We start from the raw sequence: 131,392 nt of genomic DNA, 5'->3' as shown, positions 1-131,392 counted from the left end.
CCTGGTTTAGGGCAAATTTGGGAGAAAGCCGCCCAAGGGGGCCCCTCCAGAAAGCAAACTCACACAACCCCTCCCCCCAACATGTCTGGGAAGGATTCCTTGGAGACAAATGGAAAGAACCTGTTTATTTAACAGGCACAGCATCCCCCAGCACATAAAATGAGCAATACCGGATGACACTACTCTTTCATCGCTCTGAAAAAGATGACAAATTCAGAAAGTCTCTCTTGGGAGTGGTCGCTCTGTTCTCAGTCCCTCCGGTGCTGGGGTAGCTGCTGCAGGCCACAAGGTGCAAACTCTCGGTGTTTCTCAGGTCCCAGTCTGGAGCAGGTTCAAGTGGTTCCAAGAAAAGGAAAGAAAAACAGTCCAGGGAAAATTTGGACTGCCTAGTTAAACTAACTAACAAGCAGAAGCAAAAGCAAAAGCAAAGCAGGAGCAAGAGCAAAGCAAAAGCAAGAGTAAAAAGGAAAAGCTGCTCTCTGTACTGCCCCTTATCTGTTCTGTGGGAACACAGCTGGGAACTCCTGGTCCCAGCAGCTGGAACTGGAGAGCACTGGGAAAATGGGGGGAAGAGGGGGCTTTGGTTAATTTTTAAATTGTGAAAAATGCTAATCACTTGTTTTTAACATTTTAGAATTTTAATAGTAATAAAATGGCTATTAAAATAGCAATATAGTTAGAGTAATAATAATTTGGACAATTTGGATTAGGACAATATGAGACAATAAAAACAAAGAGTTATGGATGTCCAGGTACCTTTTCCAGGCAAAATAAACCTGAAAAAGGACACAGGTTAACAGAGGATTAACCCTTAAAAACTATGCCTGTTGCATATTCATACACCTCATACATGATGCATAAATTCCATTCAAATACAGGATTCTGTCTGGTCATCGTCAGCTTCTTCCTCTTAATCCTCACAGCATCTTCTGGGTTAAGCAAGGCAGGAAGAAGTTAGCTTCTTCTGATAATGGAGTAATAAATTCTTTTTCTCTGAAAGATTTAGGCATCCTGTGGCTGATATCTTGCGAGTCCTTTCTTTAAAAAAAAAATCTTACATAGCATAGTTTTATATTTTAACATTATATTATAATCCAAAACTATATTTAACACACTACTTAAGAAAATTAATACAGCATAACTTTCTAAAATAACACATATAATATTCATTTTAATATTTGCAAAAAGGCAATCATAAAATACACATTTTTCACATAAATCACTTTTATATTTGTTTTATATAGAATTATAGTAGGAATTGTACTTAAATTACATTGAAGCTATGACTGCAGTATCTAATTCATAACCGATTTTTATATATAATCAGGATAGAAATTATATTTACAGTTTATTCTATTAATAAACAACATACAAATAAAACTATGTGCTATATAAATGGTAAACTCTTATGTATATGTTCTATTAATAAATTAATATTATTAATATACCAATGTGTTAATAACATGAAACAATGCTGTACTATTAACTAATATTATTATATAAAATAAAATGCTATAGTATAACATTATTAATACATATTTGCATTATGAAAACCTGTGGCAGCACACTGTGGCCACAGGGGTGAAAGTTGCTGGCTAGCACACTTCTCGTGGCCAGGAGCACGCCCTAGAGTGGCCACTCCCAAATCTCGCCTGAAACCTCTGCGGGTGGCGGTGGTTACAGGAGTTTGCGCCTCCCTGCAGCAGGCTGTGGCGTGGGTGGCACAGCAAAGAAACCGGGCACAAGGAACCGAGACAAAGGAAATTGGGAGAGATCACTCATGTGAAATCCAAGGAAGGCGAAGGAGTGGCAGAGAAAATGGGTCCGACTAGCATTTATAAAGAGGGGATGGTACAAGGGGTGGGTACAAGTCTCATCCAACAAGGGTATCTTAGGGGACTCAACATAACCAATAGGGCTCATTCAGGAGAGGGAGGAAGCTTTATAATCCAATCAGCCACTGAAGCAGGGCTAACTGACACAAAACATTCAAGAACGCAAGTGACTATAGAGACTGACAAGAGTAAGGGGCAGTACAACTGGGATTGACAAGGGCTTATAATGGAATAAAGGGAGGAACAGGGAGATGGACACACTGATGGGCAGACAAGTGGTGGGAAAACTTTGTGGTAAACAACTTAAGAATGAACCATTTGAGGGAACAAAAGGGGTACATGGGAGAAACCATGATAACCGACTAACATGAAAGGTCTAACTTCTATATAAAAGCACCTGTAAAACACCAACTACCACAAAAACTTATGCTATTTATATATTAATAACATTATGTAATATACATTGATATATTGCTAATTATTAGTCTAATTATATATTAACAATACAGAACTCACATATTACTAAAACGTTATTACTTTTTGAACATGTTATGTTATGTTACATTAATTATCAAGTATATAACTTATTTATATAGTTTCCTATGTTATTATTATATAGAACTAATAATTATAACCCTGTAATATACAATGCCTTTATGAAAATTATAATATTTTTCTATTATTTTATAGATAAACATAAAAGAAATATCAGCAAAATCTCAATCCCAAACCAGAAATATTAAAAATAATAAAAGTAAAATAATAATAACTACTACAGTTACTTATTTTAGTATTAATCATAGTAGAAATTAAACTTACATTTTATTTTTATTATTATATACAATAGTTGATACTTTATATTTTCTCTAGAATATTATAGAGAAAGTGATTTAAAAGAATTTTATTTCTTTTCTTCATAGAAATGGCTTGAAAACAATGGCCAAAATCAAGCAAAAATAAGCAATAAGAAGCAGAACTAGAGCGATAGAGTATATATAGAGTCCATTAGAGAAGAGAATAGAACGAATATACCATTATATTAAACTATTACATTATAATCTATGATTATATATTACAGTGACCTGAGGAGGTCTCCATGGTGAGAGAAGGATGAGAATCTTGTTTGATGATCAGAGGCTGGATTTATTGATATGAGATATATAATACATTATAACTATACTAAAAAGAATAAGGAGAGGAGTTGCAGAGAGCTGCTAAGCTAAGAATAGAATAGAAAATAATCTAAAAACAAGAGAGTTCTCTGTCACTGTGTTCCAGAGAGCTTGCCCTGTGATTGGCCCTTAATTGTACACATGGAACATGAACCAATCACAGGTGCATCCTATTGCATTCCACAGCAGCTGATAATCATTGTTTACATTCTCTTTCTTGGGGCCTCAGATTCCCAGAAGATGAACAAGTCCCAAAGAAAGGATTTCTATGAAAAAATGTCTGCGACAATTATATATTAGTAATATAACAATTATAATAGTGGGTATCACATTGCAACACAAATTTTAGACATATATAGTTTTGTCACTGTCCTAGGGTGATGTCATCATGCTTGTATCCCCAGTCATTGTTCTGTTCGTGCTGGATATTATGTTCTGTACCTTCAAGACTGGCTCGGAAGAGGGAAGCTTTGTTTTGTTATCAGTTATCTGTCTGCTCACTCCCCCAGCAGTTGGCGGGACACAGAGACAGGGCAATACAGAGAGCAGCTTTTCCTTTTTACTCTTGCTTTTGCTTTGCTCTTGTTCTTGCTTTGCTTTTGCTTGTTAGTTAGTTTAACTAGGCAGTCCAAATTTTCCCTGGACTGTTTTTCTTTCCTTTTCTTGGAACCACTTGAACCTGCTCCAGACTGGGACCTGAGAAACACCGAGAGTTTGCACCTTGTGGCCTGCAGCAGCTACCCCAGCACCGGAGGGACTGAGAACAGAGCGACCACTCCCAAGAGAGACTTTCTGAATTTGTCATCTTTTTCAGAGCGATGAAAGAGTAGTGTCATCGGTATTGCTCATTTTGTGTGCTGGGGGATGCTGTGCCTGTTAAATAAACAGGTTCTTTCCATTTGTCTCCAAGGAATCCTTTCCAGACCTGTTGGGGGAAGGGGTTGTGTGCGTTTGCTTTCTGGAGGGGGCCCCCTTTGGAGGCTTTCTCCCAAATTTGCCCTAAACCAGGACAAAATTTGAGTGCCTTTTAAATTTAAGGAATAGGGAACTTGGGGGTTAGGTAAAAAAGAGTAATTCTGGCTTTTTTTCTAAAAAAAAATGGAATTTGGGTGTTTGGAGGAAAAAGAGGAATAATGAGGTTTGGGAATAAAACATGGGCATAAAGGGGTGTTTCTTAAATAAAATATAAGTCGGGTTTTTTTGTTTTGTTTTGTTTTTCTATTGTGGTTTTGAAGAAAAATCAACAGGAGAATAAGGAATTGGGATTTTAAAAATTAAAATACACTGAATAAAAGGTGTTTTTCCTTAGAAATGCCAATCTAAAAGAAAGTATATGAAGTCTTTTAAAAAGGAAGAAAAATAAGAAATAAATTAGGAGGAAAAGAGGAAAAAAGGGTTTTTCCTTAAAAAACTAATTAAGAAATAGGGATGATACGAGTTTTGCATTAAAAAATTGAAGAAAAAGTTAAGAAAATAAGGAATAGGAGGGGTTTGTTTTCCTTAAAAATTAATTGTTTTTATTAAAATAAAGCAAATAAGATTCCTTTTTTCATAAAAAACATTCTAAAAATAGACTTTTTCCCCCCCCAAAAATATAGTCAGAGTATCAATGGTGAGTTTTGTTCCTGAAAAAACATCAAAACAGCTAATTAGAATTTTACCTCAAAAGAAACTCCCCAAAACTAAAAAGTAAACCCAAATAATGAGGATGAAGTGCATTTTCATTTTTTCTTTAGAAAGTGAGGAAAAAGGGGATTTTTTCATGAAAAAGAAGATTCTAAATGCTATTGTAATAAAACAAATTATTTTTAAAGACACTTTTTCATTAAAAACAATAAATATGAAGCTGAGAGGTTGTTGAGGAAGACACAAAATTAGAGGAAAAGGGAATTTTCAGGAAAAAAAGACACCCCAGGCTTTCAGGATTTCCTTTTCTGTACAAAAAAAAGCATGCAAATAAGTCCAAAATCAAGAAATTTGGCTATTTTGTCTGCAAAATGGGATTGTTGCTTACCACAGAAGGGAAGGAGGAGCCACCAGGACCAACCTGTGCCACTGCAGTAATAAACAGCTAAAATTACTAAAAATTGCTATTTTATGGGAAAAATCCCTGCGAGCCCAGAGATGTCTCCAGAACCCTCAAATATCCCCCAAAATGCCTTTTTTCATCCCATGGATTGCCTTGGGGCTTATTTTGGCCCCTGTTGCCACCAAATCCATCCCAAAACCTACCAAACACTATGAATTTTGCCTCAAATCCCACAAATTTGGGCCAAAATACTTGTTTTTCCCTCTAAATTCCCTACAGTTTGGATCAAAATGGAGTTCAACAAAAGAGCCATTACATTATATTATATTAATTATATCTTATAACTCACTCCCCCTGATATCCCCCCTCCAAGACCACTTCAAATTCCCCAATCTGTTGGGGAAGATGAAACAGGAAAGCCTTATAAATATGATTGCCTGGCAAAAGACTTTGAGAATATAGAAACTATAAGTGAGATTGAAATGAAAGCAAGCTTTGAGATCCTTTAGTTACTCAACAACTGGAAAACAACGGTGTGGCCAGCTGAAGGTAATCCCCTTTTGATGGAACAACGCCCTCTGCTTGCAGACAGCTCCAAGGGTCAGAGCAGACCCTACAGCTTGGCAGAAGGGGTCCAAAGAGGAGTTTTTAGGGCTTAAAATGTAACACACTGTGGTAATGATTCTTATAGGCTGTATGCAAATGCTATAGGATGTGTATCTTGCACTAGATTGGTTAGTGCGAATTAGAATATTCAACACAGAACATGATTTATTGTATTGTAATGGGAACCTAGCTCTCTTATCCTCTGTTTTACTCTCTCCCTTATCCTCTCATCCTCTGTCTCTGTCATCCTCTTTACCACTGTCTTTACTTCACTCAGGCCTGCTCCAGCTGTGGCTGGCAACTCCCAGCAGGGCCCTGCACCCAGGCCCTTTGCAATAAACCACAAATTCCTCGACCTGGCTTCAGAGATCTCTCGTCTTCATCCATCCCAACATTCCTACCCCCCGATGCTCCTACACCAATCCATTCTGATTTGCTCAAAACATTATCCAAAAAGGACAAAGTTTAACCAAAATCATCTATATTTATCTCAAAATTGGGTTAAAATGCTAGTGCAGCCCTCCCCAACCAACCCCTTACCTTGATGCTGTGGTGGTTTGACCAGGAAGAAGTGGGAATTCTGGGGTGCTGCGGTCAACCCAATGGGTGCTCGGATTTTGATATTGGCACCTGGTGTGGCCAGTGGGGTTTGGACACACCTCCGAGAACACACAGGGGTTAAAAACCAGAGCTTCGGCCCTGGGAGGCTCTCTTGGGACTTGGAGGGAAGGAGGTGGGATCGCCCTCCCTCGTCCAGCTGCTGCTGCTGGGCGGGGGAGGGGCAGCCATGTGGTAGGCCGGGGCCTGGACAGAGATGGGGGGTGAGGAGGCCCTTGAGGATGGAAGGGTGGAGGAGCCCCAGGAGGCATCAGGCAGCCACCCCCCCCCCCCCCAGCCCTCCCAGGAGAGAGCCGCCACCGACGGAATGTGACAGCAGCCGGCCCAGGAGGAGAACGGGGGGAGCGCAGCGAGAAGGTGCCCGGCCGGAGCAGCAGCGAGTGTGGGAGTGCCGGAGCTCTGGGACCGACAGAGACTGAAATTTTTAACCCCTTTCTTTCATGATTGAGACCTTGCAAAATGCCGATCCTCCTCAGAGCTGAATAAGAAGAGAGATAGGAAATGAGATAACCAAGAACTAGGCCCGAGGGAAGTGGAGAAGACTGGCTGAGTGGGGAGAGATGATTGGAGTGGCCTTTTGGCTGGACTTTTCTTGTGTGGCCATAGACTGAACCAGTTTTATTCCTGTGACACAGAGACTGCATTTAGGGGGAGGCAGTGCCTCAGAACCAGGAGGGTTCATTGTGGGTACCCCTCGGCCCCAGGGGGTGGGGAAAAATGGGGGGGACAGATGTCCCGAAGGAGAGACTGTGCCTTTTTTGGAGTGAGACAAGGCATCCTTAAAAGACAACCCTAAAAGTAGCTCTGGTCCATGCACAGTGGTGAGAGCACTGCACATGGAAGGAAGATGTCACAACGGGAGAAGGACTTTCCGGGCGGTGCTGAGTGACATGGAAGTACACAAGGTCTCAACGTGTTTCCAGGGGAAGCCTATGGTGCAAGAAGCACTCCTCTTCATGAACTGAAGTTTGAGTATTATAAAGGGTGGTGCCAGACTGGGCAGTTGGTGATGTGGGGGAATCAGATTGGGAAATTTTGGTGGTGGGGAGGAGGAAAGTGCTTTTTTATAAGGTTTTCACTTTTTCCCTTAAAGTTTTTTTTCCTTCTTTTCTTGTAGTTTAGGTAATAAAGTTTTCTTTATTTCTAAGCTGGAGCCTGCTTTGCTTATTCCTGGTCACATCTCACAGCAGACACCAGGGAGAGGGTATTCTCTTGGGGTCACTGGCTCTGTGCCAGGCCTAAACCAAGCCAGATGCCACCTCAATACCCCATTTCCACCAAAATCACACTAAAACTTTATGAAAAGGATGAAATTTGGGACCCCAAATTCCCCCTAATTTGGGTCAAAATGTTGTTCAAAATCCAGAACAAACCTCCCTCTACCTTATCCCACTCAAGTTCCCCCAAATCCTCAATTCAGCCTCAAAAAAGAGGGGGGAAATTTCCAAATTTTGGGCATGAAGAGGGCAAAAAATCTGAAATCTGTGGGGAAAGTGCACAAAAAGGGCAAACCCCTGAGATTTGGGGGGAAATGAGCAAAAATTTAAAAAACTGGGCACAAAAACTGTTTCAATCCAACATTTGTAAAGAAAAAGGACTAAAATTATGAAACTTGTGGGGATGAGGGGGAAAAAGACATAAAATTGGGGAGGGTAAAGGGTCAAAAAATCTGAAATTTAGGGGAAAAAAAACCTCCTCAATTTCTGTCCATCCCCAAAGAATAAGGAAATCCAGTTAAAAACAGGGAATTAAGTCTCCCCTCTCACCAGCCTGTCAGCTCCAGAATTCCAGGGACTCTGCAGACACAGACAGAGCACTTGTCCCCAAATTGCCCTTTTTATCCCCAAATGGGACTCAACCGCAGCCAAACCATGCAGATTCGGGCAGATTCAGCAAAATTTCAGGATGGGATGTGAGGAGGAGGGGCCAGGGAGGCATGACCCACAGTTCCAGAGAATTTGGGGACTGGCAGCTGGATCTTGTCACTGATAGGATGTGACAGAGTGGGACTCAAAAGAATTGACATCCCCATGGTGCTGACTCCCTTAAAAAGAATGAGGGATTTGTCTTTACAAACAGACAGTGGTCTGCTGATGAACAAAAATGGATAAAAGAAACAATGGGAAGAACCATAAATTCCATAGGAATTCCGTTGATTGACACAAGGAAAAGAAATAGGGGGAGTATACATTGGAAGGGGTTCTGTATTAGGTGATTCAGGAAGACTGTGCCTCTCAAGCACTCCAGCCAATGGGGAAAGAGAGAGGGAAATGCAGCAATTAGGATAAAAAGGAGGCTGCATCCTCCAAAAATTTGGCAGACCCCAGGGGAAATGCCCATGACCTCTCCCTATATCTGAATAAAGTTACAGGACTCCTCCATCTCCTTTTTGGAAAAAAAAACCTCTGGTGTTTGTGGGTTAATTCTCCTGACACTATGACCCTGGGGAGAGGACAAATCAAATGCAGACTTTTTTTCCCAAAATTAATGACCGAAGTCCCAGTAGGGAATTCCAAGGAATGGGAAATTCTGGCTCAAATGACTGAAAAAGCTGAAGAAAACCGGCTGGAGCCAGGAGAGACAATGGTAAACGGAATTAAAGGGCCTTTGTCTTAAAATGAAGACATAAAAATGGGAAAACCCTGAACCCCACAGAGATCCTCAGAACTGTCCAGAGACAGAGACCCCACCCCCAAAGCCATCCAGGGACTCCCAAAACCACTTGGAGATCCCGCAAAACTATCCGGTGATCCCCTCAGCCCTCTGAACCTCCCAAACCACAAGGTCCCTCTGGGGAGATAGGGGTCCCTGGAAGGGTTTTGGGGCTCCTGATAAATGACATGAAGAAGAGAAATTTTCAGTTGCCCTGATGGAGCTGGATGGAGCTTAAAGACAACTGGGAAAAAAGCTGAAAGGATGTAAAGGTATGCTGAGAGGATTACAAGCACAGCTGGAGCCAGCAGAAAATAGGTAATGAGGAATGTAGTGGTGTTTTTATCAAGTGACATTATTGCAACCTTTTCTGGGGTTCAGCCTGACCCCAGGAGGCTGCAACAGGTATCTAGATAACTCTGACCTGTTCAACACAGGTGTCCGAGCTCCCAAGCAGTTCTTAGCCTCAGGCAACCTTAGCAATCTTAATAGATTTATAGCTCTTTAGTGATTATCAGCTCATTGTGATTTCAGCTCCCAGCTTGCTAGGTGCCTAGGCAGGCAGACGCAGGGAGAGAGAGGAGAAGAGCTGTGTGGGGTTCCACAGGAGTGTCTTTTATTGATTCTTCGGTGAAGGTTCCCAGTGACATCTCTTCTGCCTGAGCTGGGCAAAAGCAGCTCTTTATAAAGGGTACAGGAGTTTCAGAAATTGTCCAATAGCAAGGATTAAAGGAAAGTGACCTATAGTCTTAGAGATAAGCAAGGGGTCCGAAGGTGGAAGAGGGGGGCTTCTAGTCCAGTCACCATGACTTGGCATTTCCTATCTTAGGCTTCTGACTGCAAGGAAAATCTTGCAGGCTCTGGGCTGCTACATTGCAGAGGATCATTAACGGGACATCACGCCATGACCAATACGATCAAGTGAAGCCAATTTATTACAAAAAGCAAGCCATATTTATACTATTCTCTATTGTTCACACCTCAAGCTAATACATGATTGGTTAAATCCTTTTTACCCATGCATTTTAATATTTCAGGTTATTTTAGTTAGTCTTCCTTCTTCGTGTGTCTTGCTGCGATTTTCTTGTCTGCCTTTGCATCCTGAACTGTCTGCTATTGAGCGTATTCTTCTCCTTCTGTGTCCTTCAAGGGCATGGTGACCTTACTCAGTTTCTATGACGGCTGGATTGTGCATATGTTGCATATGTCCATTGTGCTGCAAAAAACTCTCAACACTACATTATGCAACAAGAAGTAACAGTGCATGTACAACGAAAACGATCAAGGAAAGGTCACATGTAATATGGAAGCATTCCGTGAACATGACCACCAGAGACCTGTTCGAGGCCCCTACAGGACCATACCCTGTGGCAAAGTTTCACCGCACACATCAGATTAAAGGAGAAATCCTTCAGTGTGTCCTGTGCAGATAAAGAATGCCTGCTTTCTAATGCGTCAAATTATGTTAGAAAGTTTATTTGCCAGCCAATTTTTCTATCATTCCCTTGGACGGGCTAACAGATCTAAGGGGAGCTGAGAGAGTCCTGTCAGGATCTGGGGGTCCCTGGGAAGGTCTGGAGTTTCTAGGGAAGATTTGGGGGGTCCGTGGGGGATATTGGGGGTCTCTGCCAGTGGGATCCCAGCTCTCTGCTACTTTAACCAACCCAAGGGCCTCCCAAACCATATGGGGATCCCCTTGACCCTCCTGGACTGCCAAGTCCCTTCTAGGATGCCCAGAACCACACCAACCTCCCTCCACCCCAAACCTTTCCCTGGGGATCCCAAACAACCTCTCTGAGACCCTCAACCACCCCAGTGACCCCCAGAACTCCCTGGGCATCTCTCAGCGCCCCCAGACCCCTAAACCCCTCCAGGGACCACCATTTATACTCCAGGGTCTCCCTCGGTGCCTCCAGACCCCCAAACCCCTCCAGGGATCCCCAAAGCCCTCCCAATGACCCCTCCCCTCCCCCGCTTCCCATTGGCTGCAGTGCCCACCCGTCTCCGCCCTGAACCAATCATTGCCCAAGCCTGGAACACTGGGGTGAAACCAAACGAGAGTGCGGGCGATGGAGCAGATCAGGCCTGAGGGCTCCGGAGGTGACTGAGAGGGGACTTTGCGGGGCTTGGGAGGGTCCCGAGTCATTCTCGCATACTTCCCACAGAGGCTCAGCCTGGAGCAGCGAACGGAGCGTCCGGTGCAAAGGAGGTGGGAGAGCAGCCCGGCCTCAAGTTGCCCCTCAGGATCCCCAAGTGCCCCCTGGAGGCTCCAGTCTGCTCCCCCATTCCCTCAAGTGTTCCTTCAAGGACTCCAAGTGCTCCCCAGACCCCCAAATTCTGCCCCAGACCCCTAAGTGCCTGCCAATTCCCTCCCTTCTGCCCGTGTTCCCTAAGAGCACCTTGAGGACCCCCAACTACCCCACTCGATCGTAGGTGATGCCCCGGACCCGCCATTCTGCCCATAAGTGCATCCTGAAGCTCCTCCAACTCCCTCCCAAGACCACTAGCCCTGCGGGGTCAGTGCAGGGTCAGCATTTTGGGGGTCCTCACCCCTCCCCAACCCCTCCTCCTGCCCAGCCAGGCCCTGCACAGACCCTGCCCCCACAGGCTGGAAGGGGTGGAGCCAAGCAGAGGCTTTTCCCCCTGCAGCTCCACCCTTGATGTTCCCCTTGTCCAATGGTGCTTGAGGTGACGCCAAGGGGAGGAGCCAGCACTGGACATGCCCCTCATGGGCAGGGCCCTGCTGAGCTCTGCTGCTTCCCAGGGGTTGCCTGCAGGGAGTGTCATGGGGGAGGTCACCTGATACCCCCAGGGTCCTGCAGGGGGCAGTGCCTGGGCAGTCACGTGACCCACGTGAGACACTTCTGCAAGCACCAGCAGGCGTCTTCCCCCCAGGCTGTCTCCCAGGAACTCTTGTGGCAGGATCCATGTTGGAGGCCACATGACTCCCACAAGACCCTCTGGCCAATAGGAAGCAGCTCTCTGGATACCCTGCAGAGGGCACTATGCTCACAGTCATGCGACTACCACCATGCCCTGCGGCAAGTTAGCAGCAGCTGCTGTGCCCCTCTGCACCAGGGGCTGTCACCCAATGGGAAGCAAGACTCCCATGAGCCTTTGCTGCAGGAGCCATTTTGGTGGTCACATAACGGCCTCGGGGCTCTGTGGTGTGCATCATGTTGAAAGTCACGCGGCTCCCAGGATGCCCTGCGGCCTGCAAGGGAGGCGCTTCCTGAGCCCCCACGCCAGGGAGGGCCCAGCTTCAGGTCACGTGACCCCCATAAGGCCCCGCAGCTAATCAGGAGCCATGCACATGATGCCCTACAGGGGGCGCCATGGCAGCAGCCACTGGGTGAGGAACCAGAGGAACCCTTGAGGGTCATGGGGGTCGCTTGAGGGCCATGAGGTCACTTGTGGGCAGGGAGCCCGGTTGAGGGCATGGGGTCACTTGTGGATCATCGGGTCATTTGAGGGTCATGGGGGGTGCTTGTCAGCCAGGGAGACAAACGAAAGTTGGGCGCTGCTGAGGGTCATGAGGCACCTTTGTGGGGCTTGGGGGCATTTGTGGGTCAGAGGGGTCACTGATGGGCCTGGATGCACCCTTCTGGGCTCACATGGTAATTTGTGGGCCAGGGCGGTCACTGGTGGGGTGGGGGGGGGGAAGTTGTGGGTCAGCGGTCACTCAAGGGGCTGAAGGGGCAATTGTGGGTTGGGGAGACACTTCTGGCAAAGGAAATCTCTTGTGGGGATGGGAGAACACTTGTGGGATTGCCACTCCCTGTGACATGCAGCCCCCCCAGGCCCTCTTGGGGACCTCCTCCTCCTCTGGATGCTGCGATGCCACTGCCGGGCCGTAAGGGGACACCTTTGGTAAGACAACCCCACCCCCAAATTGAAGGGCTCTGCCCCTGCGCCTCCCCAGGTCCCTCTAACTCCCCATTTGCTCTCTCGTCCCTCTCCCAGGGCCATCGAGACACTCCTGGAATGCCCACCTGGGCACCCCCAGCCCATGGTGGGGCCAATAAAGCAATGACTCCCCAAAATTGCACCTGGGAGGTGGGGAGACCCCCAAAACTCCCTCCCTTATCTCCCGGACCTTTGGGATTGCCCCCAATCCCCTCCCTCTACAAATGTCCCCAAGAGCATTTGGGGGCTTCTGGGGGGCTCAAAAGCGCCTGTTTGTGGGGCGCTGGGTGTCTCTAGGGGGTCCCTGAGGGTCTTTGGCATGTTTGGAGGGGCTCTGAGGCTGAGGAAGGTCTTATGAGTTGAAAAGTTGTCCATTTTTTTTTTTTTTAAGTTTGCAGAGTTAACAAGTTAAACCAATTGCTGCTAAGTTGGAGTTTTAACTATTTTTTGTTAATAATTTCATGTTGTAATTACCTGTTGTTAATAGTTTTCCTTTAATTACCTGTTGTTGATGATTAGAAATCCCTCTTTGTCGAGTATCACCCTGCTGCTTCCTGGAAAATGGCACCCAGGACTGTGAGGAGGAAGTGACATCGCGGCTGGTATGCAAATCTGGAAACACCTCACCAAATCTAGCAGGAAAAACCCTTTTTCCCTTGGTTAGCCAATGTCCCAAGTACCTGACCTCAGCTTCTGTGAATTGGAACTTCAACTTCGACACCTTCAACCCCTTTTCCCCTAAAATGTTTAAAAGTTCAATGGTGCTCACCCTCATAACCTCCTCCCTTGGACCTGCAACCAGAAAATCGTCTACATTTTGTAGCAATTTTGTCCCCTCCATTGGTACAAAGTGACTCAGCACCTGCTCAAGTGCTTACCCAAATAAGTTTGGGGAATCAACGAAGCCCTGAAGCAACTATGTCCATCTGAACTGCTGCTTTCTGTTCGTCTCCGGGTCTTCCCACTGAAACACAAAATAATCTCTGCTGCCCTCTGCTAAAGGACAAGTCCAGAAAGCATCTTTCAAATCAATCACGCTGTACCACATGTCCTCGGGAGAAATGTTATTCAGCAAGGTGTAAGGTTTCGAGGCCATGGGGAACAAAGTTTTAGTTCTCTGATTCACAGTCCTTAAATCTTGCACCAGCCTATAGCTACCATCCGTCTTTTTCACAGCCAGAATTAGGATGTTGTGCTGGGACATGCACGGCTCCAACGTTCCTTTCTTTATTACTTCATCAATCATCAGTTTCAATCCCTTCCTCCCCTCCATGGAGATGGGGTACTGTTTGACCCTAATGGGGTCTTCTGGTTTCTCAGTTTTGACACGAATCGGCTCTATGTCCAACCTCCCAGCTTCCCCTTGGACATACCAAACCTTTGGATCTATTTTCTTCTTGTCCTGGATAGTGAGTTTATACATCCTCACCCTGAGCTGGGAATTTTCCACTGCCAAACTGATTTCTATGGCTACCATCAAGTGTCTCCCTAGTAAATTAAAATCCGTGTCCCTTATCAATAGTATATTTCCTGTACATCTTTTGTTTTCTGTCTCTATTTCTGCATCTTTTATGACCAGAACCTTGAAGGGTTCCCCTTTTGCCCCGATTACCATCACTGAGTCATGGCTCAGAGAGCACCCTTGCGGCAGCTGCTGCACTGCGGTTCGTTCCACCCCAGAGTCTACTAAAACCACATCTCTTGCCTGTGGGGTCCTATCCTTAATTTTATCAAGGGCTCCCTTGGTGTTCCGGACCCCAAAAAAGCCCCTGACACCCCTAAGCTTCTTGAAACATCGCCTGGTCCTTGCTTTGCTGGGACAATTCCTTCAGATGTGTCCCTTTTGCTTACAGTAATAGCGCTCAAAATCCTTCTTTTGGTTGTTCGGTCCTTTTCCTCTGGAAGGGTTTTGCTTCTTCATCGGCGCCACTTTCACCACGTCTCTGACCTGTTCCTGTTTCTGTGCTTCCCTTACTGCAGCTACCAATACCTTAGCTTGAATCTTGTTTTTCTTTGTCTCTTCTCATGTAGAGCTTCTGGGCTTCCCGGAGCAATTCCTACAACCCCTTGTCCTGCCATCTGTCTCTATTTTCTAACTTTTTCTGTATGTCTTCCCAAGATTTTGCCACAAACTGAGTTTTCAACTAAACTGCCTTGATCAGAGAATGGGGATCTGTCCCCGAATACATTCTCAGGCTCTTTTGGAGCCTCTCCAACCACTCCGTGGGTGTCTCATCCTTTCCTGGCATTCTCTGAGTACCTTACTCATGTTCTGCCCCTTGGGTACCGCCTCTCTGATATCGTGAATTATCATGTTCCTTAGGTTCATAATTTTCTGCCTCCCCTCCTCTGTCTGGGCACTCCAGGATGGTTTCTGATTTGGCCACCTCTGATCCCTGCTTTCCCCATTGGGATTTCTCATTTCCTCAATCCTTGATTGCGGCTTGTCTGATCATCTCCCTCTCCTCATTGTTGAACAGCGACCTCAGGATTGTGTTGAGATCCTCATAGACATAGGTGCTGGTCCCTAGAAATTCATCTAGCCTTTCTGCCACCCCCAAAGGATCATCTGTCAATTTTCCCATCTCTTTCGTGAACGCCCTCACATCTCCGATATCGATCGGCGCGTGTATGAAGCCGATAACTCCTGGAGCCATAGGCACTTCCCATAAAGGAAAGATGCCAGGCTTCTCCTTCTCATCCTCACTGTCTCCCATGGTTGCCCTCCTCGTTTGTGGCCTTCTTCGATGGGCCAGGGGAGAGCTGACTTTGGGGAAAGTTACCTGTTTTTCTTCAGTCTTGGGGAGGGTTGGTGGCAGCAGCTGCTCACATGGGAGCAGAGTCCCCGCCGCCACTTGTTTACATGGGAGGGAAGGCACCGCAGCCTGCTCCAGTGGGAGCTGTGGTGCCGAGATCTGACCCAGTGAGATGGCCACCTTGAGAGGCAACGCGGGCACCAGCGATGCCTGGGCTTGTCCGGGCTGGGGAGGAGGGACAAGGTAGGGAGGAGGAAGATTGTCCAAGGGTTCCCATACCTTTCCCCCGTTTGCTGCATGTCTGAGAGCTCATACCGGGTATAAACTCGTACAAGTGTATCTCCACATTTTGGCATACTCAATTTCCTTGAAATGCTGTGGGCAGCATTCGAATACGTGGTCGTAAAGGGAATTGCAAGTCCATCCCTCAAAAGTGCTGAATACTGGCCAGAGGACATATTTTCCAATCTCCTTACCTCCCCATTTTTCCATGCAAAAATGTATCATTTTCTCCTTGGACCTCCCCACTCTCTGGGAGTTGTCATCTCAGTGTTCTAGCACCCATCCCAACGGACTTTCCCTTCGAATTTCTGGCAGAACCTTCCCAGGACCCTGGGGAGATTTTTCCTGGGGCTTTTTCTGGAACCTGCTTTTTCCCAACCCCATTTTTCCAAAATACCTGCCTCCGAATTTTCTCACCTTGTCTCCTCCGGTTGGGACGCTCAATGTGAGTCCCAAGTCTTTGTCCGATGTCGATTTCCTGAGCTTGCAAAATGCTGCCAGTGTCACTCAGTCATGCAGAGAACCGTTCTGTGGACTTTTCAACTGATCTCCAATTTTCTTACCTGTTTTCTCCGGATCAGAAGGCAGACGGACTCCCGGAATTTTCCAGGGCCGTCTTTTCCCCTTTTTCTGACCCAGCCATGACCGATTCCCCTCTGAACTCCCTACAAGTCCCAGGTCCCACATGTGTTAAGAAAAAGCATCCACTTCCCCTTGACTGACCATGTCCCTAGTGGGATGGTGGAAATCTGTGTATGGCCCATTCACTTAACAGCTGGACTTGATGATCTTTGTCAGTCCCTTTCAACTCAGAATATTCTGTGATCTGTGACATAATGGCAATGCCAACAGCAAATGTTGGCTAAACACTGGCATGTTCTATGTGGCTGGATGAGGAAGGTGAAGGGAGACGACCACATCCTGATTGATCAGCATCGAACTCCGATTTATTGATCTAGCTTACACACTTTTATAGTAGTGTTAATTAAGTTCATACATATTGCAAAACCTGAGCTCATCATTGGTTACAGATTACACATCAACCCCTTCTTTGCTGTCAATACCTGTGGTTCCTTGTTGAGGCTAATATTTGTTTTTCTCATCCTGCTGTTGACTTGTTATTGAATACCCTTTCAAGGACTCCATGTTTTTCACCATGCCTTTCTCATCACTTTACTCAAGGACATGGTATTTATTGTTTTTAAGGAAAAAGCCTGAGAACTTGCTGCTTACAGCTGCCTTTTACTTTTTAACCAGCTGTATGTAATCATGGCCTTTCTATAAGCCATGTCTGAACAAAATTCTGCAACAGCTGGAGTGTTAAAATTATCACTGGCCACTGTCTCTGACAGTAGAGATAGGAGTGTGGCTGAGTGATAGTACCTTTTTTCTTTTAATCTGTCACCACCTCATCAATGGGCATGCACGTGGGTGCTTATATTGTGGCTGTTAGGTTTGCAGTAATTGGGTATTTCAATTCTTAATGGGGCCACATTGGCCAGAACTTCAGAAATTCCACTTCTCCCTGCAGCAAAAATCCAGCATGGGGACACACTAGCAGTCCTTGGATCAGGGAGTGCAGGTGCAATGTGGAGTCAGCACAGTCTCTGGATTCCTTTTAGGGTTTTGGGCTAATGTTCAAACATTACCATTGACTCGCTGACATCAGGCAGACAACAGATTTAAATGTTCAGAACATCAAAACCCTAAAGATTGTCATTGTGATCTTTGATTGCAAAGCAAGTAGCCAATATCCACTTCTAATCCAGGATCCATAAATTAACCGTAGCAGCTTGACAGATAACATGTGCTCCATTTACTAAAGTGATTTTAACTCTCAGCATCTGGGTCATACACCCAGCTTCTTGGCATCCTGCTTCATTAGTACTGAATGCTGTGTTCCTGTATCTATTAGAAATGTAATTAATCATTGACAAGAACCAACTGGAATCTGGATGTGTGGGTCATTAGTACGTATTGATAGGGTTCCACTTGTTGCATTTCAGTTTCACTTGGCTTGTGCATGGAATGCTTTTGTAAATCAGCCACCTGAATGGACTCTGCACAATACAAGGTGAATTTGTATCTTGCTTAAGCATCACCTTTGCTGTTTCTGTCAGTTTTCATCTCTTCTCCTTTTCTTCCTGGAATTGTTTCTGCAATTGTTAATTTCTCAGTAACAGGGATAAATAAGGTTTCTTCTCTCAGGTCTTGTTTCTTTCTTCTATAATTTCCCTATTCAAATTCTAAAATAATTGTCTTTCCTTACACTCTGCTAAAGCAAGTAGGGTCTTAAGATGGTCTTTCTCAGTCATAAGTTTATCCACTTGGATTCTACTCTTTTCTCCTGTCTCCATCTCAGAAGCCAGTGGTAACTTTGATACCTCATTTTCTATGTAAGTCTTACTTTTGGTGAGCTTCCTTAAATATTTGCAGCTGCCAGCCCCCAGCTCACTGAGGATGCCAAAAGTTGTTCTAAGACTCAAATTAACAACATTGGCCTGTGAGGCCATAGTAATGATAGGTCTCCCAGGAGTTCCAACTCCCACATCAACATCTTTATCCTGCTTGTGGCAAAAGAGTGCAACTTTCCTTTTCCCCAAGTACTACATTCTCTAGAACAGCAGTGGATAATTTATCACTTCCCAAAAAATTCCTTTCTGCAAGCCTTTCACTCAAACTGCATTCATCATGCACTGGGACCCTGCTGCTCCCTTTTGGGCAGTCTGCTTCCTTGGTGCAATTCCAATATCCTGATTGTTGTTCTGTTTACTAATTGTTAAGTGAAACCAATCCTTCTGCCATAGCTAATTAGCCCTGAAATCTCTTTCCCCACGATAAGGGTCTTTTCCCTTGTCTTTCTCTCTGTGGGGTTAACACTTGCTTCAAGTGATTCTGAAATTATGCTGCAGTGTTTTATCACATCCAGCAAAACTCTAACCATGGCAGCCACATACTTGGTTAACCAATGATGTAGGTGAGGGCTGTCCTGGAATATCTGTCATTCATCAGTTGCAAAAACACTGCCTTCTGTACACTCTCTGTCCCATGATCTATGGTTGGGGTCTCGATCCTAAGCAAATCACTCCTCTCTAATGGATGCAACCTCCTGCTCAATAGGCAGCATGCTGAGTTTAAAACCACAGTTTTCTCTGGTCACTCACCATTAAAAACATTTGTGGCCTCCAGAAGCCTTGGGCCTCCACCTCAGACAAATGATTTAATCACCCTCTTCCAGAGGCACTCTCTAAACATATCCAGTTTCCGATTACTATGTAAGTGTGCTATACTTTTCCTGGAACTTTGCTTTACTAAAACCACACTGTTTTAGTAACAGTGTGCAGACCCTGACTATCAAAGAAGGCTTCATCTTTAATTTGGGATTTTAATGTGATTTCCTAATTATCAGATGTACTGCTGCTTATAGGGTCCTTAGAGACGTCAAAGCAATTTTCTGTCCTGTCCACAATTTGCATCGTTAACTTTCTTTGAAAGTTCAGTAACAAAAATATTCCCCACCAAACTGAGCACCAGACTGTCTAGGGAAAAAGAGGTTGAGGAGACCCCAAAACTGGAGGTATCCCAAACCAGGTGGATGGGGGCTAGGCTGGGATTTTAGGGGGGATATTTGGGGTCCCTGAGGTTTGGGGGGCTCAGAGGGTACCCCAAGGATTGCAGGGATGGGCAGGTTTAAGGGGATTTGAGGTCCCAGGGTAGGTTTTGGGTTCTGAGGCTCCATGTATTTTGGGCATAGACTTCCTCCGGAATGGCTATTACAAAGATCCTAAGGGATTCAGGTGGGCTTTTGGAATAGCTGCAGTGGAGATAGAGGGTATTAAATAATTGAATACCTTGTCTGGACTATCAGAGAACCCATCTGCAGTAGGACTCTTGAAGGTAGAGGAGCAGCGAGTGCCAATTGCCACCTCATCAGTGCACCGCAGGCAGTACCGGACGAATCGAGATGCCGTGATCCCCATCCACAAGATGATCCGAGAGCTGGAGAGCCAAGGGGTGGTCAGTAAAACCCACTCACCCTTTAACAGCCCTATCTGGCCCGTGCGAAAATCTGACGGAGAATGGAGATTGACTGTGGACTATCGTGCCTTGAATGAAGTGACTCCACCACTGAGTGCAGCTGTACCAGACATACTGGAACTGCAATACGAGCTGGAGTCCAAGGCAGCAAAGTGGTACGCGACCATTGATATAGCTAACACGTTTTTCTCCATCCCTCTGGCCGCAGAATGCAGGCCTCAGTTTGCTTTTACATGGAGGGGAGTGCAGTATACCTGGAACCGACTGCCCCAGGGGTGGAAACACAGTCCTACCATCTGTCATGGACTGATCCAGGCTGCACTAGAAGAGGGTGAGGCTCCAGAACATTTACAATATATTGATGATATCATTGTTTGGGGAACACGGCAATAGAAGTGTTCAAGAAAGGAGAGAAGATAATTCATATTCTCCTGGACGCCGGATTTGCCATTAAGAAGAGCAAAGTCAAGGGACCTGCCCGAGAAATTCAGTTCTCAGATTTCATTTACTGGCCCAAATTCCTTGCAGCTCCTGGGGCAGAGGGAAGCTTTTCCTGTTGCCAAGGTTCAATGGGAAAATGATACTGTGTGTTGCACCCTCCTTCATACATTGAACTGCTCTTTTTATCTTAGAGCATATATTGGCCCTGCTCCACCAGGTACCAGTCTCTTTCTTCATCAGGCAATGTGCCTTCACATGAAAGATGAATCCCCAAGAGATGGGCCCTGCAGGCCCTTAGAGTGGAAGCAGCTCCCCCCATTTTTAATCCACTGGCAGCTTAGTTCCTCCCTGGGTTGAGACTAGCGCTCCCAGGGTGAGCACTCCTGGTGACATGGCCAGGACCCCCAGCCCTGCAGTTAAATGACCACAGACCCACAGAGAGAACCATGGACAGGTAAGAAATGCTCCAGTAGGCGAGGATGGGTTGAACTGCCGCATCCTGGGCATCGCTTTGCTGCTTCCCATCACAGCTCTGAAGCCAAGAGGCCCCTGTGGTCTGTAGCAACCCATTCGGTGCATGTGGGACCACATAGCAGCAAGCACAGAACATACTGGGGACCCAGGTGCAGCAGCCACATAGAAATGCTGTGAGGTCCAGAGACACTGAGCAGTACAGCTACCCCACGTCATACCCACGACTGGAAGGGGAGCGGGAACTGAGAATACAGGACTGGGTCATACATCAATCCAAAGCAGGTAATTCCCCATGATTTTTCCTCAAAATTTTGAACTCTAACAGTATCAAAACCTTTGTGTTTCTCTGTGTTTAATATACAATTTTCCAGTGAGCTGGCTGCTCACAGTTTTTCTCTGTTTCACCACAAAATCGGTTGTAAGTTGTTTTTGGATCAAATCCCAAGATCTCCCTTTCCTCATGGATTCGGAAGGAAAATGTTGAAACTGAGGTGCCTATAAAATATCTGTGGAAAAAAAATCAAAAGAGGGTTTGTGAGGGGAGGGCAAGTTTTTAAAATGCAAGTAATTAGATTTCAGTTCAATGAACTTCACTGTTCAGTGAAATTATATGATAATAAAATTATTGTATATACACACACAATATAACCATTATACATCTACTATACACATCTCAATTATATCATTGACTATATGTCTTACATTATTTGTAAACAACCTTGGGACAAAAATCATATTCAGTTTTGTGACAATGCTGAATAATACGCTTTGGCTGAATAAAAGTCAGGTTTGCTACCTTGCATGTGCACAAATCCACTGGTCAATCACAGCTAAGCCCCCATCCTTAAAGAGTTTCAGCTCCTCCAGAGAGGGTTCAAACCTCACCATCTCAGGCAGCAGTTTCTTGAGCAGTTCAACCTCTTAAAAAAGGAAGGATATGAATTTATCTCTACATTATGAACAGCAACTCACTGCTGTCACACAATGTGTTTGTTTAAGGAAATCCCAGGTGAACGGTTACAGAGCAAGAGACACCAAAATCTACCAACAAGTTTTACAAACTCAGTTGCCAAAATTCACAGCATTGCAGGGAGGGAGGGGAGCCAGTGGTAATTGCTGCACTCCTCTGAAGTTACCAAGCCTCAAGTAACTGTGATCTGCCTACCTTCCTCAACAGCATCAGTGGCTACAAAAACTCTTTCAAGTTTAAGCGATGCCAATAGGCTATGGATTTTCTTTACTGCTACTTGCAGGGAAGGCACGTCTTCTCTGTGACCCCAAACAAAGTCTCTCCTTCTGAGATGAACCCCAAGGTATGGGCCACCTAGAGCTGTGCCTGTCTTAACCTACGAGAGAAAGATTGAAACTTTAAAACTTGAGAGTATCACTGTTCACACTGTAAAACCAGAATGCAATCATCTCTGTATAAGGCACAGAATCTCTCTAGGTGCAGACAGAAAGTTTCAAGTATGGACTGGAAGTAGCTTGGGACACTTGTTGCAACATTTAGATCTTGGGTGGCCACCATCATGCAAGAGAAACTGGAGTGCCAAATCTTTGTAAGCAAAAATTCCTCTCCTTTACCAAATAAATCCTCAACTGGCAGGTTGCAGCTGAACGCTACACCCACATGGAGTGTTGAAAACAGGAAGAAATTCAAGTTTCCTTTACTGAAATGAGGGCAACAAAGATCTGGCCTTCAGAACCAGTCAGGCACACCTCGACAGACTCTGTTAGCTTGTGTCACATGGGGAGAAGAAGGTGCAGGAGGAACATGTGTGTCCACCTCGATGTGAACAGAAGGGTGTTGCTCACCTGTACCTTCCAATATGTCCTACAGCACACAGCCAGGAATACACAAATAAAATATTTGTTATGGGAAACACACTATTAAGGATTTTACCTTCATCTGTGTCCAGTCCTCCTTGTACTGAGTCCTGTCTGCCTCATCAGTGGATTGAAGGTATTTCTTCCTAAACTTGTCTCCCACCACGCGGAGGTGTTTAGCAAACACCATGCTCCGACGGGTCTGTTGGAATAAGAGCAGACACTGAGTCAGAAAAAGGAGAGCTAAAAATGAGTAGGTGGAGACAGTTTCACATACACAGCACTTTCAGGATACAGTTACTTCTGCAGTACTCTAAGCAACGATTTTATCCAAGCTTTAATAGTTTATTTCTAATTATCACCATATTTATAACCAGCATACTCACCTGCCCCTGCAATACACAGGTATAGGGTGGACACTGCAGTTATTTACACAACAGAATACATGATACATCAAATTAAACACCCTAGCAATATACCTCACTTCTGGAAACAAAAGCTGGGCAAACACTTTAGTGTGCTAAATACCTTTAAGAATAAAACCTGCTTTAAAAATATTATGTATCTAGCCACAGACACGCCTAGGAAATTCAGCGGAAAAATGACAAAAAAGGAATTATTTCCTTAACCTGTGAGTAATAATCTCTAAGATTCGGTGATGCAGTTACCCATGCACACAGCCACAAGTGGCCTTTTTATTAACAGGCAAAAGAATTACAGAAATCTCAAGTTTTCCCTTTTTGTCTGCAAAGAAACAGAGAAGGGAGAGATGCTTCTCAGAGGAACACGGAAAAAAGAGAAGAGGCCCTGGGCCCATGCTGCAGTGAGAAAATCTTTGTTTGGACATCAGGCAAAACCACTGGGGCAATGTTTAAAGTGCCACTGCTAAGAAATGTGTGCTATAGACCCATGTAGATTTCATGTCTCCTTTTACAGGACAAGTCATACTCAAATATAGTTGCATTTCTTTCTTTGAGAGGTCACTCTCAATGAATAACTCTTGGGTAGCAAACTAGTGTTTGGTCCACTTCTGCAAACATGCCATATCTCAAGTGAATAGCCCAATATTTACAAAACTGAGGTCTGTGTAATTTGTTTTGTAGTATCATGACAGTCAGTCAGTTTTTCTTAGGAATTTCAACTATATCAAGCACTTCATGGCATGTTCCATTTTCCTGTGTCTGAACTTCAACATTTTCTTAAAACTTTTATGAAAGGAATTATTTACCATAGACCTTTGCCTTGAAACCCATGGGAATTTTGCCTTTGAAGCCAGTGGGGAGGGATTTGGGGCAGCAACGAGCACTTTACAGAATTCTTTTGAAAAGACTAATCTTGAGGTTGACTAGATAAGAAACTGCTCCCTTCTGATTGTAGATGTGTTATATAGGGGAGGTCCTTTTAATCACCATGACCTGCAGCACTAGGCCTTTAGGCACAAGACAGCAGGGCAAATTCCTGTTTCACATTAATCCACAGCAGCCTGAAACCATGTTAGCACACATTGCTGAAACAGAAGGCACAAGTGACTTTCAAGACAAGAAACCCAAGGCAAAACTGAAGCACGCATTGGTTACTGAATTTTTAGCAGAGCCAGGGAAAAAGTCTAGAGAAGCTATCTGTAAAATACTCACATTCCAATAATCTTTCCCTCCGTAGTGGTCATGAAGAAGGTTTTCAGCTCTGTCTAACATCACTGACCTATTGAAAATTGTAAAACTGAGTGCAGTTCCCTTAGGAATAGAATTTACATTATGACGTTTCTTTACACATTTGCTAAGATAAAGCACAGAATATAGTCTGTTTGCTAAAGGAACATGGGGAATAAGGGACAGGCTCCTGGGAATGAGGGTCCTAGGAGGCAAATGCTAGTTCTCTATAAGGCAAATTGTGACCCACAGTCTGCTAGGGAGAGAAGGGAACCATGTAATTCCCTGCGCCTGCTCTCTTCCCTAATAGATCGTATCTTGACTCTGAAAGTTAAACACTAACAAGCATTAACCACCCCTCACAGTCTTTGTAACAGTTGCTATAGGAGAAATCAGATTTCTAACAGGGAGAGTAATCCAAAGGGGACAAGTGACCTGTGTGATAATGCTCAGCCTCAGAGCACTCGACAGCGTCTGGGAGCAAGCAGAAGATCATGAAAACAAACCCAGAGAAAGTGTTTTCCACATGTAGAATAAAACGTCCTACAGTAAAACAACAGATCAAAGAACACAGAGACATTACCAAAATGTGTGGTAGTAGACAGCAGCTTGCCCCTCTCACAAATAAACACATTTCAGGATTGCGTACTGGAAACATAACTGCACTATGAAAATTCTAAGAGAAGAGATTTTGAGAGCTTCAAGTATTCCAGAGCATAAGAGATGTAGATTTAGTTTGTGAGCACACTGATAAGAAAACACACAGAAAAACGCTTCTGCTAAAGGGGATCAAGATCATTATCTGCATCTCCTTCTACTAAAAAGAGAGGAAGCAAATAACCAATCAACTTTGGATTACCACTGCTCATCATCAGCTGTACACCTGCACAGAAGGCCCTAAATCACCTGGAAACAGACAAGATTGTGCTGGTGAAGAAGCAGCACTACATCTAACAGGACGATAGGAGGTGATTGAGGGTACTAATTGAAATGCATTGAAAAGTTGCCTTGAAGTGACCACACTTGAGGGGTAAAAATCCAGTCCTAGGGCCACACAACTGGTTGCCCAGCCAGAAGAGCAATATGGGAGATAAGAGCTCTGAACAATCATAGTAGTTTGAAGACACTGGCACACATGAAGATAAGGGACATCTCACTGAACATTCCCTAACAAGATTTCCTGACAGCCTTCATTAAAGGTTTTCTTAAAACATGGCACAGAAAGGTTCTTGCATGGATTAAAAAAAAAAAAAAGTATAGAGACAGGGATAAATGCATGGCTCTCATTGCAGATGGAGGTTACAAGTGGAAGGTCTCTTCACCATATTCCTAAACAACGTACAGAAGGGCATGAAAGTAGGTGACACAGCTTAATTATTTTAAATTCCTCAGAGCAGCTAAGGCCAACTATGAAGAATTAGAGAAGTCTGATCACTGGCCAATAAAGTGGCGGATGAATTCTAACGCAAGAGTGAGTGTAGTAAAAAAACCCAACAAAACCTGGCTTCATCTAATAACTAAAGGTCTTGATGGTCAGGAATGAGGACAGTTTGGTGCCAACATCAAGGCAACACTCAGAGGTCAAAATAAGGAACCTGTGTCTCAAGAGTTAGCAGAAAAAGAAGAGAGCACTTGACAGAACATGCCATTTGTACTGCAATGTAACAGGTTTACCCACACACAGTGCAGGATCCTGCTGAACTGGTTCCATAAGGTTTGGAGATTGGCAGTGGTGACAACCAAAGGCATGGAATGGCTTTCACATGGCGAGCAACTAATGGAGCCAGGGCTCTTCTAGGACTGCAGAGGAGACTGCTGAGGGGGAATGTGCCAGAGATTTAAAATTACATGTGCCGTGGAGTAGAATATGGAACAGCTGATGGTTTAGCATCTCTTACACTGCATGATCTAGGGGATTATTTGATGATACCTTGGAGGTATGAGTCACAAAAGCTGCCTGAGAAGGAATATAAAGGAGCTCAAGGCTATCTGCTCTTAGGTTTGAGCACTGCAATCTTTAACTAAACTTACAGTTAAGTGTTTCTTGCACTGTAAATTTCTTTTTTATTATTTTAACAGAGTACAATAATTCAGTGGTGAAGTATCTCAACAGTGGACAACCCTTTAAATTCCCCCTGCTCTTCCCACCTAGCAATGAGGTTGTACAACAATTATACAACAATACGCAGTTATACAAGGCAACTCACTGTGCTGAAGTGTTCTTCAGAAGGATGGGAGCCACAATAGAGGCAGATCCTTGGACAGACAAGCAAGAGGCATTTAGGCCTCGTGTTTCCTCATAACCCCAGAACCAGCCCCTAAACGGGAACACAGAGGATTGGTTCACAGGCTTGTGTTTTAAATTAATGCCAGATATAGAACAAAACATCCTAAAAAACTACATATGATACAAATAAACCAGCCACCTCCTTTACACTGCTTTTCAGTGTAGAAACAACTTTATAGAATTAGATCTTTTCATATAAGTACAACATTTTACTATTCAAGGGCTTTTTAAAAACAAAGTGAACTCCAAGCACCCAGATATCTACAGTAGGGAAATATCTCTCTGAATACAACTGTAAAGACCAGAAGGAATGCTCAATGTTACCTGTAGTAGCCATGTTTGTCTCTGGAGTACATCAGCTGATCAATGCATGGTTTTTCATCTATTTTTTCTTGCCATGTTCCTTCTTTCCATCCTTCTGCATAGCCTTGTAGCACATAAACCTGTTCAATAAAGGGCCCACCTGACTCTGAACAGAAGGCAAAGCAAAGGATTTGTAAGCATTAAAACCCACCACCATAAAGGTATGAACAAGCATCAGTTGCAGTTTAAAATCTGCTAGAAATGCTAATATTACACTACTCTGTTTTCCCTATAAAGAAAGAAGGGAAGTTCTGTGAGAGCCAGAAAAGCTAAAATGGTCAGGCAATGTGATCACCTGCTATCCCACCCAGCTCTGTGTGATTTAATGTGCCAAATGCAACAAAATCACTGTCACCTGGTTAAAACACACAGGTTTTCAGTGCTGTAAGCAGCTGCCACAGGAGGAGTACCTCCAAGAAAAATGCCAAGTACAAGCCCTTCTCCTAAAGTTCAGGGTCTCTACAAGCATTTTTTTGGCAGGGAGCAGCCTTCCCTTCAGAGCTCTTTGCAGCAGTGTGACATTTATTTCCTTTACTGAACATGTCAGTGTGCAGTGTTCACCAATTGAACATTTGGTGATTAGCTCAACATGGCATTAAATCCTAAAGGAACTAACTTCATTTTCTTATGGAAAGCCTTTCTCTTAGACACAAAGAGCAAGCGATATTTCAAGTATGCGCAATACCAACGATGAAAAAGTAAGTTAAGGGAAGAACCTGCTTCACAACTTTTACTGTCCAACCACCATATCCAGGAAAAAGGTGGCTTGTCTGTATTCCAACAAGCTGCCTCTCTCCTTGTGGTCTTGTCATTATGGTCAAAACCACATGGAAATTCCACAGGTGAATTTAACCACAGGTATTAATTGTCTATTTTCAAGGGTCCCAGAAGTCAAGGGGGCAGCAGTGCTACATCAAACAAGCTGCCAAGTAATTGGGTTATTCCATCCTAGTGGCTGTGTAGCTCAGCAAAACTTCTTCCCATCCCTCCTCTTGTCACCTCTACGATTTTTTTTTTACATGAAAGCCCCTATAAGGACAAACCTCTTAAGAAACCATGTCAAATATTTAATTAATTGTAGATTGCATGATCCTATACCTCACCTGCAAGGAACTGTTCATATTCGATGACAGGGATGTTCTTGTTGAGGCTCGGGATATCAAAGAACTCGGACCAAGCAATCCGAACCTGGAGGATATCAGGGCTCTGCCAGTGATAAAGACGTCCCCAGGGAGGCAGAACCAACACCCAGTTTTCACTTTTCCGCAGGGTCTTTAGAAGGGAAGCAATGCGAACGTAGACATCTCTGCGAAGGTTGAACCCTTCAGGGGGGTTTACATCATACAAAAGGTATCTGGGGAAAACAAAGGAATACCATTTTTTCTGGGAGCACATTGAGGCTATTACACGTTTTTCTTTTTTATCCTACAATCCTGTGATGAAACTGTTGGGAAGAAAGTTGTTCCTCTTTTTGAATTTGTGGTACTCGGAAGGGGAAGAAGTATGGGAAGTCAGAGCAGTGTGTGCCGCAGGGGCTGGCGGGGCCACTAGGGTCTCCTGGCGAGATGGCGCATGAAAGGAGCCTTTCCTGTAGAGGGTCAACGAGTGAAGACTCTTGCTCATCCAAAGGGTAATGTGGAGTGCACGGTGAAAATGGTGAAACCACAGGCATATAACCCAGGCTAACTCTTGTAAGCTGGACACAAAGGCAGGAGGGCACGGTCCAGAGAAGTAGAGGAAAAGAATGCATGTGGGAGCTAGATAATCCCTGTGGGGTTCGTTACAACACAGGATATTCTACAGACCAAAGCTCTCGGACAGCTGAGATGTCACCTTCCAAAAACAACCCAAAAAAGCACCAGTAGGCGAAGGAGGCCCTCTACCAGCTGAAGGCCGAGACACGGCGGAGACATCGCGCGGCGGGGGAGATCTCGAGGGGCAGGACCGGCCCGGGGTCGGACGCGGCGGGGCCGGCGCTGCTCACCTGGTGCGCGAGGCAGCAGCGGCGGCGGGCAGAGAGGAGGCGGCGTGGCCAGCGCGGAGGGCGGCGGGCGGCGGCTCGGAGGCGGCGGCGAGCGACGGCGAGAGGGCGAGCGCGGCCAGGCCAAGCAGCAGCGGCAGCGCCGGAGCACAGCGGCCGCCAGGCCCCAGCGCCGCCATCCCCACGACACGTCCGGGGCGGCGCCGACGGAGCCTCTGCCCCTCTCCGTCTCTCAGAAGAGGCCGGCGGTGAGGGGCCGCAAGCGGGAGCCTGTGAGGCGGTTCAACTGCTCCAGGATTTGCACTTCCTTCTGGTACATCTGCGGGAGCAGCAGCGATCAGCATCGGACCAACCCCGGTTCCCGTCACCGGGGCCTCCGGTCCACCCCATGCCGGACCCCACACACCCTCCCCGGCCCCAGCTCATCCCGCACCTGCTCCCACTCGGGTTTCGTGTCGTGCCGGTAGCCGAGCAGGTGGCACAATCCGTGGGCCGCCGTCACCTACGCGGGGGGCGGGAGCACAACATGTGTTACTGATCGAGCCGCATGCCCGCCCCACCGCCCGCCAGGCCCGAGCCGGGCTCACCGTCAGGACATCGTCAAAATCCTCCCCGGTTTCGCGGCACTGCTGGTGGATGTATTCTACCCCCAGGAAGATGTCCCCTAGGTTGTACTCGCCGCGGCAACACGGCCGCGGCAGCTCCCCCGCCTCCACTTGGTGGAACGGAAAAGAGAGGATGTCGGTGGGCTCCGGGCAGTGTCGGTAGACGCCGTTCAGTCTCTGCATCAACGCGTTGCTGGCGCAGACTAGCCCTACGTCGAAGCGGGAGGCGCCCAGGGCGGAGCGCAAGGCACACACGGCGCGGCGGAGCTGGGCCCGGCGCACGGGCACGGCGCGCTGCGCATTCCGCAGTGCCACGCTCATGGCAGCGCCGCTACCGCCACCCGATCGACCCCCCGCGCACCACAGTGCGCCACCGTCCTGAGGTCCTGCCCACAACCGAGACCACGCCCTATGGGAAAACCCCGCCCACCCTTCTGTCCAGCCGTTAATATGCCCGCCCAACTGAATCCCCGCCCACTTAGACCACGCCCACAGACACGCCACAACGCTGCTCCCACCCGTCGCCCCGCCCCTAGCAGTCTGCTGCCGCCTAGTCCCGCCCACTTTTCCCCTGCACGCCGGTCTCCGCCCCATGGCTAGGCCCTCTCCCCACTGCGCATGCGGGGCGCATTTGGTTCGGCGGTCCGAGGCCGCCTCCGCAGCGATGTCGGCGCGGGGCCCGTTCCGCAGCCCGCCCTCCTTCCCGCCGCCGCTGCGCTTCGGGCAGCCCGCCGTGTTCGGCCAGGGCGGCGGCCCCGCCGGCCTCCCCTTTGCGCCCGCCGCCACCTTCGCGCCGCCCTACCCGCTGGGCCAGGCTCCGGCCCCGGCGGGGAACGCGGGATTCAGCTTCAGGCCGCCCACCAGCCTGGGCGGCTTCCCGACCTCCAGCGAAGCGTCAGGTGGCGGCGGCGGCGTCTTCGCCGCTCCTGAGTTCCGCTTCAAGGCGCCCGAGAGTGCCACCGCCTTCAAGCCTCTGTCAGGCGGCGAGGCGGAGAAAGGCCCGGCTGCCCCCGCCGCCTTTACTTTCTCGTCGTCCTTCGCCTTCTCGTCCGAGACGGGCCCCGAGGCGTCGGTGGCGCGGGAGCCTTTCTCTTTCTCACGTCCCGTTGCCGCTTTGGGGCGGCCGGAAGAGAGAGGTCTGAGGGTGCTGCCGGAGGATCCGGGGGAGCCGCTGTCCAAGGGGCTGAAGCGGAAGGAGGAGCGGGAGCGCTCGCCGCGGCGGGCGGCGGCGGGCGGGCGGGCAGCGGCGCCGCCGGAGAAGCGGGCGGTGATGCTGAGCCGGCCCCGCGGTGGGATCCTGTTCGGCCGCACGCTGGAGGATCTGCTGCGCAGCCAGGCCCGCGAGCAGCGGGAGCGTGGGGACGGCCCCGAGGCCGAACGGGGACTCGCCGAGGAGCCACCGCCGGCCGAGGCTCGGGAGCCCGCCCGAGAAGGTAAGCGGGGGTCTGGTGGGGGGCAGCCCTGCCGCCCGGGTGTCTCTCCGCTTGCTGACTGCTGTCGTGTTCCTTTTCGTCGCAGATACGGTCCCCGCCGCCCCTGCTCGCCGGAGCCGTGGCAGCGAGAGCACGGAGGGGCTGGGGGGCCTGCCAACCGCCGAGCTGACGGCTGTCCAGTGCAAGAACATCCCTGACTACCTGAACGACAGGACTGTGCTGGAAAAACACTTCGGCCAGTTCGCAAAAGTTCGCCGGATCATGACCAGGCGCAATAAAAAAATGGCTGTTCTCCACTTTTTTGATCATGTGAGTATCAGAAGTGGCATAACTCTTGGAAGTTTTCAGCCTGGAGAGGCCTCCAGGGATACCTTAGAGCCCCTTCCAGTGTCCAAAGGGGGCTTACAATAAGGAGGGAAAGCAACTTTTTACAGGGACAGATTGGAAGAGGACAAGGGGAAACAGTGTAAACTAAAAGAGGAGTTAGATGCTAGGAAGAAATTATTTGAAGGTGATGAGGCCCTGGCACAGGTTGCCCAGAGGTGTGGCTGCCCCATCCTCGGAAATGTCTGAGATCAGGTTGGATGAGGCTTGGAGCAGCCTGGTCTAGTGGAAGGTGTCTTTGCTCAAGGCAGGGGGCAGGGAGATGTAGTTGAATGGTCCCTTCCAACCCAATCCAGTTTCTAATTCTATGAAGAAAGACTTATATCTGAGTGCTTGGGGTCGGGCCAGCAGTAGTGAAAACTACACTCTTGTTTGAAGAAAAGCTACACTTTCTTGTGGAGACCAATTCAGCTGATTGCATGTAGGTCTTAAGTGAAGTTAAAATGCAGCAACCAGAATTTTTTGGGGATTAGTAAATGTTTCTCTGGCAAAGGCTGCACTGTGTGTTTCTGTGTTGTGATGCCAATAGGTTTCCGTGCTCTTCTTTTGTTTCGTTTCAGGCCTCTGCAGTTCTGGCCAGAAAAAAAGCGAAAGAGTTGCACAAAGACATAGTAACATTTTGGCAAAAGAAGAAAACAAGTAAGTCTATGTTTCCAGACTACTGAATGATGTATAAATAGCGTGCCAACTGCTCTTTTTTTCTTTGATGTGCTGAGGATGATATACCTAAATTATCTCTTACTAGGCGATATCATGGTTGAATCCTTAATGCAATATACAATAGCAATATGGTGATGTTCATCTTTGTGCTTCTGTCCAGAAGTAGGATATTCTTTAGGGGTATAAGAAAACCCAGTCTGAAATGCCTTGCTGCCTGCCTCAGATCATGGACTGGGATGTGAACTTCTAGCTTTCAGGAAAAGGTTCCAAGAACCAACCTAAGGAAAGTGTCCTGACAATCTCTGCAGTGTCTGCTGACATTGCTGTTCTGTGCATCAATAGTTAGACACCGTTTGAACCAAAAAAAGAGAACAACCTACAGAGTTTAGAAGTGGGAAACCTGAATTCCAGACCCTGCTTGGTATTAGGGCAAGAGGAGATTGTTCAGTCCCCAAAGGAATACTTACAATGTCAAGTGCTTCCCTTTCTTTTGCTCCATCAATGCAGTGTGTGTGCCTGAAGTGCGCCTAGCCCGTGGGTACACTTCAGCTGCCAGCACTCGGATGGTTCACCTCAGCTTTGACCAACCACAGCCTTGCCTTCCAGAAAACAAATAGCTGCTGAGTTGTCTCCTTGAAATTAACATGTTGAAGCAGCAGCTCTAGGGTTGCCTCTTTGCCCGTGTAATTTTATCATGGTGTTATGTCTGTGGCAGCATTCCAAAATAACTATTCTTGGAGGGTTCAAGAAATCCAACTGGAAAAATACAGGTGGAAAAATGGTCTCTGGAAGAAGAAATTCTCCCTCCTGCAAGTGTTAATTCATGACAACCTGAGTCTATGCTTGGATACGTGAAATAAATACTTTCAGTAGGAGCACTTGGAATTGTGATTTACACAGGTGGAATGGATTTTGTATCCCTTTGGGAGTTATGGCTTGTGGATTATATTGCAAATCTGAGAGAACTGTGATTCACTTCAGGATTAGACTTCATTTATTGCTAATTACCATTATTGCTAAGTGATATTGTCTTGAAAAATACTGATTCTCTATAGAACAATGACCTTGACAGCAATTGGTGGAAACTTGGTATAGCTCCTAGTACAAATTGTTGTGGAAGTTTTGCATGCATGTACAAGACTGGGAGTCTTAGTTTTCATCACCACCTCCATGGGTTAAAGAAAAAGCTGTTGCCCAAACTACTTGGCAGGTACCTGGTTTCATATTTATGTGTGATTTCAGGTCCAGCAAAAAGGGAATTTTCATCCAAGGAGAAGAAAGCAGGTGAAGATGAAGGAAGACAAAGCAGTGAAGAGCAAAGCTATCAGCATTCCCCTCTTAGAAAACCTTTAATAAGATCTTCTGCTAGCAGTGTCATGCCTGGGAGAAGGTATGTCCTCTCCTCTGGGAATCCACCTGGCAGGATATGGGGAGCTTGGTGAAAAATAGTGATCACTGTGTGCCAAATATAGTCACGTTCTCTTCAGGGAGGCTGCTTCCCTTCTTTTCTGATTTGTCTGAATTAGAAGCACTCAGCTCTCACACTTTGTCAGAAGGATATTCCTAATGGCTTATTAGGGTCTTTTATTTTGGTGAAAGTTGAGGCATGAGGGAAGCGAACAAACAGTGCTGAGCCCAACTAGGACTGAGCAGCAATGACGCTGTTTGTGGTTGTGATACAATGAGCTTCTCAAGCAAGCAGTTTCCTTTGGAGGCAATTAGAGCTCTGTGGAATGAGGGTCTCATTTTTGGAGTAGTTTGGATCATTGTCTCACTTCAAGTGAACAGTCTTCCTGGTTCATGGCAGTCACAGAAGTGGCAAGATTGTCATCTTTGTCACACCTCTAGTCTGACAAAAGAAATCTGATATGTGTAATCACATAACGATAAAATTAGTAATATGTTATGAAGGAATCAGTATTCCTTGATTTAAAAAGCATATTTGTACTTGGCTGTGTAAAATCTTTTAATAATCTCTGTTGCTGTAGAAAGAAAATTGGGTTTGTCTCCAGCAAGCCAGTTCCTAACTTAAAATACAAACTGCTATGCCATAGTGTTGCAAAATGCTACAAAATCCATCCATTTCTGTCTCCTCTATGACGCTTTCAGTAAGTCCTTTTCTGTTAGGACTTTCTCCACAATGCCAGAACTCTTGGCAGCATTGTCAGGGCAGCGCTGAGGATTTAACCAGATTGGCTCCTGGGGCTGGTGTTAGCGCAGCATATCCATACCTTGTTCATGTTTCCCTGTCAACAAAATACTCTTCTGAAGAGATGCTGGCATCCTAAATAGCAGTGAACTGATTGAGACCAGGGCATGCGCTAACATATTATTATTAATAGAAAAGTCGTCTTCTTTAGTTCTCCAGCAAAGAAGCCTGGCCTTCGAAAGGCACTGCAGTTTGAAGCAGAGCTGTTTGATTCCAGTTCTGAAGGGCAGAGCTCAGAGGGCTTGGGAACTTCGCTGTCATCTCTCAGTAACCTGGTGGGATTGGTGGCTGAGACATCTGAAGAGAGATACAGGCTCTTGGACCAGAGGGACAAAATCATGCGACAAGGTAATTAACATAAGTTAATGAGTGTGTTATCTGCTTCTCTGCTGGAAAGAAGTGTTTGGGTTTTGTGGCAAAGCTGTTGGGATATTATGGAAATGGCTTAAAAGAGAGTTTAATGTGGAACAGTCTATAAAATACTCTCGTAGAGTATTATTTTCTGGTTTGTTTTTTTTCTTGTAAAACACACAAATCTCTTCTATTTATTGCACATGCAATGTCTTGTGTAAAGGGAAGGGTGAATGTCCATCTTCTGTGAAGGAGGGCACATAGAGCTGCTTCTCTAGAGACTCTTTAAAGAAGGTTACCCAAAGCCTTAACTGCATTTTGCAGGACCACAGATAACAGAATTATTTGAGTTGGGAGGGGCCCTAAAGTTCATCCAGTCTCACCCCTTTGGCATAGGCAGGAACACCTTCCACTATCCTAGGTTGCTCCAAGCCCCATCCAGTCTGGCCTTGAACACTTCCAGGTGTGGGGCTATTACAGCTTCTCTGAGCAACTTGTGCCAGTACCTCTAGTATTTCTCCAAATTCAAACTATTACACAACTGAGAATTATTTCAAGAAATGTCCTTTTGTTTCACAATGGTGATTGTAACACCTTCCATGCTTTTCTTGCAGTTTCGAAACTGATCCTATTTCTAATTTAAGATCTTATTTTTAATATTTATGGACTTCTTGTCCACTTAATTCAGAATTTTGAATTTGGTGCTCTTTAGGACAACAAACAGTATGTGTCTTTTAAAAGCTTCGGTCTTTTCAGCAAAACTCACAATATGTGCGATACTTGGACAGGCCTCAGAGTGGGGAGAACCCCCATCCTTGTCCATTTGTGACTATACCAAAGTTTGGGTACAGTCTTGCATGCTCAGGGCTGTTTTGGCACGTCAGGGTAATAGCTTATTGTGAAGAAAAAAACCCAAGACCCAAGGGATGCTTAGTGTTTGTTCATTTTTTTCTGTGGTATTTTTTTAGCTCGAATAAGAAGGACTGATCTTGGCAAAGCAAAAACTGTTGTTGGTACTTGCCCAGATATGTGTCCTGAAAAGGAGCGTTACATGAGGGAGACAAGAAACCAGCTCAGCATCTTTGAATTGCTTCTAGGCACTGATAAGGTATGAGATTCCCAGGATATCAGTATGTCTCATGCTCATTGGAGCTGTCAGTATTGTTTAGCTGGTTACAGGGGTAATTCTGGTACAAAAATTCTGTAGGCTGTTTAATTAATGCCTTTGAATTCTGGAAAACAAGATTTGCTTTTTCACTCTGTCATGTCTTTTATTCAGTTATTTAGAACTATACTTCTAAAGCTGTAATTACATATTATATGTAATTGTCTATAGCTATATATTGTCTTAAAGGTTATGAGTTTGAGACTTCAGTAGTCAACTCCTTACTGAAGTTAAAGGCATAGGTGGGATGAAATCCTATTTACTGCTGAGAAGTTGTACATATTTAGGTTTTTATTTTTTTCCTCACCTCTTGCAGGTGGATCATGCAGCAGCAATCAAGGAATATAGCAGGTCTTCAGCAGATCAGGAGGAACCTTTGCCCCATGAACTGAGACCCTCTGAGGTACTGAGCATGACCATGGACTATTTAGTGACAAATATTATGGATCAAGGAGAAGGAAACTACCGAGAGTGGTATGATTTTGTCTGGAACAGAACTCGTGGAATAAGAAAGGTAAGCACTGTGGATGGAGGTGTTTGGTGGTAAAAAGCAAAAGATCCCATCATGCTGTAAAAAAAGGGTAACAATAAGCAATAGTTGCTGAAATGCTTTGAATTGCAGAGTGACTCAAAGCACAGTGAAATGGGTTTTCCAGTGATAGTGCCAGGTGACTGCACTGTTCAACTAGTTGAAAAATACATGTAATGTGTTTGTTTTCATTCTGTTAGGATATAACCCAGCAACACCTCTGCAACCCGCTGATGGTGTCTCTGATTGAGAAGTGCACTCGCTTTCACATCCACTGTGCTCACCACTTGTGTGAAGAGCCCATGTCCTCCTTTGATGCTAAAATTAACAATGAGAACATGACTAAATGCCTGCAGAGCTTGAAGGAGATGTATCAGGACTTAGCTAACAAGGGGATTTTCTGCAAGAGTGAAGCAGAGTTCCGAGGTTATAATGTCTTGCTGAATCTCAACAAGGGTGATATTCTCAGGTGAGAACAAGACATCATTTGTTTTCTCTCTTTACTTCTGGGAAGAATTGAGTTTAGAATTAAATCCAGACAAATTGTAATGCTCTTGATTTTAATTCTTTGCTGTTGCAAGTTGCTGTTGATTGTTCAGTAGTGAAGCAAAAGTTTTGTCCCTGTCTTTTGTCTCCACAGAGAAGTTCAACAATTCCATCCAAAGGTTAGAAACTCACCGGAAGTTAGATTTGCAGTTCAAGCTTTTGCTGCATTAAACAGCAACAATTTTGTGAGGTTTTTCAAGCTTGTGCAAGCAGCTTCCTATCTGAATGCCTGCCTCTTACACTGTTATTTCAACCAGGTGAGGAAAAAACAGATGGATGTTTTTTAAATTATTTAATGAGTAAGACAGGCTGGGATTTAAGGGGAAATCAATAAAAAATTTAGTAGATATTGAGCCATAAAGATAATATTGTTACTACTTCTTTAGAAGTGTTAAAAAATTTATCAGGACCTTTCTGCTGTGATATGAAAGGCAAATACTGAAATGTTCTTTTTTTTTCTTGTAATTGTATACAAATAAATATTTCCCTGAAACACAATTGGGAAACAGAGAAGCAGGCCTGGGAGTCCTGCAAAGAAATATGAGTCTGCACTTTCAGAAGACTTTGCAAGGTTTTTTCTGCAGAAGAATCACAAAGGGTTATGCTCAAAACAAGTATCATGAAAGAGGAACAGAAACTAGAAAGCAAGTGTGTAGAATTTAAAAAGAAAGTTGTAATTCTAAATAATTGTTTGTGTGGATACTTGATGACAAAGTATTGGTGCATTTAAACATGATTATCACGTTTATTGTACACTTCATGGTTTATTTTGGGTTCTCTCCTAGTAGTTATGTGGCTTTTTCTTTTCCCCCAGATTCGTAAGGATGGTCTCAAATCCCTCAATATTGCCTACACTGTGAGCACCCAGAGAAGTACAGCTTTCCCCTTGGACCACCTCGTCCGCATGCTGCTGTTCAAAGACTGCGAGGAGGCAACTGATTTTATAAGTTATTATGGCCTGAGTGTATCAGATGGGTGAGTGTGAGGAAAGTGATGCCTGGTGGGGGGAGACTGATGTCAAGCAAAGGGCGTAATGTGGAGGAGCTGTTCCTGAAAGTTGGAAAGAATGGGCCAAGAACAGGGCATGGGTCTCCACAGGAGATAAGGACACAGTTCTGTTTCATGGGAAACTGGCATTATAGTGCTGCCTGTAGAGTAGTTTGGAGTTGAACAGTGCAAACCAACTGTTAGAGGATATTGGAGGACAGCAGTTCACAGATAAGTGTCTGCCATGAAAATCCATGCATTGTAAGGTGTGTTCATCCAAACTCGGAATTTTGAGCGACTGGGAAAGGAAAAAATCCCTTGAGGATGCCAGTTAGTCATCTATTCCTGTCAACATTCTGTTTCAAACCAATAAGTTTCAGAATTGAAAGCCTGTAGATTACTGGAGTTTTGTGGACATATGCCTGGTTGTCACTTTTTGGTTTTTCCCCAGTGGTTACGTGGAGCTGAATCGCTCAGCTTTCCTGGAGCCAGATGGATTACCCAAGCCACGGAAATCCCTGTTCGTCAGCCAGAAGCTCACTGTCTCTGTTGGCGAGGTTGTGAATGGGGGGCCCTTGCCCCCAGTGCCCCACCATGTGCCTGTGTCCAGCTTCAATGGGCAGAACAAATACACTGGTGGAAGCACCTCTGTGGATCAGGCCAGCAGTAGCCAAAAACCCAGTGTGGAAGCAACAGGTGAGAGCAAACCTGCATTTTAGGTGCTGCTCAGATTACACTGTCAAGGCAGAAGCTGTTTGTGGCTCAGAGATTGAAACTGCATGATAATTTAGATGTAGTGAAAGGACTAGATTTTAAATTGCAAGAGAATTACAGAATGGTTTGAGTTGGAAGGGACATTGAGGCTCATCAAGTTCCAACACCTGACATGGCATCAAGTTCCACCACCTTCAACTAGACCAGGTTGCTGAGGTGTATTTATGTATCAGTAAAAGCCAAGAACAACCTGATTAATAAAATGTATTTCCCAATTCAGAAAATTCTCTATTGAGCCAAATTTTGCCAACATAAGTGAAATAACAAATGTTTGACTACTTTGGAAAACCAACTTCCCTTTGCAGTTTGCATTTTTTTTATTTGCAGGTGTTTGTTGCCACTGTGTGTATAAACATGTCAGTTTTCAGGTTAGCTGAATGTGTGCTTTTCTGTTCCTTGCTGGAATACAGATAGTGTGTGTAGGTGCCAGGTGTGCCTGACTTAAAACAGTTGCTTTGTTGGAAATACATGTGCTTGGTAATGAGGGTAATGTGCAATTAAATGTTTAAATGTTTTGTATAAAATATTCATAAATGTAAATTAATTTCAATGATATAACTTTAAGGCAACAAATTGCTCTTACGGGTTTATTTTATGACCTACTGAGTTTTATCAGACAAGCCAGTTTTTTGAAGAAAAAATTTGCTTCTGTTTGTGACTGATGTGGTTTCCTTAATTCTTCTCCTTTTCCCTCCCAAGAAGGAAGAGTGGAAAGCAGAGGTGTGGATTTAGAGGCCACAGCAGTGAGAGTCCAGTCTCCATCTCATCTTCTGCCCTCGCTGTTGCCTCGTCAGCTGGTGCCAGTCTTACCCTCTGCACAGCCCATCTCCCAGCCTGCTGCACAGCCTGAGCCTCCCCCTTCAAAGCCTCAGCCTGGTTACTCAGATGAGGTAGGGAAATCTAAACCCATCAGGAATATTTGGGAAAGATCTGTGAAATATAACAAAAGGTAACCAAGTTCTTAGGGTATTTAATTTTTTTGTAACATGCATGTATGTCAAAAGAGACATGACAAAAGTTTCTTGCTGTGGGTATGTGACCATTAATTCTGGGTCTTGAATGTGTACCGCATCTATCTGTGCTGTTTTTCTCCCTCCCACACAAGTTTTTGTGTGCTGATGCTGAACTGGTCTCAGAGTCTCATTGCTTTGTACAGTACAGTTGTCATATTTTACCCAGATAATGGCAAATTTCATAATTTGCAATTAAATCAGCTAGAATGGAAGTCTAAGGTAAGAAAATAAGAGTCTCTCCTCAGTTATGGTTTCCTGAATTGATTTGCCCATATTTAATACAAAAATCTGCTTTTGTTTCTGTGCTGTTGCTAACCTTTTAGATAGTCTAAATAGTCTGAAGTTTGCAGGCTGTTGTGTTTGGTTAAGTTGGCTCAGTTTGTAAGAAGAAATACAGGTGTTGCTCTGAATTACAGTCAGTTAAGGAAGGCTGGAGAACCTTACTCCCAGTACTCCTGAGAAGGACTGCACCTTGTTTCAACTGCTTCTTCTGTTGTGTTGCAGGACATTGCTGAAGTGGTGGATGGGCTTGTACATGATGTCCTCGAAGGAGAGTGCAGAGAAGTGGGCAGAGCAGGAGCAGCTTACGTGGCTGTTGCTATCTGGTAAAGAGCATTTCTTGCAGGTGCTCCTGGAGTCTGTCACCACAGTTGCCCCTTGCCATAGCAGCACCATGTGTGAAGATGGTAAAACTAAGCACTGCCAGGTCTGTGATGGAGACTATGTTACTGATGCAGGTGGAAGGGAAAGCAGACCTTTCTTCAGATGTCTGCCACATCCCAGCTCTAGCCTTAAGCGAAGGCTGGCCCAAACCTCTGGAAGCTTTGCCTGGTTATGGAAGGGAAGGTGCCCAAAGGGGGACAAGAGGAGCAGGTCCAGATCTGGCTGCTTCTCTGCTTCGGATAAATTTTCTCTCCAGGGCAGTTGGTAGAGTCATAGATGTGGGATGTGACCCAAACAGTTGTTGTTCCAGCGCTGTTTGAATGGGATAGCTGACCCAGGCTGACTAAAGTCCATTCCCTGTGATGTCATGGTCAGCAATAAAACTGGGTTAGAGGAAGAAGTTGGAGATTTGTGGCTTCCAGGGTGGACATTGTTTGGGTACTGTCTGGGTATTGCTCTTCCCATGGGAAGTGATGACTGGCTGCATTTACTTTGCTTGATGGGGGAGTGGGGGTTTTGCCTTTATGTATTACAGTGTGTATTTATTTCCATCCACAAGTTTTCCTTTTTTCTTCCTACTTCCCTGTCCCAATGTGGGGAGGGGATTGAGCCAGTATCAGTGTGTGTGTGCTTGGCTAATGGCTGGAGTCAGCCCACCACTGAGAGCAAGGTGTGGCTGAGAAAATATAGACCTGGGGCATTGAATGAAACAAATCGGGCTTTGAGAAGTGATTTGCTGTTTCTGCACAGTGCTTCAGAGGCCACCATTGAGGAACTTCTGACTGAAGTGATGGGGAAGATCCTCAGAGAAGTGTCTGGAAACATGCTCAGTGTGGAAAGGCAGCGTGTTCAGGAGGAACGGCGCAGAGTGGAGGAAGAGAGGTGAGGCACTGCTTTGGCTGTGGGGCACAGTGGGCTGGGTAGACCCCAGACAATATAAGGACAGCTGGTGCCAGCCTGAGTCCTTGTGCCTCTGCTCAAGGCCTTTGTCTTTCTGCCATGGTGGCAGAACAGTCTCACCTTGAACTTCCCTGGGATTGTACAGGCAGGGCTCCCCTCTGCATTCTCGGGTGATCTGCTGGTTAGCATTTTGGTTGCCTCAGAGCCATGGTGAAAATGGTGGGTGGGAAATTTAGGAACTTTAATTTATCCAGAGCTTCCAGAGGGGGACATGCATCCTCTGTATGCAGGAACTTTTCCTTCTGAGCGAGCTACTTGTTTGTAGCTTATTGAGATAAGAATAAATAGAATCCTAGAATAGTTTGCTTTGGAAAGGACCATAAAGATCATCTAGTTCCAAGCCTCAGCCATGGGCAGGGATGCCACTCAGTGGATCGGGTTGCTTAAGGTGTTTTTAAGGGAAACCTGGCTCCATGCAAAGCTGTTTATTTAGAAACCAGATAGTGGGAAATAATTTTAGACAAACTGCATGTAGTGCTTGTGTAACTAAACAGCAAGCTTGCCAACGTAAAGTTTTTCTTTGTCCTTGCAGGCAAAAGCAGGAAAGAGAAGAGTTAATAAAGCAGTTGAGCCAGTTGCTGGGTATGGAATTAATGGAAGAAGTTATAAAGGAGAGTGTTAAAGAAGCTTCAGTCAATGAGTTAAGGTATGTACAATGTGCTGCATGCAGTAGTTTGCTTTCCCAAGAGTTTCCTAAATGTCATGGACTTCCCTGTTTGCATCTCAGCCCACTGAATTGGCATCTGCTGGAGGTCTTCACCTTAGCAGTCTTGGTTTGTTTTATTTGGAACCAGATGCGCCTTAGAAAGAGACAGGCAAGCCCGAATTGCCCGTTGTTCAGAAGAAGTGTGTGGCCACTTCATGGAGCTCTTTCTGGAGGATGAGATTTTCCAGATTGCCAAGGAAACTCTTCAGGAGCTCCAGTGTTTCTGCAAATACTTACAACGGTGAGTTACCACCCTGGGACACGGCTACTTCACTTGGGAGCATTGGCATGGAGCAGTTAACAGAGATGGAACTACCACTGTCTGGTTGTGTTCTTTCTGAGACGTTTTTTCTGTCTTATCTCCTTGATAAGGGTAGACCTTACAGTCTTAGTACTAGCCTCTGCTAAATTACTGTATGTGGGGAGGGGATCACATCTTGTTGTAGTCAGGTAATGAACTTGGTAGGAGATTCCAGCTTCATTCTGTCTAGAAACTTGTAGTAGTTTATCCTTGTATTGTTTCTGCTGATCACTGGTTTTCCTGCCCATATGCTCAGTGTGTTGTGGTTGTTGTGGTGGTCATTTTACAAATATCTGGTGACAGAGGTCTGCAGAAGAGTTCATTAATATGACCTATTTATCTGTTCTTTTCCAAAGGTGGAGGGAAGCAGTGGTAGCTCGGACAAAGTTGAAACGTCAGATGAGGGCATTTCCAGCTGCTCCCTGTGGCTTGGATTCCAAACATCAACTGAAAGCGCTGTCCCCCAGTGCAGAGTGGCCTATAGCCATGGAGAATTTATGCAAGAGATTTGTAAACCTGGGGAATGGAGGAAAGCTAGGAATCTCTTGCACAAGGTAAGGGATACTTCCAGTGGCATCAGTAGGAAATCTGGTTGATTTTTGGAAGATAAGTTACCAAAAATTCTTTCATTGTGAAGGTTATAGTGGGTTTGCAGAACTGTTTATTCTTAAATAACTTCCAAAATACTTTCTCCATAAATGTCATGACCAAGACTGAAAATCCAAATAAATTTTTCTGTTAACAGCAACATTCTGAGGCCTCTGTAATATTTCCCAAGCCTCAGTGTTCTTATATTTGTTTAAAGTATGTGTTTATACACATATTTATATACATACACATAAAATATACCACTAAGAATATTTCATTTCCAGATTGAACTTGCTGAGAAACAAGACAGTGCATGAAATGAAAGTTCAGCACTTCTACCAGCAGTTGGTAAGGTAAGCTGGGGTTTGGCTTTAGAAGCATGCTCTAGCAGATGTGCGAGAGATACCAGAAGTGGCCAGAAGGTATGGCTAACCATGTCCGAATGTCTGCTTGCAGCCTTGCTTCTGAGGGTGTTTTGAAATAAGGAGAACAGGAAGGTCATAGAATCATAGGATGGTTTGGATTGGAAAGCACCTTAAAGATCATTTTGTCCATTCCATCCTCCTGCCATGGGCAGGGACTCCTTCCATTCAATTAATGAAGATGTTGGGTCAGATGATCCTCCTGGGTGTAATTTTAAGGATCTGATGGGTATTATGGGGTGTGACTTTGTACCTGGATGGGATGGGGCCTGGGATGGGCTATGGGGGTAGAGGAGTAAATGAGCTATCAGTGACCTGGATTGTGGTCGGAAAATATTGATTGAGATATTTGAACTGCAGCAGAAGGTCTGGCTTCCCATGGCTCCTCATGCCCTCCAGTGGCCTGGGTGTGTGTTGGATCAGTGTGGAAGTGAAGCAGTATGCATGTGCTCCTGAAATCCCCAGAGTAAGGCTCATGTGTCAGGTTTAGCAGCTGCAGTTCTTGAAGGATGAGGAACACATCCAAAGAATTAACTAGTCAATACACTATAGTATTGTAACTTGTTCAGTGCAAGACAGACATTCTTCAGCTGTGAAATAGCCCTGGGATGGATGTTTTCACCTGTTCTTTTGTCTCTCTCTAAGTGATTTAGCTTGGACTCCCCTGGATCTTGTCTCGTTAATCGCGGAACATATTCCAGTTCAACAAGAACAAGTTTTTTGGAAGGCACTCTTGGTTTTGCCCAGTGATGATGAATATTCCAAGGATGATCCCAATAGGTATGTTGAAGAGTTGGTTGCTGGGTCCCTTTCTCAAATAGGGCAGATTTCTTTTACTTAGGTAGAAGAAGATTAGTAGTACACAGTCGTTGATGTAATTTTGCCTGTACCATTTCAGATTTCCAGCTTTTTATTTTTCCTCCAGAGTACTCTAAACAATGTAGCTGTAATTTATTACAATTATCTGAATTCTTTAACATTGTTTAATTCCTTTTGCTCATACTGAAAACAAAACCGTGATAGATAATTTCATTAAAATTTATAGCTATTTATTATGTCTATTTATCATAACCTAAGTTTATAGGGTTATGATAGATTGTGGTATCTTAGAGGTGCTGATACTAAAACTCTAAAATGACAGTTTCCGCAACAAAACCTCTCAGAGCCCTATTTTTGGTTTGCTAGGATACTGATGGATTGGCTGAAAGCCAAGTTTGTGGGACACAGAAACTGTGAGAAAAATGCTTCACATGCCGAAGGCAAAATTCAAACACTGACGTTATTTAGTTCTCCTGGCATGCAGGGGACCAGAAGCATTAAAGTCAGTGTGTGTATAAAGGTAGGTGAGAACAATTTCATGATATCTAAGAGGCCATAAAAGCAGGGTGAGCTCTTTTCTAGTGGATATTGTCCTGTCAGATGGAGGGAGATGATACTGGGAGGGTGTCTTGGTTTGAAAATGCAGGTGTCTGCTAAGGAAGGCAGGAGCCTTCCTTGAAACAGAAAAATGCAAACCCCCTCTCTCCAAATTAATAAAATTTTCAAATTAAGAGGCTCTCAGGCAAAAATATGGGAGTAGGAATAACAGTTGCTTATTAGGAAAAAATAAAAGAAAATAAAAGAAACTATAAAAATAAAAATGCAGTAATACAAAACAGCACTGACAGAGTGAGAATATGGCCTGACTCCCTGTGTGTCAGGTTGCTGGTAGCAGTCCCATTAAAGGGTGGCTGCAGTCCTCCTGCAGACACAGGTGTGGTTCTGCTGAAGCAGGGATCCTGTAGAAGGGTGGAGTTTTCCTCTGAAGGTTCAGTAGTGGTGTAGATGGGCCTAGTCTTCCTCTGGGAATCCAGTGGAGAAGAAAGCTGTTCCTCTGGGAATCCAGTGGGAAAGCCTGACTGTTGTGTTCCAAATCTCAGATTATATCTGGCAAGGAATGTTTGACTCCTCCCCCTGGGCAGAGCACCTCACAAGGGGATGATGTAGTTTTATCAGCCATGCAGTGACACTCAATGGCCCATGAACAGAAGACATTTCCCAGAAGGAGGACTGGTTTGTGGAAGAGATGACGAAAACTGCTCTGCCTAGTTTTAACAGGTGGCCCAATTAACAGAAGATAACACCCCACGGCTAACAGATGGCATAGAATAAACACACCCAGCTGCATCTTGCATTTCTAGCCTAAGACAGAGGGATAGGGTTATAGAAAAGGTATGAAAAAGATGGGGTTTCTTCTTTGTTTTCAATCAGCTGAGAAATACCTGTAGTAGTAGAACCTGAATCATCAGTTCCTGGTCCCAAAGCAGGTGCTGAAGGGCACTTCTGTGCTCAGCTCACCTATCAGATGCATCCATGTTGGCCTGACAACAGCTTGTTGTCTTAGGTTGTGTAGAGCTCCAGGAAAAGGATGTCAAAGCTGAGTGGCAGTGACAGTAAACTGCAGATTTTACTGTGGAAATAGCTTTGTTTAGCTACATTTTTGTTGTCATCTTTGTTGCCTATCTAGGTGGCACATGGTGCACTCTCTGACTCAGAACTTGATTTGGCTGAGACACAAAAGGACTTGCTTGGGACCAGTGGCCTCGTTCTTCTCCTGCCCCCCCGAGTTAGCAGTGAAGATGTTGCAGAAGATGATGTTTACTGGCTTTCAGCTTTGCTGCAGCTGAAACAGCTGCTTCAGGCAAAACCTTTCCACCCCATAGTTCCCTTGGTGGTTCTAGTCCCCAGTCAAAAAGAGGAGGCTGCAGAGAAAGAAGTAGAAGATGGTATGTAATTATTTTTGTGTCTTGAAACAATGAATGTTTAGGGCTGCCCAAAGCAGAAGTCTTGTGACTAGCGCAGCCTCTTAGTTACAGTTGAAGCAAGAGGCTGTGAAATACAGCACATCCCAGAGCTTTCCTAAAAGTCTTGAGGCCTTAAGAGCTCACCAGTTTTGGCTTCCAGTTTTCTTTCACACACAGTATTTGATCCAGAGAGTCTGTGGGCAGAGATGGAGGGGAGCAGCAATGCAGTGAATGTAATGCAGAGCATATGGCCTAAGGACATGTGTTCTTACTCTGTGTACATGATGAGTTTTCTTATTTTTTAAGGATTGATGCTCCAGGACTTGATTTCAGCCCATCTTATTTCAGACTACACTGTTGTAGAGCTCCCAGGCTCTGTCAATGACTTAGAAGGCACCAGAAGGGTAAGAACAGTAAGATGCAGGAATTATTTTCCCTTATTTATGACTGTTCTATTTGCACTGACCAGAGATCAGTGGCATTTCTTAAAAGGAAAAAAGTAAAATACTGAAAAGTGCCCTGAGACCAAAATTCATTGATTACCTAAACCCACTCTTGTCTGCCCTGCCTGTGTTGCTGTCCAACAGAGGAGTGCTGATAAATTGGTGGATAAACCATTTTATCCTTAAGCTCTTAGTCCTAAAATGCTGAAGACCCTTTGTAGCTGTTCTGGCTGCTGTGAGATCATCCAGAGTTATCCCATCTTGGTGGATGGGACTGAGATGCCTCTACCTCTCATGTTCTGTACAGGAATACAGTCATACAGATCTCTCCCTGACAAGCCTGGAGGGATGCTCCCCCATAAACCCTCACAACTTAGGTCTGCACTTCAAGGACTGCCATGGTCTGACATGATATAGTCACCCTGGGCTAATTCCTGTGATTCTGTCCAATTTTTCCAGGATAAGTTTTCAACAACCCCAGCATCTGGCAGCAGGGAATTCCACTGCATACCTCTACCTCATGCGAACAGCCTCTTCTTTGTCTGTTCCTGAGCTTGCTGTGTGGAAATTCAGTTTGTGGCCACCTAGCTGGAGAATTATTGTTGTAAATATAAGTATGATGATGCCTGATTTATTTGCCTTTTGCTGCATATTCTCTTGGAGAATGTTATTCAAACTTAGGGTTGAATCCTTTATGTCCCATTCACTGCAGAGCAGTTTCCAACTCTGCCTCTTTTGTGTGTTGTAGGTCTCTGCGGCTGTGGGCTGGCTGGTGTCCCAGTGTCCTGCCTCCCTTGAGCTCTGCAGCCAGACCCTTCAGGAGTACATTGAGGATGGGATTGATGGAGAATTTGGCAAGCGTTTCTACCACGACTGGAAGGAAAGGCGTTTAGCTGGGCTGCCATCTCAGGAGCCTGGGGCCATCATAGAGCTCTACAACAGTGTGCTGCAGTTCCTGTCAGATGTGGCATCCTCAGAGCACTTTTGTGACTTGTCTTGGCCTGTCACAGAGTTTTCAGAAGCAGGGGGTAACAAGGTGTTGCCTCACGTGCAGTGGAACATGCCAGATCACCTGGCTTGGCTGAAGAAGGCTGTGCTGTCCTTCCAGATCCCATACTTAGATCTGCCTCCTTTAGGCGGTAAGTACTTCACACTCCAATATCTTCTTGGCAGCACGTTGTTCTCCAAGATGTGCCTGTGCAGTGTTGGTTCTGTTACAAACTCTTGAAATTTACTTTGGGTTTTTTTTGTTCCACAGCTCCTTGGCATCCTGTTTGCCACATGATTTTTCAGTATGTCTCTCAGATTGCAAGTTCTTCCCACACTCAACCACTGATCCAGTCTCAGGTGGAGAATATGCTGAGCAAAACTTACCAAAACTGGAAAACCAGAGCAACTGGGAACTCTGGTGAAGATGGACCTTCTGTTGATGAGATCCCTTGGGATTGTATCTTGGCAGTCTGTATTGACCATAAACTCAGAGACTGGAAACCTCCCAAACTGCCTGTTGCTCCAGGTATTGTATCCTGCTGTGGCATGCGTGATGCTTCTTTTGTGATGGTATTTAATACATTGCCAGTGGTGCCTTTCCATATAGGAGCAAGTGATGTGTAGCAGGGAGGCAGCTGTGGTCCTGCTGTATTCTGCATGTGTCTTCCCTTTGGAGCATGTATTTAGTATTGGTTATGGCTTAACTCGATCCTCTGACTACAAATGTGGCTCTGGTTAGAGTCTTTCAGCCCTGCCCTCCCAATGGGAGAGGGTTTGAATCAAGCAAAGGCCTAAGAGTTACCCTTCAGAAGCTGTGTCAGCAGGGAGGGCACGCTGCCACAGTTAATTATCACTTCTGTTGATTAATGAAGCTTGTCCCAGACTCTGTTTGAAATCTGTTTGAAAGTGAACAATTGCTCTTGCCCCAAATTGCCTTTTTAATAATGATCTGTTCTTCTGAAGGAGAAAACCTGTGCAAATGATAAACGTTGGGTTTGGGTTTATTCACAGAAGCTGTAAGCAAAGATGGTCAGATTCGCGTGTACTTCTTCAAGGAGCACTTAAAGAACTATACTGTGCCTTTCTCGTGGGACCAAGCCAGGCTGCGGACACAGGAGGAGATCCGGCAAGGCCATGAGAGGTGGGGTGCTGAAAAGTAGCATTTGACATCCTCCTTGTGTATATCTGCTTGTGTACATCTCCCTGAAATGATGTGAAGGCTGTGCTGAAACAGAGTAGGAAATAGATTTTATTTGTACAGAGTTACACAGCTCTCAGAGAAGTGGATTGCTTGGGGAGTGCTGAAAGTGTAGAAATTAACTTCTGCCAAAAAAATACCCTGCTGCTGAGGCTTTGGATTTGTGCAAAGCATGGTGGGAAAACAATGTGAGTCTGAGAAAATGATAGGTTGAGGGGGAAGGATGCCCTAAAGTGTTTGAGATGTCAAGTCTAGCTCACTTCCCTAGCCATGTTCAGATGGAAGCCACTCTCTTCCCTCTTGGCAGCTTAGCTGCAGCTCTGCTGTGTAGTGAGTGATGTTTGGGGTGAATCCTATGCTCCTGTCAGATTAGTTCCTCTCTAATCCCATGCACAGGTGGTGCTGTGTTGGACCCTGGCACAAGGGCATTATTTCTCAAAATGATCACTTCTCACTCCCTGCTATTTCCAAGTTTCAAGATAAGAAGGAAAAATCAACACACTCATATCAATTAATGTGGTTTTGTTTGTTGTTTTTTCTTCCCCTCTTCAGATCAAAGATAAAATCTCCCAAGTCTTCTAAGAAACCGCACAGTATCTCCATGGTGCCAGGTCAGTATGGCTCTGGCATGAGCATGCTGCCAGTTCAGGAAGTGAGCATTCCAAGCACAGATGAATTCAGAGACACATCCTTGGCCCAGGAGCGTTTGTTAGCACAGTTGCAACTGGAAAAAGTAGAAAACAAGAGGTAAGTTCCCAGAGCAGCATCTTTTCCTTGCAGCTTCAGCCCAGGGTTGTAAACAATTTGTACCTTGGATGGAATAGGAAGTTAAACTGTACTAGAAAAGAGCCTTGACTGTCTTGAGTTCCATCTGATTTCATCAAGGACATCAGGGCAGTTCCCTACTATTTCCTTTGTGCAACAGGGGAACAGTCCAGGATGGTAGAAATTCTTGGAATTCTCAGGAAGGGTTGGAAACTCTATGGTCAGTCACACCACCAGAACTGAAGCAGTACAGTGTGTACAGTGGTCTGTGTGTCCCCCAGTGTCACAAATGTCTATACAGTCCTCTCTGGGGTGTCAGTTTGTAGCATTGCCGATCACAAAGATGAAGAACTAAAGCTTTTGAGATTGGTCCAAGAGGTTTTTGTCTCTTCTGCCTTCCCATAAGTTGAGTCTCTTCAGTCTGTGTGACTCCTCTCTGTACCACAGTCCTCTGTGATGGATTTTTATAGCTGCAGTGGGGCACACGAGACTGTTTTGAATATGGCTATGGAGGTCAGATACTTCTGAATCCAAAAAACCTCTTAGTGTAATGCACTGGTTACAGGGCCAAAGCCAGGCTGCCATCTGACTGGTGCTCTTGCCCTTCCCATCCAGGTTTGAAGAGCAGCTGCACCAATATCTAGCGGAGGATATGGAGCCCCTTGAGGATCTCCTGGGTCTTCCTCTCTATCTCCCTCAGTCTCTGCTCTCCAGCCCAGCAGCCACCTGCCCCTTGGTGAAGAGTCCCATGTCAGCTGCTCAAGAGGTAAGAGAAGGCAGTTCTGAGCTAAACTAAAGCTCTGAGGAGTGCAGTAACTGCAAAACCTGTAGTGGGAATTACCTTGGGAGAAAGTCTCAGTCTTATCTCATTTCCTTCTGCCCAGGCTGGGAGCCAGGAGGGACACAAGGTTCCGGAGCTGGAGCAAAGCTCTGCGCTGTCGGATAGACTCAAACACCTGCAGCAGCTCCTCAGAGCCACCAAGGAGGCCGAGGCTGCCTCTGAGCTCCACCTCTCTGCTCTGGTGGACATGGTGGACATTTGAGCCAAGCTGAGACATGGAGACTCAGGAAAGAAGTCCAGGTGATTGAACAGATGAACTCCTGGGCATGTTCCGGAACAAGCAGGTGTTCTCCTGGGATGAGAACATGGAGCAGCTATGGGGCCTGGGCCCTTCTCACATGCGGGGCACAGGGTGAGCATGTCATGGATGGTCTGGGACTCTCTCCTTTTCTGCTCCACAGGCACAGAGACGAGTCAAATGCTTTTTCTTAGAATGCCTTAAACGACAGTGGTGGTTTTTCTTTCTCCCAGCTCTCATTGTGGGTAAACACAGCTTCATCAGGTTCAGCTGTAGGGTAGCACGGGCCCCTGGGAACATTGAAGTAATTGCTGTCCATAACCACAGTCCCTGAAATGTTATGTCAGTCTGTGCTTCCTTCATGCAGGAACTGCCTTGGCAGCAGCACTGTGGTTCGGAATTCCTATTCTCTTTCCAGGAATGTCAAAACGGTCATTCTCAAGTTGGAGCAGCACTTGGCCATGATTTTTGTAGTTCTTGTTGCTCAGTGCAAATTCAGAAGGATTTTTGTTGTTCTGGGCCCAAGTTCTATTTTATTCAAGGTTTTCAGCATTAAAATACCTGAGGTGCTTATTCCACAGATTCTCTGTCATGCTGGAAAACAGGATGCTTCTTTCAGTCTTCAGTAAACAGCTATGGAAAAACAATTTTCCTCTTTTTTTTTTTTTTTTTGGAAGAGCAAATAGTCTGCAGTCTCCAGCATTTAAAAACCTTAGGAAATTGAAGGCTCTTGGTTTTGGTTTAATTCCCAGTAAATAATTTGAAGATGTACTTCATATCTGCAGTACTCTAGTACAGTTAATCTTTTTCTTTTTCTTACAAAATCAGCCAGTTTTTCTCAAACAGAGCCTTCTGCCAGGTTGAATATAAATTACTGCACTAAACTGATTATCTTGCCTGCCCTACCCAAGTTGAAATCCTCAGTAGTCTGAAACTGTCTTTGCCTTCCAAAAAAGTAATATTACAGGGTTTTTTTAATAGCATTTCATTTGTAGTATTTATCTTAAACCCAAAATAGCAATAGTAGCTTAATGCTAAGTTGAAATAAATTTAAATTGGAAAGGGTGTGCTTTAAGGCTGTTCCTGCTCCATGTGCTTTTGTTGGGCTTATTTTGTTGTTTAACTGGTTCCGTGTGAAGGGAAGCGTGTGCCCTGCTTGTGATGTTCTCAGTTTACATGAAATTCAGCTGTCTAAACCCCACGGAGCTTTGGGAGCGTGGCTGATACTATTTGCTGTAAATTGTGTTTTGTACCTAATAAAATTTTCAGTGGCTTGAAAGGTGGCCTCATTCCTCTGTAAAAGCTCATGGTGAGGGATGCTTTCAAGGGGGAAGGGAGTGGGGAGGGTGGCTGCTGTCTGTTACCAGGGGGCTGGTCTTGTTCCAGCCACTCTTCTATCGTTTATCTGTTGATGGCGAACCCGGGGCACCAGTAAAATCTCGACGAGAGTGGGATTCGAACCCACGCGTGCAGAGCACAATGGATTAGCAGTCCATCGCCTTAACCACTCGGCCACCTCGTCCCACTTTGTGGGTTTCACCCCTCCGCCCGCCCCGCACGTGTGGGAACCACCCCTCCCATGCCTTCGGCTTCCCCGTGCCCTTGAGGCCCCGGCCCCGTGGGAGCCGCCCGCCGCGGGGGCCGTACGAAGGCGTCGGCAATGTCTGGGCCGGACACACTGCGGAGCCACCTCGGGTTGTCACGGGGAAACAAAAAAAGACCCCAGCAAACCGCAAAACAGTGCCCTCTCTGAGGCTCGAACTCAGGACCTTCAGATTATGAGACTGACGCGCTGCCTACTGCGCTAAGAGGGCGCTAGAACGACTGAGCGGTGTCGGGCCTCCGGCGGGTGAGCAGGCGACGAGACCAGGCCGGGCCCCGGGGCAGGGCGGGAAGGGGCTGCGGCGATAGGATCAGGCCGGCAGGGGGCGACAAGCTTCCGCAGAGCGACGAGGTGGCCGAGTGGTTAAGGCGATGGACTGCTAATCCATTGTGCTCTGCACGCGTGGGTTCGAATCCCATCCTCGTCGAGATTTTGCTGCCGCGCTGGGGGAACTGGGGACCTTCGGGGTGGGCTCGGATTCTTGCGGCACATGGGGCCTCGGCGTGGGCGGGAGGGGAAATGGTACCAGCTAGTGCCTGGGCTACACTGGCATCTGCATCCTCTCCAGGATCAAAAGTCCCCCGTGCCCTGGAGATTTTGGGAAGGGGATGGCAGAAGACATTGACGTAATGTCTAAAGGGCCAGCCAACGTCCTCATGTAGAGGGGCGGATAGTCTCCTATCCAAGACGCATGGAGAAGAAAGCACTTAGAAATCGTTACAAGAGCGATTACTGCCGAAAGTGGCTGTTGAGCAGTCCGGCTATAACCTTCTGAAACGTAGAGTGTAATAGGGAAGTAAACTGGGACAAAGGAAGTGTGAAACCGTGGATGGATACCCTGGATACTGCGGGGAGAGCAGGCACAGAAGGTATAGGAGGGTTTTTCCCATCACAGTTGTTGTTAATTATGCCCGTTCATTGTAACTTGGGCAAAAAGCAGCAAAGAGGGCAAAAGACAAAGTGCAAATCTGATTCTGCGCGTCGTGGGAGCCCAGAGGGGCAGAGGAAGGTGCCCTGGCCCCACACCACCCCCAGCCCCCAGATGCTGGGTGTGGCTGTAGATGATTTACCTGGAGAGGCATCCAAACAGCTCCCTTCTCCCCACCCAGCGGGGATTAGCCCTCTCCTATGGCTCATCCTGGCCATTGGACATGTCTGGGCACCCTGGGAAGGTACCTGAGGTGCTGCCAGGTCCCTCCAGCCAAATGTAGGAACCTGGAGGGTGGGCTGTGGGCTAGGGAGCCATGCCGAGGGAGACAGATCCTCCTTGCTGTTTGTGGGGCTTGCGGGCACCCCAGGGCAGGGGCAGGTCCTGGGTGGGAGGGACACCTTGGTGAATTTTTACGTCCATTGGGGGACCCTGAAATAAGCTTTCAGTAAAAACGTGCACTCAAACTGCTCTGAGTCAGTGTCATCATTGTGAGGGGCAAACGGGCAGTGGAGAAGCCCCAGCAGTGTCCCCAACTTGTGCCAGAGAGGAAAACCAGACTCCCAGGCGCCATTGGAAGTCGAATCCAGGATCTCCTGTTTACATGACAGATATGTTAACCAGCTGAGCTAGAGACCCCACCTGCCCCACTGCCGGAGTGCCCCATGGCCACAGACACAGCCCTTCCCATGCCATCCCCATCCCGCTGCCAAGTCAAAAATAGGGTCACTCTGCAGGACCAATGTGTCGGGACTCCAGAGACAGAGCACAGCCTCATGTGACGCTCTGTATGCCACGCTAAGTTCAAAGCCCTACACATGTCCCTGAGGGATAAAGGGCGATGGCCGGGTCCCGTCGGGCTCGGCACCGGCTAGGCGGGAGCAGGGCGATGATGTCCAAAATGAAGGGCTCGTCCGGGATTTGAACCCGGGACCTCTCGCACCCTAAGCGAGAATCATACCCCTAGACCAACGAGCCGCGGCGCGCTCCCTCTCCCGCAAGGCCCAGCTGCCCCTCCCCCCCTCCGCACGGGGACCCCCCGCCCCCTCCTTCTCCCCGCCTCCCGCACGGCTCCGACGCCGCAGCCCCGACACAGCGCTGCGCCCGCCCCGTCAAGCGCCAAGCACCCCCAAGCAGCCCGCACACCGCGCCCCGAACCGCGCCCATAAACCTCCGCACCCCGAACCGCGCCCCGCCACAGCGCCCCGCCGCCCTCGCTGCGCCTCCCTCGCCGCCGGCGCTGCGATGGCCGAGGCTTGAACGCGTTGCACTCGAAATCTAGCAGGGGCTCCCTGCGCAGGTTCCAATCCTGCTCACTGACGTCGGTTTTACCCAAAGCCCTGACACCTCTCTCTATTGGGAGTCCCGGCAGGAGTTGATAGCGGGAGCGTCATGAACAGCCACACGGCCCTAAGCCCTACCTTCTCTTCTCCCTCAGGCGGTATTCACGATTTGGATACTGGAGGTGGAGCATCCTGAAGATTCTGAGTGTATTACTCCTCAAAACCCTCTCCCACATCCTTGGAAGGACAGTGTACCCCCCTTCATTGCTCTGGGTATGTGTTTTAGAGTGAAAGTGGTCCTGAATTCAACTGTTGCATGAATCTGCCTACACTATTCTCCTCCTTCTGAGCTGGTCCCCTCAGCATCGATTTTCACCCCAAGAGACGTCCTGAGCCCTGTGGGGAAGTTAAAAAATGCCTTCTATGCTCTGCAGCCTCCAGGCACGGCAGGGAAACAGCCACAAGATTTTTATACAACCTTGGGATGCCAGGACACAGCACCAGGCCTTTCGTGCAGAGCTCTCGCAGCCTCACAACCAGCAGAGAGGTATTTGAGAAGGCACAAGGACGTGGAGAATGCTTAGGGGTTGATCTGAACTACATCTCTCTCCCCCAGCAACATTTTGCCACCAGTCCTTTGGAGCCCATCTTTCCCATAGGGATGTACCCAGCTAACAAGGGTCACCCTCAGCGCTGGACATGGTGAGTGGCCAAAAGTAAGAGATATCTTGGAGTTGAACCCAGGTCGTCCTACACCCAAGGCAAGAATCACACCTCTAGACCAATGAACCAGGAGGTACTTATTCTCTCCCCCACTCTACATCTTCCAGACCCTGTTGGGGGTGATGGGGTGCCAAGGCTGCGTGGGCCTCGCAGAGTGTGGGAGCAGGGAGGTGCCTCTTGCTGTAGCCTCGAGATGCCAGATGCAGCACATGGGTGTCGCAGGTTCCCTTTCCTCCGTCAGTGGCCCTCGGCGGCCCTTGCAGCAGTTGGAATGGTCGGTGCTTTGTTGTGGCACGTTTTGCTGTGGGGCATGGTGCAGAGGGGATGTGCTGTGAGCGGTGTTTGTGCTCAGCGTCAGCAATGGGCGTGTGTGTGTGGCAGGGCTGTGGGTGCGTGGGGGGCGCAGCGGTTTTGGGTGCAGGGGCTAAGAGGAGAGTGGAGCGAGCAACGTGGTGGGTGCGAGGCGGTGGCGTGTGTGAGGTGTGTAAGGGCTGTGCAGGGTTGTGCGTGTGCGTGGTGTCGGTGTGCGAGCAGGGCGGCGAGGTGTGTGAGCGTGTGTGAGCGTGGAGCGGCGCGCTGTGGGCGGCAGCGGGGACGTGTGCGGGGTGCGCTGGGGCAGAGTGGGGGGGCGGGAAAATCGGGTCGGCGCGGCTCGTTGGTCTAGGGGTATGATTCTCGCTTAGGGTGCGAGAGGTCCCGGGTTCAAATCCCGGACGAGCCCTCCCTTTTACACCACCGGGTGAGCCCCGGCCCCCGTGCTCACGCCGGGAGGCACCGTGAGCCCCGTGCGGAAGGGACTCGGGCTGCCTCCACTCTCTACGGCACCTGGCCAAGGAGGGACATCTCGCCACCCATTTCCTTGCTGCCCGCCCTGCGCTGCCGGCGGGCAATCCCAGCTGCCCCGTGCCCACAGGCAGCCGCAGGGATTTCTTGTGGGCCATCTGGGGCTCTCTGGGGGGCCTGTATGCGTATGCAGAGGGCTGTGGAGCGGCAAAAGGAGATGGAGATGCTGGGGGTTGATCCCAGGGCCTCTTGCATGCAAAGCAAGCGCTCTCCCGCTGAGCTACATCCCCGTGCAACAGCAAGGGGAGTTGGCCAAGTCCAGCTCCCCACTTTGCCCCCATGGCTCCAAACCCGACTGTCACAGGCTGCACTCCACCTTTCCCAGTCCTGCGCCCCTCCTGGTTTAAGGATGTGCCCACAGAAAACACTGTGCCTATCGCTGCTCTGCAGGCCCTGCTTCCCTACCTCCATCCCCACCCTGGCTTCACCACATCCCAAGGCGCGTAGGTGCCCAAAAATAGGGCTCGTCCGGGATTTGAACCCGGGACCTCTCGCACCCGAAGCGAGAATCATACCCCTAGACCAACGAGCCAGATAAGTGCAAGCTGGAGAACATCCTTTTTTTACTTCGAGAACTCACAGAACTACGGGGTGTGAGCCGGGACCTGTGGCAGCTCTGTTTGTCTCTGAGGGATGGTCACCATGAAGAGTTCACCCTTGTCCTTCTCTGGCTGTGGAGATGTCATCTGGGCATATGTAGCAGGTTGCTCTGGAATGCCAGAGACTGGAATGGAGGAAACAAACAATGCTCTATTTCCCAAACAATCAGTGTTAAACGAAGAAAATAGGTCACGCTGCTTTCGGTGTTGAATAAAGCTGAAACCAGCCTGACTCTTCAACCCCAAATTTAAACAACCTGATAGCGAGTTGAAGAACAATAGCTCTGGCAAAATATCTGGATAAAGGAACAAACAAGTAATATTACTGATAACTTTACTAAAACTGTTGGGCTGGCACAGCTGGCCTGGACATATGTGGCTCACAGTCCATGTTTTTATAGTATAGAAGTCCCATATTTGAATGGCGGGTTTTTTTGACAGATCATTTCTTGAAGGGTATGTGTGGAGATTCTCCCCTGAGAGACACTCCTCAAGGTCACTCCCTAAGGCTGAGCCCAAGAGATTGGCCCCCAGTTATTGGCTGGTCTGGGTGAGAAACATCAAACTTTACTTAATAATTAGTTTTGGCAGCTTTAATATATTTCCTTTAATAAAATTGTATCAATATTCCTTCATAGTGCACTATATTGTAATAGTTGTTATAGCACCTATATTGTGTAGTAAATAATTCTGACTAAGATATTTTTGTCTAATCATCGTAATAAAGAATATGTATTTGTGTACGTATTAATTTTAATATTTATTTTTAATCCTGCAGGATAAAGCTGTATAAAATTTCTACTACATCTATACAATATTTTAGAGATAAATCACTCCAAAATCTGGAGCTAAGATTGGGTCCAGCCACACCCAGGCTCCTCTCTGAAAAGTTTAGAAAGCCAGGGGTTCCTCTCTGCATTTCAAGATTCAGTGGGAGTTTCTAAACTTCATCTGAAGCTCCCACTCTGCCCAGCACAGCATGGCCATGGGCTGTACCTGCCTGGTTTTAAAATGGGGGCCACAGGGAGCAGGGGGCTTGGCAGAACCCCCAGAGCTAGGGAGCCCACGCAGGGGATGTAGCTCAGTGGGAGAGCGCTTGCTTCGCATGTAAGAGGCCCTGGGTTCAACCCCCAGCATCTCCAGCTTTTTTTTCCTTCCTCAAACCCACCTCCTCCGCGGGCCAGTGATGATAAACTCGCATCTACCTCGGGAAGGGCTCCCCAAAGGTGAGTGATGCACCATGGCAGAGCTTCCCCCTGAGGCTGCGGTGGCAGCATGACCCCCAGTGCCCTGACAGCTGCTTCCCAAGGCAGGAGGGAACCAGCCCTGGCCATGGCTGAGCTGTGCCTGTGCCCATGGGCACTGGGCAACCCTGTTCTCCTGGCAGTCATGGCACCATTCCATCCCAGGGGTCACCCAGCTAGGGACGCTGTCTGTGCCCTCCATGCTGGACAGTGCCTCCCCTCCCTTGTCCGGACACTGCAGAGGCCATGCCTGTCCACAGGTGCCCAAAAGAAGGGGTCACGCACAAGCTCAGGCCAAAGTCCACAAGCCCACCCACTGCAAGAGCACTGCCCCTTCCCTGGCCACCGCTCCCCACGGATCAAAACCCTCAGAGAGGAGTTCAGTTCCTCCGGCGCCCCCCCCCATCCATCCGTAGGTAAAACCTGTCGCTGTGAGCAGGATTCGAACCTGCGCAGGGAACCCCTATTGGATTTCAAGTCCAACGCCTTCACCCCTCGGCCATCACAGCCCCACATACTTTCTGCCTAGCTGGTGACAGCCAGGAACAGCACACTTTGCCTCAGGTTATGCCATCCCCCAGCCTGGTGTGGGGCTCTGCTCAGCCCCAGCTCCCACACCTGGAGGGTTGGGAAAAGGGAACACGCAGGAATATTTACTGATGACTGGAAAAAATCCAGATGCCTTGGCCTCAAGACAGGCAGCACAGGGAAGCATCTCCAAGGATGCCCAGGGATACAGAAGGTCTTGGAGGGGAAAAGACATGGAGATGCTGCTGGGGGTTGATCCCAGGGCCTCTTGCATGCAAAGCAAGCGCTCTCCCACTGAGCTACATGCTCCGGTGCAAGGAAGGAAGGGCAGGGAGATGGCCTGGCTGAGTCCCCTCATCCCTGGGGCACACACTGCCAGCCTTGGGGTGTCAATCCTGCCCACCCAGCCAGGAAGGAGCACCCAGCCCTCTGTGCCAGAGCCCTGGTTATGCTGCAGTCCCATGTGCCAGCCAAAGAAGTTAGGTGCCCAAAAGGTGGGCTCATTGAGGAGGTGAACCCAGGACCTCTCACACCTTAAGTGAGAATCATGCCCCAGATCTGTGCTCCCCAATTCTGGGAGTTGAGGAGGGTGCCTAATGTTGCCTTTTGCCCCTTGGCTGTGGTAGATAGGGTCAGGCGTTTGGAAGATTTCGCGATGTTACGGGAAGGCAGGGTCCCTGTCCCCTTAGATAACAAAATTAACATAGGAATGCAGCCCCCTAAACCAGATGCTGGTAACTTTCCATTCCCTACCCAGTAACCTTCCACCCCTTACTAACCATAGAAGGTAAAGACAGACCCCTTATGACGTAGAAAACCCCTAGATTATAAAACCCCACGAGAAGAGATAATAAAGGCCTTTTGACCATCCACCACATTGGTGTCTGCGTGTTTCATAGGCCCGAGCGACCCTGGAGAGTGGGTCACCGAGCTGTTCCTCCGAACCAGGTCGCCTTTGCCTTGTATCAGAAGGCAACACTTGGCACAGCCTGGCACAAGGAAATCATCTTACTATGTCCAGGAGGTGGGCATTTGGAGGTCTATGGTGCAAAACTTCTCTGAATCCAGTGGCCACAGGGGCAGGAGGACCATGAAGACAGCGGGGACCCTTGGACACCACCCTGCCCTTGCACAGGAGCATGTACCTCAGCGGGAGAGTGCTTACTTTGCATGCAGGAGGCCTTGGGATCAACCCCCAGCACATCCATGTCCTTTTGCCTCTCCAGACTCCTCCCTGTTGGTTGTGGGGCTGGCAGAGCCCTCTACAGACCCCTGCCGAAAGCACTGGTGCTGCCTGGGGGCATATCAGGCCCAAGAGTGCGGGGGACAGCAGTGGTACACAGGGGGTGCCACACCCCATGCCAGCCCCTCGAGCTGCCCCACTCATCCTGCCCAGCCCCAAGCTGCAGTGACTGGGGGGGAACAACGGGAAGACCCCAGAGGGCTCTGCACCTCCAGAGAAAAACAGGACAGGCTCTGACCAAAATGACAATTCCTCTGGGAGTGAGACCCACATCTCCTCATACCTTAAGGTGGAAACACACCCAAACCTGCATTGTTGGGCACCGTGGCACCACTGCCCTGGGCTTGCGTGGGTCCCAGCTGGCCCATTAGTAAAAAAAGGTAACCTCATCACCAGGAGGACTTCATCTGACCCCAGAGTGAGTGGTCCATGACTCCCTGCCCTACGATGCTACATATTCCTTGACAGGAGAAGAAAGTTAAGACGCCATTTATACGGGGAGGGTCGACTCCCATCTATGCAGGTAAAACCCATGTCAGTGAGCAGGATTGGAACCTGCGCAGGGAGCCCCTGCTGGATTTCGAGTGCAACGCGTTCAAGCCTCGGCCATCGCAGCGCCGGCGGCGCGGCGAGGGAGGAGCAGCGCGGGCGGTGGGGGCGGCGGGGCGCGGAGGTTTAGGGGCGTGGTTCGGGGTGAGGAGGTTCGGGGCGCGGTTCGAGGCGCGGTGCGGTTCGGGGCGGGGCGGTTCGGGGTGCGGAGGTTTATGGGCGCGGTTCGGGGCGCGGGTGTGCGGGCTGCGTGGGGGTGCTTGGCGCTTGGCGGGTGGGCGCAGCGCTGTGTCGGGGCTGCGGCGTCGGAGCCGTGTGGGAGGCGGGGCGGGACTGGTGTGGGGCGGGGGGAGTGGGGCCTTGCGGGACACAGAGCGTGCCGCGGCTCGTTGGTCTAGGGGTATGATTCTCGCTTAGGGTGCGAGAGGTCCCGGGTTCAAATCCCGGACGAGCCCTTCTTTTTACACACCCAGCGCCCACCTTCACCACCTCAACCCACTGCAACCACCCTGCCCTGCCATTCGCACTCCCCCTCGCCACCTCCGCCCGCCCTCCCGACACTGCAGCAGCCCGACACAGGCCTGCCACGTCTCCACTCTGCCCCTTACCTGCCCTGCCTGCTCTGCGCCACACTTATTCGCCCTGCTCCAAGCCCCTCCCCAGCCCAATGACACCTAAGGCACCCGCACTGCCTGCAAACACCTGAAGGCCCTTTCCCCAGCTTGGGCGGCAGGGCAAGGCAGCAGACACATGCATTTGCTCAGATGCAGGAGAACGCCCCACCACACGCGCTGGCACGGGGATGTAGCTCAGCGGGAGAGCGCTTGCTTTGCATGCAAGAGGCCCTGGGATCAACCCCCAGCATCTCCATCTCCTTTTGCCGCTCCACAGCCCTCCGCATACGCATACAAGGCCCCCCATAGAGCCCCAGATGGCCCACAAGAAATCCCTGTGGCTGCCTGTGGGCACGGGGCAGCTGGGATTGCCTGCCGGCAGCCCAATGCAGGCAGCAAGGAAATGCGTGGCGAGATGTCCCTCCTTGGCCAGGTGCTGTAGAGAGTGGAGGCAGCCCGAGTCTCCTCCCCACGGGGCTCACGATATCTCCTGGCATGACCATTGTCTTTGTGTGACGATTGGTGCTGAGGAGGAGCATTCAGAAAGGGATATGAGACAGGCTGTCAGATCAGGGCAGTGTAGGGTGGCAGCTGGAACAGCTCTACCAGGGCAAGGGGAGGGGGCAACATGTCCCTGTAGGGTCTGGGGATTGCCAAACCCAGCTGGTGGTGTTTATGGGATGTGTTGGTCTCCCTGTGCCAGGGCCTTGGGTCAGCACCAGGAGTGTTCTCAGCAGCTAAAAGAGATGGGGTTTTCAGCTGGGAAACCCCAAACCTGGGGCAGCATGTGGGCAGAGAAGTGGGCAGAGCATTAGGTGTTTTAAGGAGCAACCAGTGTCAGGAGTGCCACTGGGTGCCATGGCTCATGTGGTCACTGTGCCCGTCTTGTAAACAGGAGATCTTGGGTTCAGCTCCCAGTGGTGCCTCAGCCTGAGTGACTATTTTTCCTCCCTGTCCCGAACTGGGTGCACTGCTGGGGGTCCTTGTCCTGCTCAGAGCAATGTCAGCCCCCAGTTCTCTGTCCCGCCTGACTCTACTCTGGGAATAAAATGTTTCCTTCTGCTTCCTCTCCCTTCTCACCTCACACTGAAAAGCTGGTCTAAACTATTTCCAGAAACCAGGCAATTTGGGAAATAAGAGATACATTAGATGCTGTCTGGACCCCTCCCATCTTCCTTATTACTTTGCACAGCTGGTGTGGAATCATGTGGGAAAACCCTCTAGACACAGGTTGGGTGTGGGTGTCTAATGGAGATGCGTGGTGCAGGCGTTTTTGTGGCAACAATAAATGCCATGTTACTCTTTGCCACCCCATGGACACAGAAGGGAACAGGGACAGGGGCAAATGAATCACAAACACTTGCTTGTCTCCCTGCCCTGCTGTGACAGGGGCTGCCAGGGCTCTGCCTGCACAGCCTTGCTCACCAAAGGACACCCTGAAGAACCAGCTCCAGTATTGCTGTCTATGGTCAAACAAACAAACAAACAAAAGAACAAAAACAAACAAACAAACAAACAAAAATCTGCAAAAACAAATTTTGCTAAAATGACCATTTCAGTAGAGGACGAGGTGGCCGAGTGGTTAAGGCGATGGACTGCTAATCCATTGTGCTCTGCACGCGTGGGTTCGAATCCCACCCTCGTCGGCTTCCCTATCTGCTCTTTCCTGCGGTTTTTTTTTTTGTGCAGCTTGCCCCGTACCCTCGTGCTCTCGGTGTTTTGCTCTGCTCTGTCAAATGCGCGTTACATCTGCCCTTGGGCTGCTGCTGCCAGGGGCTGAGCCTGCTCCTCGTGGCTCAGGGTCTGGTGTGGCCCCTCTGTGCAATGTGCCATGGCAGCAGGGTGCCTGAGCTCACCTGCCAGCTGCTCTCCTGCCATCCCGCTGCCTCCTCTCCAGGAGCACTGAACTGTAGGCAGGGGAGATCAGGACTGCCCGTCCCTGGGCATCCTCAAGGATGCCAATGGGAGTCAAAAGCTGCCTCTGGCATGTCTCAGAGGAGCTTGTTCTGGAGAAGGCAGAGCTACTGTGCACTGGCAGCTCCCTCCTGTGCCTGGAGCAGCATGCACAGTGGAGATTCCTGGAGACAGGACAGAGTGACCAATGGCAAGATGAAGAGGAAAGAGGTAAAACTGCTTCTAGAATCTCAGTGGTCTTTCAGAGAGGAAAGCCTTGCATCCGGGAGTCTGTGCTTTGAGGCACCTGGGGAAATATATTGTGGCAGTCTCTCTAGTGCCTTCCCCTTCTCCCCTCTACTCCTCTCCACTGATGAGCATGTGGCCGAGCAATTCCATGGCTTCAGGACAAGGTGAGGATGCTCAGACTTAGCTGCCCACACCTTTTTTACCATCACTGTGGCTACATTTCCTTCCCATGCCAGGGGAGATGTCTCTGGGGACGAGTGAGAAGCTGCTTCCCTCTATCAGTGTCTCCTGAGCCAGAAACCATGACCAGACTGGGGGGAAACACCAGCCCCATCCCATTCCACTGCCTTGAGATGCTGTGCTGCTTGGCCAGGTCTGCCACCCTAGGAAGGGGGAGATGTTGCTGCCTGGACAGCCAGGTGCCCTGCAAGGGATCTGTGTGAGATTTCCTGGGAAAAAATGCATGAGTTTGGGTCCAGCCCTGCAGAGAGACCAACCTGCGGTTGGAGATGATGAAATGGGCTGGGGTGGTGGTTGCAGAGGTACAGCAGTGCATGGCAGGGGAATTGCTGTCACAGGATAGGACCGGGGACTTGCAGGGCACAGGCAGCCAGGAGAGAATCCCTACTGATTCCGCTGGGACACCCTTCAACCCTGCCCTGGCACACACATGTCCCTGTCCTGGTGAGCGGTGACGAGTCCTCCTGAAGGGAATGTGCCACTGTCAGTGGTGCTGTGGGGCATCAGCCCACTCAGGGACCTGGAAATTACAGGGATCCTTTGGCATGGAACTGGATCATCTGCAGCCTCGGGACAGTGCCTGGCAGCCGGAGCCTGTCTCTCCCCAGTGGCACCCGCTGGGCTCCCTGGGCTGCACAGAGTGGCCCTGGAGCACCCGGAGTCTGCTTTGGCAAGGACACAGGCAGCCAGGATGCTCTGTGCCTGGGTCTGGCTGCATCAGGATTCTGCCTTCTGGCGCTGGGGTGTCCCACTCATCCATCAGCCATCTGGGTGTGGTCCGTGACTGTTCTGCTGCCAGTAGGCAAGCCCTGGGTGAGCACCCTGCATGCAGACATTCCTTGGAGATGGGATGCTGTAGGTCTGTTGCTGCTCCAAGGTGTGCCCCTGCCTCTAGCTTTCAGGAGAAATTTTAGGACAGGGGCAAGCTCCTGCCCTCCAGCCAGTCTCGGACACATCCAGCCCTTGGGTCATTGGAAATCAAAATGCAAAGTGCAACTGGGACTGGTGATAGGAAGGGAAACACATGGATTATTGATCCTGGGCCATGTTTTTTGTGTCCTTACTTGCAGGAAGGGGCAGGGCTGAGGTGGCCACACATCCTGGATCCATGCAGAAGTTAAAGAAATGGATCCAACATGTTTTGTTTGGTGAAATTTTCTCAGGTTTGAGGTTCATGCAGAGAAAGTCACATCTCGAGCAGTAAGTGCTCATTCCCTGAAATGAATACAGATTGGAAGTTCAGTCTTTGTTTTTCTCCCAAATATCTGCCCTTTCCCCATCTGTTTTCGTTTTTAAAAGTTCAGTCACTACACAGATCAGATTATTTTAACTTCCTAACATGTGCCTTTTGTTTCCCCTGCTGTCTTTTCTGGAAAAAGGACTTGTTTCAGTCCACAGATCTGCTCACATTCAACAACATTTCCCCTCTGAGTGCCACACTGCATTTATCCCAAGCATCACTGCATCTATGGATATGATTCTCAGGCATGATGGTCCAGTGTGAGCAGAATTTCAAGTGCTTAAACTGTATTTCAAAACTGAAACACACAGTGAGGCTGCAGTTCTGAATATCCCACCCTGTGCTTGGAAGTGTGCAAGGGAGTCACCCAGGAAGGGCTGTTTTCCTGAGAAAATGGGAATGCACAGAGACACAGAACAAAAAAAAAAAAAAAAAAAAAAGAAAAAGAAAAAGAAAAAGCCAAACAAACCAGATTGGTAGAAGAAGGGTTTAATTCTCAAGCTGTGGGTCCAAGATGCACTTGTGGCATCAATTTATTATTCAAGAGTGGAGCAAAAAGCAGCACAGTAAAGCTTAAACTTTAACCTCATCTTTTCCTGCTTCCCAAGTCGCCATTTAGGAGATTATGAATGATGAACCCACAGCGTCCTGCCTTACTCCAGGCGCCGCCAGGTTGCTTCTCCCTGAAGCCCATGTCCTCTGCTGAACCTCAGAAGATGTCATTTCCTTTTTCCCCTTCCAGAATGACGTTAAAAAATAGCTGAGTTCGGCCTCAGAACCTTGGAAAGGCTTTGTTGCCCTGACAGGCAAGCAGAGAAGAGTCACTAGGGACCATTCAGTGAGATCCATTGTGGCCAAGTTATCTCAAGAACTCAAATGACCCCCCAAACCCCACAAGGCACATCTTTAACAAGATGCTCACAGCCCCACACACACATAGTACACATCTCCCAGTTCTGCCAGGGTTTATTCCAGGGCAAGAGATGTTTGTGCTGTCAGTTGGGCTCTGCTTGTGTGAAATGAAAAGCCAGTTTCAGACTTTCCTTGCCTCTAGAGTTCATGATGGCTCATCATGGTCCTGCTTGGGTCCACATCAGCAATTCCCTCTCCCCACTGAGAGGCTGATTCATGTTTAAGTGTAGGTTGAGATGTTTGGGATATTTAATAGCTAACAGGCTTACAGCAGATCCCAGATCCCCGGTGTCACACCAGAGCCTGTAATTACTGTAATTAACCCTGTCTTGACGATGTCACCCCATCACAAGGAAGGACACCTGTGACCTTCTGGCTCACTGCTACCACCCTATCCAAAGAGTGGGATGGAAGGGCTCTTGGAAGTCAGTTCCCTGCACAAAATCAGACAGTTTAGGCATGTGTCATCTGTGGGGCTGGACTTCAGAGCCCCACTTTGCTTTTAAAATCTGATGTGCCTTCCAAGCACGACTTATACCCCAGGTGTGAGGAAAAAAAAAAACAACAACCAAACAACAACAACAACAACCAAAAAAAAAACAAAAAAAAAAAACCACCACACCCACCCACACACACACAAAAAAAAAAAAAAAACAAACCAGAAAAATCCTCTAAGTGCATCCAAACCCATAACAAATTGCTCACGCTGGGCTAGGTCAGTTCCCTGTGTCCACATCACTCATATCCTCACTCCTTCAGTCCTGAAGCCCCTCAGCTTTCCTGGCCTCCATGAAACTCCTGGCACAGGATTTCACTCCAAATGGATGTTCCTTACATTCAGTTTACATCCTTGATCTCACCTCAGGTGCATGAGAGAGCTGAATTGGTTGTGCTAAGAGGAAGGTGGGGATATATCTGCTCTAAATTCTGCTGAAACACTCTCCTCCTGCCTGGTGGCATAAAGACCTAAAATGTCCCTTGGCCTTAGGAAGGAAGGTAATTAATGCCTGTAGCCCAAATCATTTCAATCTTACTCAGTATTACATGGAAGCAAAACATGAGAGATGAAAGAGGGAACTGTTTAATCAGTCAGGGGAGCTTTCCAGGAGAAAACTGCTGGTTGTTAGGGAATTTCAGGCTGAAGGCACACACCCACTCCCCTGGGGGGCTGGGCCACCCTATAAAATTGTGGGGACAGTGCTTGGCCCCACCACCTGCTCCAGCTGCCACCACTGCCACCTCCATCTGGGTAAGTTGAGACAGGCTCCATCCCCTTCCCCACCCCTGCCTCTTCCCTTCCAGCTGCACAGGACATCAGGGAAGGGTGTATTTCTGCCCTAAAATGAAGAGTGCAAGGGGTTGCAGGATGCAGAGCTTATAGGGTCTGCAACCACATAATCAGTTGCATCCTGCATGATTTTCCTTGCTGAAGTAGAGAAACAAATTAGAACAGGACATGCCTGAGTTGCAGGGATCAATGTGTCCCTGTTTATGGATGAGCATCAAATGTCCCTTATATTTTGGGATGGAATGGTTCAGTTCATGTTGTCTTGATTTAAGTGGATTTTGCTTCAACCACGTGCATCTTGTGATCACTTTGCTTGCCAAAGGCTCCCCGTCAGCTCGGAGCAGGAGTAGGTCTGCTCTGTGGTCCCAGAACCTAGTGCCTCCAACTTTCCCAGACCAACCTGCAGCTCAAACAAAATTCCCCTCATTCTCCTGAGTGGTTTATGGGGCAAGGTGGGGGGAAGCTTTCTTTTGGTGTTTGGAGGATAAGTCATCCAAACTCACCCTGTAGCTTGCTCTCTCATGCCTCTTATTATGGGAGGCATTGAGTGAGGGCTCAGCAAGGGCAGACTGGCCTCTGCCTTGTTTTTACATCCCAGCTCTGGCTTTCAGGTGCACGTCCTTGCTGAGCCATGTCCTGCTACGACCTGTGCCTGCCCTCCTCCTGCGGTCCCCAGCCCCTGGCCACCAGCTGCACCCAGCCCTGCTTCCGCCGCTGCCGGGACTCCACCGCCTTCATCCAGCCGCCCACGGTCGTGGTCACGCTGCCCGGGCCCATCCTCAGCTCCTTCCCGCAGAACACCACGGTGGGCTCCACGGCGTCGGCGGCGGTCGGGAGCTACCTGCGCTGCTGCGGCATCCCTGTGGGCTCCCGGGGGCTGGGCAGGGCAGGACTGCTGTGCCTGGGCACCGGGCTGTAGGGTGTCCCCAGCGGGCTGCTCCTCCTGCCCATGCCAGCGGTGTGGTCAGGAAAGGAAAGCGAAGCACACGACCAAGACTGGGGGAGAGGACTAAGGAGATGCCCCTGGGTTTCCCAGCAGTTGCCCCAGGAGGATGGTAGCCATGCGAGCTCGTCACTCCAGACTGTACCTCTGTACACCTTTATCTCACTAAGTCTTTATATTTCCATGTTCCACACGGCATTTGCTGCTGGCTGGGCAATAAATGCTTCTAGCAGGTTGTAGATGGCAGATGATAGTCATGGGGTGGTGGGACGAGGGGACACCCCTTGTAGAGATCAGCTTGTCCCAAAGTGGGGTTTATCCATTTCTTTACTGGGCACTGGAAGCGCACTTTGTACTCTGAACTGGTTGACTCTCCTTCTCATTAAAGACTTGCTACATCATAGCCTGAATCTTCGGTTGTTCCTTGTTCAGGAGCCTGAAGGGGTGACCTCCTCTGGAGGCAGCTGGGGAGGTTTGGTTTTTACATGAAATGAGGGTTTCTGCTACCCAGCACTTTCTTCCCTGTGCTGACAGATGTGTGTGGTTTGCTGGAACCAGTCCCAAGGCAACTTTCTTATCCTGGAAACCTCTCCTCCTGCCCTATGGCAAGCACCTGCTCAGGGAGGAATTCCTGCAAGAGCTCACTTTATTGCCTGTTCCCTCAAGGAGCTGGGAATGTGAAGGTTTGACATTTCAAAATGGCATTTACCCTGCATTTTGCAGTGATATTTTGTGGGGCTGAGCTAAGGAGGAGGGCATGGAGTCAGGGAAAAAAAAGCAGAAGTGGGATTTTTGGCAGATGGGCTTCTTTGGATGGGCATTCTATGCCAAGCTCACATAGTATTTAATGGGTGACAGTGAAGAGTGAAACAGAAGAGACAATAATTACTTGATGGAGAGGGGACACTGAAGTCCCTGGAAGATGTTAGGAATTGAGTAAAGCCTCTTTTTAAGATGCCATGGATCATGAGGCAGAACCTTTTCAGCTGATGGAAGAAGGAATAGGACTATGTGCATAAAGTTTGTGAGCGTTCATAATGAGGGATTATGCTGATCTTGAAAGCCTATTGGTCATCAAAAGCCTTTGACCAAGCTCAACTGGTTTTTAATGCCCAGGAGACCTTTGCTGAGGTGCTCCTAATTTGGAGAAAATTTGCATGGCAATTTCTCATCAGCCAATGCACCAGGAGAAGGGAGGTGTCCTTCTTCCAAGGACTGCTCAGATATTTTTATCCCAGCCTGGCAATTGTCTGCAGAGATAGGATGCAAAATTTTGAATTAAAAATGACAAAAAGCTTTGAAATTCCAGCAGAAGTTTTGTTGGGAAGCTGTGGGTCTCTGGGCCTTGTGCAGTTGCCTTCCTTAAACCTGCTGGACCGAATAGTCCAGGAGGGAGCAGGTGGACAGAATAATCACATTTTTTATGTAGTTTTTCACTGAATGACTCCACTGGTGAGGTTATACAGATTTTAATGTGTTTGCTTTTTGTTTGTTTGTTTGTTTTTTTCTGAAAATCGAATGTCTACTATTACAGCGACCTTAGACGGTCACTGGGGTGAGAGAAGGACGAGAATCTTGTTTCTTGATCAGAAGGCTTGATTTATTTATATAAGATATATAATACATTATAACTATACAAAAAAGAATAAGAAGAGAAGTTGCAGAGAGCTGCTCAGCTAAGAATAGAATAGAAGGAATGAATAACAAAGTTCTGTGTCCAGGGAATCTGTCCCTGAGCTGCTCCTGTGATTGGCCTTTAATGGTACACATGGAAGATGAGCCAATCACAGGGGCACCTGCTACATTTCACAGCAGCTGATAACAATTGTTTACATTCTTCTTCTGGGGCTCTGCTTCCCAGAAGATGGACAAATGTGAAAGAAAGGATTTCTATGAAAAAATGTCTGCGACAGTCTACAAAAATCTAAATAGCTCCTCGATTTGACTTGAAAATTGTGGTGTCTTAGTGTAGACAGGTGGGGAAATGAGGACCTCGGTGCCTTTCAGCGCTGCCTATCCTGAGGGTCAGGGGACTCTGTCTCCCATGGGAGCTGTGACTCCAGCTGGGAGCTGTGCCTCCTTGGCTTCCAGCTCAAGGGCAGTCCTGAATTCACCATATCCCCCCCTGCACCCCAGGCCAGCCCTTGCCCCAGGCAGGACCCCCCAGACCTGCTGATCAGGCCCTAAATACAGGTTTCTCTAGAGGCACTGCAGCCAAAGGCTCCAGTGAGAAACACAGAGCTACATAACAAGAAGGGGATGAAAAATATTGCTCAGCAGGTGGAGGCACATGGAGGGAAATAGCTGGGTCCTGGGATTTGGTCCCAGCATTGCCTACCTAAAGCATTCAAAAGCATCAGAAGCATTTTTGAGAAGAGCCTGGAGTATGGCCCAGGTGCCACCCTCTGGCCATGCCTGTTGAGGTTTATGCCTCCCACTTCCCATCTTCTCTCTCACTGCTGTCTGCAAATCATCTCTTTGCCCACTTCCCATCTTCTCTTGGCTGCTTCATGATCTTGGAGGAAACCTTCTCCCTGTGGTCGTTTAGTATCCTCAGGTTCTTGAAGAACAGGTACCTTTCCACCCTGGGGGTGGATGACGTAGGAAGGAGAGGGTAAGTCATGGTTTAGAGGACAAGTCATGGTTTGAGAGAGCTGTTGTGGAAAAGGGGAGATTGCTGTGAACAGCAAGTGAGTGGGGCCATTCATAATGGAGACTTTGCCTGTGGAGGGTCAGGCTGGATTAGGAAAAGGTTCTTCCCCCAGTGGGTGGTGGGGCACTGACCAGGCTCCCCAGGGAATGGGCACAGCTCCAAGGCTGTGAGCTCCAAGAGCTCCAGGAGCATTTGGACAACCCTTTCAGGGACAGGGTGGGATGGTTGGGGTGTCTGTGCAGAGCCAGCTGTTGGACTTTGATAATCTTTATGGATTCCTTCCAATTCAGGATATTCTATGACACTATGGAAGTCCCAGGCAGCATGCTGCTGGTGGTAGGGCTGGGATTGGTGGTGGCTAGATTATTGGTGGGTCAAGACAGCGCATCAATCTGCAGCTTCTCTGGTGAGAAGACAAAAATTGTGGTGCGTCACAGCAGTGGGAGAGGATGAAAAGACAGATCCACCACCTGTGCCTTTACTGGGTTGCCAAAGGTGTATTCCAGACAGGCACTGGGGCACTGGGCTGAGGGCAATGCTGGAGGGTGAGCTGCATCAACAGGTAGCATCCTTCATCCTCCTCACTGGGGCAAGGACTGCTGGCCAGAGCACTTTGGGATACACCTGGAGCCAGCCAGGTGAGAGAGAACCCCTGGAGCTGGGAACCTGCAGGCACAGCAAGCAGAGAGATGGGACTTGTCCCATCCAGTCCCTGGATGTATCCAAAGCCAGACCGGATGGAGTTTGGAGCAACCTTCCAGATTGAGGAAGGGGAAAGAAAGTGGCTGCATGGCCAGGATAAGAGGGAGGAGAGGGCACCACTGAGGATATCCCACTCCAGACACCCATGGATCGAGCACAAGGCAGGGACTCAGGGTGCCCTCCCTGCCACACCTGGGAAGCCAGACAGGCAGTGGCTCTGCCAATGGCTCCAGTTCTTCCCCAGGGCTGGAGATCCCATAAAATAGGAAAATAACAGCCTGCCCACACATGTGAGTCAAGGGGGAAGAAGCAAACAAATTAAAAGGCACAGGCATGCAGGTCTGGTCCTCCTGGTACTCCCTGTGGTAATGGGGCTCACAAGACTTGAGTCCTGCAGCCCTGTTGGCTCCACCAGCACTGTGTCACCCTGAGCCCACATCACCAGCAGACATCGCCCCTGGCTATCCGACAGCCTCCTCTGCTCTGAGGTTTTGCTGTGGAGAGCAGCCCTCAGGGAAAAACTGGGATGAGCACAATGAAAGTGGAGCCCAGATCCCAACGGTTTGCAGGGTCCTGGGAGGGAATCGAAGTTTTAAACTCAAGAATTGTTTGATAAAACATTGCAGGGCTGTTATTTGCATTTGCTGAGAGACGTCTGCATACCTCCCAAAGAGGAGAAGCGTAATGTAGTTATTGCTGTGTGGGGTAGCTCCTGTCAGCATTGGTTATGTGGGGTTGAAGGAGCTGTGTCTGTGGGGGGGTTACAAGTTTATGAGACCTGGAAATCATGGGGTGCAGCGTTTCCCTTTCCTGCTCTCCTCCACCCCTCTGGGATATGAAAGGCTGTGGCTGAACCAACTTCCCAGTTCCCCTCAGTCAGCTCAGGAGGTTTGGATGGGGAGAATGTCTGCTCTAGCACAGCCATGTGTTACAATCGGCATTGGAGGTTTGCTGCAGTCTTCAAATCATCTCTTTGCACTGTTCTTCCTGTGTGAAGGGGGGTCCCTAGCAGCTGGGGCTCCTGCAGCAGCTCATCTTCCCACCCTAGCACAGCTACAGGCAACTCAGCCCTCAGGAACTGTGTCGTGGAAAATTCTCCATGTCCCACCCTGAAACTGTGCCCCCATGGCACCCATAGGAGCACCAGCACCCTACTGACCCCCATGGGAGCTGGGAAATAAAAGAGTCAGTTACTCAACAGTCACAGCTCCTGTCTCTTAGGAGCACACCAAAGCCACTCTGGGTCTCTGGGGCTGTGATATAGATTGGAACAGGGCTGGTCCCACATCCTGACTTGGCAAATTCCCACAGGCAGTATAGAGCTTCAAGGGTCGGCAGGTAGAGCTTCTCAGAGCAGGGGATGTAGCTCAGCGGAAGAGCACTTGCTTTGCATGCAAGAGGCCCTGGGATCAACCCCCAGCATCTCCATCTCTTTTTGCCTCCCCGGACTCCTCCCTGCTGGATTCAGGGTCGCCAGAGTCCCTTCAAAAGGCCCTGGGGTTTCCTCCTGGAATGGCTGCCCTGGAAAATCCTCCTCAAGGCTGTGGCTGTGCTGGGAAAAAGCACAGCCTCAGCTGTACCCTGAAATACAAACTGTAGGGCTGGGGAGGCAAAAGGGGTGCAGCACTCTAGATTGTTGGTGTAGGGATAGATGTCTTGCACTTTTGCAAGAATTCCTGAGTTCAACTCCTGGATAAACCCTCCTTTGGATACAACCCCTCCTTTTGGGGGGAAACCCCTCCTTTGGATAAAGCCCTGGCTTTGCAGACAACCCTTTGTTAGATCAGCTCTTCCTGTGGGACTGCATGCCTGCTGCTCTTTGCTGACCAGGTGTGGGATGATCACTCCTCGAATTCCCCCGCTCCCGGCAGACAACATCCCGCGGGATGGCTGTAGCTCCTCTCCTTCAGCCAAATGTACTTTTAGCACATAAAACCCCAATCCCTGCAGTGCCAGAAGAATGCGCCCACCGGAGCAAGTATACGGAGGGGATGTAGCTCAGTGGGAGAGCGCTTGCTTCGCATGTAAGAGGCCCTGGGTTCAATCCCCAGCATCTCCAATTGCTCGGATTGGTTTTTTTGCTTCCTCCACGAGGCGGCGATGACGAACTCCTCTTACATCAGATTTCCCCAAAGGCGATTCCCTGCACTATGGCTGTGCCGCCCACCCACGGCCGAAATGGCAGCACGAACCCCACGCTCTGCCGTCCCCCACTGCCCCGATAGCCCCTTCCCCACTCAGGAGACGACCAATCCTGACAACGGCTGGGCTGTGTCAGGCCTCCCCTGTCCCCTGTGCAAGGCAGAGTGGCCCCACGCGTGCCCAGAATCCAGCGACGAGTGCCCAAATAAAAAGAAGGGCTCGACCGGGATTTGAACTCGGGACCTCTCGCACCCTTAGCGAGAATCATACCCCTAAACCAACGAGCCAGGGCTACTAAAGTAACCTGCACTCCCACTGTGGCTGGGACACCCTGGACATCTCCCCGCTGCCAGGCAGATGATGGCCGAGGGGTGAATGCGCTGCACTCGAAATCCAGCAGGGATTCCCTGCGCAGGCTCCAAGCCTGCTCACTGACATGAGTTTTACCCAATGCCCCCAGATACCCACTCCGAGAGCGTTGGGGTGCCCTCGCTGGGGTTCCCGGTAGAAGCTGATATGAGAAGGTCATTGGCATCCAGCGCAGCCCCGCTCCTCTCTCGGGAGCAGCCAAATGCCCCAGGCAGGGGTTGTGATGCCCCGGGGCAATGACACACTCGGGGTTCTCCAGGTTTTGCAGACCCAGGAGAGGTGAGTAAAAAGATACTGAGGGGAGTGCTGCGGGGAGGTGGAACAGTTTCCCACCTTGCTGAGTGGATGTCCCCTCACCACCCTGTCCCACATCTCTGGGAGAGCAGTGCACCCCACCTCGTTGGTCTAGCTCCCAGAAGAGGTTTTTGGCACCACTAGCCCTCCTTCCAGCTGCTCCTCCCAGCACCGATGTACACCTCTAGAGGCATCCCAAGACTTGTGGGGAAGGAAAACAAAGTGCTCCAGTGCCCTGCAGCCTCTGGGCAGGGTAGGGAAAGAGTCTTGGGCATTTCCACACAGGCTGGTGGTGCCAGGAGGCAGTGCCAGGCTTTCCTAGGGAACTCTGGCAGCCGTGCATCCAGCAGAGAGGGGTCTGGGGAGGCCAAAGGACATGAAGGTGCTGGGGGTGGATTTCAGGGCCTCTTGCAGGCAAAGCAAGTGCTCTGCCACTGAGCTACACCCTTGGGGCAAGAGCAGGGAGGGGGCCCTGGGATGCCCATGCTAGAGTGGGGAAACATTAGTTTGGGGTCCCCTTCCTGGGCTTATCATCTTGAGCTGATTTAGGATTCCAGACGTCAGAGACTTTGCCAGGGGAAACCTGCAGTTGTGCCAGGGACGAAACCATGTGGTGACTTGATGGGAGTGGAGTGTGCAAGGAGACATGTGGGGCCCTCATTGGATCACCCGAAGCTGCCCAAGGAAGCAGCCAGGGCTGCGTGGGCCTCGCAGAGTGTGGGAGCAGGGAGGTGCCTCTTGCTGTAGCCTCGAGATGCCAGATGCAGCACATGGGTGTCGCAGGTTCCCTTTCCTCCGTCAGTGGCCCTCGGCGGCCCTTGCAGCAGTTGGAATGGTCGGTGCTTTGTTGTGGCACGTTTTGCTGTGGGGCATGGTGCAGAGGGGATGTGCTGTGAGCGGTGTTTGTGCTCAGCGTCAGCAATGGGCGTGTGTGTGTGGCAGGGCTGTGGGTGCGTGGGGGGCGCAGCGGTTTTGGGTGCAGGGGCTAAGAGGAGAGTGGAGCGAGCAACGTGGTGGGTGCGAGGCGGTGGCGTGTGTGAGGTGTGTAAGGGCTGTGCAGGGTTGTGCGTGTGCGTGGTGTCGGTGTGCGAGCAGGGCGGCGAGGTGTGTGAGCGTGTGTGAGCGTGGAGCGGCGCGCTGTGGGCGGCAGCGGGGACGTGTGCGGGGTGCGCTGGGGCAGAGTGGGGGGGCGGGAAAATCGGGTCGGCGCGGCTCGTTGGTCTAGGGGTATGATTCTCGCTTAGGGTGCGAGAGGTCCCGGGTTCAAATCCCGGACGAGCCCTTCCTTTTACACAACCAGCGCTGCCCCGACACCCGGGTGAGCCCCGGCCCCCGTGCTCACGCCGGGAGGCACCGTGAGCCCCGTGCGGAAGGGACTCGGGCTGCTTCCACTCTCTACGGCACCTGGCCAAGGAGGGACATCTAGCCACCCATTTCCTTGCTGCCCGCCTTTGGCTGCCGGCGGGCAATCCCAGCTGCCCCGTGCCCACAGGCAGCCACAGGGATTTCTTGTGGGCCATCTGGGGGGCCTGTATGCGTATGCGGAGGGCTGTGGAGCGGCAAAAGGAGATGGAGATGCTGGGGGTTGATCCCAGGGCCTCTTGCATGCAAAGCAAGCGCTCTCCCGCTGAGCTACATCCCCGTGCCAGCGCATATGGTGGGGCGTTCTCCTGCATCCGAGCAAATGCATGTGTCTGCTGCCTTGCCCTGCCGCCCAAGCTGGGGAAAGGGTCTTCAGGTGTTTGCAGGCAGTGCGGGTGCCTTAGGTGTCATTGGGCTGGGGAGGGGCTTGGAGCAGGGCGAATAAGTGTGGCGCAAAGCAGGCAGGGCAGGTAAGGGGCAGAGTGGAGACGTGGCCGGCCTGTGTCGGGCGGCTGCAGTGTCGGGAGGGCGGGCGAAGGTGGCGAGGGGGAGTGCGAATGGCAGGGCAGGGTGGTTGCAGTGGGTTGAGGTGGTGAAGGTGGGCGCTGGGTGTGTAAAAAGAAGGGCTCGTCCGGGATTTGAACCCGGGACCTCTCGCACCCTAAGCGAGAATCATACCCCTAGACCAACGAGCCGCGGCGCGTTAGACGTCCTGCTTCACCCGAGTGGCCCGGGACACACGGACATTTCCGCCCTTTCCCGCAGGACGGAGCGCGGTGCAGCCCGACGGCAGCGCGCCCCCCGCCCCGCAAAAGACCGCCGCTGTGATGGCCGAGAGGTGAAGGCGTTGGACTCGAAATCCAATAGGGATTCCCTGCGCAGGTTCGAATCCTGCTCACAGCGATGGATTTTAGCCGGTGTCCGTAGTGCACGAGTCTTGCGTGGAGTGGCCCCCCTGTGGTGAATAGCGGTCATGTTGCAGTGATTTGTCTGTAGCTCGTGGTAATCAGCAGTCTTGCTGATAGCAGCAGATTTTTTTTCTTTATATCTTAATTGGTGCTGGTGAGTGCTGCCATCTGGCCTCACAGAGCCCTTGCGCCCGTAGCTGTTCCAAGCACGGTAGGGCCAGTATGATGGTGTTTATCCAAGCCCCGTTCTGCCCCTGGCCACAGATCGATTCAGTTAATGAGAAACTCTAGCTTGGGAAAGAGGCAACGTGCTGGCTGCTGAGAGGCTTTCGCTCTGCAGTGGGACGGGAAAGGGCAGGAAACCCCCAGGGTGTGAAGAGCCGAGCCGGGGGCTGAGGGCTGCAAGCAGACCGTGGGACCATGGCCAAGCTGGTGGAATGCGTCCCCAACTTCTCAGAGGGGAATAACAAAGAGGTGAGGGAGTACGTGGAAGGGCTGAGGGGTGGGTGACACCGGGCCGCTGACAGACAGGTTTCCCCCTGCAGAGCGGTATGCACTGCTAGACTCTGCCATGCCTCCTTTGCAGTGCCATGCACCTTTCACCACTTGGCTGGTGCCAAAAATGTCTAAAGCTAGCTTTGAGTCCCTTATGGCACCTCAGTGGGAAGCAGAGACTGAGACCTCTTCCACCATTGCCAGCAGGTTGCTTGCAGTTGTGCCAAAGCACACTGTCAAGGTTAATGGAGTCTGTCCTGGGCATCAACCTTCAAGTGAACTTTGGCTCTGCCAGTGGCAGGAGAATTTAGCAAACCCAGCATGGGTGTAAAAACACAGCCTCCTGCAGGGAAGAGGCTTAGCAGAGCCAAATGCGTTGGGAAGCTGGCAAGTGGATGTATCCTCAGGAACAGCAGTTTATGGTGGTGCTCTGTGACATGCAGCAGCAGCCAGGTGTCTCTCCCCCACCACAGGGAGTTTGGGGAGTCAGGGTGCCCCAAACCCCCTGGATGGGAGTGGGATGCTTGTGCAGGGCTGCATCCCCACTGATCACGGGGTCATTCTCAACCCCATCACCAGTGGGAAGGGGAAGATCTGAGATGCCCCCTCTCTTGAAAAGCTATGGCTGTTGTATAGTCCCAGCCATCTCAGCCCCCTTGCTCCCATCTCTGCCCGGCAGGTGATCGATGCAGTGGCACAGGCCATCTCCCGGACACTGGGATGTGTGCTGCTGGATGTGGATGCCGGCGCCTCCACCAACCGCACCGTCTACACCTTTGTGGGGTCCCCTGAGGCCGTGGTGGAAGGGGCATTGAGCGCAGCCCGTGTGGCTGGGCAGCTCATTGACATGAGCCAACACTCGGGTGAGCTTGGGAGAGGCCCAGGGGCTGGGCTGGCACAGAGGGGACTGCCATACTGCTGGGACCAAGCATGGCGCTGGAACAGGGACTGTGGTCACAGGCCCAGGCTTGAAAGAGTTTAAGAAGCATTTGCAATGCTCCCACTCCCAGGCACATGGTGGGATTGTTATGGCTGCCCTGTGGAGTGTGTTCTCCCTCCTTGTCTGCTTGTTCTTCCCACCTCCCACTCGTATATCTGCCCCGCCACCAGGTGAGCACCCTCGGATGGGGGCCTTGGATGTCTGTCCCTTTGTGCCAGTGAGGAATGTCAGCATGGAGGAGTGTGTCACTTGTGCCCACATCTTCGGGCAGCGCTTGGCAGCAGAGCTGGGTGTACCTGGTGAGTGGGTTCAGGAACCTCTCCACATTCCATCCCATCCTGCATGATTCAACTGTGGGAGAAAGTGCCAGCCTTGCCTGGCAGTGCTCACCCCCAGCTGTGTCTTGCAGTTTACCTGTATGGAGCAGCAGCACGGCACGAGAGCAGGAAAGCCCTGCCCTCCATCCGTGCTGGGGAGTACGAGGCGCTCCCTGAGAAGGTGAGCCTGGTGGTGGCACTGGCTGGGCAGACCTGACCTGTACTTCCCTGGCTTCAGGGAGCAGGCTGAGGGCTGGTGTAGTCCCTTTGCACCAAGAGGAGCTGGTGACACAGGTGGTCATGGCAGATTCCAGCTGGGGAGGGAGATGCCCTCCTTGCGAGGGTGGCATGTGCTCCTGGCAGTGCCAGCACACACACTCTCTTTCCTTCACCCCAGCTTGCAAAACCAGAGTGGGCTCCTGATTTTGGGCCCCCAACTTTTGTCCCTCGGTGGGGAGCCACAGTGACAGGTGCCCGGACCTTCCTTATTGCGTACAACATCAACCTGCTGTGCACCAAGGAGCAGGCTCATCGCATCGCCCTCAACATCCGTGAGCAGGGCCGCGGCCCCAGCCAGGTACATTAAGAACACGGGCACACCAGGAGCACACCTGCCTGTCCCCACACCTCCTGGGCTGCGCCCTGAATGTGGCAGTTGTTGGCAGCCCGGGCGCTTGAAGAAGGTGCAAGGCATTGGCTGGTATTTGGAGGAGGAGAACATGGCCCAGGTTTCAACGAACCTGCTGGACTTTGAGACCACGCCGCTCCACACTGTCTACGAGGAGATCTGCCGAGATGCACAGGTGGGTGGCTTGTGGTGCCTGTTCCCAAAGGGGCTTCCCAGAGGACGTCTCCCAACAAGTTTCCTTCCTCACTGTCCGGTCAGGCTCTGGTTTCTCTCATGCTTAGCTCAGCCAAAGTGCTGAATGGCACAAAACTCCCAGAAACTCATCAACTTGCTGCGAGTCCCCAGCTCCTCTGTTGAAAGATTTTCTGTGAGCTTCCCATGTCCTGGGAAGGGATGAGGACCACCAGGCTGAGGTAGTAGTGGCAGCAGGCCTCTGGGGAAAATCACATTTCTGATGTCCTTTGCAGGAATTGAATCTCCCTGTGGTGGGGTCTCAGCTGGTAGGGCTCGTTCCCAAGAAGGCCATTCTTGATGCAGCTGACTTTTACATCAAGAAGGAAAAACTCTTCATACTGGAGGAGGAACAGAAGATCAGGCTGGTAATGTGGCTTCTCTTGATACCAGCACAAGGGTGGGATCATGGGAGAGACACATCCCACCCCCCACCAGCCTCCCAAAGTGGCACTGAGCAGAAATTTGGGACTGCTCAGGCCTCAGGCATGACATTTGTTTCCAGTGCGGATTTTGTGGAGTAGGACAAGCTGCTTTATTGAACTGATGATGCTGAGATGCATAGGGAGCAGGAACCACAACGTATGAGGCTTGAATGTGGGTGGCAGCTGCTCGTCTTGCCTGCATGGAGGCCAGGAGGGGAAGGAAGTGTACCCAGGGCTCAAGGGCAGTGTGTGGCATTATGGGAGGCTGTCCCAGGACGGGGAATTAGCTGGAAAGGAGGAGACAAGCTCTGCTGTTCCACTGCAGGAGGGAGGGACTTTTCCAGCCTGTGGGGAACATGCTAGATAAGAGCAAGCTAATGATTTATCAGTATAGCTCCCAGTCATTCAGAGGTGACCCCACACCACCCCCGAGTCTGCGATGGGATGGGCTGGTGGTGTCAGCTGTCCTCTCCCTGGGTGGTGGCCCAGTCCCAGTGCTGACTCACCCATGGTTATTAGCAGTGGGGAATGAGGATGCAACAGGACTTATGTAACAGGGTTGACACAGTGGTGCTGCTCCTTGCAGGTGGTCAGTCGTCTGGGCTTGGACTCCCTGTCTCCATTTCACCCTCGGGAGCGCATCATCGAGTAGGGACTCGCATCCCACTTCTTGTCATGGTGCCCATTCCTCCCTGAATGGGGGGATCCTGATGCCTGCATCCTGCACTCAGCTTGTTTTGGGAGTGGTGGCTGCTCCCAGCTCATCTTCACAGCCTGGGGACATCTCTGCTGGGTGGTTGGGCAAGATCAGGGTGGTCCCTGCTTCCAAATGCTGATGGTTGTGAACGTGGAGTGGGGGAAACTCCAAGTTGCTTCAGCAAGCAGCTTCAGGGAGCAGGTTTTGTGGCCAGATTTGAATGCTAAATTCCTTCCCCTATGCCCATGCAAAATTCACTGCCTCTGGTTCACATGCTGCGGCACCTGGTGTGAAACATGAGTCTGTGGGGGGAAAGGAAGGGAAATCCATCCACGAGGTGAAGTCCTTGTCACCCTTCCTGGGCCATGGCTGCAGAGGTGTTTCTGTCCCACCAATGCTGCTTGCATCAGCCCAACCTGGCTAATGCAGAGCAACCCCCACACCACCTGTGTTCCCCAGATATCCCCCATGGGGTTCCCAGTCCTTACCCTCACCCTCAGGCTGGGTTTTAGTCCCCTACTAATTCATGGGGCCAGTGCTGGAGAGGGCAGTGCTGGGTCTGGGTGGTGGTGGTCCCTGTGCCTGGAGGACTCTAAAACACCTGTGCTGCAGGTACTTGGTGGAGGCAGGAGATGTGGACAGGGGGCTGGTGGCCAAGCCACTGGGTGCCTTTGTGCGAGCGGTCGGAGCAAGGTCAGCAGCGCCAGGAGGAGGCTCCGTGTCTGCGGCTGCGGGAGCCCTGGTATGTGCCCCACACCAAGAGAGAGGCCTGAGGGGCCTTGGTGTGCCAAGCGGAGCTGGCATGGTGGTAGCAGTGCCCACTGTGTCCTACTGGAGGATTTACCGTGGCAGGGAGCAGCACTGGGCAGCATGGTGGGGCTGATGAGCTACGGGAAGCGGCAGTTTGAGGACCTGGACTCCATCATGAGGAAGCTGGTCCCCCCTTTCCACCAGGCTATGGATGAGCTGGTGGCAATGGTGGATGCTGACTCCTGTGCCTTCAACAGCTACATGGTGAGGTTCCAGCAGAGGCATCCTACAGGGAAACAGGAGGGCTTTCCAGCTGGGATGAGGGCTGAGATCGCTGTGCTCTGGATTCCTTAGGAGCAGGGCTCTGACCTTAGAATCACAGAGTCATTAAGGTTGGAAAAGACCTCCAAGATTTTCAAGTCTAACCTTCCACTAAGTACACCCATGCCCACTAAACCATATGGCAAAGTGCCACTTCTGCTTGCTTTTTGAACACTTCCAGGGATGCTAAAGCAGGGCCTGGGGAAGGGACATTGTCACATAAGGGAGGTTTGCAAGAGCTATGGGATCTGCCCTGACACCCGTTGCAAGGCACAATATGGGTGATGGCAGCAAACCTGATTTTCTTTGCCTGCAGGAAGCCATGAAGCTGCCCAAGAACACTCCTGAGGAGCAGGAGAGGTGAGCTGGGCTGGTGGGGATTGGCTGACTGTGTGGGCACAGCCACCCAGCGCTCAGTCCAGGGCTGTCCCTCCTCTCAGACGTGCAGCTGCCATGCAGCAGGGGCTGAAGATGGCCGTGGGGGTGCCCTATGGCCTGGCAGAGAAGGTGAATGGGCTCTGGCCTGCTCTGAAGGAGCTGGCACAACACTGCAACCTGGCCTGCAAATCTGACATCCAGGTAATGGCCCCAGCTCACATACACTTGCCCTGCAAGGTGTTCCCTCATGTCCTGACCTCTAGGATACATCTCTCCAGCTGTGCTTCCCAAACTGGCCAGTGATTTCCACCCAGTAATTCTTTGGCAGCCATTTCCTGAGAATACCAACAGATTGGAAAGCGCTGCATGCTGCTGGGTGGTGCAGGGTGGGAGTCCTGCAGCATGAGGGTCTGACCTGCTTCAGTGCCGTATGGTGGAGCTGGTTCACCAGGAGAGCTTCTCGCAAGCCTGACTTTTCCCAGGTGGGAGCCAAAATGCTGGAAGCAGCAGTGTTCGGAGCTTACTTCAATGTCATTATCAACCTCAAGGACATCACGGACGACAAGTTCAAGCTTGTGGTGAGCCGGGCCTGGCGGTGCAGCTGAGTGGTGGCGGAGGGGGCGGTGGTGGCCTGGAGCCCCTTGTGCCCGTCTGCCACCAGCGGGACACGTGGTGCCCAGGGGCTGGCTCTTCTGGCCTGTCGGGTGGCAAATGACTCATCTTGTCCCCGCACAGATGTCACAGAAGGTGTCTGGGCTGCTGGAAGAGGCGAAGCAAGGCTCGGCAGTTGTGCTGGCACTGCTGGAAAAGCGGGTGGCCTGAGAAAGGCTTGGGAGCGCTCTGGGGGTTCTGCAGTGGCAAATACTGGGAAATACTCTTGGCCTTGCCTAGGCTTGGCAAGGTACTCGCCTCTGGAGGGCTGTGTGAAAAACATGTTCACTCTCCTGTGAAAACTTAAAAAGTTTAATAAAAGACAATAGGAAACAAGAACCATGGAGCAAAGGTTTTTACGGGTGCATCTTGGCACTCAGCCAAGACCACACTGCCACCTTTGGGGATCCCCCTTAAATACCTTTTCCCTTAAATCAGCCTGTTGCATATTCATAGACCCTTATGCATATCCATAAAGTAGTTTACATTTTCCAGGAACTATTTAATATGCCCCCTCCTCTGGTCCACCATTTTAGAGCATGTGTGTTTCTTGGCTGTAGTTTTGACTCCTTCTCCTAATCACTTCTAGTTTGGGCCTTGGTCCATGCTTGGGAGATGGGGTGGGTTGAGATGGGAGAAATCCTACACCCTCCTCATAGATCCTCCAAGAGGAAAACCTGAAAATCAGGGCATCCAGCCTTGCCTCCTGTCCCTGTTGACCGAGTGTGTCAGCAGATACTGTGTCCTCCACCTGCACACCCTGGCAGCACCGTGAGCAGTGTCAGGCCCCCACACCCACTGTCCCACAGCCCCGTCTGTGGGAAGGTCACCCCTGTTCCTAGAGACTGTCCCTGAGCAGGGAGCACAATCAGGGTTCATAGTGGGGTCAGCTGACTCACTCCATCCCTCCCTTGTCGCCGGGAGCTGGAATCACCGCCCTTCGTAGCCTGTGTTTATTATCCCTTTTTTATCCCGGACCTTTGTGCCGGCTGGGAGCGGCGTGTTGACGTTTCTCGCATGCCCATGGTGAGGGCGCGGTGTCACCTCTCAGGTGTCGCCCCTGCCCGCCGCACCCCTGCTCAAAGGGGCAGGGCCCCGCTATTTAAGGATGCCCTACAGCCGGGAGAGCCGTGTCAAGGACGGGGATCCCGAGTGCTGCCTACGTTGCTTCTTCTGGGAGCTCTTCCACAGGTTTGGTGAATGCAGGGCAGCATGGGGGCAGTGGGAGCATGGGCACCCGTGGGTCAGGGTGCACTGTCCCCAAGGTGGGCACTGTACCCAGGCACGTGTCCCCAGTCTCTTGTGGCCCACGAGGGCATGAGCTCGGCACCCAGGCTGGGCCAATGTGGATTTATTTCTATTAAAAATGGAAACCACATGCCTAGGCTTTGGGGGTGCATGGAGCGGGGGACAGTCGCTCTGGGAGTTGGTGCTGTCACCAAACGGACAGGACGACGGCCGGGGTCTGTGGGGGAATGGCGCTCTTGGTAACTCCAAAGATTAGAAGCAAGTGTGGTCCCTCTGCTGGGGGCAGATGAGGGGCAGAGGAGACAGGTCCCAGCTGCTGGCTGGGCTATGTCTCATGGCAGGAGGTGACTAATGGTGCCTGTCCTTCCCTTTCAGCTTGGAGACCACTGAGGATGTGTGACCCCAACCAAGGTGAGGGGCTGTGGGGCCAGGCAGGGCTGCAGGTACCACACAGCCATCAGGAGGACTTAGAGGGGAGCTCTATGCTTTGGCCTCAGACAGCTGGGGGGTTTATCTGCATCCCAGAGGGGTGTGGGATGTCCTTCGTGAGGAAGACCAGAGTGGGCCCGTTGGGTGGAAGGATGCACCAGCTCCCTGCACTGTCTGTCTGGGGAGAGCCTGTCTCTGCCCACTTACAGGTTCCTCTTCTTCCTAGGCCGGCCACAACCACACCTTGCAGTGTGCCCTCCCGCCCCTGCAGGATACCCTGGTCCTGGCACAGGTCCCTACCCTGGCGGCATTGCAGTTTGCCCTGCTGCCCCTCCAGGACACCCTGGTCCTGGCACAGGTCCCTACCCTGGCGGCGTGGCAGTCTGCCCTGCTCCACCTGTCCAGCACCCCCATGGGCACCCCCCATCAGGGCATCATCCTCATGGACACCAGGAGCACCATAAGAAGCACCATAAGAAGCACGATAAGAAGCATGATAAGAAGAAGCATGGCAAGCACCATGAAGGCAAGGTAAGAGTAAAACAGCAGTGAACCTTTCCCTAATTCTGCTGCAGACCTCCTCCAGCATACCACAGCAGCTGGGACTCTCCTCTCCTACCCTGTAGTGGTTGGAACAAACTGCCCAAACATCAGTGGCTGTTTTCAGATGTGGAAACTTGTTAGAATAATAAATAGGCAAGAATGAGTCGTATTAAGTGAGTAATTAGAAAAGCAGTCAATGAAATTCCTTGAAGCCATTTAAAGTGATAGCATGGCTTGGGGCACACCGTGCAGTATATGAAATCCCAGGACTTTGTCCTGCTCACTTGAGTGCAAGTTGTGCCTCCATAATGGACATTCACTCCGTGTCTTGCAGCAGAGGAACTGTTTGACTCCCCCTTAAAAACAAAAAATTCACCAAAAAAACAACAAAAACCCACAAAGAAACAGAAAAGGAAACGCAATTCCTTGTGCTAAATTCTGCAGAAAATACCATTCCAGGGATGGGCACCATCCTGAGCGGGTCTGAATGAGGAACTGCTAAACGAGGCCCTATTTCCAGCATTGGGGGTGGGAGCATTTCTCAAACAAATCCTGCCAGCAGCTCCTCTCACAGGGAAACAGCTCTGGAAGTGATCTGCTGTGATGTTGGTCTTTGCTGGCAGAAAGCAAGACCTTTCTGGAATTTCCTTTACTGACCTTAAGAGTCTTGTAAAAAAATAATAAAAACCCTCCAGCCTTCTCACAATATGGGGCAGCCACCACAGGGTCACTAACCCATCTCAGGAATGCTGTGACAGAGGTTCCTTTCCCTGCTGTCCTAAAGTTGTTCTCTCTTCCCCAGCCCTCTGGCAGCTCAAGCAGCTCAAGCAGCAGCTCTGACTCTGACTAAAGGTCTGGCATGTTCCACCTGCTCCGTGGTGATCAGCAAAAGATGAGGCCAAACTCCTCATGGGAACCCCCTGCATGTCAATCCTCTCCCTCCCCCTTTCCCCTGGAGCAATGTTTTGCCCGCTGAGTGATTTTTCTTGTGTGCAAGAGTTTGTAAATCCTTTGACCTGTAATCTCCAAGTTAATGGACAACATTTCTACCCTTTATCTTCCGGGAGAGCCTGCTGAAAGTCATTACATGTTGTTTTCCAATCTGCTGGTGTCTGTGTGTTTTTTCCTGGGCAATGATGCTGGCTGCTAACATTGATCCCGTAAACCTTACATTTCGTGTGAGCTTTCCTAGGTGTAGCAGAGGGAGTGGCTGGGGGATGCTGTAATTATGTGGGTTGCCATCCTCCATGCCAGGGTAATAATTTATAGGAAAAAGCTCACCATGGCAGAGGGATTCTCCCACGAACAGATGAGGAGCATGAAGAGCTGGTAGTGTTCAATACCAGTGCTTGGAGCAATCTGTGTTCCTGCCCATGAGATAATCTTTCAGTTCCCTCCCAACCCAAACCATTCTGTGATTCCATGGTTATCTGGATTTACCAGCTTGAAACCAGGAGAACCAGCTGCTCATCAAGAATAATTTTAAAAATCCACACTGTTGCAGCCCAAATTGTTGCTAATAAAGTCCAGGATAAAGAAGCAAAAAGGGCCTGTGCATGGTATCCACAGATGTTTAATTCAGCCATGCAGTAACATGTTCGGGTCCCAGGCACACATGGAGGGTCCAGGTTTCTCTCTCCCCAGGGGCCTGGGGTCACTCTGGTCTTGGGGCAGTACAAAGAGAATGGTCAATCAGGGAATAGGGAGGGAGTGGCTCAGGGATGCAGGAATTGACATAGGAACGGGGGAAGGAGCCAATGGGGTCTTATCGGCTTTTTGAGGGAAGCTTCTTGTGTTTCCCCAACCATCGGGATGCCCCCCAGGGTCTCCACATCCCACAACTACAGAAAAAAGGAGGCATTTTCAGGATAGGTTGGGAAAGGTTAGTTTATTTTTGCAGACAGCACAATTTGAATTCAAATCTGGGCATTGCTCAGGAGATACTGGTGGGAGGAAGGTACCATGGATGCTTTGAGCATACTGGGATGACTGGGAGGCAGCTCTGGTGGCTGTCCAGTATTTTGTTGATGCTGGGAGTCATGCTGCCCCTCTCAGCTGAAATTCTGAGTGCAGTAATAGATGAGCAGGTTCTGATGAGGGGCAGAATAACAGAAGGAATCAAGGCAGGTGGCCCACAGGAAAATAAAGATCTTAGAGATGATTTGTGAAATTTAACATAGATAAACCCCCCCAAATAAGCATCTGTGGAAGGCAGCAGTACCTCTCACACCATCCTGCTGTTCCCAGAAAGGATGGGCTAGAGGCACTAGGAGATATTGAGAGTTTGAGTTATTCATTGGTCCTACTACACTGGAAAGGTTTCTTGCATCTCTGATAAGCCCTCCTAGGATTACAGTACATACACAAGTCATGGCTTGGTGTGTGCAAAGCTTTACAGAAGTATTTCATATGGCTCTGTATCCTGCTTTGATCTGGGTTTTAATTAGCACCATAAATGTAAGATTCATCATGATGACTCTTCATCATGATGACACTTCATCATGAAAATCATGAAAGAGCTCTGGATTTTGGTTAGAAAGGAGGACCCAGAGGGCAAGTCTTCAGGGCTAGCAACCATACAGGGGGAAGAAAATACAACGGGTAATATCAGGGGTGTGTATATCAGTGAGAGAAGGATTGTGTATGTGCCCTTCTTTTAACAAATCCACCGAATGAACCTGTCGAAGAAGCTGGGCTGGGAGAGGCTGTCATAGTCTTTCTCCCGGAAGATGGCTGCCCGGTCTCCAAGGCCAAGCTTTAGCAGGACATCCATGTCCACATCACTCCCAAGAGCCACCACTGTGGGCATGACATCTTGCTTCTTCATGGAGTTGATGGCTTCCTCCAGGTTCTTGCTTCCCGTGATGCCGTCGGTGATGAAGACAAAGGAGAGCTCGGCATTGCGCCGGGCAAGTCGCTGCCCGTTGCCTGGGCTGAGCACGATGTTGTTGATGGCGTGGATGATGGCTGACCCGATGTTGGAGGACGAGTCCAGGTACTTGATCTGTGCCAGCGCGTCGGAGATCTCGGTGAGGTTGTGGGTCAGCGGGAAGACCACGTTCTGGTCCCGCTCACTGCCGTATTGCAGCAGCGCAATCCGGGCGTTCATGGGGTCGCTGCTGCTCCGGGCCAGCGTCAGCTGCTGGGCCACATCCTCCACGAAGCGGTGGGCACTCTGGAAGTTCTGCTCCCCGATCCTTTCTGAGCCGTCCAGCAAGAAGACGACATCAACAGGGCGCTGGGTGCACTGGGCTACAGCAAGCTCTGCAGGGGGAAGAAGAAGACAGGAGCTGGGAGAATGAGAAAACTACAGGATAATTTGGGTTGGAGTTGCCCCTGTGCACCCTTGTCCAAAGAAGGACCAGCCCAAGCCCACTACCAAAGCCTGTCTTTACAGCTTGAAATGTAGGAGCTTTGCTTTTGATGTCCTCAGCTACTGGGCATTTAATGAATGTTAATTCTGGGACTGACCCTCGTGAAGTTAGATATGTCTCTGCATTTAAGTCTCAGAATTATGCCCACTGCCCTACATCAATTTCCAGCTCTTATTTGTGAGAGGAATATCCAGAGATTAATGGCAAGCAGCACCTGAAAACCTCTCAGTTACTTCAGGAGAGCGGTTTACTATCAGAGTTACTCTTAACATAAAATCATAGAATCAGAAAATCTCAGAATGGTTTGGGTTGGAGGGAACCTTAAGGTTCATCTTGTTCCAACCCCCTGCTATGGGCAGGGACACCTTCCTGTAGACTAGATTGCTCCAAGCCCAGTCTAACCATATAGAATATATGAATATATGCAGTGAATAAACTCAGGAAAAAACAAAAAGTAGAAGAAAGTAGCTATCTTTTGAGTCAGCTGGTAGGGGCCACTGTTTCCTCCCTTTTCTGTAGTTATGCACATTCCATTCAGTGTTCCTTCGAGTTCCTCCTGCGCTGGCAGCAGAGCAATGCCCCTAGCACTCCCAAGCAGTGGGAGTGGGTCTGAGATTGAATCTTGAAAGGGTGAAGTCCCAAAGATGCTGACATGTTGTGTTGCATCCCTGGCAAAGAACAGGAGCTTCTGGGGCAGCCCCACCTTGAGCATCCATTTCTGGGAACAAGGGGTAACCTTGGGGATAGGAATGTAACGTTGGATTGAATTTCCACACTATGAGTGAATCCAGCCTGACAGAGCTTCCCTAGTGCTGAACAGTGCTTATGCCTGGGTTCAGCCCAGAACCAGGGAATCATAGAATCTGAATGGTTAGAAAAGCCCTCTGAGATCCTCAAGTCTGACCATTAACTCAGCACTATTGTGTTAACCTCTAAACCCTATCCCTAAGCACCACATCATGTTTTTTGAACACTTTCATGTATGATGACTCCACTGTTTCCCTGGGCAGCCTGTTTTAGTGCCTGACCACCCTTTCAGTGAAGAAATTTCCCCTAATATCCAATCTAAATCTCCCGTGGTACAACCTGAGGCCATTTCCTTCTGTCTTCTCACTTGTTACCTCCTCTCCTTTGAAGCAATAAAGGCGCATACTCACCTCTGCCCAAACTTCTGTGAGAAATGTTGTGCTAAGGCACGTTGATGCTGCAGTTCCAGGCACTGCTGCCACAAGGATACCTCACCTTGGCAGCACCTGCACTCCTGGTCCTCACCTGCTCTGAGCAGCTGTGGAGGGGGAAAGGCAGAAGGAATCCCCCTTGCAACCACACAGCGCAACACCTATGTGAGGGTCTGTGAAAGCAGGTGGGAGCAGGGGCTGTGCGTCGGATTGGGGCAGTGTTAACAGCCTCCCCCAAGGCTGCCCACATGTTTTTAAGACGACATGAAAGCCTGAAGAACTCCTGGCTAAGCAGAGGGCAGCATCCATGGAGCTTCAGCGAGAGTGTAGTGCACATCTGATAGGAGCGTTCCCCAGGCTCGCTGCTCAGTCCTCACAGCTGTAGAAGACTGCTTTCCAGTGTTTGATAAGGTGCCTTTACGTATGAGTTATCCCAAGGTAATGTGAGGCAGCAAAGCCTTGGGTTTGTCCTGTTCAGTGTCAGGCTCTGGTTGCAGCTTGTTCCCATTTCTGAGAGGCTGAGGACCTGAGCACCCTTTTCTACAGCAAGATTCTCGTCCTAACTGGAAGAGAAGCTCTCAAAGGCACCACCATGAGTTAGGCCAACCAATGTTGTCATGCTTTTAACTGATGCATTGGTCCTTTTCATGAGGATCATGAATGCCTGTGGCTCACAGCTGAGGATGTCTAACGAAGGCAACACAAATAATCAGAAATTGATTTTTCTTTTTCATTGATTTTTCTGCCATTGGTGTGTGCAGAGCAGCCCCACCCATTCACATCACCTTCCTGCTTCTTCTAAAACCTGAGGAACTTGTATTTCCTCTATTCTTTCCCAGTGTTGGCAGTGTAGATGAAAGTGAAGTGGGGACTGACATCCTTTTTGGGGTTTCCTCCTTTCCTAGTTTCTCCTGTCTTTGGAGAGGCATGGACCATCCTTTACACAGCTCCTTATCTTTATCATGTCCTTACTTTGCCCAAGAGCTTCACTGAAGGAATTGCTATTGTGATGAAATCCATCTGGTTTTATCAGAGGGATTAGCTAGGATTATGCTAAAAAAAACACTCCTTCACCCATTTGCCTCTAACAAGAACAAGCACAAATACTCCTCATGCAAAGAGACATTTTTTCCCTCTCCCCACCTCCAAAGAGCTGAAGGTTTTTGAGAGGTAAAAAACTTTGTTTCTAGTGTTTTGCTAGAAATAAATGGCCACTGTGTGATGAAATTAAATAAAATCAACACCTCCTTAGCTCAAATCTTCCCCAAATCTCTCTTTGTTCAGCAAAATATTCCAGCCCTGAGACCTTTTCCAATCAATGGGGTTTGGGAGATTTTCCTCTGGCATCATGGCTGGAGCAGCTTAACTACTCTGAGTTCAGTCCTGCATCCCAGCAGGCTAAGTCACACTAATTTTGCAGTAAAAAATCACGAGAGAGTAGGGAGTTTGGCTTTGCACAGACTGTCTGGAATATGTGAATTATGACCAGAGTCAGGCAGAGGCTGATCTTTTTGCTTTCACCTAAAACACACAGCATGCCATGGAAAGCCCTCAGAACTCTTACCCCTCTATTCTGCACTGATAGCAGTAGAGTTCTCTCAGCAACTTGTCCCTGGGAGGAAAAAGTGCTGAAACCTTGGGGGAGCACTCCAGTAAGTGCAAAGCAGGCAATTCCAATGGCCGAGCTCGGCAACTGGCTCCACTTTTTACACCTGGAAATACTACAGCCACATTCCTGAAGATGGCACATCTCCCTTCTGCCCATTAAATATGACATTTGCTCAGTATACTTTATTGCAATAATACCATGTCAGTTAGAGTAAGCGCTTCTACTCCTGTGTCTGCACACAAAATTCCACTACCTCTAAATAGAGCTTGAGAGCAGTAAAACTGGAGGTGGGAAGGGCACTGGCCTGCCTGACTGTGTGCAACCAGGGGCAGCTGAGCGGATGGAGATACCAGGCCTTGTCTAAACACGCATACCTGCAGTGCAGGCGGTGGCTCTGCAGTCTCTGAGCCAAAGCAGCACTGGGTGTGGACTGAGTAGGCTCTACTATAACAAGCTTGCTTTTAAACAACCCACATCGGTCAAGGAGTTTTGCTTTGGACCACCCAGCCCCACGTGACAGAATATCTGCCTTTTGTATATGGACAGGTACATGTTGTGGATTGTGACAGAGGAAACACAAATGTACAAGCAGAGAAAAAGGCCAGGGGAGACCACAAAGCTTCTGAGAGAAGCATTGCCCCGGGGACAATGCTCCCTATAGAAAGGGAGGGTTGCTCCCTCTCCCATCCTGCTTGCTTCTTCCCTCCACACCCCCAGCTGCCCACAAGGGGGTCCACAGAGACATTGTGGTGAGCAGGGATGCACCTTGCTTAGTCAGCCTTGCAGGACCCAGAGAGAGCCTGTGGTAACCGAGAGAGAAGATGCAGAAGATGCTTTGGAGGGGGTCCACAAGGACGTATGCAGGAAGGCATGGGGAAAATGCATCATTAGGCTCTAGGCAAAAAAGCAGCAGGCAGAGCAAGAGCATTCCTTGACATTGCTAGGGAAAGCCCACCATGGTGGCCAAGCTGGAGGGAACTGCTCCTTGTGCCCTGTCCCCATCTGAGTGCAACCAAGCCATTCCACTGCCTCTGTCTCTCCTGAACTAAAAGCATCTTCCCCTGTGCTGTCCCCTCTGCCACACAGGAGCAATGAGTTCCACCTCCACTCAGCCTCCACCTCCCCGTGACCCCCAAGAGAGGTCTCAGCACAGCCCTAGCACAGTCTCTGGGTCTCCCACAATCTCACTGTGCACCATTTTGAAGGTGTCAATGAACAAGTCCATCCACTCTTGCCGCTCATTTCCAGTGGCAAACTTGGCTTTTTCGGCAGTAAAGGCCAAAGTGGCCACCAGCTGGGTGTACATGCTGGGGTCCCGGGATTCCCGCGTGGAGTTTAGGAACTGGGCGATCGAGTGTATGGTGCTGGGGAAATCTATGTTGACTCCCTCTTCCATGGGGTGGAAAATAAGTGGGTTTACACTCCCAGGGTTCCTGTCATCTGCAAGTGAGCGTCAAAAGAATATTTTCAGGGCTTGCTAGCAATGGCTGCGTCTCTGAAAGCTACCTGGCTTTCCTACTTGCACTGCACCAGAGAAGAACAGAGCTAACAAGGACAGGAAAGTAAAGACCAAAGCCAGATTTTAAATCTTTCTGCCATGTGTGTCTAAGAAACCATGAGATTTGCCCTGAAATCTTTCACACATCAACTGAGTGACTCCAGCATATTACACAGAACCTGAACACCCCAGTTCCTACTGATCCGCCATAGGCACGATGGAGAAGGAACAGTGCTCAGGAAAAAGGCCACTTCCTTCTGCAGATGGGATTCACCCCTCATGTAGCTTAGGATGTGCTTTGTGCGAACTTCCCAAGTGATGCTGTAAGGCAGACATCTAAGGGACAGCATTATGTGACCTCTTTGCCTGGCCCTCAGCCTCAGGGTTGTGACTGCAGTCAGAGCTGTATGGTGTCTGGGCTTGTCAGAACCCTGAGAGCCTCTGTCTGCACCTGGCTGTGCTGAATTTAACTTTGAATAAAACCCCAAAGCTCCAAGCAAAGCCTTTTGCGTCGGTTAGCAAGAGCCTCTCAGGATGTCATGCGATCTCTATGAAGCAAGTGATTAGTTCAGATTTGCTCAGCATTCGACCCTCCAGCATCGTGTTAGCACAGCAGTAACTAATGAGACACAAGGGGCTGTGCTGAGAAAGGGAAGATCTCAGGTAAAGCCCTGAGGCAGCATGGGGGGAAGACAGGCTCTATGTGGTACCTGTCCCTGACTGTGCTCTGCTGGCATTACCCAGGCTGAAGCTGGGGCAGTTGATTTGCCCCTCCAAGTGTCAGAACCACCACGCTGAGCCATGGGGCCAAGAACTGGGCTGGTTGAGCTGCCTCCCTGACCTGTCTGGCCGGTCTGCAGCACACGCATTGGGGATAGATGTGCACTGGCACACTCACATTCCCTCCGAAGGACACCGTCTCCAGCTGGAGGAACTGCATGGGAATTGACACAAGCTCATGGGATGTTCTGAGAGAACCAGAGAAGCCCCAGGCCTTGACATGTGCCTTATGTCCCATCCCATCCAACATGTTCCCTTGCCACTAGGGAAGTGTGACCACTGCACATCCTTCTAAACGGTGACAGCAGTGCAGCATGGACCGGCCAGTGTGGTGGGTGGGAGGCTCCTTGCCCAAAGACTCCTGAAACTATTACTTAAAATTTCATCTACCAGCCCTAGAACAGCTTTTGCCCATGCTGAAAGGGCACTTTGACAGGAGGCCAAGTTTACCCAGCCTCATCACTCTACCTGCCAAGTTCTCTGGGACACAGGTCTTGCCCGCAATTAGCCCGGTTTGTGCATGGCATGGCTTAAGGGATTCACTGAAGAGGGAACCCCCTCAGATGCCTCCTCAAGCCATTCCTGTTCTGGTCCCCTGGCACCAGCAACCAAGCCATTCCACTGTCTCTGTCTTCTGGCTGATGTTCCCACCTTGCATCAGGAACAGGAACACCCAACTGCACTACAAGGAAAGAACTGACAATTTGCCCTGCTTTGCAGGGCTTCGATGGACCAAGCCCGGGAGAAACAAGTGTGCCACTGCTTGTGTTCCTCGGAAACAGGAAGGCTGCAAAGACCAAAACCTTTGAAGACACCTGAGCAATCACCAGTGTGGCCTGGGGGTTTCACCTCCTTGTGCACAGATTTGCAGGTAAAGCTCTTCAAAGCACACAGCAGAGAAGCTCAGCATCACAGCTGCACACTATGTCCCCATCATGACCAGGTGCAAATAGTCAAAATACCAGCAAGAGATTTTAGACAGGCATAATTATAGATTTTCTCTGGATTTCTGTGCATCCTGGGAGCAGTTTTCCTTTCCTTTGCATGGGAACAAAGGGACTTACTTAAAAATGAAATTTGATATTCTGTATAAGGCTCAGTTGAAACTGTGGACTGCCACAAAAACATTCATGGCAAGAGAAGAGACAAAAATTGCAGAACAGGCAAAACCGTGGTCCTCTATAAATTTTGTGCATCAGCACAGATTTCACCTATAGTATTTAAACAGACACTGAGATTCAGACAGACAGGATCTCTAGGAATTTGGGATGCACATCTGCTCCTTAACAAGCAAAATGTGAGCCAGTAAAGCTACCTTCAAGCACATAGAGCACCAGAGGATCCTTACTGTCTTTTCCTTTAATACAACACCCTGAGTTAATTGTTAATTAAATACAGCCAGCATTAGAGAAGCCAAAGCTTTAGGTCCACCAAATTGCCATTTTCCAACTGATCCCTAATATCTGCTCTGCCTGTCACTCCCAAGGAACATTCTGCTAAAAAGGTCATGCGAGTGGGTGTTTAGCAAGGAGATTTTGACTTGAGTTTGGAGGTCAAAACCAAACTCAAGTCAGGCTCCCAGGAATTTGGATGGGGAGAAATATCAGGGATGAGCCATGCTGGTGCACTCACACAGTGCACTTGTACCTACCTGTGCAGAGAACTCAGAGACAGGGAAAGAGCAGGAGATGAAGCCCTGGGGCCTCTCCTCACGTAAAGTAACACTATTCCCCAAACTCCTGCCTTCCAAAGGGACTGAACAGGGTTGCTCCCCGCTCTCCTACTCCTGAGAGTCGTGCAGTCTCCCCCCAGAGTCTGTGCAAATGGCACAAAGCTACTTGAAATGTTTACCTGTCTGACAGGGCAGCTCGGGGCAGACAACCTGTGGATCTGGAAGCAAAAGAAACAAGGAAAAATGAGCCATGTGTTACCATCCCCTTTCACAGTTTGCACAGTAGGAGTGGCAGGACAATGTCTCTTACAGGAACATCAAAGGACTGCCCCAAAAGGTTGGTCTGTATCTGAGGAAGGACTCTTAGTTCAGGGCTAAGGTCAGATCCCACTATGGATGACCCAGCTGCTGGCCAACTTACTGGCACACCTCTCTGCCCCCTTCCCCAAACCCTGGGGCCCAAAACTCCAGCTCCATGCAAAGACAAGGACAGACCTGGGCAGAGCACATCCTCCATCTTGTCAATGAACTCCTCTGCCACTAGGTCTGAGAAGAGTCTCATCTTCTGGACTCGCTGGGGTTCGTTGCAGGCAATAGAGACCAGGGTCTCACTCTGCTCCGGCTGGTCGAACATGTCGCCTATGCCGATGGTGTTGACCACCACATCTCTGCCACAAAGAGCCCCAAGGTTCTTGTCGTCATCCCGGGGGTCGTAGCGCCCATCTGTGATCACCACAGCAAACACTTGGGCTTTCTTTCTCCTGCTTTCCTTGATGAGCTTGTTGTAGGCAAACTGAAGGGCAGATGGTGTCCAGGTGCCTCCAGCGATCCACTCCAGGCGCTTAACTGCTTCCTTGAAGCTCGACAGAGAATCAATGCGCTCATCATCAAGCTTGATGGCTTCAAAAGTTCCCTCGTGACTGTACTGCACTACCCCAACACGGGCACCTGCCAAAAAAGTGTCACATTACTTGGCTTTGCATCCTTGGGAAAAAGTGGACAGAGTCAAAGAGCTGCCCAATCAGTCTGAAAAGACATGGAAAATAACCATTGAGGTTGAAAGGTTCCAAGACCCTTTTCCCCATGCCCCACTGTGTCCCCACAAAGGCCATACCTGTCTCTGACTTGGGGTCCTTGGCAATAGAGCCCAGCCTGCTGACCACGTTGATGACAAAATTCTTCTCCAGGGTGAAGTTGGTGTAGCCGATACTCTCAGAGCTGTCTATTACGAACATGATGTCCAGGGCACCGCAGCGCTTCTCACAGTCTGGGGAGAGGGGCAGGGGAAGGGAAACACAGGGGTCAGTGATGCTGGAAACCTTCTGGTGACCCCCTATCCCAATCTCTCATGTGGTTGTTCCCCTTCCCTGGGGAGAGGTGATATCAGCTCACCACAGCATCCGCATGTCTCTCGCACATAGGTCATCACATCACAGTCCTGCCAGGAAAGAGGTGCAGGGTGAATGCTTCCCTCTAAAGCGAAGGCTTCCCTTTCCCTTCCCACCCAGCCAGCCCTCTCCCCTCTTTCCCTGGCTTCCATGGGAAGCCACAGGTCACCTCTGCCAGGGCAGCAGAAGGACCTGATGTCCTATTTTGTTCTTGGGCTGTGCCAGAAAAGCCATTATTGCCCCAGGAGGAAGAGTAGCAGGTGTTACTTACAGTCAGACCAGGATCTCCTGGTGGGCCAGGCGTCCCCTGTAAGAAGAGCACAGGGATTTATGGCACAGTTTTCCCAAGAGTTCTTTTTCTGGGAACTAGATGTCAGAGCCATCAAAAATGTGGCTTTTTGCAGAAGGGGAAGGAGAAGGGGAGAAGGCCCACTGTGAGCCAGTGGACACCTCTGGAAACTGTCCCCTCCAACAGCATCTGCTCAGACACAATGCCATGGGACTGTACCTCAGGGCCTGCTTCACCAGGTGGACCACGCTGTCCAGGCTCTCCTCCTGGGCCAGGATCACCCTGGGGAAGGAGTACAGAAGAGTCAAATATTTCCTGGGCAATGTTAGTAATGCAGCCCCTGGTGTTCAGGGCCCCTCCTGACCCCCTGGTCAGCCCCAGTCCTGCTGAGCACAGTCACCAGCCTGCTACACCTGAGCTTGGGGACAGGGACCAGGCAGACAGCGGCACTGTCGTCCCCAGCATACAGGGCAGCAATGTGGGAGGGAGACACTGACCCTGGGGCAGCACAGGGAATCTGCTTACCGGCTCTCCCTTCTCTCCTTTGGTCCCTTGTACTCCTTTTGGTCCAAGCTCACCTCGTCCTCCCTGCTCGATGGAAGGAGAAACAGATCCGGCATGGAGCACATCTGGATGTGCTCAGGCAGAGGTTCTGCTGCATCACAAATACATGCCTGCCTGGCCTGGGAGTGCATCCTCTAAAACAGCAGCTCAGAGCACAGCAAACAATGTTTATACAGGCATTAACCAAAAAAAAACCAAACCAAAACAAAACAAAACACCAAAAAACATCCCAAAAATAGAAGCTCTGCAACACATTTTTCATATGATTTCAAAAGGAGATGGGCTTGGGAGGTATAATCAGGCTGCAGCTGCAGGGAACATCCAGGGCAGCTGCTGGCAGGTCTGGCTCCTTAGCCATTAACCCAGGAGGCTGGGAGACAACTCCGTGGCATTCCAGTCAGTACAACAAAACAGATGATGGAGACAAGCACACTCACCTTGGGTCCTGGCTGCCCCTTCTCACCCTTGTCACCCTGCAAAAGGAGAGGAGGAAGAGGTTAGCAGGTGTCCAGGACTGGCCCCACACTGTGCACCAGTGTTGCAATGTGATGTAATAAGCCTGTCAGTCATCCCGGCTCTTTCCCCAGGTGTGCCAATCACCCCTCCCTTCCCCTCCCCTGCCCCCTGCTGAGTGCTGTCAATATTGGCATTCCTGGCAAAGCTCAAAAGATGCCTCTCAGCTCTGGGGACATTGGGCCATCCAGGTGCCATTTGTCCCCTGAGACTTCCCCCGCTTACCTGGCTGATGGCTCCCTACCCCTTCCCTGCCCCTCTCCCTGGGGTTAAAAGACACAGCAACCACCTGGTTTGACAGTTCTGTTGGAGCTGTTGCTGGATCCAGAGGTGTGTGGGTCAGAATAAAGCTCTGGATCGAAACCCTCCAGCAGAACCCGACTCCTTTTCCTTCACCTCATCTTAAAGCTTCTCTGCCAGAGGTAAACCTGAGCTCCTGCACGCCTGGACTTGTCCCAAGCGCCCAGCTGCAGCACCCAGCCAGCCAAAGGTGTCTCTGAGGTGAAACCACCACAGCTGCCACCTTTGGTCAAGCAGCAAGGCCCAGACGAGCCCAGGCACGTTCCATCTGGCAATATTGGGATTCAATTCCAATACACCAGTACACCCAAAGATTGCAGTGAGGGGCGAAAAGTTGAAGAGCAGTTGTAGCTTCAGGCTGATGCTTGAGAGACCATCACCATGATTGGAACTGGGGTCCCCAGCACCTGATGGACTGTGACCAGGTTCAGTCTTGGTATTGAACCCCCTTTCTCCTTCACAGGCTCCACACATCTGTGACCCTGAGCATTTTTCTTCTTCCTTCCCTCTTTTCTCAGTCGGTTCATATCCAACCGCAACGTCCACTCAAACAGATCTCCTCACGTACTGGATGAAGAATACATACCTGAGGTCCTCTGGGTCCAGGGTAGCTAAAGCCAGGCCTGCCTCTGTCACCCTTTGGTGAAAAAAAAAGACTTGTGAGGTACCAAACCTGGCCCTTCTGACCCGCTTCTGTCTGTGACAGTTACAGCCATTTTCATCTTCTCTGGGTGTGAGACACCACCAGGAGCCGAGGCTTCTGCAGCTGGGAATAGTTTTGGAATAGCTTTGCAGAGCAAGGATTTGGAGGGTCTTGGGAATGTCACATGCCAGGGATGCCCCTGAGTTTGCTCTGAGTGACGAGTGTAATCAGAGCTCCTTGGTCAGAGAAAGACCTACATCTGTGCCCCATAAGGAGGCTCAGGTCTGATTCTGTTTATGAGGCACACAAGCTTCTGCTGTGAAAACTGCCTACTTTTTTTTTTTTTTTAATAATAAATAAGTAAAAAAGCCTTTCCAAATGTAGAGGTTAATTCATGAGCTTTACCTTTGGTCCTGGTGGTCCAGCATCACCTCTTGGGCCCAAGTCACCACGGTCCCCACGTGATCCCTGCAGGACAGATTTAGGGAGAAGGCAGGAAGTGAGTGAGGATGTCCCCTGCGGCCCCCCAGCACACAAGGGACCGTGCTGGAGAAACCAGCTCTCAAGATGATGCTGCAGGACCATCTCCCTTGCTGGTGAGTTTACTGTGGCAGTGACTGTCTCAGCAGTGGGTGTCTCAGCAGTGGGGGTCCCATGTCCTGTAGAGCCACCTGGATGTCACAGCACTACTGCCACAGTGGCATGATGGACTAAGCATAGACCCTGGACAAATAGGTGCTTGTGGAGTCCCATCCTCTTTCTCCCCAGTGACGCACCCGTTCCAGAGATCCCTTCCACACTGTCATGGGAACACTCGATTTTGGAACCTCCCTGAGAGAAGGTCGTGTGCAGGTTCTCCTTGGGAGGGACAGTGCAGAAAGCTTGTGTCAGCAGGGCAAGTTCTCACCACAGAAGGAGGGCATGGTCACACACATGCCCAAGTGCGACTTACTATCCTCCCTGGCTCTCCCACAGCACCTGAAGGGCCTCGAGGTCCTGGAAGTCCTTGTTCTCCCTGAACAGCAAAGAAAGACAGAAGAACACACAGCGCATGAGGAGGAAAGCCAGGCAAGCTGCCCTGGGTGGCACCACCGCTCCCCCTTCCTCCTGGCTGTCACCAAGCCTTGCTCCATGCTTACCCTGGCTCCTTTGTTTCCAACCTCACCAGGCAGACCACGATTACCCTCTGGACCAGGATCTCCCTGTGAGAAGGGAAAGATATTCCTGGTCAGGGATGTCTCCAATGCTATCTCTGTGTGTGGCAGTGCTTCGTGATGTCCTTCTCAAACCCGGTGTTTCTTGGTTTGAAACAATGTCAGGGCAGTATGACCTCTGAATGTGTCTCTCAACCTTGAGGTTTGCTGCACTTCATCCCCTCTCTGGACCAAACCCTGGCGGAGGAGGCTGTACCTGGTGCCAGTAGCACAGTGGGAGCACAGCGCAGTGGGATCTGCATTCCCAGCTCTGGTGCTGCATGGACGCTGAATGGACGCTGAATGGACACTGCATGGCTGGGTCGTAGCACATCACACACTCCTCAGTCCTATACATTTGGGGCTTATTTGCAATAATCTGGGCAGTTGCTTCACTCACCCTTTCTCCTATGCCTCCGGGAGTGCCTTTGCTGCCTTTCGTCCCTGGATCTCCACGTCGCCCCTTGGCAGACAGAGAAGTCACATGAATGGGGTGAAATGGGTGAAAGGATGGATGTCACCTGGGCAGTGACCCCTGGCTGCCCTCCTCCTCCCTCTGAGATGTACACCTGCCTGCTAAGCAAGTGGGTTCCCAGCAGCAGGGGAGCAGGGATGCCCATGCTTCCTTTTGGGAAGCAACAGCCAGGTGTGTTTCACCACAGTGACCACAAACATAACTGGTTCATTCCCTCAGGGTTAAAGACTATTATTTATTTCCAGCTCATCCAGTGTTGCCTTCCCCATTGGATCTTGCACAAGGGGACACTCTGGCTGGGTTCTGGCCCCTTGGTGCTGGTGGAGCTGTGCCAGGGATCATGCCCTCCTCTCTAACCCACTCCCCAAAATTTGAAGTGCCCCATCATATTAACTTGGGTCTGTGTGACACCACTGATATGTGACACTGCCCTTTTCACAGAGCTCTGCCATAATGACCACCAGATCCTGACTCTTTGAGATCCTTCAAGGAGCCAGAGGTTTGGGGAACTTGCCAGAGTACAACCAAAGTGTCCCTGAGCATCCACGGAGGACAGGGCTGTGTGGTTATGTGGGAACACAGGATGATTCTCTAAGGTGAATGGTTAACATTAAGCTTAGGATTATGGGAGTTCTGCTCTGTGAGGATGGGAGAGACAAGGAGATCAGCATCTGCACACCTTTTGGGATGCACAAAGCAGAACAGGGGAGTTTCTCAGCACTTATCCATTAAACTGCCTCAGGTTCCTGCAGTGTGCCCAATGTCCAGGGATCTATTCAGCCACTTACAGCCTCTCCTTTGGGTCCAGGAGGTCCCACTTCACCTTTCCTTCCCTTGGCTCCAGCAGGCCCTTGAGCTCCAGGGTTGCCTGGAAGTCCCTTGCAGAAGAAAAAAGAAATACAGCTTGTTGGAAGAGAGGTCAAAGTGCGCACACACCTCCCACTTTTATCCCGTGTCAAGCAGTCCTCCTTGAGCAGAAATGTGTATGAGCACCCAGTTCTGCTTCCACACACCCAGCATGCCCACATGGCACGAGCAGGGGTCCAGCCTTGGAGCAGAGTCAGGCTTGTCAACTGCTCCTTACAGCATCTGTGCAGTCCTGCCCAAAGCCATAGGGGCTGTGGCTGCCCCATCCCTGGAAGTTTTCCAGGCCAGGCTGGACAGGGCTTGGAGCAACCTGGGCTAGTGGAAGGTGTCCCTGCCCGTGGCAGGGGGTGGGACTGGATGAGCTTTCATGTCCCTTGCAGCCCAAACCATTCTGTGATTTTATGAACAGACCACAGGAAAACCCTGGAGACATCTGAATGCAGCATGAACCTACCTGGCTTCCTTTTTCTCCTGGGGGCCCCAGGGGTCCACTGCGACCAGGCCGGCCAGGATCCCCCTGAAAGAGCCAGAGAGCCAATGGTCATTGCCTGCCTCACCAGCACCCCGTACCACAAGCAGCCCAAGGAGCAAGGCCCTTCCCTCACCACCTGTGCCCGGTGATGAAATCCAGACTCCAAAGCCTATGAGCTCCACAAGCAGGAAAGGATTTAGGATATATATATAAAAATACAGGGAATGGTGTTTAGCTGTCCCCATTGGCTGCCTCTGCCCACACCCTGCTGTCTGTCCAGAGCACTTGTACCTTTATGCCTGCATCTCCTCTTTCTCCTTGGTCCCCTGCATCTCCTGGGTAGCCATCAGGGCCCTGGGGAGGGAAATAACAAAGAACCACTTCACATTGGGAACACTTCCATGCAGAATAAATCAAATAAAACTTTCTAATAAAAATAACACTTCTAAGCCAGTGCTTACAAAGTTGCTCTAGAGGCAAAAGTCATTTTTGCTTGTTGCTAATGTTAATGAAAGGGGCAATTCCTCCTCCCTATGTGGAAGGAAGGGACACTGGGGGCTCCCAGCTTGCTTGTCCACGGAAAGGAGGCACAGAAAAATCAAACCATGGTCCCCATTCCAGGGATCCCAGGTCTGGGATCAGATTATACAGCCAGTAGGAAAATGGGCTGGTAACCTCTTTTTGACCACCCTTCTACCTATGTACCACTCAGCAGCTAAATAACTGATGTGCTGGTGAAAGAGTAAAGCATTCCTACCTTGTCACCAGGGTCACCCTTGCATCCTGGTGGTCCAATTCTCCCCAGCCTGCCCTGGAGAGATTACATTCAAAAGGAAAAGACTGAGAAGTTATAGGTGGCTGAAGGGAAAACACAGCTTTTCTTACTGACATTAATAACATTAATAATGTTAGCATCATCCGCTGACCTTATCTGTCAACAGTTAGAGAATAAATAGGAAGTGCATTCCTTGAACATGGAGAAAAGTGGAGAAGAAAGCAGACTAAAGGAAATCAGGCAGGCTCATCCCATGAGTGTACCCTGAGAGATGGGAATGTCCCTTGAGGCTGGATTTGGCGGTCACTCATGTTCACGGTTGTGCTGCTCCTCTCTCATGCCTCTCCCGTCAGAGCAGCTTAGGTGTGCAGCAACCACTCTGCTGACAGACACCCCAGAGAAGAGACTCCCTTGCCCTGTGTCCCAAAACAGCTCTGTCACTGAGACAGTGCAGTGCTGAGTGTGCTGAGACAGCTCTGGGACAGAGGCTGGGGCAGCTGAAGGGCTTTAGTGTTTTAAAGTGGGGAGGAGTGAAGGATGTTTTAGAGCTTCAGCAGTGCTTGAGGAGTGGGAAGAACTTATTACTCAGAGATACACTGGGGGCTGGGTATAGGAAACTGTGCAAAGCCAGGGTGTGCTGGCCAGTGGACAAAACCAGGGACTTTGCTGTGAGACCTTTGAATTTGTCTTTAGGGCTTTAATACTAAATACAAGCTGTAGGTTAGAGATGAAGTGACAAACTGCCCTGAAAACCAAATTTCTGTGAAGCTTTCTGTGTCTGTGTCCTGTAGGGCTCACTAACAACCAGGATAAGGTATCTACACCCGAATTATCTGGCCTTATCACCTTCTCAGCAGGAGCACAGACTGGGTCACACCTCCACATCCTGCAGAGAGCTTGCTGACCAAGGGATGACACTTAATGGCATGGAGCTGTGGAGGGGATGTAGGCTGGATATTAGGAAAAGGTTCTTCCCCAAGAGGGTGGTGGGGCACTGGACAGGCTCCCCAGGGAAGTGATCACATCCCCAGTCCTGCTGCAGCTCAAGGAGAGTTTGGACAACCCTCTCAGGCACAGGGTGGGATTGTTGGGGTGTTCTGTTGAATTGGACTAGATCTTTGTGGGTCCCTTCCAACTCAGCATATTCTGACATTCATTCCTATGACCTGAATTACTTCATGCATTTCTACAGGACATGCAGAATAATGTACAGATAAGTTCGCAGGAACCTCAGCTGGAACAGAAAGTCAGCATGTGGGAGAGAAGAAACTAAACAGCCTGTGAGGATGAGAGAGGGTAAGGAAACGGAACAGTGGCAGCAACATTACAGGGTGCTCCCAGTTACCTTCTGTCCATCTGTGCCATTCCTTCCTGCCAAGCCAGGGGCACCCTTGGATCGTGGGGAAAAAAAAAAAAGAAGAGGGATCTGTTAACACATAGTCCAAGGGTTTGGGAGCTGGAAATAAGTGCAAGTTAGTGCAAGTTCTTTCTTACCCTCCGTCCATCAGATCCAATTTCTCCCTGGGAGAAGAAAAGGACAGGAAGTCAGACGCTGCCTGCATCCCCCACCATCCCGCCTCCCCCTTCAGTGCCCATCCCCACCACCTGCCTCTCGCCCTCCATTTACACCCCAAACCCATTCCCACTTCACCAGACCGTGATCAAAGCCTGAAGGAGGAGACAGGCTTTGCCGATGCCCTTGGAAATTCCTCCCCAGGCCCACAATTACATGTTAATAGAGTTGCTATCCTTCCCCATCACAGCTAATCTCTCCTCTGTGCATCAGAAAGGAGCGTGGTCCATGCCAAGTGCCAGACAGCCATTCCATCTCTTCTTTCTCACCTTCTCTCCTTTCAGCCCTGGGACACCCTGGACAAAGGAAAAAAAAAACAACAAATCCCTGTGTTAGTGCCTGGGCAGTCAGCAGGAGCTGAGCACAGAGGTCTGGGGCGGGAAATGGGCAGGTGTGAGGGAGAAGCGAAGTTTCCCTTGCTTTACCAAAAATCAGGGAATGCAAAGAGCTCAGCCATCAGCCATGTGATTCTTACCTTGGGACCAGGGTATCCGATCGGACCTTCAATACCTGGGTCACCCTTTGAGGAGGAAGACATGGAGAGTTAGCTTGAGGTCATCAGAGATGTAGCAAATGGAGGAGAGGATTTTCCACAACTCACCTGTCGTCCCTTCAGCCCTGGGGAACCTGGCTCACCCATGTTCCCCTTTGCACCCTAAGGAAAGGAAAAACCCAGCGTTAAGTCCAGGCTTGGTGCTGACTGAGAAAATGGCAGTTTCTAGGAAATCAGAGCACATAGAGCTGGAGGAGGAGAGTGGGACACCCTTGTGCATGTGAGAGTGGGAACTCAGTGACAACTGCTGCCTCAGTCCTGGTGTACTCAGGTGCTCCAGTGTCTCTCTGCAAGGCTGGCAGTGCATCAGCCTAGGCACAGACATGGGCACACCAGTGTTGGCTGTGTCTCCAAGGGCCAAGACAAATGCTGGGGAATATTTCCCAGTTAGGTGCTACCTGAGAAAGCAGCTGAGGTGATGTGAGGTGAGGTCTAGGGCACCCTGCAGTGGTTGAGGCAGGCAGGGGCATTATTACCTTTCCCACAGCTAAGGCCTTTCCCACTTACCTTCTGTCCTCGGTATCCCTTGGGACCAGGTGGCCCTGCAATCTCCAGGCAGCTCATCTTGTAGCACTGAAATACAAGAAATTAAACTTAGGTACTGATAGTGTGCATCCCAAACTCAGCTCAGCTCTGCACCCACAGCTCTCCACATTCTTCTCCCCATCAACTCAGGGCTAAAATCTATTGGATCAGGGCTGAAGCAGCAACAAATACACAAAGAAGTGCTGCGCGTAAATTAAGAGTGGAAAGTTGCCATGAGCATGTTCATTATAGCTTGGCTCTGGGCCCAGACTGGAAGAACAAGACTGCCATGTGTTTGAGGTGGTGGGGGCTTGCTTGTCTGCGGTCATCATGGGACTGGCATGTTCTTTGGAGCATCCCCTGCACAACCTCTGTGTGCCAAACCCTACCCCTGTAGTACCAGCAGGGCAGGAGCTTCAGCAGGGGCACCGTTTATGTAATGGGTCACCAAAGTGAAGGAATGAGTCTATTCCATAGACCACAACCCACTGAAGGTGAGGGGTAGGCAGGGAGTGAGTCCAGTGTGCCATTACAACAGCTGGATAAGGGAATGTGTCTGTAGACTCTGCAGGTGGGCAGGGACCCATCCCATGAAGGTCCATGCTGTTCCAGGGAGTGAGCTGGTCTGTTCCAATTGGGGCAAATTAAACCCGTCATGTGGCAAAGACACAGAGATGCTGCTCACTCACCTCGCCGTAGGCTTCGTGTTTCTGTAAAGGAGAGAACAGGAGGAAAATGATCAGTTAAGATGCTCAGTCCCATGGGGGAGACATCAGCTCACCCTTGGAGGGGAGTGTGGTGGTAAGGGAGAGGAGGTGGTAAAGGTCCCCTGGCTGTAGAGATGCCCTCTGGAGAGCCCCTGATTAACAGTGCCTCACAGCTGGAGTCTCAAGGACGATGCTGATGGTGAGCATGTGTCTCAGTGTGGCACACTCTTCCGCATGCCTCTGGATGGGGAGCAGGCTGGGGTATGGCCTGGTCTTCAGCAAGAGTCAGGACTAGGGTGGCAGCCTGCCCAGACAAGCTGGGAAACAGAGACACAAACCAAGGCATCCTGGCTAACTACCAGAAAAAAGCTGCACTTTCCCTACAAAAGGTTATCTCCAAAAGCCAATAGAAGGGAAAGCATCCCCCATCTGTGAACTGCTCCTCTTGTGCCCCCTGTTCCCCTCCTTGCACCTACCATAGCCTGGATGATCCTGTCGATGGTGTTGACATCGATCTCCAGGGTGTCCCTCTGGGTGATGGCGTAGTTGTTGCGGTACAGCTCGTGCGGCAGGTTGGCGATCTCCCGCAGACCCTGCTCGTACACCTTCTCGCTGGGGGCCACCGAGAACAGCTTGATGCCCATGTCTCGTGCCCTCTCAGCCTGCATCTTCATCCCCCCACAGGGGCTGCCCGTCACATGGCCATCGGTGATGACCACCGCGAAGTTCACACCGTTGGCCATCTGGGTCTGGATCTGCTGGGTCATGTTGGAGATTGCACAGTCTGTGAAGGTGCCCCGGCCCAGGTAATTAATGGCAGACAGCCTGGGCAGGTAAATGTCTTTGCTGCTTGTCAAAGGGCTGTAAATTTCTACCACGTCTGAGTAATGGAGCCCACCAAACTGCCAGGTGATGTAGACTTGATTCTGGTAGAGCTCGCTCTCCAGTTTATCGATGAACATGGGGATGAAGCGCTTTATTTGGTCCACAAGGCTCTGGATGGGCACAGTCTGCAGAGCCACGCTCTCTGAGGTGTCAATGATGAAGTAGACATTGATGGGGCAGTTCCTCTTTTCTGCATGGGAACATTTATTCAGACCATGTCAGAGCACTTCATGCACCCTCTTTGCTGTTCCCCAGACACTTGGACCAAGTGTGATGCTGGGAAACGCACAAGTCCCACCTAGCTCTAGAAGTGACACTTGTGTTTGGGTCAGATGGTTCCCCAGTGATCAGGACTTCTAAGAACTGCCATAGAATCACAGAATAATTAAGGTTGGAAAAGACCTCTAAGACTATCAAGTCCAACCATTAATCCAGCACTGCTCAGTACTAAATCAGTCTTGAAAATCCTGCTTTTTTTTTTGGTAAGAGTCCGACCAGACCCGTAAATCACTTCTGCAGTGTAACTGAAAAATGAGGAAATCACCAGATTTAAAGTGAACAATTTTCTGGCATCAGATAGAGAGCTGACTGCTGGCGACTGCCTGGCGATTGTTACTGCATCTGCTGGGAGAGACCACCACTGGCAGACCCCAGCTCTTTCCATCTCCAGCTCTCTGCACACCAAAGCAAACATGGAAACGTGATTTTGGGTGGAGGACGGTGTTCCCCACAGATGGATTGTTACCACAGGAGTGCAAAGGGCCAGGGGAGGTGGAATGTCCCAGTATCAGTTCCTGCCAAGCAGGTTCTACAACTGAGCATTGTTTCTGTTAAAATTGCTGCCCACTAAGGTGACTCAAATTATTTGGTTAATACCTGCACAGGAGGTAGGACTGACATCTCCAGCATCCACATCAAGCTGAGCAGCATGGAGAGGAACTAGAACCACACAAAGGAGAGTGGGAAGCAAGGCTTGTCTAAACATCTCAGCAGCCCCTCAGGATATTCAGATGCCTGTGGAAAAACACACAGGTTACATGTTAAACATGATGCACAATCTCCTGACTCTGCTGGCGTGCCACAAAGCCAGCCTATGCTCCCTGTAAATGCTCCCTTTCACTCCCCACAGAGTGAAGGGACAAATAAAAAAAAATCTCTTGAGGAAATGCACATCTTCAGTGCTCAACCCATCACCATGCCTTCAAGGCACAGCTGCATGGGGGAGTTTTTTTCGTGTAGGGTTATGACAACTTAAAGCAGCAGAAGAGTTAAAGATCTGGTTGGAAAAATTCTTAGGAATGTATGGAAGTGTTGAAAGATACATGGGATTTGAAAGGATATTCTCAGGCAACATTCAAGCAATACTTGTCATCATCGTGGAATATGGAGGAAAGGGAGATGCTTACCTTTGTGTCTAGAGGATCCCAGAACCAACCAACATGGCCCTCTGGTGGCCCAGAGATGCTTCTCTGCATGGTAGCCAACTCAACACTAACCAGTAAGGGGCATGTGGGATGTAATGAAAAAAAGATCTGAATCCAGTCCAAAAAGACAGTTTCTTTCTTGAATGCCTACAGTTTCTTTCTTGAATGTTTTGGGGTTTTTTTGGGTGGGGGGGATAACTTTTGGAAGAGTCCAAGGCTCGAAGGGACACTGAGCATGCATTTGGTGGCAATGGCAATGCAAGGGGAGGGCAAATGAGCAATGCAGCTGAGTTCTGCCACAGCTGACTGAGGAACAGCATCACTGAAGAATATGGGCAACGCAGCCCTCCCTGGCTTCCCTTGAGACCTCTCTCCACATGGTGCCCTAGCTCTTGCCTGGTGGGACATGTCCCCTTCCAGTTTATAGTGTCAGCTGCAGTGCACCACAGGCTTCTGCAAACTGGTTTATACTGGAAAGGTAGGTGTCAGCGCTACTGAGACCCTGCAGCAGTGACAGTCCTCCTCCACACTAGGGCTTGTGCTTATGAAAGAATTTGGATTCTTCAGTCTAGAAAAGGAAAGGCTCTGGGGTGACCTTACTGCACTGGCTGGTACCAAAAGGGTCAACAAGAGAGCTGGAGAGGGACTTTGGACAAGAGCTTGGAGTGACAGGACAAGGGGGAATGGCTTCCCATTGCCAGAGGGCAGGGTTATGTGGTGTATTGGGAAGAAATTGTTCCCTGTGAGGGTGGGGAGGCTCTGGCACAGGTTGCCAAGAGAAGCTGTGGATGCCCCATCCCTGAAAGTGTCCAAGGCCAGACTGGATGGGGCTTGGGGAAACTTGGTTTAGTAGAAGGTGCCCCTGCCCATGGCAGGGAATGGGATGGGATGGGATGGGATGGGATGGGATGGGATGGGATGGGATGGGATGGGATGGGATGGGATAGGATAGGATGGGATGGTATTTCAGGTCCCTTCCAACCCAAACCACTCTACGATTCTATGATGCCCCGCTCAAGTCAGTGTGGCTAAACTTCCACTGTGCTGCAGAGAATAAAAGTGGTATGGCAGGGATAAAACACTTTCATGCTAAATGTGTGTTTTAGTTAAGATCAAGATTTTCCCTCTCTAAGCCTACTGCAGGCTTTCCTTGTTTTGTTTGCCCTTCATAAAACAGAGCTGCAGGAGATCCTGATCTTTTGTAGGACACAGCTTTGAGCCTTCAGACAGCACCATTTTAAAGCCAGCCTTTAGCTGAGGAAGATGGAGACAACTTTTGGAGAGGCTGGGAGCACTGAGGGCTTTGGCCAAGTGTCTGACTCATCACTGCATGCTGAGTTTAACCACCTCCCTCTCTCCCTCCTTCCTTCCCTCTGTGTGTGTGGGTGGGAAAACACTGTAGAGCAGAGCAGTTGGCCTGCACAGGCATCCAGGGCCAGCTCTGGCACAGGATAGCTCCTGCCCAGAGCCCCTGGGACTGGGCCAGTGAAGCACCACAGCCTTGGACTCTCCATGGGCAGAACAAGGAGGCAGGGAAGCGACTCCTGAAAACACAAGACACAACCCACTTCCCTGGCGTCCTCCTGCACCGTCTCCTCTATCCCACTCTGCAGCTTGAGCTCTGTCAGTGTCCTGCTCTCCCAGCTTCCCACCTGGTATTAACCCCCCTGGATACACGGTGGGGGGCTGTTGGGAGCTCCAGTACCCGCTTCAGGGCCATCCAAGGCTGGGGTGGGCGATGCTGCCCATTTTGTCATCCTCAGAGCACCACCAGCTGTTGTGACGCTCTTGTAACATTTGATATTTGACTTAAAAGTCCCACCTGCCACTGAAAGATGCTGAGATGGAAACCTCAGATTTCACCAGTATTTCAGACTCACTGTTTTCTGTACATTGAATGCAATTTTTGAACACAGTTCAAAAAACTAATGCAAAGAGCAAATTGGGAGCTGACTCATAATGCCTGAACATTTGGGTCTGCCCATCCTGTTCTTCCTTGACTTTTCTCTCTGCCAGAGCAGGACCTTTGCTCCTATGAGGCCTTCTCTCAGTATTTGTATCTTTGAGTATATCACCTCTTTCGCCGTGCACACAAGGGAAAAACAATAGGGAATCTCAAGCAGTGGATCCTCTGAAAAATTTTTGAGGGCACTGTCTTGCACCATTCTCCCTGTATGAGGGTCTGTGTTCCTACCTCAGGTGCAGAGAAATGCATAGTCTTTGCTGGTCCCACACAGAGATCCCAGGTGACCTGGCTGTTACGCACATAGCTGAAAATATATGGATTTATCTAGATAGAGCCCTGCAAAAGAGTGACCTCGCAGGAGGACCCAAGTTCTCTGTTTGCTTCTCTTCCAACATGAGCAACTGAACCAAAAGTTATATTATGGCAAACAATTCCCTTGCAGTGGCTCAAATGTGCAAATTATATCTGGTTGTTTTTGCTCTCACATCTTAGTGAAAATCCCAAATAACACTTTGAGCAGATCCCAGTGCAGTGGAAATGTCACCTCATGCACCTGGCCATGCAGAGCCATGGTCTGCTTTATCCTATACATTGATATTCCTGAAGGCCCCCCTGGTGCACTGTGTATGTCTCCTCCAACACCAGAACACCCATTGTAACTGACCAAACTGTTCCCCAAATTCACAAAAATCGAGATGCTCTGCTGACTAAATTAACACTGTCTTCAAGGAACTTATCTAAAGCTACATAAATTTAAAGCCACACAAATTGCATTCCTCTCAAGAAAGGAGAGTTATGCTGGCTGTGCTAAAATATTCAGAATAAAGTTTGAAGCCTCCCTGCTGCTCAATCCCAGCATTTTCCGTGGCCATGCCCAGCATGCAATGCCTGTGCTGTGACTCACTTGTGCATGCAGCATTTTCTCCACTCAGATGCTTGATAAATGAAACTAGAAAAGAAAAATACGTCTCATTTGGAACAAAACTCTTTTCAATGCACCTCCTCTTCCTTCCCGTCTGTGTGCCTGTGGTCTGCATGCTGCACAAGGAGGGAATTTCAGTGCTGGTTACAGCCACTACACAAACTTGCCTTGTAGTTTTCATCCCTGGGCAGAGCACCCATGGGAGAGGTTTCAGCTACAGACTTCGGATCTTCTCCAGGTATTCCACATAATTATCCAGGGATATCAGCCAGGGAAAGCCTGGTCTGCAGGAAGGCTGAGGGGAGCAAACTCCTGCCACCAAGTGCAATGAATTCCCAGGCATTCCTAAATGTGCTGCCACCGCCCAAAACAGACGGGCTTGTGCTGATGTAATTCAGCAAAAATAGGAGACAGGGACCATAGGTGAGTCTAAATCATATCTTCCGAAATCCCAAAACTGAAGTGGAAATCGTGCAGCAGAGCAGTTCTTTGTCCTGGTCCTATCACTTCACTGTTACTGCTGAACTAATCCACCCCCTTCAACTGATGGATTTTCTAGATCTGTGGCCCTGGCAGTTTGTGGCCCACACTACTTACACCTGGAAAAAAACCCCCAAAACCTTGGGAAAACACCCAAACTAGCCAAAACCTGAAAGTAAAGGAAAAATTTATATTCTCTTATAGCAGTCGCTGTCTAAATGTGAAATAGGCACCTTGCTGGAAAGCCAGTAAGTAGCAGCAGGCACAGACTGAAATTTCAGACGGATTTATGTTATTCCCGGCTGGAGCTCCGCCAGTAAGTAGCCACAGAACCCCTGTACTCGGAGCGAAAAAGTCTGCCTACCTGGAAAATTAGGTCATCAAAACTTGGCCCCCAAGTCCCTGCGCAGCGTGAGGGAAAAGGGCTCTGTGGAGCGGCCGGTGTCAGGACGGCTCCCGCATCCCCGGCTGGCGGGCGGCTCCGGGCCCCGGGCGCTGCGATGTGCGGGATGAGCGGAGGCGTCTCCAGCCCAGCGCCGCTACTGCCCCGCCGCCGGGAACTGCCCTCCGAGCTCCTCCTCCAGAACCGGCACTCTCGTTTGCAGTAGTCCCTCACATCCACGGAGAGTCACTGTGGGTCCACCGAGACCTGGCAGCGTCCCCTCCCCTCCGCTCCCGCGCGGCTCGGGGTGGGCTGGGCCGAGGTTGTCCCTTCTGGAGCTGAAGCCATCTTTGTTTGACGCGAAACTGGAAGAAGTCTCATTTTTCCATGATGAGAGGCCCCTTTTCGGAGTTGGCATTGCTGCCCCGCATCTTTATTTATACCATCAAATAGTCATTCTCTTTCTTCCCCCCTGCCGTCCTGCTACTCTTTCCATTCTTGTAACGTATCCTGAGTGGAACAAATGAAAACAAGAACATTTCAAAAAAGAGCAGCTTGCCCAGAATCGTGGAATCATTGCCCTTGCAAATATGCAAGCCTTCCTCAGAGCCAGCCAAGACTGAGTATTACCAGTTTCTATTATTTAATTTCTGGATTTGGGTTCATAGAATCATGGAATCAGGGAGTATCCTGAGTTGGAAGGGGCTCACAAGGATCATTGAGTCCTGAACATGGCCCTGCACAGAACAGCACCAAAAATCACACCATGTGCCTGAAAGCATTGTCCAAACACTCTTTGAGCTCAAGGACTTTGTTGCTGTAGTATTTTTTAAATTACTTTTAAATTCACAAGGTATTTTTAGCTCTGCTAAATGAAAACTAAGGGCAAATGTCTGAACAAAAAATATGGAGAAGAGCAATGACTTTCAGGAACACAGCCTGTTGTTCCTTGACCTATAATTTTGTTTTGAAGAGCAAAAGAAGGATTTTGTGAGGCTGATGATTTCCAGGGGCCCTCCTGGAGCTCTGAATGTGTTGGTCCCTTTTCTTCTGGAGCTTCTTTAGTGGAGAGGAAGGGTCCAGCTTTTGCTGACAGTGATTTACCAGACAGCACCAGAGATGTCTGAGCAAACCATCCACTTGCCAGTGATCCAGTGCATGTGTCACATTCCAGGCCATTTGTTTTTCCTGCTTTGCTGCTGTGTCCAAGCTCTGTTATGTCCATGGGTACCTGTCAATGCTGCTTCTAATCCATTCAATGCAGCTGTTTCTAAGTGAACTTGCCCCTGCAGAAACTGTTTCTCCAGCAAGAAGCCTTATCACAAACAGCTGGACAGCACATCTGTCCCTTGCAGTGCTGGTGAGTGCTTGGAGAGGAGCAGACCACAGACCCACACCTCCACATCTTCTCTTCCTCCTCCCAGACTGGCAAGTTTTGTCTTTTTACTGAAATTTCTTGACCAAAGGACCTACCTTTAATTTTTCTATGTGTGTGTCTTGAACTTTCTCATGTCAAATCAATACCTTTCCTTGCAACTTGGTATGACAAAATGCCTTGTCCCTGAGAGGATTCCTGTATATTTTACACAACAGCTATCTGCTGTACACCTTCCCTCAATAAAAAGGCATTCTTGGTGTGTTTCATACGCCTATATATTGCACGACATTTGTAGGAATTTTGTCATCTTCACATCTCTGTCATAGATGGGCACACCTAGCAAGTTCTTGTCTTAAGTTGAGGCAGTCTAACACACAGGCACATTAAAGTGGTGGAAAATGGGACAAAATAACCTCAAAACATCCTGCTGCCTTTTTTTTTTTGTGTGTGTGGGGGGGGGGGGAGTGTGTGGGTTTTGTGTTGGTTGTTTTTTTGTTTTTTGTTTTTTGGGGTTTTTTGTTTTTGTTTTTGTTTTTGGGGCTTTTTTTTAGAGTTTAGAGAACATTAGTTCTTTTAGAACTGATGTTAAAGACCTGAGCTAGTTTTCTGTAATTGAGGGTTTTTTCCTTAAGAACAGGCTGAGGACATAGAAAGCTCTGAAGGAAAATGAGTGTGGTCTCTTTAGCTCCTTTTCCTAATCCTCAAATAAATTTCCCTTCTTTTTTCCTCCTTTTAGTGGAACTGCAGATTTCATGGAAAGATATTTTGCAGAGAATGTGCATGGATATGGATCAGTTCCTTCTATGTTGGACTTGGTGACCTTGGAATACTTTTCCTGTCTTAATGATTCTATGATTCTATCTGACTTGCAAATTATTATTGCACCTCACAGAACACACTGAACTGAACAGATACTGAGTATTCCACTATATTTAAAATGGAGAGAGAGGAAATTGAGGAAGATGAAGGCTAGAAAGAAAGACAAAACTTGCTTATCTGCTCTCATCTACAACTGACTCTATAGAATTGGAAGTAAGGCACACTATTTCATTTACATCCCCTTGCAGACTGGAATGTGTTTTATGGTTTGTTTAGTTGTTCCTTTATAAACTGTGTATCTGCTCCTTTTTTTTTTTTTTTCCTTTTTTTACCTGACTTGTAGCCCCCAATAACATGTGAACACCCCATTTCAAACATGTGTGTACACGTGGTTCTCTGGAAAGCAGCTACTGTAGTGCCTTTGTGTCTGTCTGCAATTACAACCACTCCTCATGCCATTCTGATGTTATGCAGTGGTCTCCAAGGGTCTTGTTTTCTAACTGTGAGCAGAGGACAGAAAACTAGGCCAAAATTGTTAAGTGCTTACTGAGAACAATGCATGCTGGTTTTCAACTCTTCATAAGTATGCAGCTGATATTCTCAGCAGTTTCACTGATGACAAACAGAAGGATGGATTTTTTGCTCTTTTGTAGTTGTCACTTTCTGAATTTCTTGCTTCCTATTCACAGAACCAAGGAATGCTTTGGGTTGGAAAGGATCTTAAAGCTCATCCAGTTCCACCCCCAGCCTTGGCCAGGAACACCTTCCATTAGACAAAGTCACTCCAAGCCTTGTCCAGCCTGGCCTTGGGCGCTTCCAGGGTTGTGACTTTCGAGCTCAATTCATGCAATGTGTTAGTATTCCTTCACCTCTCTGAGGCTCAGGGCTGTAATGCTGCTCTTTGCCTTGCTGACCTCTCTCACCCCCTGAAGTGCCCCAGTCCCTTCAGACAGGGCTACCTCCAGCCCTGTCAATTTTAGCCAGTTCTTCCCTGTGTCTGTGTAGTGGGTCCAAAAGATCGTCTCTCCTGGTAGGTTCATTCATCAGGAAACTGCCTTCAAACCATTCCAGAAACCTCTGTGGTGCTAATGCCCATCTTGCGGATCTAAGGATTTCTCCAAAAGCCTGAAGTACACTTCATCCACCTCCTCTTCTTCATCAGGTGGTCTCCAGCAGAATCCTACTACAACATCCCTGCTGGACTGTCTTTCCAAAACAGACTTGGCTGACTCCAAGGCATCTTGGGCAGATCTTGCCCAGGAGAAGACATCTATTAAAGGAATATATATATATATATATATATATATATATATATATATATATAAAAGAAAAGGAAAGGAAAGAAACTTATTTTTCTGGATTAATCCAGTTCATGTATTTGAGCAACAGCCCCCACTGAGCCTGATATTCTCAAACTGTGGTAAGACAAGGCACAAAGGAGAATATTTCTGAAGAAAAAAGCCAATATTCATTTTATACCATATTTTAGCTGCATTTTCTGGGATTTAGGCCATTAAAGCAAACTGCCCCAGGATGTTTAGAGAGTGCTCATGAACACACCAGTACAATCTGAGGCTTTGCATAATTTTTCCTATTTTAATATCCCAGTGTTAACTTTTCAGTCCCCTGTGCTCTTGCAGCTCTTATTTACTTTGCACCCAGATTTTATATACAGCTTTGTGTGCTTGCAAATTGTTGCTTGACGTAAGGAAGGACTGTTTGGAGTTTCTAGAATTTTATTTAAACAACCCCAAGGTTTTCCCAACCTACAGCACATTTGAAGCTCTGCCAGGCACAGGTTGATATCTGTAGTCTAGTGGTTTTTTCTAGACTAGACTAAGCTAGAGCTCAGGATCCTTAGGGGGATGAAGATCTCCCAGGGTCACTGCACTGTGTAGATATAGTGGTGAGAAAGCCTGATTTTCTATGAGTTCTAATAATCTTCCTGAAATGGTTGTTTACATGCCACTAGTGTGGAGGCCCTTGCTCCAATATTTATCTCCTGTCTGCTTAAGATTTCCCTTCTCAGAATGCATTGGAGGACACCAGCTTGAAGAAGCAGCAGGGGTGCTCCTTTGCCAAGGTGCACAATTTCTTTTGCTCTTTGGAGTAATTAAGGCCATAATTATGAACTTATAAAATATTGTACCTACAATTTCTCAGTCCAAGCTTATTGTCTAGAGCCAGCTTTTTCATGGTGGCTCAGCATCTTCTGGAGCTGATCCCTTCTGGAAGGGCAAAGTCCCAGAGCATTTCTGGGTCTAGTCACTATCATGGAGGGGGTGGCAGTGCCATTTCAGGCATTTCAATGCCAGGGAAAGAGAGGGTGCCTATGGTTCTCCCAGAAGTGCCAGGCAGCAGCAACACAAGATCATTATGTGAACACAACAAGCAAATTATTTAGGTTTAGGTTGGATATCAGGAAAAGGTTCTGCCCTCAGAGGGTGCTGGGGCACTGCCCAGGCTCCCCAGGGAAGTGGTGCCAAGGCTGCCAGAGCTCCAGGAGTGTTCAGACAACGCTCTCAGGGATGCACAGGATGGGACTGTTGGAGTGTCCTGGGCAGGGCCGGGAGCTGAACTGAGTGGGGCCCTTCCTGCTCAGGGGATTCTTCACCTCTATGAAAAATGGGTGGACAGAGAGCAGAGAGAGTGGGGAAAGGTCGAACTGAAACCCTTTCTCCCAGAATACTTCCCCTTTTACCAGTTTCCCAATCTGTGCTTTTTGATGCTTTCCCCTCTTGCAGCACATTTTTTCCAGGCAGCCAGTCTGGATGTCACACAAGTTTTTGTGTCCCAAAACTTGTTGACTCACTGAGAACAACCTTTGCATAGTGAAGCAACTGCATTCCTGCTCCTTGGCAGGGCAGGACCTTGGAGTGATGGCTGATGCCTCCATGGCCTGGAGCACATGCTGGATAATCCCAAGATATCTCTGTGGAGATTTCAGGCCATCTGTAGTTTTGCAGTCCTGGGTGGGGAGGGAAAAGAGTTAAAACACACATTGTGTGTCTTTGGGGCTTCCTGATGCAATACAGCAAGAGCAGAAGGATCCAGCTGCATTTGTTTTGTTTTCTTGTCACCAGAGAAACGAGAAGAGAAAATTGCAGTGGTGTTTCCATGAAATTAAGGGAAAAAATCCCACATCGTTTATAGAGGAAACCTCATCCCCCTCCCTAGCTTTCTACTGGTGATGTTTCGAAAAAAAGTACATTTTTAAAACTTAGTCACATCCCATCCCACCCCACTCCACCCACAGTCCTTAACGCCATGTACAGACCTAGGAAAGAAATTTCATTTTTCTTCCCATCTAAACATTTGCTGGAGCCTGGAGGTGCAGACTACAGCCCTCCCCCCCCCCCCCCGCCGCTCCCCCTCCACCACTTTTGCCATGAAATGATTACTCTGGCTAAGGTTACAACTAAAACAGAGATTTTCTCTTTTAGGTTTCAGCTAACTGCATGAATAATATTCCCTCAAGACTTACTCATTATATTGAACCATAAATCTATGTGGGACACTTTTGCAATGACTAATGGGTATAAATAGAAAGAAAGGAATTAATTATTGCCTTATCCTGGGAAAAGAGGGGGCTGAAATGGAGCAGATAAGGGTAAAAAGGCTTTTTTTTGCCTGAATCTGGAGGTTGTATCAGTGTGGGCTGCTGTGCTGGAAGGGGGCTGGCCCTGGTTTCAGTGATTTCCCTCAGGAGGCTGGGCGGCCTGGCAAGGCCTCTTGGGGGGGTCCGTAATTGAGCTGATTTATTTGAAATACTAATCGTGTCTTTAATCCCCGCTTTGTCTCTGCGACCACCATATTCTGGATATTCTGCCCTCGGGTCTTAAACAAAAAAATGTTTCCAACATTAGCCTTTGTATTAGCTGAATCCTTGAGGCAGATTATGTCTAATTCCCATTTCAATGGGACTTGTAAAGAGGAATTAGAAAGGAAATGTGAAAAAAAAAATCTATCACTTAAACCAATGAGAGAGGTTTTGTTTGCTTTAGGGACCTGTTATTTAGGTCCTAAAAGAAAATCTGTGACTTCAAGCTTGAAACTTGCTACTAAAGATGTTCATCAAGAGAAAGCATTAAACTGAGGGTTTTGAAAATCCAGAATCCTCTGGGAGGCTGAAGAATGAGCTCCTGCAGTGGTAGGGAGCTGTGCCTGGCTACTCACTTCCATTCCTCCAAACTCTCTGGAAGACCAGTGCAACCCTGGAACAGCAGATTCCATTGTTATCCCTTTCATGACCTCAGTATGGGACCTAAGTTTTCAAGTTTAAATTTGCCATCATAATAATTTGCAAAATAACTTGAAACCCCAAAATTTTGCAGCTAATTCAAGTCTTGCTAACAGTATATGCCACAGGCACACATACAGAGGTGTACACATACAGAACTGTAGTGAAACCCCTGAAATCTGTGTCCACCTCAACCATCCACTCAGGAAGCAAAATGCCAATTTGTCTCCAGCTGTCCTTGGCCTGGCTTTATGTGCTGAGCTCTTCAGGACTTGCTTCTCTCCACCGAGGTGGGGGCTGTGGGAGCTGCCCCACTCTGCAGACATCCCTGTTTGGGGAGGGTGGTGGGCAGCCTCCCAGCTGCTGTTCCTGGGCTTGCTGAGCTTTTCCACTGCTCCGTGGCTGCTGTTCCTCACGTATTTGATGTTGATCCAGGGAACCCTGTGCAGCTCTTCTGCTCAGCTCCCGGGTCACGTACAGCAGGGTGTTGCTTGTGCTTTTGGCACAACGTTTAACGCCTCCCCTTCCCTTACACACATGCTGGAATTCTTGCTCTAACACAAAACAAGGCTCTCTTCCCATTTGTGGCTTTCTTTATGCTAAAGAAATTTAGAATTCTGTAATGAATTGTCCTCCTGGCCAAATACAACATGGCAATAAAAAACTCCCCTCTATACCATCATGTGAACTGGGAAGGAAAACAGTATTTGCACCAAATGTCTTGAAAGTTTGAACAGGAGTTTCAGGCATGTAAGAAATGTAATGTAATTAAATACATAATCAGTGTTAAGACAAAGATTCCTATCTGAGCTGGTTTCAAAGGTGTTATTACAAAGTAACAGCAAAGAAACCAACAAACAAACAAACAAACAAAACCACCAACAAAAACCCCAAAGCAAAACAAAACAAAAAAGGTTCATTATTAAATAGGTATTCCCCTAAGACAAAGCAAGTACTCTGCAGAGTGAGTTAGGAGAGCTATATTCCATTCTTCCTTGGATTCCTTTCTGATGGTACCTTAAATCAAGACAAGAGATCAGGGTCACAAGGAAGTTAAAATATTTTTGCTAGAAATGCACCATCGCCTTTTACCAGGATAACTGAAATTCTGTGCACTTAGTTGGAACATTAATGTGAGCTCAATCTCCAACATGAAATGAAATAATTTTGATCACGCACACCATAAATAGCATCTTACGTTTATACTTGTTTTACTTAAGGCTGCCAGTGGAACTGGAATGCTTATCTGCAGTCCAAAGAAGCTTGAGATTTTCCAGCTACAGTGTGTGATAAACAGAATGAAGAGCAAGGAGGGGAAAGTGCAGGCATGTACTCACTGGCTTCTACATACACTTCCTTTGCACACAATTTTTACAAACAGTCCTTCTTTTAGCTACTGTTCTTTTATCTGCAGCTCTTCTTTTTATCTAGAGTTCTTCTACCTACACTTCTTCACCCTCCCTTCTGTCCCTTCTCCATCCAGGCTCTGGCAGCCTCTATCTACAAATATGAAAGTGCAAAGAGACACACAGAAATGAGGAATAAATAATGCATTACTCATTTTTAAAATAATTGCCTTCTTGGGCATAGACGCCAGAGTTTCATTTTACATTGAGATTTCCCTTGCATCACTGTAAGGAATCCCAAAAGGGTTGGCATTACCCACCTGAGTGCCTCTTCAGACAGCAGCAAAACTACTGTCAATGAATTAAAAATGTGCTCTGCCATGAAGTCATGAAGTAAATAATTTGCGCCTCTCCTAGACCTGTGGTAGTGGTTGTAGCAGGTTCACCTGCTCACGGGAGAAGCTTCAAGGTTTAACAGCTGAACTTGTGTGAGCTCAGGCCAATGTGAGTATCCCCGAGAGCAGCCCAGATCCACCTTTGCACACCTCACTGCCGCCAAGGCAGAGCCTGTGACATGTCTGCTCAGCACATCTCCACCAGACACTGAGAGAGAAAAGGTGAGTCTGTGACTGAGATACTGTCCAGTAGACCCCACCCTCGGGGAGGCACGAGGACAAGCACAGTGAAGCAGGATGCTGGAGCAGTGATGTGGGAAGGATGGACTTGCAGGAGCCATTGGAAGCCCTGTGGGGAAATTGTCTCTCACATCCCTTCTGGGGAATCTAGATAATTGAAGGCTGTAGGAGTGCTTGATAGAAAACCCCAGACCAGGATGATTAAGCTCTCCAGGCCTCTCATCAAGAACACATGGATCCCATTGAGAGACCACAGTGGACAGACACCTCCTTGGAGGAGGACCGAGGGCTGGCAGCAAGACACTGCAGCTGGGTTTGGCAAAGCCTCTGTCCTGATTTGCCTCTGGGAGCAAACAGCAAGCTTGCCTTCAGTCCAGGGTTTTGCTCTTGAAATCTTTGGGAAGAGGTGTGGGAGCACAGGACATGCTAAGTGATCTTGGTCCCTCAGCAGCTTTGGGAGTAGATGCTGCAGCCACCAAGAAAATCCATGGCTGGAGCACACCAGAAGTTCCAGCAAAGATTATAGTCTGGGTTTGCTGCCTTGGAGCTGCTGACACCCATGAGCAGCAAACCCAGCCACAGTTTCATCAGCATTGTGTGACTTAAGGGTCCTTTGCTAAAACTGGAAGCTGCTTTCGTGCAGCTCAAAGTCTGCCTTTCAGGAGAACATGTATTTAAGAGCTGCCATCCGGGTATGTGTTTGTTTCATTCCTACATGACAAAGTCATTTATCATCATCACACCCTTAACAGATACAGGTCACAGGTGCTACCTTTCCTCAGGGACAGTTTGAGTGGGACTCAAACTCCCTCACCCTACATGGTAACACTCTCACCCTTAAAAACACCAAAAATTAAGAAGGCGTTACAAGTTTAAATACACATAGGAGACAATCTCCACTCTGTGTGCCTGTGCAGGTCCTATAATACCCTCCATGCTTTCCCCGTGCAGAACAGACATCCCAAAAAACGTCCACCACCTGAATATTCACCTACTGCAGTCTCCATGCCCTGTCAGTCCATGGGCCTGCCCCTTAGAACTGCAGAATTGACCCACTGCTCTATATATCCCTCCACTTGTCCCTAAAAAAGACTTTTTGCCCTGAACAAGACACTCTGTGTCCTAGCAGCTTGTTTTCACAAGCCATCAGCTGTATCCCATCCACTCCTTTGTCCCAGCTCCATTGTAGCTCCCCATTTCCCTGTGTTAAGTGTTGGGGTTCCCCTCTGGATGGTGGTGTGGTCACTCTTCTGTTTCTGGGGGCAGTTTCAGTGCTGCCTTCCAACCTCACTATTACTCCATCAGCAGCTCCTTGAACTCCCTAAATCTCCATCCCTGTCAGATGAAGGTCCTAGATCCAGGCAATCAGGAAAGCACTTGGCACAGGACCCATGCCAGAGCAGCTTCTGATCTGTGGGGAGTGCTCTGGGATCTCACTCCTTTCTGAGATTCTCTCCTGTTCTTCTCCCTGTTTGGATGGAGAAAGGACTGGGTCTGACTCAAGATCTTGGGAAAGGAATAACTTGGTGACTAGGGATGAGAGTGAGGGATTCTACACTGTGATGGGATGGTTTTAAGTAGCTCTGATTTTATTTTATTGATTCCTTGTCATAATAAGAGCTGTAGACAGGACTTCCCTCAGCAGGTTCCAGCAATAACACTGCGTTTGTTCTTCCCACGGTGACTCCTGTGTTGGGGGGGTTTTTTCATGGACAGGACTGCTGGGGTACATTTCTTGAGCTCTTATTGTAGCATCAGCCTCATTACATGGTTGAGACAGTAGATAGATGGCAAAAGCTCGCGTACAGCCAGCAGCAGCCAAAGATTTCTTTGTAACAGGACATTTCAAAACCTTTCTAGCCAATAGCATATTGCTAAAGCTTACAGACAGTTGTTCTAGCCAATTACTAAAAGTATACATATACCTGTTTCACAAAATGCTTGCTTGTATACTTTCTATTAATGATACACAATACACCGTTATTAAGCTTAAAACCTTATACTATTTTGCTAAGCATGTTTTCCTGCAGTCTTAAGGTCTATCTTGGCCAAGCCTAAAACTGAAGCTGCTGTTTCATGTCCTTGCTTGCTATACTATTGTGGCTTTTTCTACCTTCAGACTTTGCAACCGCAGCTAGTTCTAATTCTCTCTGCTCTTTCTGTTTCTGAGGCATGCATTTCCAGCTTTCTGAAAATCATCCTACCTTTACTATTTCCCACATTTCCCCTTCTCGGTACAACCAAAAAGAAACTCTCTTATCTTTGTTGCTTATTAACTACCTTGCATTACATAGCTCTACTATAATTTCTTTTTGCTTGTTTGAATCATGTCTCTTGCTTGCTTTAAGCATTGCTTTTTTTTCACCACAGCAATTTTAATGCTGTAAAATATCTGAATGCTGTAAAATATCTGGTATAAGTCAAATATAAGGATATAAGTCAAATCCAGTAGTAGTTACTATTTACTGTTCTAATATGTCTCGTCTGTTCCAAGGCCTTAATTCAAAGCCTTAATCTATGTCTATAATTGCATCCACTATCTCTGTAAGATCTTGAGAACTTTCTGTGATTCCATTTCCAACATCTTGTATGATAAAGACTTCTTTGGTAGTTTTGTCCATCGTTTGTCACACGCACCGAAGTATACAAGGTACTACTACTAGTATCACTACTAAAACAACCAACACACATAAACCTGTTTTGCAAAGTCCTCTCAACCCAGATTGTAAAGCTCCATCCTTTGAACAAATCATCTAACCATGATCCACTGTCTTCTTTGATTTGAGCTGTTAAATCTTTCAGCTTTTGTATACTTCTGTGGATGGATTCACAATAGTCAGACAAATCCATGCAACACAATCCTTCAAATTTATCACAACTATGTCCATGTGCCAGTAAAAGAAAATCAATTGCTGCTCTATTTTGAAGGGTAGCATGTCTAACACTGCTGACATCTGTCAGCATATCACTGATCACAATGGACGAGGCATTGGTTTGTTTACTTAGTCAACATCTAACTTGATCTAACTGTTGCAATGTCATAATGGCAGAAGCAAGTTGGGGTAGAAGTAAACCTGCTGAAACTCTTTTCACAGCTTTCCAGGGCTTAAAATCACTGTTACAATTTCCTTCATATTGATGGGCAAATCTTTTTCCTCTATGTTTTTTCTTAATGACTGTCTTAGCACTAGGTGCTAGCACTGTAAGTTGTCCAATACTGCATGGACCACCTTCAAGGCTTGATGGAATGCCTTGTCAAGCTCTATCTCCACATATGAACCAATATCCTTTTGGTAATCATCGTGGATATTGATCAACCTCGGAAAGTCCACTCCAGCTATTTGAGTAATTACACCAAACACTTGAGTTTCTGTAAGCAGGGTAATTGGGAGTGACATTGTATTTTGGGGGATCATTCTTTCACCAATTGCTATCTGAAAATGTAAGACAGAAATCCATCGTTAAGGAGCCAAGAATCTCCAATTCTTGGGGCTCAGAAGGTGCTTTAGGAAGTTCTTTGGTCCAAATGTACCAGTCAGCCACAGGATTGTTCCTGTTGCAACCTCACCTGATTTACTATTAAGTTGCTTTTTGGTCAAGGGATCATAATATTTAGGTATTGGCCAATCTTTTACTGGCACACTGATGAGACAGGTTGAAAAAGGCTTTTCTGGCTTTGAATTGGACAGACATATGGTGTCTGAGCCTGCTGCCTTGGCTAAGGTCACACAGACACTTGGTTTTGGCTGTTCCACAGGCAAATCTGCACTGCAAGAAGCAAGAAAAGCTAGACACCACTCATTTTCGGTCCATATATTTCATCAGCTATTTTTTGACAAAAGACTTCCCCACGTATTTCAACTCACAAATTCTACTTTTGTTCCTTCCAAAGTTGCCTAGGGAGTAAATGACTGTGTTAAAAATGGGGTAATTTCACCTTTAAAAATCCAATGAGGGGATTCACTTTCTCTGATTCTACAACATAACACAATGGAAACCACACTTTTGCTGAAAGTGCTTTACGAAACCAACAATTCACACTTTTATCATTGACATAAAATCAAGGTTTGCAGGTTCCACAGGTACATCAGGCATGACCAGTAGTCCCTCTGTTCAGCTCACGTCTCTGCATTGTTTCTCTGCTTTCGGACTCATCAGCGTGTTCTTGTGTCTGATATGGTTTGATATTCTTCACTGGAAGCCACTTAGGTCCTGCACCTGTAGAGACACAAGCATACCCTTTGCCCCATGTCAGTATCTGGAAAGGACCTACAATTTGTCCTGTCTTTATGTTTCTAATTGAAACAGGGGGATTTTCTTTCAATTTCGCCAATATGTTATTTGAAAAATGCTTAAAAACTGGTGGATCAGGTTCTGTAAAAGAGCTGTTCAAAAAGCTAAAAACATATAAAGCTTTGCTCAATCTCATCTGTGGTGTCACCTCTACTCCCCCCTTCTGTTGATTTAGAATGTGTTTTATCACGTGATGTGTCTTTTCAATAATTATTTAACTTGTGGGGGAGTGAGGAATACCAAAGGTGTGACGAACACTCCAATCTATTAAAAATGTGGCTACTTTTTGGGGTATATATATGTGGGGCTATTTTCTGTTTTTACTTCTTGGGGCATATCCAGTGAAGCAAATGTTTGTAAAAAATGTTGATAGGTATGATTACTCATTTCTCTTGCGTGGACAGAAGCAAAGACTGTATCTGAGAATGTGTCCACTGACATAGGGATGTTTTTAATTCCTGAAGGAAGGGTACTTAGTGATTTCAGTTTGTTATAGTTGTAGGTTTTGTAAACCTTGTGGGTTGACCACTCCTGTAGAAACAGGGGTTTGTACAAGTTGACAATTAGGGTAAGTACTAATGATAGTTTTAGTTTGACTTTTGGAAATGTGAAACATCTGTACAAGTGCTTGTGCATTTTGGTGAAAAAAGATATAACTCATTTTTGTTTGTTTAAAAATGTATGGTAAAGTGTTTGAAACAACTATTGTCAGTTTATCTGTTGTTGTATTTCCTTCTGCTATAATCCTGGAAGTGAGGAATGAGTGAGAAACAATATATTGGTGAGTTTGGTGTTGTAAAATTGTATAAAGACATGAAGTCAATGATATAGGATATTATTACTATCGTCTTTAAAACTGATCCTTCTATTCTTTTAACTACATTAGTAACATAAGCAGAGTCTGTAATCAAATTAAAAGGTTGTGGAAAGAGTTGAAAAGCCCTAACCACAGTAGCTAACTTGCCAATCTGAGGAGAGCCTTCTATTGTTTGAATGTCTGATTCCCATGCTTTAGTTGATTGATTTAACCATTTTATTACTGATTTATGTGTCTTCCCTGACCCATTAATGAAGAGAGTTATAGCATGCAAAGGTTCTTCACTTAGCATGGGTTTTTCTTTAAAACTCAATTTTATGTGTAGAAATTTGTGGGCTGGATAATGAATAGAACAAACACCTGAAAAATGTAACAATGTATTTTGTAAATCATCTGAATTTTGTAATGCCCAGCCAAGATAGTCTTTTTTGAGGGGTAAATAGATAACTGTAAAGTCTTGACCTGTTAAAGTTAGCAGTCTTGTTCTGGGTTTAATTACAATTTGTGTTGTCATCTCTGCAGTTGTAAAAATTGTCTTTGGGGAATTGTAAGAAAGAAAAACCTATTCCATTATTAACAAAGGATCTCTTTTAGAAGGGTCTCTTTGAAAATGAAACCATAAAGTAGTAATTTTTTTTCCCCTAAAACTGCAAGGAAGAAAAGTTTTTCTGGAGCAGCAACAATGAGCTTGTCTCCTTTGGAAAGCTTACCCTTCCCCTCCCTCGCTATTGTTTCATGTCCTTGCTTACTATAATACTGTTACTTTTTCTTCAGACTTTGCAGCTGCAGTTAGTTCTAATTTTTTTCTGCTCTTTCTCTTTCTAAGGCCTACATTTCCAGCTTTCTGAAAATCATCTCACCGTTACTATTTCTCACAACTTCCTGTTCAGAAGAGGTGAATGCTTTGATTGTGGAGGAATCAGCTCTGGCAGAGATTAGGCCTTTTTGGTTGCAAAAATTAATGCTCTATTTGCAGAAGATTTGTCCAGAATTCCCGTGTTTCTGCAGAATATCCCAAACCCAGCCAAAGGTTTGAAAGGAAACAATTCAGACATGGTGATGTTAACTGTAACCCGAGGAGGCTGTCAGGTCAGTTCTTCCATCTTAGCACTCTTTCTGTTAAGAAAGAAGGGCTGGGAGGGGAGTCCCCCCCACCTGCAGCCATCTCTTTCACACACTAAATTTCCACAAAAATACATGGAGCAGGAGCAAAAAGTACAGGATTTTCAGAGTCTAGGTGGAATCTGTCCTTAAATGAAAAATAAGTTATTTTTCCAATCTGGTGCCGTGGGTGAGGAAAAAAAAATTATTTGGGTTTTTTTTTTCTCAGTTGTTATGAGGCATCCATCTTGTCCATGTGGGCAGGATGTGGGGAGCTGGCACCAAGACAATTCACAAGATGAGGTGCAGCATCCCAGTGCTGTTCCCCCAGAGGCTTCAGCTCTAGACATGGCAATAAGCTCACAGCAGGCACATCCCTTTTCCAGCTCAGGTCATGACTCTGCTTCATCTGTCCTAAAGCTCTTCATAAGCCAGGAATGCTTTTTTCCATGGGCTTGCTGGAGCAGAGTGCAGCGTAAACCTGCACATCTGTAACGCCTAGGGGGAACCTGGATCCCACATGTTGAGTCCCTGTGACCACATCCTCCCTTACCAGAAGCCAGCAAGGAGCACTCAGGAGCTATTCAGGATGGGCACAGCCCCGAGGTCTCCAGCATCTGCTCTCATGGCCACCCCTTCTCTTGGGCCCCTGGCAGGACCAGACATGATGCCCAGATGCACACAGGGACAACCAGGTCACATGGTTGCAGCTTTCTCCTTCCCAGCTTATCTGAGCCCTGGGCAAGGAAAATATTGACAACCACAATGACATCTCTGCTTTTGCCACCAGACAGGCACAGCACCCGCTTCTGGCCAAAACGATCCCTTAAGGAATCCCTGGAGCATCCTAGGTGGCATGTTTCTGTGAGAGAGGCTTCAAATTTAAGGTATGAATATACACAGCTGCCTTCTCCTGATGTAAACCCAAGGCTTCTCCCTTTGGAAGCCTTCCAGTTGTGTAGCCATTAGAGGCAAAGGGGAATAAAAAATCCCATCCATAAATGGAAACGTTTGTAAGGGACAGAGTCAGACCAGCTGCCAGTTACTGCAGGATGACTAAGCAGCAAAGTCGGCACAAGATCCTGTACTTTCTGTAACTGCTGCTCTTTCACACAGACAAAAACCATGCAGATGCTCCCTGCCACTCCTCCACTATTCCCAGATAGAGCTTGATGACCAGAAACACAAAGACACTGAGAAATAGTAAGCAAGGGGGCCATTAGCTCCTGAAGCCTGCCTCTGAGCACTCTGAAGCAGAGGTGGTCCCAAATCCAGCAGGATTACCTTGAGATAAAAGTCAGGAGCCATTTCTAAGTTTACAAAGATTAACCCACACTTTCCAAGTCCTTTCTGAGTCAAGGTGATGCATTCAAGAGGGGAGAAGATCCCTCTATAATTTTCCTTTGCCTTGTGTAATGCTTTGGAACTGCAGAGTGAAACCTTCTGAAACCCTTACTAAGCCAGGACTCTGCAGGGAGGACTTTGTGCTGCCTCTGGTGACAAGGGGGACAAGCAGAGTCACAGCTAAATGGTTGACGCTGGCAGGCAGCGTTCAATCCAAAGCCCTGGCTTGAGCAGGGTCAGCCAGAGCAGGATGTCCAGAACAGTGTCCAGGGTTTTGAGCGTCTCCACAGATGGAGAGCATGCAGCATCTCTGGGCAACCAGATCCAGTGTCTGACCACCCTTACTCTAAAAAAAAACAGTGTTTACTTGTGTTCAGGTAGAATTTCCTGTGTTTCAGTTTGTGCCTGTTACCTCTGGTACTGTTAAAATCGCTTGATTATTAAATTTCTCTTAAGGTATCAGTAAAAGGTATTAGCCTCTGATTCATTGAATAATTAACATTTAAGACTACATTTCAAACATTTTAATATAACTCAAGGGTCTTTTTGGAGGATTTTGATGTAAATTTCCTGGGAAAAAATGCGCACTGCCGTAAATCTATTTTTACTGATGCAGCACAGGTGTCCTATCTAGTGTTGAACAAGCAGTCATTAACTTTAATGTAACAAAAACAGTGTTTGGGGGTCAACTGAGCACTTCAGTTTCAATTTCACAACTGCACAGTGAACACGTGTTTCTAATCTGGCTATCAAAGTCATGGGACTGAAAACAAGCTGGAGACAAAATGGTCACAGGCTTGATTCAACTATGCAAGCTTATGAAAAATAGCATAAAAATCATAGAATCAGAGAATCTCAGAATACTTTGTGTTGGGAGGGACTTTAAAGCTCATCTCATTCCCACCTCCTGCCACAGGGAGGGACAACTTCCACTATCCCAGGTTGCTCCAAGACCCATCCAGCCTGGCCCTGAACACTTCCAGGGATCCAGAGGCAGCCACAGATTCCCGGGACATCCTGTGCCAGGGCCTCTCCACCTTCTGAGTAAAGAACTTCTTTCTAATATTTTTTCCTAATACATAACACTCTGCAAGAGTTGAAGGGTGGTGTGAACTTTTGGGATCCTAAGGAAACATTCACTTCAGAAACAGCCACCAGGACCTCCTTTACAACTGGTGACTTGTATGGACCAGTTTGTCACCCTCTGACCTGTCTGATACAGCTCTGGACAATTTTACTCTCAACATGTTTATTTCTTGGCCCTGCTTTCACAGAATCTGTTGCATACAGGAATCAAAGGAGATAGATTCTGTTCCCATGTCTCCCATAGTCTTGGTCTTGGGCAAGCTGCTAATTTCTTTGATTTGCAGCACCCCACCAACAAAATATCTCCCAAAATATTGTTCCAGCTCTTGTCTTTACCTATTAATCCACCAGACATCACAAAAAGTATTACTCAAATATCTTTGTCAACTACCTTGTTTAAAGTATGTGAGACAGGTCCTGGGATGTGGCAATGGCTGGATTATGCCGTGGCTGACTCACCATTCAGTCATGGAGCATCTCCATCAGAGTGATTTTTGGCCACATTGCTTTGGCCACCTTTGTCTTGCCACATCAATAAGGGCCTTCCCAGGCCCTGCAAAAAAACCATACAGTGTAAAACCAAGGAACCCTGAATTCACAGGAAATCCCAAATCTCCTTGTGACTATGAGGAGTGGAACCACTCAATTTGTGTTTGATAGGATCACAGAGTCACAGAACCACAGAATATCCTGAATGGAAGGGACCCAAAAGGATCACTGAGTTCAACACCTGGCCCTGCACAGACACCCCAACAATCCCACCATGTGCCTGGGAGCATTGTCCAAACACTCCTTGGGGTCCGTCAGCCTTGGGGCTGTGATCATTCCCCAGGGAGCCTGGTCAGTGCCCCAGCACCCTCTGGGAGAAGAACCTTTTCCCGATATCCACCCTAAAACTTTGCAGACACAGCTCTAGCTGTTCCCTCAGTCCTGTCACTGACCAAAGAGATGGGTGCTGCCCCTGATGAGGATGCTGCAGATCCCAGCAAGGTGACCCCTCAGTCTCCTCTTCTCCAGCTGAACAAACCAAGTGACCTCAGGTTCTCCTCAGTCAGCTTCCCCTTTCCCATGTTGGAGTCCCTTTGAACATTCCCCAGCAGCTGTGAGGCCCCGGGCTGCTGCAGAGGGAGCCCTGTGCAAGGCCAGCCTGTTCCTGGTACTTCCAGCAGCACCCTGCAGCGCCTCAAGGCACATCCCAGGCTGCTGTGGGGACGGCTGGTTTCAGGCACAGTAATCTGCCACATGTTCTCATTTCCCCTGCATGCCAGACCCCTTTTGACACACTTTTCTAAAGAGCTGAGGAGCTCCAGATGGGGCTCATCCAGCCGCCCTCGGCTGTGTCCTGTTCAGTACGTGCCCAGTGCTTCTGGCTCTTGCAGCCAGGAAAAACTGCAGTGTGCAGCTCATGGCCCAGGATTTAACTGGGATAGGCTTGTTTCAGTAAAGCAGCATGCTGGGTTTACCATCTGCCTTGAAAAATCTCAGGGATTTCAAGCCCAATGGAAAATACCATGTACAACTGTGTTCAGCTCCCATATTAACCAAAACATGAGGCTGTGTGCAGGGATAACTTAACTACTGGTGGTGCTATCAGAAATACAGAGAAGTACTCCTATTTATGCATAAGTAAGCAAGAGTCAGGTGAAAGAGCAGACATGTCGTGGCTCCTGCAGGTGTGGATTCTTTGGGAGCAAGAGAGGGATTTGCAGGGATTTCAGAAGTTACAGACAAGCACTTCCATGTTTATGACGGTTCTAACTGCTTTCTAAAGCCAAGCCAGGAATTAAACAACAACCAGGCTCTGACACATATGCCTTCCCCCCTGCTTTGGGGACTGAAAACTGTGGGGGCATAGGCTATTCCAGCTGATTCCTGCCCGGCTTGCTTTCTCTTAAGCCACGAAAACTGCTAGTTGAGGGGAATGGGATTTGGTTGTAAGGACAGACGAAAAGAAGGACAGAGAAAAGCAGAAGGGGGCAGCTTTAGAATTCCCCTTCTGGTGAGCAGCAGCACCTGAGGTTTAATGTGCCAGTAGGAGTTAATCCCCCCACTCCTAAGTCAAGAAAAACTGGTTTCTGGAAAGCAGGAAGGACGACAAAGAGCATCACCCCTCATGCAAAGAGCAAGGAGAGATTAGCAATTAAACTACCAATTTCTAGTGATTTTTGGCATGGCAGACAGCAGGGAGCATCCTCAATGAAAGGAAAAAATGAAGCATATGCAGGGATGATCCTGAGAAAGGTCCAGCTCCAAGGTTTGGGTTGGAAGGGACCTTAAAGCTCATCTCTTTCCAACCCCTTGTGACATAGGCGGGGACACCTTCCACGAGACCAGGTTTCTCCAAGCCCCATCCAATCTCTTCCAGGAAGGGCACATGTGAGGGATGTGGGCACCATGAGGTCTGGCAGGCAGTCTCTCCTCCTCAGCTTGATTCTGCAGAAGGATGCCATTTATTTCCTCTTGTCAAGCCTCTCCCAGGCTCGCCTCTGTGACTGGGAGCTCTCTCTGAGTCTCATAATGGATCAAATTTCAGCTTCAAAAATTATTTGTTGCCAGCTGGCAGAAGCTTAAGGATAATTCCAGCTGAGTTCTACCACTCCACATATAAAACAGAGGTTGCCTTCCTCAAAGGTGCCTGTGCACAGACAATTTGTGACTTAATCCCTTCCCAGTCTCCAGGACAACTGTGCAAAACAAATTTTCTTGAGCTTTTTCTTGCCAGAAGTCTAGTTTGGGTTTTTAATCTGCTCCATGGAATGGCTTTGCCATGTGCCAGCACCAACTTTATGATGGGTAGAGGTCTCAATATCAAGGAACAAGCCTTTGGACTTTCTGCCATAGCCTGACCTTGTTGTGCTCCTGCAGGCTTCTGACACAAGAACAGTGTCAGGTCATGAGAGAAAAAAAATCACAAGTAAGGGACCTCAGGTGATAAATACCTTCAGAAGGGAAGGAGGAACATGACCTCTGTGTGGGGTAAAACATACCATAAATGTAGAATATGGGCTTAATGACCTCCTTATGCCTTATTCTTGCTGACTAAAGAAACCTGAGTTTGATGAGGCAGCACCTTTAATGTGGCCACTGGCTTATGGAAAAAATAAAGTTCTTAGAGGATGAAGTTTGTGGCTGTAATAAGACTGCAATAGCTTTGTGCAGTCAAGTCAGTATATGTTGTAACAATAGTTGGCCCTCAAAGTTTCTTGCATGGTTTTTCCCCTCTAGGAAATTCATCTCCAGAAACAGTTTATCTCCCAAGATCTTTAGAGGCATCCAGAACAATGAAGAAGAGTTATTTACACCCCATCCCTGGAAGTGTTGGACAGGGCTCGGAGCAACCTGGTCTAGTAGGATGTGTCCTTGCCCACAGCAGGGCTTTGGAACAAAATAATTTCCAGAGTCCCTTCCAACCAAAACTGTCTTATGATTCTATGATTCTATAAAGTGCCAT

General features: G+C 48.6%; 6 protein-coding genes and 19 non-coding genes across 27 annotated transcripts; 13 read left to right on the top strand and 12 right to left on the bottom strand.

The window, feature by feature from the left end:
- Window positions 1–16,775: 16,775 nt before the first annotated feature.
- POFUT2 (protein O-fucosyltransferase 2) lies at window positions 16,776–29,095 on the bottom strand. The gene is made up of 9 exons (XM_064717949.1): window positions 28,920–29,095; window positions 28,039–28,289; window positions 26,897–27,041; window positions 26,493–26,603; window positions 24,271–24,337; window positions 22,713–22,838; window positions 21,975–22,155; window positions 21,606–21,729; window positions 16,776–21,315 (listed from the first exon to the last, which is right to left on the bottom strand). The coding sequence occupies exons 1-9, from the start codon at window positions 29,093–29,095 to the stop codon at window positions 21,162–21,164; spliced, it is 1,335 nt and encodes a 444-aa protein (XP_064574019.1). The 3' UTR covers window positions 16,776–21,161.
- A 10-nt stretch (window positions 29,096–29,105) lies between these two features.
- Window positions 29,106–29,979, bottom strand: YBEY (ybeY metalloendoribonuclease). Of its 2 annotated transcripts, XM_064717950.1 has the most exons (3): window positions 29,504–29,976; window positions 29,350–29,418; window positions 29,106–29,235 (listed from the first exon to the last, which is right to left on the bottom strand). In XM_064717950.1, the coding sequence occupies exons 1-3, from the start codon at window positions 29,840–29,842 to the stop codon at window positions 29,149–29,151; spliced, it is 495 nt and encodes a 164-aa protein (XP_064574020.1). In that variant the 5' UTR covers window positions 29,843–29,976; the 3' UTR covers window positions 29,106–29,148. The 2 variants fall into 2 exon arrangements, with proteins under 2 accessions (XP_064574020.1, XP_064574021.1); XM_064717951.1 differs by lacking the exon at window positions 29,350–29,418 and having other exon boundaries at window positions 29,127–29,235; window positions 29,504–29,979.
- A 124-nt stretch (window positions 29,980–30,103) lies between these two features.
- Window positions 30,104–51,749, top strand: MCM3AP (minichromosome maintenance complex component 3 associated protein). Its single transcript, XM_064718108.1, has 28 exons — window positions 30,104–30,954; window positions 31,040–31,263; window positions 31,899–31,977; window positions 33,241–33,388; window positions 34,359–34,555; window positions 35,527–35,666; window positions 36,040–36,237; window positions 36,453–36,721; window positions 36,893–37,055; window positions 37,613–37,773; window positions 38,237–38,481; window positions 39,259–39,449; window positions 40,077–40,177; window positions 40,986–41,117; window positions 41,728–41,841; window positions 41,990–42,142; window positions 42,559–42,756; window positions 43,075–43,143; window positions 43,858–43,992; window positions 44,398–44,551; window positions 45,719–45,977; window positions 46,302–46,399; window positions 47,187–47,577; window positions 47,697–47,954; window positions 48,440–48,569; window positions 49,179–49,373; window positions 50,007–50,157; window positions 50,276–51,749. The coding sequence occupies exons 1-28, from the start codon at window positions 30,114–30,116 to the stop codon at window positions 50,432–50,434; spliced, it is 5,553 nt and encodes a 1,850-aa protein (XP_064574178.1). The 5' UTR covers window positions 30,104–30,113; the 3' UTR covers window positions 50,435–51,749.
- A 161-nt stretch (window positions 51,750–51,910) lies between these two features.
- TRNAS-GCU (transfer RNA serine (anticodon GCU)) lies at window positions 51,911–51,992 on the bottom strand. The gene has a single exon. It is a non-coding gene; the product is annotated as a tRNA-Ser (tRNA).
- Window positions 51,993–52,211: 219 nt separating this feature from the next.
- TRNAM-CAU (transfer RNA methionine (anticodon CAU)) lies at window positions 52,212–52,284 on the bottom strand. The gene has a single exon. It is a non-coding gene; the product is annotated as a tRNA-Met (tRNA).
- A 134-nt stretch (window positions 52,285–52,418) lies between these two features.
- Window positions 52,419–52,500, top strand: TRNAS-GCU (transfer RNA serine (anticodon GCU)). The gene has a single exon. It is a non-coding gene; the product is annotated as a tRNA-Ser (tRNA).
- A 1,407-nt stretch (window positions 52,501–53,907) lies between these two features.
- Window positions 53,908–53,979, bottom strand: TRNAP-AGG (transfer RNA proline (anticodon AGG)). The gene has a single exon. It is a non-coding gene; the product is annotated as a tRNA-Pro (tRNA).
- A 1,677-nt stretch (window positions 53,980–55,656) lies between these two features.
- TRNAP-AGG (transfer RNA proline (anticodon AGG)) lies at window positions 55,657–55,728 on the top strand. Its single transcript has one exon. It is a non-coding gene; the product is annotated as a tRNA-Pro (tRNA).
- A 280-nt stretch (window positions 55,729–56,008) lies between these two features.
- TRNAA-UGC (transfer RNA alanine (anticodon UGC)) lies at window positions 56,009–56,080 on the bottom strand. Its single transcript has one exon. It is a non-coding gene; the product is annotated as a tRNA-Ala (tRNA).
- A 230-nt stretch (window positions 56,081–56,310) lies between these two features.
- Window positions 56,311–56,382, bottom strand: TRNAP-CGG (transfer RNA proline (anticodon CGG)). The gene has a single exon. It is a non-coding gene; the product is annotated as a tRNA-Pro (tRNA).
- A 1,137-nt stretch (window positions 56,383–57,519) lies between these two features.
- TRNAA-CGC (transfer RNA alanine (anticodon CGC)) lies at window positions 57,520–57,591 on the top strand. Its single transcript has one exon. It is a non-coding gene; the product is annotated as a tRNA-Ala (tRNA).
- Window positions 57,592–58,120: 529 nt separating this feature from the next.
- TRNAS-UGA (transfer RNA serine (anticodon UGA)) lies at window positions 58,121–58,202 on the bottom strand. The gene has a single exon. It is a non-coding gene; the product is annotated as a tRNA-Ser (tRNA).
- A 253-nt stretch (window positions 58,203–58,455) lies between these two features.
- TRNAA-UGC (transfer RNA alanine (anticodon UGC)) lies at window positions 58,456–58,531 on the bottom strand. Its single transcript has one exon. It is a non-coding gene; the product is annotated as a tRNA-Ala (tRNA).
- Window positions 58,532–60,396: 1,865 nt separating this feature from the next.
- On the top strand, window positions 60,397–60,468 carry TRNAP-AGG (transfer RNA proline (anticodon AGG)). Its single transcript has one exon. It is a non-coding gene; the product is annotated as a tRNA-Pro (tRNA).
- Window positions 60,469–60,811: 343 nt separating this feature from the next.
- On the top strand, window positions 60,812–60,883 carry TRNAA-UGC (transfer RNA alanine (anticodon UGC)). The gene has a single exon. It is a non-coding gene; the product is annotated as a tRNA-Ala (tRNA).
- Window positions 60,884–62,191: 1,308 nt separating this feature from the next.
- On the top strand, window positions 62,192–62,273 carry TRNAS-GCU (transfer RNA serine (anticodon GCU)). Its single transcript has one exon. It is a non-coding gene; the product is annotated as a tRNA-Ser (tRNA).
- Window positions 62,274–66,384: 4,111 nt separating this feature from the next.
- On the top strand, window positions 66,385–67,780 carry LOC135450256 (beta-keratin-related protein-like). Its single transcript, XM_064718260.1, has 2 exons — window positions 66,385–66,410; window positions 67,061–67,780. The coding sequence occupies exon 2, from the start codon at window positions 67,081–67,083 to the stop codon at window positions 67,366–67,368; it is 288 nt and encodes a 95-aa protein (XP_064574330.1). The 5' UTR covers window positions 66,385–66,410; window positions 67,061–67,080; the 3' UTR covers window positions 67,369–67,780.
- A 4,323-nt stretch (window positions 67,781–72,103) lies between these two features.
- On the top strand, window positions 72,104–72,175 carry TRNAA-UGC (transfer RNA alanine (anticodon UGC)). The gene has a single exon. It is a non-coding gene; the product is annotated as a tRNA-Ala (tRNA).
- A 559-nt stretch (window positions 72,176–72,734) lies between these two features.
- Window positions 72,735–72,806, top strand: TRNAA-CGC (transfer RNA alanine (anticodon CGC)). Its single transcript has one exon. It is a non-coding gene; the product is annotated as a tRNA-Ala (tRNA).
- Window positions 72,807–74,762: 1,956 nt separating this feature from the next.
- On the top strand, window positions 74,763–74,834 carry TRNAP-AGG (transfer RNA proline (anticodon AGG)). The gene has a single exon. It is a non-coding gene; the product is annotated as a tRNA-Pro (tRNA).
- Window positions 74,835–75,122: 288 nt separating this feature from the next.
- TRNAA-UGC (transfer RNA alanine (anticodon UGC)) lies at window positions 75,123–75,194 on the bottom strand. The gene has a single exon. It is a non-coding gene; the product is annotated as a tRNA-Ala (tRNA).
- A 343-nt stretch (window positions 75,195–75,537) lies between these two features.
- Window positions 75,538–75,609, bottom strand: TRNAP-AGG (transfer RNA proline (anticodon AGG)). Its single transcript has one exon. It is a non-coding gene; the product is annotated as a tRNA-Pro (tRNA).
- Window positions 75,610–75,735: 126 nt separating this feature from the next.
- TRNAS-CGA (transfer RNA serine (anticodon CGA)) lies at window positions 75,736–75,817 on the top strand. Its single transcript has one exon. It is a non-coding gene; the product is annotated as a tRNA-Ser (tRNA).
- Window positions 75,818–76,119: 302 nt separating this feature from the next.
- Window positions 76,120–81,994, top strand: FTCD (formimidoyltransferase cyclodeaminase). Its single transcript, XM_064718430.1, has 14 exons — window positions 76,120–76,296; window positions 76,997–77,180; window positions 77,428–77,556; window positions 77,667–77,755; window positions 77,972–78,151; window positions 78,240–78,377; window positions 78,670–78,801; window positions 79,445–79,506; window positions 80,168–80,297; window positions 80,408–80,569; window positions 80,943–80,986; window positions 81,067–81,205; window positions 81,487–81,582; window positions 81,740–81,994. Exons 1-14 carry the CDS (start codon window positions 76,243–76,245, stop codon window positions 81,824–81,826), a joined length of 1,626 nt encoding a protein of 541 aa, XP_064574500.1. The 5' UTR covers window positions 76,120–76,242; the 3' UTR covers window positions 81,827–81,994.
- Window positions 81,995–85,735: 3,741 nt separating this feature from the next.
- On the bottom strand, window positions 85,736–111,064 carry COL6A2 (collagen type VI alpha 2 chain). 2 transcript variants are annotated; one of them, XM_064718148.1, is made up of 28 exons: window positions 110,865–111,061; window positions 106,585–106,722; window positions 105,300–105,898; window positions 104,806–104,826; window positions 104,099–104,164; window positions 103,640–103,693; window positions 103,514–103,558; window positions 103,308–103,334; window positions 102,960–102,986; window positions 102,811–102,855; window positions 101,448–101,501; window positions 100,982–101,044; window positions 100,673–100,735; window positions 100,140–100,229; window positions 99,277–99,339; window positions 98,823–98,885; window positions 98,636–98,698; window positions 98,089–98,151; window positions 97,627–97,677; window positions 96,665–96,700; window positions 96,189–96,251; window positions 95,883–95,945; window positions 95,646–95,681; window positions 95,379–95,424; window positions 95,101–95,253; window positions 94,482–94,934; window positions 94,166–94,204; window positions 85,736–87,139 (listed from the first exon to the last, which is right to left on the bottom strand). In XM_064718148.1, the coding sequence occupies exons 2-28, from the start codon at window positions 106,691–106,693 to the stop codon at window positions 86,532–86,534; spliced, it is 3,063 nt and encodes a 1,020-aa protein (XP_064574218.1). In that variant the 5' UTR covers window positions 106,694–106,722; window positions 110,865–111,061; the 3' UTR covers window positions 85,736–86,531. The 2 variants fall into 2 exon arrangements, with proteins under 2 accessions (XP_064574218.1, XP_064574219.1); XM_064718149.1 differs by lacking the exon at window positions 85,736–87,139 and adding an exon at window positions 90,173–91,476 and having other exon boundaries at window positions 110,865–111,064.
- Between the last annotated feature and the right edge of the window lie 20,328 nt (window positions 111,065–131,392).

This window comes from Zonotrichia leucophrys, chromosome 7 (genome assembly GCF_028769735.1).
Source record: "Zonotrichia leucophrys gambelii isolate GWCS_2022_RI chromosome 7, RI_Zleu_2.0, whole genome shotgun sequence".
In the NCBI taxonomy this organism is placed as follows: domain Eukaryota; kingdom Metazoa; phylum Chordata; class Aves; order Passeriformes; family Passerellidae; genus Zonotrichia; species Zonotrichia leucophrys.
The sequence above is the reverse complement of the archived record's forward strand: the minus strand, read 5'-3'. Positions and strand labels throughout refer to the sequence as shown.

Excerpts from the sequence above, each read along its gene's own strand:
- POFUT2 (XM_064717949.1), bottom strand. The coding sequence starts at position 29,095 with ATGGCGGCGCTGGGGCCTGGCGGCCGCTGTGCTCCGGCGCTGCCGCTG. Across the intron at positions 28,290-28,919 it reads GCTGCTGCCTCGCGCACCAG|ATACCTTTTGTATGATGTAA; the intron begins GTGAGCAGCGCC and ends TGTTTTCCCCAG. Across the intron at positions 26,604-26,896 it reads GACAAACATGGCTACTACAG|GGGCTGGTTCTGGGGTTATG; the intron begins GTAACATTGAGC and ends GTTCCCGTTTAG.
- MCM3AP (XM_064718108.1), top strand. The coding sequence starts at position 30,114 with ATGGCTAGGCCCTCTCCCCACTGCGCATGCGGGGCGCATTTGGTTCGG. Across the intron at positions 31,978-33,240 it reads TTGGCAAAAGAAGAAAACAA|GTCCAGCAAAAAGGGAATTT; the intron begins GTAAGTCTATGT and ends GTGTGATTTCAG. Across the intron at positions 42,143-42,558 it reads TTCTGCAAATACTTACAACG|GTGGAGGGAAGCAGTGGTAG; the intron begins GTGAGTTACCAC and ends TCTTTTCCAAAG.
- FTCD (XM_064718430.1), top strand. The coding sequence starts at position 76,243 with ATGGCCAAGCTGGTGGAATGCGTCCCCAACTTCTCAGAGGGGAATAAC. Across the intron at positions 78,152-78,239 it reads AGGGCCGCGGCCCCAGCCAG|CCCGGGCGCTTGAAGAAGGT; the intron begins GTACATTAAGAA and ends AGTTGTTGGCAG. Across the intron at positions 80,298-80,407 it reads CTGCGGCTGCGGGAGCCCTG|GGAGCAGCACTGGGCAGCAT; the intron begins GTATGTGCCCCA and ends TTACCGTGGCAG.
- LOC135450256 (XM_064718260.1), top strand. The coding sequence starts at position 67,081 with ATGTCCTGCTACGACCTGTGCCTGCCCTCCTCCTGCGGTCCCCAGCCC.
- COL6A2 (XM_064718148.1), bottom strand. The coding sequence starts at position 106,693 with ATGTTTAGACAAGCCTTGCTTCCCACTCTCCTTTGTGTGGTTCTAGTT. Across the intron at positions 97,678-98,088 it reads CTGGACCACCAGGACCAAAG|GGTGACAGAGGCAGGCCTGG; the intron begins GTAAAGCTCATG and ends TTTTCACCAAAG. Across the intron at positions 95,946-96,188 it reads AAGGAGAGAAGGGAGAGCCG|GGTGATCCTGGCCCAGGAGG; the intron begins GTAAGCAGATTC and ends CTCCTTCCCCAG.
- YBEY (XM_064717950.1), bottom strand. The coding sequence starts at position 29,842 with ATGAGCGTGGCACTGCGGAATGCGCAGCGCGCCGTGCCCGTGCGCCGG. Across the intron at positions 29,419-29,503 it reads ATTTTGACGATGTCCTGACG|GTGACGGCGGCCCACGGATT; the intron begins GTGAGCCCGGCT and ends CCCCCCGCGTAG. Across the intron at positions 29,236-29,349 it reads CGAAACCCGAGTGGGAGCAG|ATGTACCAGAAGGAAGTGCA; the intron begins GTGCGGGATGAG and ends CTGCTCCCGCAG.